Genomic DNA, 135,384 nt, shown 5'->3' with positions numbered 1-135,384 from the left:
ATACCAACAGGAGAGTTGGGACCTTTATTTGATATCCTAAAAGGTCCATCAGATCCAAATTCACCCCGAATGTTAACGCCTGAAGCAAGAAAGGCATTAAAAATCATTGAAACATATATGGAAAATATGCATTTGGATAGAATTGATATAAGTTTGCCTTTATTATTTATTGTACTACCAACAAAAAATATTCCTACAGGAGTATTTTGGCAAGAAGGTCCATTATTATGGATACATTTATCTTATTCTCCTAACACTATTCTTACTAGGTATCCTGAGGCTGTAGGACAATTAATACTCAAAGGAATAAAAGCAGCAAAGGGAGTGTTTGGAATTTCTCCCAATAAAATTATTACTCCATATACTATGAATCAAATTGATGAGTTAGCTAATGAGTTAAATACTTGGGCAATAATCATGTGCAAATCTAATGTTTCATTTGATAACCACTTACCATCTAATCCTTTATTGTCTTTTTGGTCATCGCATCCTGTAATTTTTCCAAAAATGACAAGAAAAACACCTATCATGAATGCTCCAAATATATTCACTGATGGGTCAAATAATGGTACAGCAGCAGTAGTTACCCCTGATCAAACTTTTACATTTTTAGTACCCAAACAATCAGCTCAAAAGGTAGAGCTTAATGCAGTTTTACAAGCTTTTGTGATGTTTAAAGATTCTGTATTTAATTTATTTTCTGATAGTCAGTATGTAGTTAATGCTATAGTATCTCTTGAAGATGCTGGTAGGATTTCCCCTTCTTCTACTGTTTTCTCTTTGCTTTCCACTATACAAAGTCTAATCTGGGACAGAAAAGATCCATTCTTTGTAGGACATATCAGGGCACATACAGGATTGCCTGGAGCCCTTAGTTTGGGCAATGATTTAGCAGATAAAACTACACATGACATACATATTTTCTCTACACTAGAAGAAGCTATAAATTTTCATAAAAAGTTCCATGTCAATGCTAATACTTTACAAAAGCGTTTTAAAATAACTAAGGAACAAGCTAGACAAATAATAAAACAATGTCAAAATTGTGTGACCTTTTTACCACAAGTTAATCTTGGAGTCAATCCTAGAGGATTGATACCTAACCATATTTGGCAGATGGACGTCACACACTTGCCAGAATTTGGAAAATTAAAATATTTGCATGTTACAGTTGATACTTCTTCTGGATTTTTGATGGGCTCCCTTCATGCCGGAGAAAAAACTAAAGATGTTATAGCTCATTGCTTACAAAATTTTGCCACTGTGGGTGTTCCAAAACAGTTAAAAACAGATAATGCCCCTGGTTATACTTCTACCTCTTTTAAACAATTTTGCTCAACATTTGGCATTACTCATATAACAGGAATCCCATACAATCCACAGGGACAAGGCATAGTTGAAAGAGCTCATCAAACTATTAAAATGTACTTATTAAAGCAAAAAGAAGGAATTGGGAAGGGGTATATATTCCCCAAAGATAAACTTAAAATAACCCTTTTTACTCTAAACTTTTAAAATTTGGATTCATCAGGACTTAGTGCTGCGGAAAGGCATATGTGTCCAAAAAATGTACATAAGCCCAAGGTACTTTGGAAGGATATTCTAACAGGACAATGGAAAGGTCCTGACCCAGTAATTGTCTGGAGTCGGGGGTCTGTTTGTGTGTTTCCACAGGGAGAACAGCAGCCGATTTGGATTCCAGAGAGATTAACCAAGGTCCTGACCCAGTGATTGTCTGGAGTCGGGGGTCTGTTTATGTGTTTCCACAGGGAGAACAGCAGCCAATTTGGATTCCAGAAAGATTAACTAAAGCGATTTCTACAGACCAAAAAGAAGATGATTTGGTTCAAATCCATAACAACTGATATCCAAAACTCCAGTTTGGCTATTCTTACATCTGCAACAGAACCAGGATGCTTTTTTCAATATCTATTTTATTATTGCCCTTTGCCATATCATGAAGTTCTATTTTGTTTTTTGAGCTCATACAGACCTAGGCTAATGTTTTGCTGATCAGTTCTATTTTTTGACTATAGAGTTTTTAAACATTGCAATGGAGATTTCACCTGTAAAAAGTTATAAGGCCTTTACTATAATGTTATGTGTTGTATGTATTATATTATGTGTGCACACTTGTGTTTTGTGTTATATGTTTGAATGTATGTATGTCCATATATCATATATGATGAGCGCTCATGATAAAATGGATCCAAATATTTTGTTTTTTCACGTGATTTATATGGTTTAATTTAAATTGGGTAAACAACTGTTGAGGATTGTTTTAATATGTAAACAAAAAAGAAGGTTAACAGATCTGTTTGTTTACTTTCACCTTTCCTTTTCATTATATTTAATAATTCTCTTAAAGATAATGTAAATTGTTAAGAAAATTGTTTTCTTTTAGTGCCTTCTGTAATGTTACATAATTTTTTCTTTAGCCATTATTGCCAGAATTCCTATCTTCATCCCAGTGCTGGTGAAGTCAAAGATAAAACCAATCTACAGCTTCTACAATAGCCATCACTGAACTGCTTGCAGAACTTGCCTGGACACATTGTGAGCTCACCTGTATGCATTGTGAACTATCTGTTGGTGCAGCGACTTGTGGTAGTGTTGGGGTATTTTTGCTGATGATGTCATTGGTGGTACAATTTTTCCAAAAGGAGCTGTCAATTGGCTTGGTGTATCTTCCTCCCTTCTGCTTGTCATGATCATCCAGCTAAAATTTGGGGGCCAACAGAGGTGAGGCAAAGAACCTCACCCCCCCGGCTGGTACAAAGACCTCTCCACAGGTGTGGCTGTATACTGGACCGGTAGTCAGTGACGGGTAAGATCCAATTGCAATGGTACCAACCTAAGGACCATATGTACTATTGGACAACCTAAGGCAGGCACGGTCCCTAAGCCACATGCTTGTTGTTTAAACAGAGAGGGGGAGATGTTGAGAGCCACAGCCGAAGGGGCCCCAGCAAACTTCCAGCTGCCGGAGCATCACCGCAGAGGAGCCAATCAGCTAGATGTTGCTGGGGCCGAGGAGCCAATCAGCTAGATGTTGCCTGGGCCGCTGTGAGCCAATCATCAGCCGGCAGTCTGATTTCTGTTCCGAGAAGGGGGTATGTGGTAGCTAGCCTGAACTCCCGAAAGGCCGCCCAGGGAGCAGCTTGGACCTTGCAGGGGAGTTCTGCCTCTCAGAACTGTGCGCTGGGGACTCCTGCTGGTCTTTAATGTGCTCCTCCAGGTCCTTCTTCCATCCTCCCCTACCTGCTCAAGTCCCTGGGTCGCCAGCCTGTGGGATAGCATCAAAGACTCCCAATGCAAAACTTCTGAGATATGGAGGAAAGTGACAGCTGGGCAGTGTCTCCTGGGTCCCTCAGGATCACAGTGGCTGGCCACCTACTCCACTGTCCTGGCAGTAGTCCCTCCATCCCGTTCTCTTTGTGGAAACATTCTGGCAAATTTCTTCAGGCCTGTGAATAGTGATGAGGCCCTTCGCAGCCCGACTGGCCCTGGATGATCCTTCTCCCTTGTACTGACTTCTTTCCACCTATACCTTTGTCAAGGGTTCTTTGTGCAATTCTCTTGAAACCATACTATGTGAGTGTGTCACCTGTTTCCCACAGGGTCCCTGACCCATGGACTTCCTTCATTTATAAAAGTTGAAACATGCCTGTCTCATGATGTGTTCAGGATTAAATGGCGTAGCACCCAAGAAGCATTCAGCACCATGAGCACACAGTTATGTGCTCAGCAAGTGATAGCTCAAGACGTATTTCAAGGTGGAGCTGTCAGAGCCTACCAATATTTATTAAGGCCTAGTTATGGGCAAGGTACAAAGCCAGCCATTTCCCAGGTGACAAAGGTGTATTAGCAAATTCAACGCAGTCCATTCCTTGGGAGACTGGGTGACCACAAGCTTCATTTCTTCTCTTTTCTCCACTTTCCGTCATCATTTAATGAGTGTTTCCTGAGAGCCCACAGTCTTCTGGGGGTCATGTTAACAATACCTGGGCTTAAAATAGTGAGGAAAATAGACATACCCCTGCTTTCAGAGAGTGAAGAGGCTATTGGAGGAGAGAGACATCAATCATGTTACTGCACCATAGAGGTGTATCTGCTCACTGATGTAAGGGCTCGGGAGGAAGAGCACTCGGTCTGCGTCAGGGTCAGGAGATGCTTTGCAGAGGACACACTGCTAGATGAAAGGATGAGTAGACCTGGGCTTGGCGGAGGGTAGGCGGAGAGATCATGGGCAAAGGCCCGGGGAGGGAGGGAGCAACAGCAGATGGAGCAGAAGAGGGAAGGAGGGGCTGGGTGGTGGAGATAGGGGACGTGGCCGTGGAGGGGTGGTGGGGGCCAGATGGCACAGGCCTGTGCTACAAAGTTAAAATGGTTAAAATGGAAGGGGAATTCATGGTGATTTCAAGGTTTGAAAGTGACACTGGCTGCAACAGAGAATGGACTAGAATACTTAGGATAGAGAGCACCACTTAGAAGGTCTTTGACAAAAATCTGAGCCAAAAATAGGCTTGGGCAAGAATGTGGCAGAGGAGATGGGGGGAACTGGAACAGTCCAAAAGACACTGATCCATTGTTCCATCTTCCCAGATGGGGAACACATAGAAAAAGTTAAATATAGCATGTGATACATAATGATGACAATAGTATGATTATATAATATGATAATATTAATATTAACTAATATAATGATTATGATTGCCAACCTATTTTAATGCACCTGTAACCATTTCATTGAAATATTTGTAGAATTGAATGCTTAGGACTTAATGTGTTAAGAAAATAAAAAATGAAATTTCATAAAAAATGAAATCAGGCATGGTGGCACCTGCCTGTAATTCCAGCAACTCAGGGGACTGGGGCAGGTGGATTGTAAATTTAAGACCAGTCTCAGCAATTTAGTGAGGCCCTAAGTAACTTAGGGAGCCCCTGTCTCAAAATAAACAAAGGGCTGGCGATGTAGCTTAATGGTAAAAGTACCCTTGAGTTCAATACTCAGTAAATAAATTAAAAAAAGAACAAGAACGTTGGGGGTGACATAGAGGATGAGAGGAGAAAAGAAGCCCAGGATTTTGGCTGTTTGATGATAGTATCTCCCTAGAAATAAAATGCTTATAGAAGATGGATTTGGTGTGGAGGGTGTGGGGAACACCATGAGTTCAGTTTTCAGTTTGATGTGCCCTTTTGAGACATCTAGATGGAAAAATCAAGAAGCGATTAGATGCACGGGTCTGGAACTACAGGGAGAGATCTGAGCTGGAGATTGGAGTGTAGTGGCCATAGGAAAGCAGAGGGTAATTAAAGACCTGGCGGACAGCCTACAGAGAGGGTCAATGAAGACTTCCAGAAGGATAAAAAGCAAAGTAGAGCGAGGTGACAAAGAGAATGTTGCAAGAAAAAGGGAGAAGTTGACCATGTGTCCTGTTCCTGAGAAGTCAAGAGAACTGAAAAATGTCTTAGAATTTAGCAATATGGAAGTCTTTGGTGACCCCGGGGAGAGCGATATCAATGGGCATGTCAGGGTCAAAGCCAACTTGGAGTGCCATGAGGAAATGCAAGGATTTATACTCAATAACCACCCCCTTCCCCGTTTTCTCAATTGATTTGACAGTGAAATGGAGGAGTAAAGGGGCCAAGGGAAGGGCATTTTTTGTTTTTCTTTTAGGATGAGAAGGATTTAAACGTATTTGACTGCTCATGAAGCAGATCCAGCTGAGAGGAGGTAGGTGAATTTCCAAGAAGGAGGCAGGCACACAGTGGGTGGTTTGTGAGAAAGCAAGCGGGTGGTCTCAGCGACTGGCTGAGGAGGATCTCCAGCTAAGCAGCAGCAGGGGAAGGGCTCCTACCTGTGGCTTTTATTTAATCAGTGAAGGAGGAGGAAGGTGGTGGTTTGAGAAGAATCAGTGAGTGAGTTGATTGGAGAAATGCCCAACAGTGTCGAGGGCAAATTGTGGCTTCCTGAATTTACGGTGAGACCTGTGCATCAGTGCGGTCACTCTGTGCGGCCATGCCCTGTGGTGCTTGTACAGACAGGGAGGGAGAAGATCATAAACTATCTGGGGGGAGTTGAAAAGGCAGAGGGCGGGGTCCAAGGCCATTGTCAAGACAACCATTGAAAGGACACCTTATGGGATCTATACTGGCAAAGAGGGCTGGGACAGAGAGGGCCATGGGATTAGGACAAAGGTGAAGGATGACACCAAACCTGACTTTATCCTCCTCTGGAACCTCCCCGCTGACCTTGAGGAGTGACAGTGCTTTCCTGCTGGCATCTATATGGGGGTGTCATCCCTCCTCCGACGGAAGTTGTTTATGATACTTGACAAATGTTTAGTGAGCTTGCTGTATACAGTCACAGAACAAAACTAACATCATCAGAACTGTACATACGTGCACACAACCACGGGGACAATAAGGATGCTGAGTTTATTTCCCTGCCAGGCAAGGGAACAGGACAGTGAAGAAACCCAGTGACAGGTTTGCTGGGAGGAAAAAAAACTCAAGTTTTTTTTTCTTTGGTTATTGTCATCTTTTTGTTTGTTTGTTTTAAAGAATTAGGAAAAAAAAAAGTAGTTTCATGGTATTAAGGATGACCATGCAGGTTGGGTCGGACAGATGGAGTCTGTAAGGCCGGTGTTTGAAAGTCCCGTTGTTCTGGGACCACAAAGCCTCCAGCGAGATGCAGCGTGGGTCTGGCATTCAGTTCTGGTGTTTCTTTGGCAAGTGCTGCTCTGAGTGAAAAGGTTTTCCTTTCACAACGCTGTGCTGATCTGTGCCCTGGGGCCATGGGGGAGCTCCCTGCTTCTGTGGAGTTTACACCCACGGAACACAAAGGGCAGGAAAGTCATGGGGAGGAATGTGTGTCTGGGGGCGGCCTTAGCCATAGCAGGTGGCTGGCCCAGTGCTGGGGAGCTGGGCATCCCAAGACCTACCAGGAACTACCCAGGACCCCGGGAGAGCACCTGGCTGTTTCAGGTAGGAACCCAGCAAGACTGGCCTCCAAGACCCTGGAAGCCAGACAGGCTGAGACATGGACTCCAGAGTCAGAAAGTCCAAGTTCCTGTGTCCTGTCCCGGCTTCCTGGGGAAGGTTCCAGGTTTCTCCAAACCACAGGTTGCCCATTTGTCAAGGGGGAATGAATCCTAACTGCTCTCAATGACAGGGATGTGATGATGTGTTTCAACATGTGTTAGCACCAGGGTAGGCGCGTATGAGCTGCTACGATTACTACAAATAGTGAGACAAGTAAGGAATTTTGCCAAGACGTTTAGTTCTAACTTCTTATTTTACAGAATAAGAAACTCAGCCCAAAGAGATAGGTATAAATTTATTTATTTATTCTTTTTAGATATACATGACAGTAGAGTGTATATTGACACATATACCTTCATGGGTATAACTTATTCTAGTTAGGATCCCATTCCTGTGGTTGTACCTGGTGTGGAGCTCCATGGGTGGTGAATTCATATACGAATATGGGAAACCAAAGAGATTCAAGCAACGTCCCCAGGGCAATCAGGATTTCAGCAAAGCCTGTCCTGGAATCGTGTGTTCTCTTGCCCAGTCTCTTCTGATGATAGAGAGGCAATGTACTTAGTGCCTACAAGCAGATTTTGGAGTCAGGGTCCTGAGTTCACCCCAACTCTGCCTCTTCCTACTATGTCATCATGCACAAGAGGAAACTGTGTTAATTTTTGGCTTTCTCTGCTGTGAATGGAGCTAAAAGCTTCCTCAATAGGTTGTTATAATGATTACATTGGATGAAAGCCAGGAAGGACAGGTAGGTGCAGGAAACCCCGCGTAGGCACTTGCCAGCCTCATACCACCCTTTCCCTTAAACTTCCTGTTGTTGTCTAAGACACAATCTCAAAATGAAGCTTCACTCAGAAGCAAGGCCACAGGCAAGCACTCAGACCTTTAGTGAAATGGTCAAGATTTTTCTGCACTGGTCGTTGGTGCATGGCAACTGTTATGTTTAGGGGTGAGGTGTCTCCCAATGCTCACCTGTGAGATAATGCAAGAAAATTTAGAGGTGAAGTGATTGGGTTATGAGAGCTTTAACCCAATCAGTGCTGAATGGATAAACTGGTGGTAACTGTTGGCAGGTAAGATGTGGCTGAAGAAGGTGGGTTGCTGGGTGTGCTGTTGGAGCTTATATTTTGTCCTTGTTGAGGGGAACTCGCTTCCTCTGCTTCCTGGTGGCCATGTTCTGAGCTGCTTCCCTCCACCACACCCTTCCGCCATGATGTTCTGCCTCATCTTGGGCCCAGAGCAATGGAACTGGCCATCTATGGACTGAGCCTCTGAAACCATAAGCCCTAAATAAACCTTTCTTCCTCTAAAGTTGTTCTTGTTAGGACTTCTGGTTATGGCAGTGAAAAGCTGACTCAAACAGAAATAGAGAGCCCCATTCACCAAGAACACAAAAAGCGGATTAAACAGCAGCAAGCAGACTTGGAGCATTTGTCTAACTCAACAGGGACAAATTCATAGTCACAGGATGAGCTGCAGAGGAAGGCAGACAAAGTGTAGGGGATGTGACTTTGGAACATTGGGCAAGGCAGGTGGCACACAGGAGAGGTCAGAGAAGTGGCCTGAAATGTGGGGAGGGCCCACAGTACTAGCAGCTGAGCTGCCATGCCTGCCACTCTAAGGGAGAGAGTGTGACAATGATGACATGGAGGAGAGGGAGGCCAAGAGATGCACAGACAGGCCCCAGCCCCTCTCCACAGCCCTGTCTTCCTTGTGATGATAGGGGATGTGTGAGATGCCACCCGGTTCCTCAAAGAGGACAGAGAACTTCTCCCCCAGCTTTTGGGACTGCTGCCCGTGGGCAGCGCTCAGTTGTCAGCCCTCTCTGGGATTGCCTCTGTGAAGAATGCCACCTCTCCCATGTCACAGCCTTTTCCAGGGCAGCCAGGAGCTGATGGCAGGCTAACCTGGAGGTATAGCAGCCTGTCTTCCTCATCCCCGCTCAGGACAGCTCTGGAATGTCATCACAGCCTCAGAGCTCCCACAAGACCATCTGAGGTCTTTATCGCAAAGGCGGAACACCTCTCTTTGTCCCTTACTGCTGCTGCAATAATCAGGGCTAGGAAAGTATCCGCAGAGGCAAGAAAATGAAGCTAATTTCTTAGGAGAATAGACCATTGGGGCAATGGGGGGAGCAGGTGGGTAAAGAGGAGGAGTCCTAGAAACAGCATGGTGTGGGTGGTGTGTCCTCCACAGTGGGGGAAGAGCTTCAAACCCAGGCCACAAGGGACAGTGGAGGGGACTGAAAAGTGAGGTGAAGAAGTCAGATTTACGCCAGGTGCTGTGGCAGAAGGCCTCAACTTCAGTGATTCAGAGGTAGAGACAGGAGGATTGTGAGCTTGAGGCCAGCCTCAGCAACTTAGCCTGGCCCTAAACGACTTGCGAGACCCTGTCTCAAAATAAAAAATAAAAAGGACTGGGGATGTGGCTCAGTGGTTAAGTGCCCCTGGGTCTAAAAAAAATATAGATTCTCAAGGACTATCACAGTAGCCTTCACCTCTGGACAGGCGATCACGCAAGGGCTGCATGAAACTTGTTCTGCTGGGTCTGCTGGCTTCTGCTCTTGACCTTCTACAATACACCCTCATACCATTTAGATCAAGCCATCACTCTCCAGCTTTGAACCCTCCCATGGCTTCTCACGGCACTGGGGATAGAACAGAAGCATCTTGCTGGGCCTGCCAGGCCTCTTGTCCTTGATCTGGCTTTACTTCCTAGGGCTGTTCCCCTGCCCTTCTTCCAGCCACACCGGCCTTCTTGCTGTTCCTTGAATATACCAGCCCCTTCAGGGCTCTTGCACCTGCTGTACCCTTTGCTCCTTGTTCCATACGTTCTTCTGTAATCTCTTCATTTGCTCCATGCTTTGTGCTGTTCAGTGTTGGAACAAAGGTCATTTCTATCTCATTACCCTGTTTTATGGTCTTCATAGCACCTTGGCTCCCCAAAATGATTCTGTACCGTTGTTGATTATGCGATTTTATTTCCTGTCTTCCCCACAAAGAGCACAAACCTCAAGAAGACGGACATGTATTTGTCCTGTAACCATGGTAACCCCAGCCGCGTACTCCAGTCTTGGCATGTAACAAGCAGGTGCCCAACACCTATTCGCTGAGTGAAAGAATGATTGCGCAAGGGCCTAGAGCTAATGGGAAACGTGGAGGGCAGAGTTTCAAAGCTGCAGTAGGTGAGCCCTGTGGTCCCCAGAGGTGCACTTAGGGCCGGGCCTGCCCCTCTGCAGGCCCCTCTGCAGGCCCCCGCAGTCCATGGCAATGCTGGACTGTGTTTGGATTCAGACAAGGCAGCATTTGAATCTTGGTTCTGCTGCTTCCTGGCTGACCACAGGCCTCAGACAGGATGTTTGACCTTGAAAAGCCCAGTTTCCTCATCTATAAATACATGTTTGATTAGAAGCCATTCTATCGGGGTGCTGGGCTGATTAATTGTTGCCTTTGAAGCCCTTGGTAAGTGTGGGGCACTTAGCAAGTGCTAAGTTGGTGTCCCTTGCACAGTGTGACTGTTTCGTTTCTGTTTCTCAGGAGGTTACAGGTTCTGTTTCTACTATCTGCTTGAGGCCCCGAGGTTGCAGGAGCTGGGGACTCACTTGGGGAAAGGCCATGCTGCCAAAGTCCCTCTCTCATGAGCACCCCTTGGCTTTTATTTCCCCCCGAGACACAAACCGACTGCTCTCCTAGGGGGCAAAGTAAGCAGCAGTACTCTGGGTTCTGGTGGGTGGCGGGGGTGGTGAGCTGCCTTCCAGACTGTTCCTTCCAACTTCCTGTCTCTGACTGAAACCAGAGCTGACCCGGGCTGTGGGGACCAGATGAGGAAGTGGGGGACTGCTGTTCCCTCAGAGGATTTAGAGCTAGTCAAAGTTGGCCAACACGATGGAGAGGGCATAACTGCACAGCAGGCAAATATCAGCTGAGGCTGCCCGGTTCCCATGTCCCTGAAGCCCCTTTGGATGGCCAGAGAAGTTTCTCCTTTCTGTTCCGATGGCAGCAAGTTAACACCATCCACAGGATGAAGCCCATGTCGTGCCGGGCGCTGTCCTTAAACAGCTGCATCATCTGTGTCACTCTCCCAGCCACCCTGAGATGGCTACAACCATTAGCCCCGATTTACAGGTGAGCAAATGTCTGCTGGGTGAGGTTCAGCCACTGTGAGCAGGTGCAAAGGCCTGAGGTGGGAGGGCGTGTGGCGGCCCAGCCTGGTGGAGTGAAAGAGAGTAAGTCAGAGGCGAGGACAGGGAGAAAAGACCCAGGAGGGGAAGGGAGAAGAAGGCTCTGAGCTAAGGACCTGCTAATGCCATCTCACGTGATTCTCATGGGGCCACCCAGATAGAACACTTGTCCCATGTTGTAGATGAATCAACTGGGCTTACAGAGATTAGGAATCTGGCCTGAGTTCTCAGGCTGGGAGCTGAGAGTCAGACAGGTCTGCCCAATGAATCTTGAGCTCTTTACCTCGTATCAGGCCCGGTGTTGGAAAGGTTGGGACTTACCAAGGACACATTGGACTAGATGACTTTTATGGTCCTGGCCAATCCAATGTTCCGAGGGACTGAAATTCTGATGGGAACTCTCTGATAGTCACTGGTGGGCCCAAACATTGGGCAAAACATCTCAGGCCTTATTATTTAGGATATGTCTCTCTTCTCTTCTCTTGCTTTTATTTATTTATTTTCTTTTTAATACACTGCATTGTTTTTCCTGAAAAGTTACCCCAGGAGCAAAGGCTAAGTGCTGACAGCATCTGCTCTCTGCTGTGGCATCCGCACCCCATTTCCAGCATCAAGGAGATAGTCCCCATCTTCCCTGGTGGCACTGCCACCTTTCCACATCCAGAGCTCCCCCACCTACCACCCCAGTCACCACCCAGGTCCCCACAATGGAACCCCATCATCACTTTGAGAGCTCATCTTGCCTGCCCGTCTGTAGCCTGTGGCATGCAGTCACCCCTGTTTGACCCAATCACGTGCACTTGGACACTGCAGGTCACACCTGTTGGCTTTCAGCTGACCCGTCTGTGGCAACGTCGTCCACTGGAGGCTGAAAAAGCCATTCTTCAGTGAGATTCAGTTTATCCGTGCGTCCATCAGGGTCTTCTCTCCACGGCAGACACCTACATCTGACCATCTCCTGGACATTTCCTGAGTGTCAGTAGGATGCCCAGCAGCCTGTCCTGAATTAGCCCCTTGTTCTCAGTCCTGCCGGCAGCGGACTCCTCTCTGATCCTCCCCATTGCAGTGGAGGGCAACCCTATCTTCCCAGTTTCTCAAACCTCAAATCTTGAATCTCTCCAAACTCCTGTCTCTCGCACATCCTGTCTGTATGTGGACCTTCAAAAACGACCTGCTCCAGCAACTCCTCATCACCCCCACGGGTCACTGTGGCTCGCCACTCTGAGTGGCTTCCCAAGAACCTGTCCTCCTTGTCCACGCTCATCCTAAGTCAGCAGCCAGAGTGTGAAAGCTCAGGGCAGATCATGCGACATCCATTAGACACTCTGCAGAGGTCTCTCCAGCCAGGGTCAAGCCCTGCTGGGCCTCCAGGCTCTACACCTGAGCCTCCCTCTCCTCCCCTCCTGGGCCTTACATCCTCTGCCTCCCTCCGTACCTGCTCTAATTCAGCTTCCCCTGCCTGGGCTGCCACAGCTCCAACCTCTCCACTCTCCTCCTTCCCACCCGTTTCTCGCTCACATCTTCAGTTCTGTGCACAACCATCACTTTCTCGGGGAAGTTTTCCTGAGCTCCTCTGCTTCCTGCCCCTCCTTGCCTCCATGGGGACACACACACACACACACACACACTCTCTCTCTCTCTCTCTCTATTTCATTTTCTCTATATCACTGAGGCTTATGTAATGAATGGGTCTATTATTAATTTCTTTAAATCATCTGTTAAAATGTAAGCTTAAGGAGGGCAGGAGTTTTGTGTTTTCAGACTCTGTCTCTGGAGTGGAGGATGGGGTCTGGCATGCAATAGGTACTCAATAACCATAGTTCCATAAATCAGCGTGAGACACAGCAGTGTTGTGGCCACAAATGGGTCAGGGGGAGGCTGGTGGAGCCTCCAGGCCCCAGGAGACTCTTCTTTGCGTCTGCAACAATTTTCCCTGCAAAACACACCTACTGGAAACCAAATCCCCTCACCCCCCAGCTTTTCAGTTCTAGGAGTCCTGACAAGAGGAGGCTTCAGATTAAGGATCAAGACCTGGGAGGCCAGACGAGTGAGGGACAGGGGAATGCACTTCTCCTGAGGTAGGTCAGAAGAGTCAGGTGACAGGGTGGGCAGAAGACCACAGCAGGGGACAGGCCACGGTGCTGAAACCAGGCCACGGTGGGCTGGAGTGTGGGTGTCTCGACTGACTGATCAGACGTGACCTTGCTGAACTTCTGTTTTCTATTTTAGGGGGCGGGGCTGAATCACGCCTTCTTCCTTGGCGGGGTTGTCGTGGGACTGTAGGAGATTGTGCATGTCGCCCAGAGCAATGCCCCACAAAGCAGGTGGCGACAGTGGGGGAAGTCGAGGTGGTGACGCGGCGCGGTGCGGTGCGTGGGGGCTGCAAGCGGAAAGGAGGCAGGAAGACCGCGAGGAGGAGGATCCGGACCTTGCAGCAAAGTTCCCGCGGGCGGAGCGCAGCGGGCGGCGGTGGCGCAGCGCGGAGGTGTTCCCGAGGCGGGGCCGGGCGAGGCGGGACCCGGCGCCTAAAGGCTCCCAGGGGACTCGGCCCGGGCCAGCTAACCCGCGAGCCTTGCGGACACGTTGAGGTCAATCTGTGGATCGGCGCGTCCTCCTGCTGCGTGTGGCCGATTGTGCCTGTCACCAGCACCTGCCGCCCGCACCTGTCACCTGCACCTGCCGCCCAGCGAGAGGCAAGCATGGCCGACCGGGCGCCCTTCGACACGGACATCAGCACCGTGACCCGCTTCGTCATGGAGGAGGGCAGGAAGGCTCGCGGCACGGGCGAGATGACCCAGCTGCTCAACTCGCTCTGCACCGCCATCAAAGCCATCTCCTCCGCGGTGCGCAAGGCGGGCATCGCGCATCTGTGAGTTGGGCTTCAGGCCTGGGGCCGCGTCCTGTCTGTCTGTCCGCCTGGGGATCTGCCTGGCAATCCTGCGTGTGGCCCTCGGGTCCTCCTGCTGTTCTGCCACTCTGACATCTGAGCATCTCTTTCCCTCTCCAGAAGCTTGCCCCGCTGCACACAGCCCTCCCCTGTCTGTTGGCCTTAGAGGTGGCCACCTGGGGCCTCTTTCCCAGGCGCACCCTGCACCTCTCTCCTCTGGCAGGAGGAAACTGCCTCAGCGCTCAACGTCCTGTCCTAGTGAAACCCCAAGGACTCAGGAAAGTGCTAGCTCAGGGCTTCCTTCCCTTCTTCTTCTTGGCCTCCGCCTCCTTCACTCCCTTTGGAACGGGGGTCCCAATCCAGTATCTCCTAGACCCCCAAAGTCCTGGCAGGCTGGGAGGAAGCCTGTCTGCCCAGGTCCTAAGAACACAACTATCATTTTCTCTGGGAAGTTTTCCCTGGTGTGCCGCGTGCTCCACTGGCCCACCCCTGTCTAGGGCAATTGCCACACTGTCTCGTAAGCAGGAAAAATTCACCCGGTGAGCTTCAAAATCTCTACCCATTTACAATAATGGTGTGTAAGGCCCTTTCTGGGTTAGTGAATAGTTTTAAAAATGTGTATAAGTAGAATGGTTTCGAATGAGCTAGGAAGTGCTTTTCAGACTTCAGTGTGCACAGGAGTCCTTTGTGGATCTTGTTCAGAGGTGGCCCTTCTTGTAGTAGGTCTGGGGTGAGGCCCCGGATTCTGCATTTCCAAGTAGTCCTCGTGTGCTGATCACCATTATGAGTAGTGAGGAGTCAGGGAACATGGGGACTCAGGGGTACCTCCTTGCAACCCTTTTGGTAAGCCACACAACACCCTTTGATTTGTTCTGGTGTGCACAAGTATTTTAAATCTCATTGGTTCTTACTTCCCCTGAAGGATAGCTGGATTTTCAGATTGTCCATACCCCTTCCTGACTTTTCCCACACCTGTGAACACTACAAAATGACACAGGATGCCCATAGCCGATCCTGCTACTTTGGAATGCCTCCCTAGATTTGTTACAGCTCCCCAGCAGTGTGACCTGGCTTCTGTTTTCTGGCAAGCTCTGGTCCCACAGAATGGGTTGGTTGAGCTAATTCTTAAGAAAGAAGCGAATGGTCACATTTATTTTCAGAAGTCAAGCAAGGCCAGGCCTTCCTTGTAGGAGAGAGAGGGCCAGGTATGTTAAGAAAGGTGATGACTCTGTTATTATTGTACTCTCAGCCCCTCCTAATAATGTGTTTCTAAGGATTCTTTGCTTTAGCAAACAGATTTAATTTACGACAAGTGTAGGTGGCCTTAAGGCTTTAGCCCTTTTTAAGGACTAGGGTGATTTGTAAGAAATAGCAGTTCCATTTTTTTATGATGTTTTAAAAACATGTCAGTACCCTTTACAACCCAAGAGAGACTCAGGAGCACAAGATCTGCTTTGAGGTGTCCTACCTTTTAAGCAACCTCAGATAGCAGTACCTGGGAAAAGGGGTGCTAATTATGACTACATAAGATGTGTATTTCAGACTTGAGAGATGTGAACACGAGTTTTTTTTTTTTTTAAATCACTGTTGTTATAAACCACTTAGTAAGTTGCACTAATTTATTAAAAAAAAAATCAAACCATTCAAAAGAACATATAGGAAAAAGTGAAACTACCCCATATCCATTTCCTGGGGTATTCACTGTTGACAGTTTCCCTAGTATTTTCCAGATACTTCTTTACACTCATACAGATTTATACATGAACACATGTTTACATATTCCCATATGCAAATAGCAAACACAATGGGATCATTCTTAACATATGTGTCCAGTTTGCTTTTTCATTCGACACGATGTGGGAAAATAAGTTTGTGCTCAGGATGACATGTGGTCAGACCGGTAGAAATACGACAAGATCTCCAGCCAGGTTTCCAAATTACATTCATCAGAGGCTTTGATGTGTTAGGTGGGGAGCCAGCAAGCCCTCAAAGAGCTTATTAGTGCTAAAGATTTGCTCTAGAAGGTCATATGCTCAAGGGAGTGGGTGCACGCACGGGCACAGTTTGTGGACTCACTCACGATAACAACCCATTAGGAATCATCAGGAGTGTAAGGTTGGAGCCTGATGGCCACATGCTCTTCCTCTGTGCCAACCTGAGTTTGCCAGTGAAGTCACGTTCATTGCTCCCAGTAAGAGAGTTTTGAACTGAAGGAGGCTCATGGGCTACCTAGTCCAGTTCCCTTCTGTATAGCTGAGGACCCCAAGGCCAGGAAGGTGAGTTGACTTGGCTTGTGGCCCAGGTCTCCAGAACCCCAGTATGGGGATCTTCTTGTATACCATATGCTTTATTTATTTATTTATTTTTAAAGAAACCATTAAAGATTGACTGGGGTGTAGCTCCGTGTTAGAGCACTTGCCTAGCATGTACCCTAGCATGGGCCCTGATTTCAGACCCCAGCACCACCAAAAACCAAACCCAGACAAAACAAGTTAAAAAGTGGGGATGGGGTGGTGGCTCAGTGGTAGAGCACCTGCCTGGCCTGTGCGAGGCACTGGGTTCGATTCTCAGCACCGCATGTAAATAAATAAAATAAAGGTCCATTGACAATTAAAAAAAAGTTTTTTAAAAAAGTTAAAAAGTTAAAGCTCACCCAATTCTAAATCTCATTCATTCATCCCACCTTTGATGTAAATTAAGAATTACATCCCAAGGAGCCACCGTCCTTTGGCAAGCATGGCCTTGAAGCCTTATCTATCTGAACACTTCTGCTCCTCTCCACCCACCTGAGGGGAGAGCGCATACAGATCTGTGCAGGAGGTGGCCAGCCTTCTGTCCTTCACAGTAGCTTGTAAGAAGAGCTGGTGAATTCATGGCTCAAGTGACAAAGTCACTGTTGTCCCACTTCTTTGTTTGCATTCCTGGGGAGAAAGTGGTCCTCCACAGCCTGAAGCTTTGTGGCTTTGTGGCGCGGATGTTGCTGGTTTCCCTTTGAACATGTTTCCAAATCACCACCTGAAGAATTCCTGGGCTCCGCTTCATTTAACATACTGCTATTGCACACCCACAAAGGACAAAGCTCCAGAAGAGACGGAGAGATGTAACAGCACAGATCTTACCACCAGAAGAACAAGCCAAGCCAAGAATTTGTTGTAGGACATAGGAGGACTTCTGAGAGATGCTGTCGCAGAGGGGCCAGGACCATGATTCAGGCACGAGGGATTGGGGAGCATCAAGGTGGGCTTCTGTGAGGACAGTAAGGGCAGCCACAGGCTGGATGGCTGTTGAGCAGTTAGACTGGGCGGTCAGGTGAGGAAAGGTCCTGTGTGGGGAAAGTGTTTCTGGGAAAACTGCTCATTCAGTTTGACCAGGGCCTGGAGTACAAATGCTGGGGCGTTTGTGGTGTGAAATTGGGGGTGTTCTGGAGGAGCATCCAGTGACAAGAGTGGCCTCTTTACACATTTGGGAGATTATGGAAAGGGAGAGGGCAGGGGTTTTTGAGTTGGGCAGTGGCATTATGGGAGATTAATCTAGGGAGAAGAGGGCTATAAGGATGGTGTTGGCAGATGAGACATTTGGAAAACCAGTGAGAAAGGGAGTTCCTGTAAGAGGCCACGAGAGCTGTGGCATTGGAGGGGCCGGGAGAACGCACAGGAAGGTGAGGTCTGAGCATGGACGGATGAGAGGGGCAGGGAGCGGGTATCAAAGAGCTGGTTCTGGCAATTGAGAGCAGAGTTGCACCATCAAAAACCAAAGCAGCTGGGTGCAGGGGCGCACGTCTGTCATCCCAGCAGCTCAGGAGGCTGAGGCAGGAGGATCATGAGTTCAAAGCCAGCCTCAGCAACGGCGAGCACAAAGCGACTCAGCGAGACCCTGTCTCTGAATAAAATACAAAGTAGGGCTGAGGATGTGGTTCAGTGGCTGAGTGCTCCTGAGTTCAATCCCTGGTGCCCACCTCCCCCAAACAAAACAAAGTAAAACAACAAAACAAAGCCATACAGACGACAAGACCCAACTTATAAAAACACAAGCTCCTCCAAGGCAGAGCTGGTTTTAGAGGCTGGGGACGGGTGAAAAGATGGTTTTGACATTTTGAAAATACTGAACTTGAGGTATTGGAGAGCTATGCCATTGGAGATGTCCAGCCCGCAGTCAGATGTGCCAATTGGGCCAGAAGTGCCTACTAAGGATTTGGCCACTGGATTTTGGCACACTTTCTCTGAGGCAGAGAAGAAAGGAGATCAGGACTGGAGTTAGCACAGCAGGAACTTGGGAGTGCATTTCTCACATTCCTGGCCCTTGATTCCTCTGAGAATATGGGCAGGTGACATAGCATTCCTGAGCCTCAGTTTCCCCACTTGTGAGATGGGGGACAGCTGTGTGTTCAAACTCAGGGAGTTGTGTGAAGGTGAGCTTATAATCAGATACCAATGTTATAACTATTTTCCTAAAGACTATTTTTTTCTCGGGGGGAGGACTGTTCTCTGTATATGGCTTTTCATTTCTTAGCAGCAGGGATACAGGCTAGAGCACCACGTGGGAAAACAAATTTGCAATAGGAAACGTTTTCCTATCATATTTTTGTTGGGTCCATAAGTTACATTTGCATGTGGGGTCTTCTTCAGGTGATGAAAGAAAATACTATGAAATTTCATTTTAATTTTGGAATTACAGGCCAGCTTATACATGCTTAAGCTTGCCTTCAGACTTGCAGTGTTTATGACATTAAACTAGTGGAGACATTATCAGATTTATTTTCTATTTCTTGGCTTATCTTCTGCACATAACCAGAGAGTGAACTATGACTTCCTTTCCATGAAAGTACAGCCAGCCCCACGTTGTCCTGTTTGCCCATTTTCAGCCTCCGTGAACACAAGCAAAGGTTGTTTTGATGACCTTGAAAGCTGCTTGGTCGGCACCTCTTCAACGTATTTCTGAACTAACCCTTGGATGCTCCTGGTTGGGTGAGTGGTTGGTCATTTACCATGGAAGCAATCAATAATAAACCAGTGTTACATTGGACTTTAGTGATAAGGATTAAATAATAAGCCTTGCTTTTTCCTGGATTGGGAATTATGAAGATGAGCTTGGTTCTTTTGCTCACTGTCTATGCTGCTGCTGCTTACGTTGTCCTGTTGACATCAGGAGGAAATGGTCCTCAGTCCGTGCACCAACCAAGGAAGTCCTGCAGAGCTTGTCTCAAGGTGAGGCAGGCCCTGGCTCTGGTCCACATGTCCAGTACTGTCTTCGGAATTGCTGTGAAAGGCAGCTTTCCTTGGTCATCAGAAATCACCTGTGAAACATCACAGATTTCATGGCCCAGAAACAACACATCCTATTGTAGAAACCATATGCAATAATCAATGCTAACATTTAATCCAAATTTCCAAGGATTTCAAAATACTGAGCAAATTAATCTAGGCTTCAAGAAATTCCCTATTCTATGAATTTCAGTGACTTATAGTACTTTTTCAAGTTTTTTGGTGAGGTTTACAGAGAAAGTAGAAGATGAGATATTAAGGACTGCTTCTCAAATTGAATTTTGGCCCCTAAAGTTCCAGGAAGAGATTTTTTTTTTTTTTTGATGTTTGTCTCTAGGAATTTGAAAGGGAAAGGTCATGACACAGAAGCTTGACTCCTGAGGGGACTTTCCCCACTTTAACTAGTTGGGCTATAGTGCCAAGTAATTTGAATAAAATGGAAGTGAAATGTCACAAACATCTCAAATGAAATATTATTCTCAGCGAGAGCTTGTACGTAAACTTGGCACACTTGTTTTTTTGTCAATTACTTGTGACAACAGCTCTGCACTGGCTGTCACCCCAGAAGTTGCCTAGAAACTGGTTTGGGGGGTGTCACTCCCATCACTTCCTCAGCAGAAGCCCAGGAGGTCTGAGAGCAATGGTGGGTGCCACTTTAGGGAGGAAGTGCTTCTCTGAGCCAGGGGCATTGCAGGCGTTATCCATCAGGCCTACAAACCTGGCCAGAAGCCGTTAGTCGGATGGTTTGGACAACTTGGTGGAGGTCCCATAATCAGGAAGAGGGAAAGGCAGAATCTGAACACAGATCTTTGGGGTGCTGCGTCTTGCCAGGATCCTACCTTGCTTCTCATTGTGGATGTGTTAATGCTGAGGGAACTGGGCATGGCCATGGAACAGTACTATTTCTTTCACACTTACCTACACTTTGACCTCTGTCAACTCAGGCACTCCTCTCTAAAAGCACGAAGCAGATGCACCATATTCCATGTTACAGAGGAAGCACCAAAGGTCAGGGGTGCAGAGTGACCTGCATTTAGGGCTGCTAAGCATGTGGCAGAGCTGGGATTTGAACCCCCATTGTCTAGTCCCAGGCTGCACATGGCCTTGACCACCTTGTCCTGCCGTCTCCTGGTGCACTGGCTGGAGGGAAGGGCCACTTGCCTGCCTTTTATCAGGAGGTGTGTTAATCTGCAGTGGTTGTGTCAGAGATGGGGATCTTGGATGGTAGGTTTTGACGATGCCATTAGGTTGAATGGAGTTTGTAACCTTAGATGTCCTTGGATCCCGTATTATTCTCTAAATTAATTCATTCATTCTAGAAGAGTTTATGGAGCACTTACTATGTGTGGGCATTGTTCCAGGTGCTAAGGATACAGGGTGAGCAACATATTCTCTTTTCCAGGCTCGGGAACTGGAAGGCCTTTCTTCTCCCAGAGGCCCCTTCAAATGTACCATTTCTGGGAGAGAGTTTCTGTCCTCAGAGATCATTCACCTCGTGCCTGGGCTTCAGGTTTAGGCCTCACCAGAAAATAAAACAAACAAATGAAAACAGTGATCTCAGGAGCCCCTGTGCCCATCCCCAGGCAGAGAGCTGTGTGTGGGAGAGAACGTCCTCAGACTGGCCCAGCGGGAGTGCCAGAGCCAGAGGCTTGCCCCCTGGCAGCCCCATGCAGGTTGGCCACATCCTCTGCAATCAGGGTTAGGATGACACTTCCAGTGGCAGCCAATCTGTGCCCTCGATCCAGGGGCTCCTGTGAAGAGGGGTTCCTCCCACAGGCCATGAGACCAATGCAGAGAAGTCACTCCTCCCAGCTTGTGGCTTCTCTGGGTCCTCTCTGATTGGGGTGGGAGAAGAGGCCCTCTCGCCCTAACGTGCTTAGGGGGGGGTCATGTGCTGTCACTGATGCTGGTGGCCCATTCCTGGAGATGTCATCAGACTCCTGACATCAGGGAGACACTCCTGGAGCCGGGTGTCCTCAGTGTTGGTCTGGGATCCTTAAGTGGTTGTCCGTCCGCACCTCTTTGGTGGTCCGTGCTGACCACCCACATTCACGAAGAGGTTTCCATTTTCAAGGCAAACACCTGAGAAGTGGATTAACCCCTCCCTGCTGCTTCCAGAAGTTTCCCCCACCCAACAGTTAGTTGTACCTATTAACTTACCACATACATATCAGGAGCAAGAATAGGTCCCTCGTTAATCAGCTCTGCTCTTTCTATTTTCAAAACCCCTTTAATTAAAATCACCCAAAAGATAATGTGTAATTATGTATTCATCTTATAAACTTCAATCAAAATCCAACACAGAGAGTTTCCAAAATACATCCATCACTACATGCTCAGCGCTGTCCACTGTTCTCTTTTCCAGTCACTTTGATGAGGATACCTGGGAAGCGAGTGTCCTGGGCCTTCTGGAATAATGCAGTTTCAACGCATGCCCCAGATGCTTCAAGCTTTGAAAGCCAGCTGTGAGCCACACGTGCCTGAACAGCTGAATCTTGTGAAATTGTGCCCTGGTTCAGGGCCCTGGGTGCTCAGCTGGTTTCCTTGTGCTGTGGTGTGTAGGACATTTAATTCCATGGCCTGCAGAAGTGGTCAGAGGCTCTTGGGCCTTGGCTGCTCCCCGATTCTCTTGCTTGCTTCTCACTGCACCTTGCGGGAGGCCACACGTAGTTTTTCTTCTTCCATCTCTCAAGTTCTGACATTTCTGCTTAAAGGCCCAAGGAAGAGAAGCTCGCGATGTGGTCTCTCCCTGCCGTAATAACTCCTATCTAAGACAAACTCCTTTGGCCGATGCCACTGTGCAGTGGGATCAACTGCTACAGACCCCTTTTCTGGGTGGGGGTTGGAGAGGTGGCTGATCCCAGGGGTGCACAGTGTGCTGAGGTCCACCTGCTCCTTCACTGTTACAGCTTCTTTCTCTTTCTCCACCAGTTGTTAAGGCACAGTTGGCCCCAGGGAAAGCTCGTTTGGTCAGGGTTCCCCAGATCCCTGCAGCCCCATTTGCTGCCTCATTCTGGCCCCAAAGAACTGACCTGAAAGAGACCCAGGTGGTGTGAAGAGGGCTTCCTCTCATCTGGGGTTCACGGCTGGCATGGAAACTCCTTCCAAACCAAGACTGGCTCTTGGCCTCTTGAGTCTGCCTAGAATTTCCATTTGAGGTACATAGCTGCTTTGTCCGTAAAGCCCTGGCTCAGTGGGTCAGGCAGAGCCCTGGAGGTTGTCGCTAGGTGTGAGCCTAGGCCGTACCTGCTGTTGACTCTGTAGGCAACTCCTCTGGCTCTGTCCATGTGGTCATCACGATGTGGAGAGGAGGCCCTTGCACATCTATCCTTCAGGACCCTTGAGGAATGATGACTGATCAACCTGAACAATTTGATTATTTCTAAGGGGATAAACTCCATGTGCCCTTCAGTTTAGGAGTTCCTGGAAGATATTTCTAAGGGCTTTCCCTCTTTGCTAAGTCACAAAAGCCTCACCTACTTTAGCTTTCTATTGACGAGGACGAGCATTGCCTTGGAGACAGCCCCTTTGAGGGTCCCGCTGAGATGTAGGGGGGGGGGAAGCTGGGGTGAGCATTCATCCAACCACAGCTGCCATGATGGCTGTGGCTCCCTGATCAGATGAATGGAGCTCAGTGAGGGGAACGAGAAACTCAGCTCACCGTCGCCCTCAAATGCTGAGATGTGAGTCACAGAGGGTCCAAAAATCGTGACACAAACCTAGACGTCATTCCTACCCACATGGCAGCATTTTTGGTTGGCAGCCTAGCAATTCACCCTCCTGAGCCCTGTTCCTGCCTTCATGTCACTTTCCTGGGCCTTTTCAGAGGGTTTCTTAATGCCAGGGCTCACTGTGAAGGTCCCTCCAGCCACACATCCTAGGAAAGTCACACAGTGAATGACTTTTGAGCTTGAGGGGCTCAGACTAATCTATCTCCAGAAAGCTCTCTCCTGTGTCTTTCCCTGGGCTACAGAAGGTCATGCTCAGTGTTGGGGAAGGTGACATGAGCCAGGTTTGCTCACTGCTGCTCCAAGATCCTGAGAGGGCTCCTAGCCACAGAGAGAGGCCACGGAGGGACCAACACACAAAAGCCGAGGGTCCCAGAGGGTGGCCAACCTGTCCACGATGGCAGTCGTGTGAGCCACAAAAGATACCAGACACCAGCAACTTACGGGACCCTCACCACAGGCTTCATGGAAGTGGCTCTTCACCAAACCCGGCCAACAACCAGCTGCCTCTTCAGGTCCCCTGCCTTCAGGGTGGCCCCGGCACCACTGGGTGGTAAAGTGCTAATGGGGCCAATGTGAGAGGCCGGTTCTTCCAGCTTTCTTCAGAACTCTTTCCCCCAGTAAGTGTCTCTGTTCTGTTCTCACGGAGAGAGCTTTCTGGAGATAGATTAGTTTGAGCCCCTCAAGCTCAAAAGTCATTCACTGTGTAACTTTCCTAGGACGCGTGGCTGGAGGGCCGTCCCAGTGAGCCCTGGCATTAAGAAACCCTCTGAAAGAGCACAGCAAAGTGACCTGCGGAGCTGAGGTCTGGACCACGTCTCTGCCCTCAGGCCCATGTGCTCGTAGGTCAGCACTGTCTGCCCTTCTGAATCAACAGTGACTTTAGGGTGGAAACCCAGGCTGGCCGGGGGGTGGGGGTTGTCACTAGTGGGGCCAGCGAGGGGGGAGGTGTTTGGGTTGGTGGCTCTGGCACAGCCCCTCTGGTCCACCCAGACTTGGGCTCTCTTCCACCACTGTTGGCTTCGCAATCGAGTTCAGAAAGAAATAATGTGGAAAGAAAAGCAGCCCAGAGACACGCAGCAAGGACCCTTGGTCTTTTGCTCCTGAATACAGAGTGACAGGTGAAAAGAAAGGAGAGGAGGCCAGTAGGGGCCAGGGTGGACGCCGCTTCCAGGCTGGAAAGATGCCGAAAGTGGAGGACACTGATAAGGGGATTGATGAGACCACTGGGGTGACCCCCTGGAGACAGTCACCCAGGCTGGGCATTTGGGTTTGGATGGTTTTTAGGGTGGACTTCATTTTGCCAAGCCAGATACAAGCAAGTTACCTTTTGGGAAAATGTGTCTTCAGGAGAGGAAGCAGTCGCAGGCACAGGAGTATGACAATTGTTCCTAATCCCGCCAAGGTTGCCGTTGGACCCTGGCCTCCATGTGCAGCTGGCATCTTCAATGCTGCTTCTCTTCCTCTTTTTCTTTGTCTTTGCTCACCCAGGCTCCTGTCTCTTCTCTGCCTCCTTCTGGGTTCAGTCTCAGGCCATGACAACCTGCGTCTTCTCTCATGCTAACAAGCCAGCTGCACTTGGGACAAGCCCCTTGGATTCTGGGAAGTCTACAATTACTGACTTGCAGGTAGTTTAAAAATAAAGCAAAAGCTCTGGGCTCCCTTATCCCCTAGGACGCCTTCTGGGGCCACAGGGGCCACCAAGGGTACCCAGGCTGCAAGCCAGAGGGAATGACCCTCCTCTGCTCTAGCTGGGTGGTCTGGAGGGACCCACACTTGCCTCAGAATCTGTTTGGTGGTGTAAAAAATGAGGCGGTGAAACCAGTCAATGTCCACTGTCTTCCAGGACCTTATTTGTTGTGCATCTGTAGAACCTCTTGGTCAGCAGACACCTTGGGTGGCTCTGAGCCAAGCTTCCTGCTTGCTGTGTCTCTCTGCTGATTCCTTTAACCTGTGCAGGTGGGGATAAAAATGAGTTCTTGGATAAAACAAAAGTACAAAAATCTCCAGGCTTTTCTGTTATAATACATAGATATACATAGAGTAATAAATGGATGCACCTCTATATTATTAAAATTAGCATTTCATGGGGGAGTAGAATCAGGAAAAAATGTTTTAAAAGGCTCCTTATGGGCAACATGATGTGAGTAAAGAAAAGATGGAAGCATGTGGATCTGACCACAAAGGTGTGCAGGGTGGGTGACAGGGAGTTGGCCTTGAGAGTGACGGTCATTGGAGTCAATCCGGGGCACTCATCTGTCCTGGATTGGCTCTTCCACACCGTGTATCTATCTTCTTTTCTTTCTTCTAAATCTTGCTAAATGCTCCCTTTCAGTGGGTGTGTGGGTACATCTGTGGATTCTGGTGGCTGTGGTTTATTTTTTGTGGCTTTCTTCCCTCCAGCTATGGCATCGCTGGCTCTACCAATGTGACAGGTGACCAAGTTAAGAAGCTGGATGTCCTCTCCAATGACCTGGTTATGAACGTGCTAAAGTCGTCCTTTTCCACCTGTGTTCTTGTGTCCGAAGAAGACAAACACGCCATCATCGTAGAGCAGGAGAAAAGGGTGGGTCTGGAACCTCCTGCTCAGGGATGGAATGAAGCCATTTTTCTTCTGAGCTGCACAAATGACTACCTGTTTATTCAGACTGGACTCCCAGGAACCACTCTAGCTCCTTCCTGTCCTCTTTTCACCCATTCCACCTTACTGCCAATCTCAGGCCCACCCTCCCTCACCCATGTGCGCTCGTCCTGTGATCATGTGGGTTCTTCTCTCCCATGGACTTGACCTTGGTTCTCACTTCCCGAGGGCAGGTTCAAGCTCTTACTGCCTCTTCTGGGAATCTCCCTGCATCCAATCCCCAGCCTTCTCTCCTGACCCTCCTGCCAACGCAACCCCCTCCGAATTTCCCTCACTGATCTGTGCGTTGGAATCATGGGATGCCTACTGGTCAAGGGAGGGAACAAATCATATTCTCTGTATCCCAGCATCTGTCCCGAGGCCTGCCACATAGCAGGGGGTCAGCGCCAAATGACTGTTGGAAAAGATTGTGGAATGAAAGAGTAAATCCAGCTTTTATAACACAATAGTGATTATGATGAAAAAGACCATGGGGACAAGAAGTACAGTTGTATGGACTTATTACCTTGCCTCCCTGCCCCCAGACAACTGGGGACATGGAGTAGAACTAAAAAAGGAAATCAGAAGATAAAGAGACTGCCTGTCTCCATTTTATTAAGAGGGTCGAGGACACGTCTTATTAACTGGCTTTCCATCATTCCTAAAACAGCACTTACATGTCAGAGTCACAGTTGGTGTTTTTCTCTCATGGACTTTGGCAGTTTGGGGCATATGGATTGAATTCATTTTTGAACCTTCTCCATCAGTCACCCTAAGCTTCTCTGGCTGCCACAGGGGGCACATTTCCATTTTCCAGTTTCTCCCGCTAGCAGGAGGTGATTTGTGAAGAGCAAGAGGCCAGGAAATTATCTTAATCCAGTGCAGGACATTTAAAAACCACATTTAAGGAGGCTAATTTGAAGAATGAAAATTCCCACTGATGTGCTGATAAACTGGCTCTCTCTCTCAAAAAAAAAAAAATCTGATTTGTAATATTTACCAGTCAATGATATAAATGCATTAATCATAGATTCACTTTAAGCTACCACCATAACATCATTGAAAGCAGAATTAGATGTGCACAGTTAGATCTTGAGAGCCCATACCAGTCAGCTCCCATTCAAGGAATGAATCTTTGATAGTCCCACTACAACAGAGGGTCATCTCCCTTGGGAGTTACACTAGGGATATTGTTGACAACCGCAACCTCACATGGCATTTTGAGATCTGCATGGGAAGTTTCTTATAGGTCTGAATGCTAGGAAGGTCTTTGTTTCAACTAAAAAATTGTTTTTTTCTTCCCCCTACAAATAAGGAGAAGTTATTTCTTTTCTTTTTTTTTTAATATTTCTTTTTTAGTTTTCAGTGGACACAACATCTTTGTTTGTATGTGGTGCTAAGAATCGAACCTGGGCCGCACGCACGCCAAGTCGAGCGTGCTACCACTTGAGCCACATCCCCAGCCCAGGAGAAGTTATTTCTAATCTTGCTTCTCTTTTTCTGTGGCTGCCAGGACTCTCAAACCAAAATCATAATTAAACTCTATCCATGATGTAGGAAATTATGACTTCTTTATCTGTAGTCTATCGCCTCCATGTGTACTTCCTATTCTAAATGGTCTCTTCTCTGCTTAATCATCTTTCGAATTCTCTCTTTCTCCTCTCATGTCTTCCCTGACAGAGTGAAAATAAATGACTCTCATTTCTTAAGCTTGCTCTACAGGCCCATTTTGACTGCTTGGTGTAAATTCCCAATTTTGTTACAATATTTAAAAAAGTATGTCTTTTTATTTATTATTATTATTATTATTTATCATTATTATTTTTAATTGTTTATCTTTTTTCTCTGCTCAGGGTAAATATGTGGTCTGTTTTGATCCCCTTGATGGCTCTTCAAACATTGACTGCCTCGTATCCATTGGAACCATTTTTGGCATCTACAGAAAGGTAAAATGGGATCTATTCAGCCCCTGGTTTTAGATAAAAAAAAAAAAAGTTAAGGTGGAGAATCTGATCCTGTTTCACTAGGGGAAGCATCTAGAACTTATAGGATGAAACTCTGAGGTCTGAGTTGATTAGCAAGTCACCTTCTAGCTTTTCAACATTAATTAGATAATAAAAATCCATGAAGTTGTTTTCTAAAAAATATAATAGTAAAATGTGAGTAGGAGCAGAAAGATATTTCACTCTTTTAGCTATATCTTTCTTTTATGTTAGAAAATTACATTAAAAAAAAGTTTCATGATGATACTGTGTGAATTGAGAGTCTGACAGCGACTGAGATTATCTATGTAAAAATTGTCCTTTAAGTCCTGTAAATCACTGCTGAAATTAAATGGCCTATGACCAAAGAATAACCATTTTACAGTTTTTAAAGGATTGAAAAAAATCTAAAGAAGATCGTTTCATTGGTCCATGAAATTCACATGATATTTACTTTTCACCATTCACAGGGTTTTATTGGCACAGGCACATTTATTTACATATTGTCTTTGGCTGACTTTTGGGCATACTGAGAGGGGCAGTGGCAGTGATAGAGGCTGGGTGACCCGTGGAGCCTGAACTATTTCCTCTGTCTGTAGAAAGGGCTTGCGCCCCCTGCTGTGGGTCCTGGAGGGCACACTGTGCAGCACAGGATGGGTCCCTCCCTGAGACTTGGAACTGCCTGACCTGGGCAGTCACTCCACCTCCAAGAGCCTCTCTCCTCTCTCCTTTTTCTTTAGAGTCTGTGTGTATATGAGAGAGAGAGAGAGAGAGAGAGAGAGAGAGAGAGAGAGAGAGAGGAGAAGGGGGGAAGAGAGCATGCTCAAGTATAGAGAAAATGAAACACAGGGAGAGTGTCTGTGTGGCCACCATAAGACAGTATAAAATGGGCCACAAGCCCTCTTGGCTTCAGCTCTTATTTATTTTATTTTTCAGTTTTGCAGTGTGGGGGGCAGAACTCAGGGCTAATTGCATGCTAGGCAAGTGCTCTGCCGAGGAGCTGTGCCCCCGCCCAGCTCTTATCTATTTAGAAATAGGACAGCTCACAGGTGACAGCTGTCTCATCCCGTTTCTTCATCTCCGTGGATGAAGTGGTTCATTCCACTGAGCCATATTTTAGGTGATGAAGGCTGGAGCTTAGTCGTGAGACCCAGAGTCCCCTCTGCTTCTCAAAGTGACTCATTGTTCACTGTTGCCCAAGGCTTCCCGTTCCGTCCACGTGGAAGGTAGCAGCACCGTGGGACAGTCGTCATGGGTCACTGGATGAGTTTTCCTTTGCCCTGGGTGACAGCCAGATGCACTTTAGTATCAGTGTGCATAACAGGAGCTTCCGACCCTCCTCCCACAAGGCAAAGGCGGTGCTTTCTCTCCGGTCCCATTCATGCCCTGAAACACACCATTCCTGCCCTGGACACAGAGAGATGAGATTTTCCCCGCGGGGCACCAGGTCTGTACCATAGCCGGAGAGGTTTGCTGCAGCTCTTCCACATGCAGAACACCTGTTGTTGGTGATGTGTCTGAGAATTCACGGAGACCTATCCTGCTTTCTGCAGAGGTGGCTCTTGCTGGGGACTCAGCTTCTTGGTGCACATGCTCAGTGGAGAGCACCCGTAGCTGGGATCAGGCCTTGTCCACGTGATGACTGGAAAGAGGCTCAAAAGGACCTCAACAGCATGTGGCCCAAGGTTCTAGCTGTTCCTGCTGCAGCTCACCCTGCTTCTGGCTGGAGACATGTGCACAGGACAGATTCTCTCAAGGCGTCAGGCCACACCACGGCTAGAACGTCTGTCTCGTGATTGCTCATTTGGCTTTTTGGAGCATCACATGAGGTTTTTTACGTGTTTGGAAACAGCTTTCCTACCCGCCTTTGTTTTCTTCTTTGAGTTAAACACCTTTCATCTTTCTATCGGAGGCGATTTTCGATCTCCCTCTAGCCTGCACCCGCTCCTGGACACACAAATTGGCAACACACCTTGAAACTATTCAGTCCCCAAAACTAAAAGCAGAGCTTCAAAAGGAGGCTTTAATGGTTTTCACTATGAGGAAAGACCTTTGCGACTTGACAGTCCCTACCCCACCCATTTCTGCCTTTCTCCTTCGCCACCTCAGACGTCTTCCCTGTGCTCTTTATTTATTTATTTTTGGTATCAGGGATGGAACCCAAGGGCACTTAACCACTGAGCCACATTCCCCAGCCCTTTTTTGTATTTTATTTAGAAACAGGGAATCGCTTAGGGCTTCGCTAAATTGCTGAGGGTGGCTTTGAACTCGTGATCCTCCTGCCTCAGCCTCCGGAACCACTGGGATTCCCCTGTACTCTTTATGGGAGATAACACCTACAGCAGATGGAACCTTGGGTAGACAATGGTAGGGACTAAAACTTTATAATTTTTCCAAGTACTTTGTGCCCATTACCCTCTTCCCCAGGCATCTGCCAGGGGATGGACTACACACCCTGGGAAGAAAGACGTGCGGTGCTTGGGTTTGGAGGAGCAAATTCATGCTCTGGGAAGGGTGATGGGTTAGAAGAGAATTCCTCCCAATCTAGGATTCCATGTGTTTATTTTCTCTTTCTTTTGGGTATGTGGGTGTCATAGACAAGTGTTTGTGTTCCTTAGTCCATGCAAGGAAGGCCCCATGGGAGAGTGTTTGGTGACAGTGTTTTGGGGAATTGGTTGTTTACGTTTGCATCTTTGCTGCAGGAAGGCATGGGGGGTTCTGGGCCAGGTGACCCTCCAGAGGACTCAACCTGAATGGAAGGAGAGGATAGTTAGAGGCCCGGGTCCTTCCACTGTGTCACTGGATTCAAGGGAAGCAGTTATTTGTTAACCTCTGACCTCAGGCAGGTGGTCCATATTGACAAAACCATTAATCTCTTTTTTTTCAAGGTGAGACATTGGCAACACTTGCCATTTAGGGAAAACAACTCAAATTTTGGATCCTGGGTTGAGTCTGCACTATCTGGTGAATACAAACCAAATTAAATCAAGTAACTGGACCCGTTAACCAACCAACAACCCAGGTGAAAACTATGGGCAGAACTGATGGAGAGGATTGTTTTCATTTTTTCCTTTTACATGAATAGTTGGTTCAAGAGTCACCTAAGGCATGTAATAAAATGCAGATCCCAGGACCCAGCCTAGACAGGTTGGCCTGATAAGTCTGGACTATAGCCACAGAGAACGCGTTTTTCTTAAGTATCTCAGGTGATTCTGATGCAGATGGTCCATGGGCCACACATTAAAAAGCTCTAGGAAGGAATGACCTGGACTCTGTCTGCTGGGAACCTTGCTCTTCAGCTCCTTGGTAGAGACACTCTCAGCTTCTGGAATCTCCAGCTGCTGAAGGAGTAAAGGAAATTGGAGGAAATTGGCCATTTAAATTTTTTTTTTAAAAAGTTCAGGCAGAGAGCATCAAACTTAGTTTGTTTAGGGCTATTCTGAGGACTGAACATGATTATCAATAAGAAATCACGATTAGGAGCCACCTTTTAAGTCATTCCCTTTCTTCTTATTAGATAAACTGGGTCACATGACTCAGTGCTTTGAATGAAAAAAAATAGAGTCTATGTCACATTCTAAGTGTAGGTATTGTTGGTTAATTTGTGTGTGTGTGTGTGTGTGTGTGTGCGCGCGAGCACATATGCATGTGGGCTGTACTGGTTCCTGATGTAAAATGTATTACTTTTTTCTTTCAAAACTGACCACAATTACTATGGGATATCATGTGATGCCTGCTACATGCACTCATTGTGTAATGTTCAAAGCAGGGCAAGGGTGTCTTTCTCCTCATTTGACATTTATTTGTGGTGAGAACATTCACAATCCTTTCTGCTGGCTTTTCTGGAATACACAGTCCATTATCATGATCTGTAGTCACCCTACCGTGCAGGAGAACAGGGGGCTTGCCTCTCCTGTCTAACTGGGACGGTATCACTGCCTAACCTGCCTCGCTCTCCTTTCCCCTCCTCTCCAGCCTCTGGTAACCACCACCCACTCTCAACCTCTATGAGATCAGCTTTACAATGTGTTTCTTACTGTGGGTCATGGTCAAAGGCTGGGCAGCACCTGCCTTCCCTGCAGTGACTCTGGGGAGGTTTTGCAAATTCTGGGTATTTCTTGGACACGAGATGATATGACCACACAGCCTGTGCTGTGACTGGCAAGAGCTCTTGAAATTGATTTCCTCCCAGACTCACTGCCCTGCAGCCTGGTGTTAATTGGTTTAAATAAAGATGGAGTAGGCAGGTGAAAGACATTGATGCCCATAATCAGATTAAATTAGAGGGAGCTGGCAAGAAGCATGCTGTTTTTTGGAAGTGATAATGGAGAGATGAAGGATTATCAAATTAGAAGAATGGGAGGAGGCCCCTGATTGGAAAGAAGCATCCAGATGCAGGAAATTCAGGGTCTGGTGGGAAGGCTGCCATGGTAATGTAATAAGGATGTGACTGATGTGGAGGAAGGTCCCTCTGGGAAGATGCCTGCTTCATTAGGAGAACACCTGGACAATGCATCCTGCTAATGGTTGATCCAGAGAAAAGATCCATAAAACCAAACAAAAACATGTTTTTTTTTTTTTCCCTCTAGCAATCCACGGGTGAGCCTTCCGAGAAGGATGCTCTGCAGCCAGGCCGGAACCTGGTGGCAGCTGGCTACGCGCTCTATGGCAGTGCCACCATGTTGGTCTTGGCCACCGAGAGTGGGGTCAACTGCTTCATGCTGGACCCGGTGAGAGGGCGCGGGGGAGGCTGGGTGCTGGGTAGTGGCTGCGAGTTGGTGTACACTGTGTGTGGGCCAGAGGGATGGAAAGGATAGGGTCGGGTGGGAAGGGGAAGGAGACGAACACGGGAACATTATGGAGGTGCGAAATGGTGTCTGTCCAGAGCACAAGCGGGGTCTTTGTTGCAGGATGAAGTCTTTCAAATGGCCACTACTCCATTATTCCAATGACTCAAAAGCCTGCCGTGCCCAGGAAGGTCAGATAAATCAGCGAAGTGTGCTGGGGAGGGCGGGTAAGGGGCAGTGGTAGGGACTGGGGTGGACTGGAGAGGTCCAGCAGCAATTGTAACTACTTGGGAACAGAGACCCTGGTCTTGCCAAATTGTACAATTTTTCAAGGAACACTGGATTTTGAAAAAATGTCATGTTTCTAGATGTGTAAACACTGCACCAGCCAACCCAAACACGAGGGTGGACAGGTGGGACCTGTGGAGGGTCTGTGGGCCACCCACCGTATCCACTGCTAGTATTTCTACCTCATTCACTGAGAGGGGAATTCATGAGGGGAAGCGGTACCCCACAGTGTCATGTAACAGTGGGGTACCCCTTCTTCAAAATAGCTTCTTCGAAGATAGCCATCAGGGAGGATCGTAAGTTCAGGGCCACCCCAGGCAACTTAGTGAGATGCTGTCTCAAAATAAAAAATAAAAATGGCTGGGGGTGTAGCTCAGTGGTAAACTGCTTGCCTAGCAGGTGTGAGGCTTCAGGTTTGATCCCCCGTCCTGTGAAAAGGTGGGGGGGACAGCAGTTCCCAAATGGAGTTGGTTTTTTTTTTTTTTGTGTGTGTGTGTGTGTGTGTACCAAATCTCAGTTCACCCTTGCAGTTTTGATAAGACTTTGATGAACTCAAGGAAATGAAAATAAATGAAGGGAATGAAGATAACCCCTTCGTCTACCACACAGAGAAAAGTTACATTATAGAGAAGCTAGGGTGCGGCTCTGAAAAATGTTCACTCATAGCTTTAATTTATGGAAAGTTGCTTCTACGTTCCATAAATTTGCCCATCATTTATTCAATCAAGTAGATGATACTTTTAACAGGACTGGTAAAATTAGGGAAAGGAATCTCTTTGAGTATTTGGTGCCACCAAGCCCACCACTGAACCCTGCACTCAGAGGACTGCTCGTCTATGCATTGACACATTCACTACGCACTTGGTCCAGGGTGCCGGGGGGGGGGGGGAATTGGATTTATAAGTTTCTTTTAATTTTAGAAATGTCTTCCTATGACATTTAGTGTGTTTTGTGCTGACACACTAAAAACAAGGTATGAAGTACAAACTGGAATCCTCTGTGGGTCCGGTTGCTGACAGGGAGGCCGGTGGGGTAGTGTCTGGGTGTGTGTGGCAGGTGGTATTAACCAGAACAGGGCCATCTTTGATCCATGCACTTTTAACAGAACTGGACTTTCACCTCCTTGGAAGCATGGCACTTAATAAATAAACAAGGGCAGGGCAATGGCACCAGTTAACAAATGAGATGACGTCAGGGGGAATTTGTGGCGGAACCAGAGCAGAGTTCAGTCCGTGTCCAGGACCCAGCTCTCGTCTCGCCTGGCCAGCATCCACGGCTTCCCCACGTGTCTTTCTGGTGCTCTCTGTTACCTTTGAGTCATGGACATGTAGGGAAAACAAATCTCTTCTTGCTTCCTGATTGCAGATGGGGTCTCCAGGAGTAGGCTTCCGTGTATTTGATGGTCTTTTCCCTCCTTAGGTCTAAAGGTTTGCAGGAACAGGGTGGGTTGTTGTGAGAGTGTACTGCTGGCTGCCACCTGCGTCCTGATTTGTACTCTTCCTCTCACTGTTGCCTGAGGAGGGCAAGCTGTCCACCGGGGAGATGCTGAGTACTTCTTCCTCTTTGTTTTGACTTGCTGCAAGGACAGGCTGAGAGTTTCTGCTAAAACCACTGCATTCCTAGCAGGCTTTGACTTTTGAGGAGCTTTTGTGTCTCTGGTCTCCATTCCTGGGAGTTTCCCCCTCCTTGGCACCCTGGTTCCTCAGCCTAGATCTAGGACAGGGTGACTGAGCTCTGCACGCAACACCTATTGCCTGTTGTGCTTCCTTTTCTAGATGCTTTTTTTAAAAAAGATATTTATTTACTTTTATTACTGCTTTATTGATTATAAAATAATGTTCCTATATATTTATGGTCAAAAATTTTGGAAGTGGAAAAATAAAAAAGCAAAAAAAAAAAAAAAGTAAAAAGCAAGAGTCATCCGCAGTGATATTTTCAATGACCACTGTGAATTCTCCCTCCCTTCCTTCTAGTTTTAACAGGAACCAATCTTTGTTATGGGAATAAATGGCTGGCTTCTTAACTCACCTCAATAGAGCACCTGCCCTCCAAGTGGGCAGAGCCCTGCCCCCCCCTTCCCGGGTCATCTTCTCCCACATAGGCGTCCATAACAATCCTTATTCAGAGCAGCAGGAATTATGGGCACTCCCCCGCCCCCCCCCAGTTCAAGTCTCCTTTGAAGAACCAAAACCCCAGCAGCATCTGTTCAGTGCTGGGCGTGTGGGAGGAAGTGTCTGAGATACACTTTGCTCATCAGTGAGCAAAGGTGCCTGAAGTTGCATATTCTGGGACTCAAAACTCAGGGTTCCACTTTGTTCAATAGAAACACACAGACGAGCCAAGACAGAATGAAATGCCAGCTCACAGACTGTGGTTTTGCTGTTGTCTGTCTTCCTGAATCCCAGCTGCCCTCTGAGACAGCTCAAGTGCAGTGGGTACAAAGGCATATCTGATATTGCTTTGGACACACAATTCTTCCTCTTTCTCAAGGTTTGCTGCTGTTTTACACATTTCTGCTTGCCCTATGTCTGCATGGTTTCTTTCTTATTTTACGGAAATCATTTGCAAACAGTCAAAAGTCCTGTTTACCACCCTGTTGACTTCTGCAGCAACCCTTTGCCTTTCCTCTCGTTTTATTTTACTTTTTTTGGTCCTGGGGATTGAACCCAGGGGTGCTCAACCCCTGATCCACATACCCAGCCCTTTTTACATTTTATTTTGAGACAGGGTCTTGCTAAGTTGCTCAGGGTCTTGCTAAGTTGCTGAGGCTGGCTTTGAACTTGCAATCCTTCTGCCTTAGCCTCCCTAGCACCGGGATCACAGGTGTGTGCCTGACTTTTTATTTTATTTTATTTTTTGCAGTACTGGGGATTGAACCCATGCTGCTTTGCTGATGAAGTACATTCTCAGCCCTTTTTATTTTATTTTGAGGCAGGGTCTGGCTCATTCGCCCAGGCTGACCTTGAGCTTGCAACCCTCCTGCCTCAGCCTCCCCTGTCACTGGGATCCCATTTCCTTTTCACTCATTCTCACCACTCTCTCTCCTCTCACCCTGCCTGCAGTTCTTGGGGCATTTGGCAGGAATCCCTGGTGGTCTGGGGATGAGGTATGACCATAGGCCACACACCTCCCTGTTCAGCCCGGCCTGGCCACTTTACACCTTGATCTTCCTGGGGGAGGCTGCTTGAAGGCTCTCTACCTTTCCTTTCTTGTTTCAAAGGCCATTGGAGAATTCATTTTGGTGGACAAGAATGTGAAGATCAAAAAGAAAGGTAACATCTACAGTCTCAATGAAGGCTACGCGAAGGACTTCGACCCCGCCGTCACTGAGTATGTCCAGAGGAAAAAGTTCCCGCCTGTAAGTAAGGGGCAAGGGGTGGGGCTGCGACAGTGTTGGGGCCTTTGGCACTAGGGGCAGCTCTTGGGGGAGGGGTGTCCCCCGAGAAGAAAAGTGACCTCTGGGATTGAGAAGGGCCCCGGATCTTATTTGGGACTCTTGAGTTATGTGGAAACCTACTGATTCATGACTTACCCTGCTTTGTGCAAAAGGAGGCAGGGACAGAAGCAAACTGTGCTGTGCTGTGATCTGTGATCTGTCTGTGCTGATCTGTGATCAGGCTCTCACCCGGGTGCTGGGAGCTGGAGTTCTTGCCCTGAGATGTCAGAACTGGAGTGTTATTTCAGCCTTTGCCACTTGCTCTTTGAAGAAAATCAGGATAATTATAATGTCAACCAGATGAATGTGTTTCAGGTGACAAAGCATTTCCACCTTTGGGTACAGAGGGTACAAAATGTGGTATTTCCACCCAGGCACCTGCCTCCAGGCCCATGTCTGAGATGGGCTTCTCTCTTTCATTCCAAGACAGAGTGTGTGCTTCCTGGCATCTCTCTAAAGAGCTTACAGTGGGTGTATAAGAGAAGGGCAGGCCGTGCAGCGGGCTCCACGTGGGCATCGCTCATCTTGTGGTACCAGGGATTGAACTTGTGGTACTTGGTTGAAAGCCATTGACAACTGATATTTTCTCAGGATGAAACCCTAATGTCATCAGGATGACATTCAGGGTCCTCAGAGCAGTCCCAGGCTTTTTCCCCTTTCTCTGTACCTTCTTTGATCCCCTCTGGTGCCCAGCCCTGGCTTGCACACTTCCCCAGGCCCTGGGTGGCTGGTCTTTGCAGAGAGCTGTACAGATTCTCCTGCTATGAAAAGTACAGTGTGGCCCTGCCCAGCTCCTTCCCAACCCCGCGGTGCTGCTAAATGGAACAGTTTTTGTGATGCTTGCTCCAACACCTTGGTCAGAAGGAACCACACTCACTTGGGGGCTTCTTCCTGTAATGTGACCTGTGGGGAGATGGATGGGAGGCTGTTTCTGTTATTCCATTTTCTGCTTCTTGGGAACAGGATTTTCATCGCATTTCTTAGCACAGCTCCATAGCGGCTCCATAAATGACTGGAGTCAAATATGCATAAGAGACATAAAGAGAATGGCCTTGATTTTCTGCACCCCTGGTTACTGTTCTCTCTTTGTAGGATAATTCAGCGCCCTATGGCGCCCGGTACGTGGGCTCCATGGTGGCCGATGTTCACCGCACACTGGTCTATGGAGGGATCTTTTTGTACCCTGCGAACAAGAAAAGCCCCAATGGAAAGGTGAGAAAATTCCCCAAAAAGTGATCAAGAAGGAGTGGATCTCATTTTTAGCCTGGGGTATTCGACTTTGTGTGAAAGAAAAAAGATTAAGACAGATTGATATCCTCTGATTGCTGCTAAAGACGTCTCTGGCACATTCTTTACTAGATTCAAGGTAAAGCCAGTTGACACCAACTACACACAAAAACATTCTCTTGAGAGCCCTTCCAGGACTACAGCAAAAGAGAATTGATGGGGCTGGGCTGTAGCTCAGCCGTAGAGCGCTTGCCTTGCAAGTGTGAGGCACTGGGTTCCATCCTCAGCACCACATAAAAATAAACAAATAAAAATAAAGACATTGTGTCCATTTTCGACTAAATAATAATTAAAACAACAACAACAAAAAAACAATTGATGGCGTTTTGGTCAGGAGGGGACTGAAAGGGCTTGGAGCTTCTGGTGGGTACATGGTTTGGCTTGGACAAAATGAGTTTCACTCATAAAGTGAATGAAAATGGTCCAGTGTCATTACCAAGGCAGCAAATCAAATATATATCAGAGGTCTTTGATCAATTCCAAAAGGCATAAAATAGAAATAACCAGTGAGCCTGACATTTGCTGCCTTAAATACGAGAACTTTTAGGGGAAAATAGACTCTCTGGAGAACATGGAGCTTTTCCCAGGACTGCACTGGTACTAACGAGACATGGGGTGGGCCAGGCTTTCTTATGCTGGCCAAGGAACACCCCTTTCTCTACACAAAGTGTCAATGGGCTTCCTTCCCCAGTATTATGTCCTCTTTTTTTTTAAACATTTTTTAAAATTAGTTGTTAATGGACCTTTATTTATTTATATGTGGTGCCGAGGATCGAACCCGGTGCCTCACACACACTAGGCAAACGCTCTACCACTGAGCCCCAGCCCCAGCTCCCTCTTTTTTTTTTTAATGTGCAATAATGAATAGCAAGAAAGATCCCCTTAGGATAGTTAGCTATTGCTATATTCACATCTCTGTGTATGGCACTGGGCGGCCAGTTACCCGAGGGCATTCTTCTTTACTTGAAACCCCAGCCTTCTGGGGCCACAGGTGCACTCCAGCCTGTGTGATTAGCCTGCTTTCTAGCACTTTGCTCTAATGCCTCAAAAATTGCTCTTGAACACAAACATAGAAGCTCCTCCTCTTTTTCCATTTTTTGAGTCTGGAGCTGACACATGTATGGGAATCAAGTCAGGAGACATCTGCACAGAGCTCTCTGCTCAGAAGGCAGACTGCAAGAAAATGCATATGAGAAAAAAAAGTTCATATTTAAAAGTAAATGCCAAGATGTGTAACACACTAAACCCCAGCCCTGGAGCCATGGGAGGGTCGTAAAAGGAAGCACAGAATTGCAAACAATGTCACACTGTTTGGAGGAGCCCGTCTGCTCTCCAGATGTCTGCAGCCAGACACTACAGTGGATTTTTAAAAATGCTTTTAGATTCGGCAAAGCTCCATCCCAAACACACAGAGAATCAGTCATTAAGTCCAGTTTCTGTGCTATAAAGAGGAGGGGGCCATCAGTGCTGCCAAAATGTCATTTTGTCCTGGTTCCAGGTGGTCGGCCTCAAAGTTGCTTCGGGTTGTCTGTTGCTGGCCCTTGGTTCCATTTAACCACATGGTTGGCGATTTTGTCTCCGTAGCAACCAGGGGTGGGAGGGAAGTTTTGCAACCCGGAGGAGGGGAAGAGCATGGGTTACCTTGGGACCTCCCACCAGCTCTGCCCCGTTGGGCTGGGCAACAAGCCCCCTCTCTGTTCAGTACCTTCTGGTGTGAGGACTCCAGTGTCGGGTTCTTGTTTTTCAGCTGAGACTACTCTATGAATGCAACCCGATGGCCTTCGTCATGGAGAAGGCAGGGGGACTGGCCACCACGGGGAAGGAAGCTGTGTTAGACATCGTTCCCACCGACATCCACCAGAGGGCGCCGGTCATCCTGGGGTCCCCTGACGACGTGACCGAGTTCCTGGAGATCTATAAGAAGCACTCTGCCAAGTGAGGCGCCCGCCTTGCCCTCACCTGGAGGAATGGCCTCCCTCTCCGCACTGTCCCCACCCTGCCCAATTGTGCGTTCCCAGGCAGCACACAGAAAGCACGGGGTACCTTCACCTAACCCCATGGGCGAGCTGGATTCCTAGTGGAAGGAGGAGAAATAAACTTTTCTTCCTTCCTTTCTTCATTGTTTTGTATCAAGTTAGGACGATGGTGACAGCAACATGTACACAACCTTAGGTGATTCAGTCTTCACACGGGAGTGACCCACTTTACAGGGGATGATGGAGAATCAAGAGTTGAAATCTGCCCAAGGTCTCCAATGAGTGGAGACCGAGCTGTCACTCAGCCAGTGAGTGGCAGAGCTGGGATGTGAACCCAGACATTCTGGACACTAAACCCTGGGTTTAAGGATCTTGCTTCTCCTATGTGTTGTCCCATGAAGTCCCAACCCACCAGAACGAGAAATGAGAGCACTCTTCAGGAGCTGTGTATGGGGGTAACTGTGTAGGCTTGGCTTCCTCCACCATGGGCATAGCTACCAGAGTCACCAGGGGAGGTGTGCCTTGCTATTCAGTGGTGATTTTCTATAAGAGTGTTTTATAAATACTTTATCAAACTAATAGAGTCCAATAATTCCAAGGGTCCAGTTACCATAAAGAAAAGCACTTGTCATAAGATCCAGATTTAAGGAAATACAAGTTAGGGCAAGTGAGAGTGTACTGCACCAATCTTCCTCTATGAACAGTCCACCCTTTAGCTAAGCTTGGGTCTTTCTGGACCAGAAGTTCAAAATCATGGCCACTTATATCAGGTATCAAGTAATACTGGTGGCCTTTCTTGAGCTCTAGATTTAAGTGTGTGTGTGCATAAAATATGTAGTTTTTCACTTGTGAACTTAAAATATGTGTCTGTGTAAATCCTGCTTCTTGCCCTTCAAACACTCCTGATTCATTCCACTTGGACCCAAATCCGAGCATCTCCCCCACTCCAGCTGTGGCTGGCCCGCTCAGGAGAGTCCTTGGACTCACAAAGCACCTTTTGAGTTTTAACCCTCGAGCTCAGTTGGTGCCGGGTTCTCAAAGCTTTGGAGGACATGTAGCAGTCTGGGGGCCCCTTCCTATGCTAGTGACAGCTGTATGGAAACAATTCTTCCCCACCCTGGTGCCATGAGGAAGCCGAGCAAAATAACTACAAGACCCATTTCCCCTGTCATTTTCTGTGTGGTGTCTTTCGATTGAGTTATGGAATATTTTCAACGAATGCTTATTTGCATCCTACTGTGGGCATGCCTACGTCTCCCCATATCCGCTCTGAGAAAGACAGACATGGACATGGAGAAACAGTGATTCTCCACTGATGACCCTTAGAATCTCAGAGTTGGATGTGACCCCAGAGATTCTTGGCTGCTGCCCTTGACAGAGGCTATGAAGGGTCACACTCACAGGAGAGTCACACAGAGATGCACAGAACGCTGGGCTCCATGGTGTCACACTGCTCCTAAAATGGGAGACCCTTTCTCCTCCTGATCAAACATATAATGTTCCCTCATGAAGGAAAGTGCCTCCTCTCACCATGCAAATAGTTGGCTGCTAAGTCTCTCGACTTTCTCAGCATTGCCATTAGCAGGATTTGGTCCCTCTTCCCCTTTCCTACTCTCAGGTCTGATTTTTGCTGGAGGTTTGTTTCATAACCATAACTCATGTCTTCCAAGGTCACAGTTGGCCTGCGGCCTACATTCTAAGTATTTTAATACAAATCAGCCAGAGGGTTTCTCCACGAGAGCATACTTGCTGCTTGGGTCTTTTGCTAAAAGTGAAGAGAATGTCCTTCCAGTGTGACATGAAGCCACATATGCCCTGGATTTGCCACTGTGGGCAGGTTAGACACGGCTTATGCCCAGGTGGGGACAGAGGCAGAAGCTCCACTTGAGCACCATTGGTTCCCAAAACGCCACAGTGACTGTGGCCTGGGCCCCAACTTCAGAGTCGGGAATTATTTCAAGATGCCTGTGGTGGGTTGAATGGCGTCCCCCACAAAGACACGTTCATGCCCAAATCTCTGCCCTGTGAATGTGAACTCTTCCGGCAAAAGGGTATTTGCAGATGTAATCAAAGAAATGATTTTGAGATGAGCTCATACTAGAGGACCTGGGTGGGTCCTCAATCCAACAGGGGTCCTTCCAAGACACACCCAAAGGAGAAGGCAATGTGAAGACTGAGACAGAGGTTGGAATGATGTGCCAAGAGCCCAGGCAACCAAGGATACCCCCCAAAGCTGGAAGAGGTGTCGAAGGACCCTAACTCCAGAGGGAGGGTGGCTTTGTCACTGCCTTCATTTCAGGCTTCTGGTGCTGAGTCATCTGCTTTTTGGTAGTCCTAGAAAACATCTCCTATTCATGTTCCCCAGGGGGTATAATTTGGGGTCCTTCATGCGACAGAGCCCAGGGAATGCTCTTCCTTCACGTGGCCATTCTCAGCAAATGAGTGCTGGGCGCACGGGCTGTTGTGACACCACTCTGGGAATTTGAAGGATTAAACTCAGGGTGGCCTCCCCTTTTCATTGAGATGCTCTTTTTGGTTTCCCTGAAGCAGCGAGCTGCAGGGACTCCCTCTGAGGTGGTGAGGGTGGAGATGGGGGTGAACTGGGATCCTGTTGGGTGTCCTGGCAAGCTGCAGAGAAGGCAGCATGGCCACGGGATGACCTTGAGATCCTTTATGCTGGGGTCAGGGTGATGCAGGCTCAAGTTTTGGGTCTCTCTTTACCAGCTGTGTGAGCCAAAGAAGGATCCCCCCCTCCCAAGAAGACTACATTTCCCAGCCTCCCTTGCATTTAGATGAGGGCCATGTGACAGGGTTTTGGCCAGTGAGATGGGGGTGGAGAGGTTGGCCAGCAGTGCAGGATGGCTCAGCCTCTCTCTTTCCTTCCTGGCCACCTCTGAAGCTGTGTGTTTTAATGATGGTGGTGCAACTTGGTAGCAGCCTGAGCCGCAGTCTATTTCAGACTGTGAGATGAAGGAGGAACGAACCTTTCTTGGCTGTGCCATGCCACTGTACCACCACCTCGGCTGTACTGACTAAGGCTGAGCTTGGTGATGCTTTTTAACCTCTCTGAGCCTCAGTATCTTCTTTTGCAAATGTTGGTTGTGATAACATGCTCTGCTATATTAATTGTAATAGCTATTGTTGTAGTCAAGGCCAGCTTCACTGTAAGTAACAGAAACCCACTCATTAGGGCTAAATTAGAAAGGGAATTTGCTGGAGAATCTCACGGGGATCTTGAGAAACCCGGAATCCTTTGCTTTCCTACCTGCGAGGTCACATTTCTTTTGGTTCCATTATCCTCATCCAATTCACTGACATCTCTGTGTCCCACCTAAGTTTCTAGGAGAAAAAAATCTGATTGGCTCAGCATGTGTCAAGTGTCCACCTCTGGTCCAATCAGCTGTGGCCAGAAACCACAGTCACTTAAGATAAATGTGGCCATGAATAGGGCATACCCCAAAGTTGTCTACCATGTTCTAGGCAGGAATGCTGACTTTCATGAAGGAGCATGTTTGGAACCACACGAGAGGGTGCACCCAGAGCTTCTTGGCAGGGTTTTGCCAGCAAAGAATGATCTCCCAGTTAAAACTCTGGAGTCACATTTCTGGTCTTTGGGAGGATCCCGGAGGGTCTGAATGTCCTGATGCACTTAGACTGGTGAGCATCTTTCACCAAGCACAGCAGGTCATAAATAGCTCTGTGGTCACCCATGGATCAGTGGCACTGAAATCATGGTGAGGGAATGCAGCCCCCCCGCACCCCTTGGGCTTTCACCAGCTGCTCCGTCTCCCCTCTGTTCTGTGCGCCCACCCTGGAAGAACTTTGGCATTTGCTGAAAGGTCAGCAGCTGCAATTTCAGGCCATGTGGGTAACTTGAACTTGTAACATTTAAATGTAGCTGCAAAGGGTATGATTGTTACGCCTGATGTCAGCCTGGGCTAGAGGCTGGCAAGATAGCAGGCCTCCCTCACTCTTTACAAGGCAGTAGTTGACTGCTTATAAATGGCACAAGCCAATGTTTCTCCCCCTGAGCCCTGAATTACCCAAACTTCTCATTCCTGACATAGCAGAGTGCTCAGCTGCCTGTGCTCTGTAGCTCTCTGTGAAATCCTGGCTTGTTGGTTTCCCTGTCTCATTGCTAATCTGTTGTGAATAGTTACATTTATGAAACATAATAAAAAGAATTACTGGAATGGCCAATAGGCATATGAAAAGATGCTCCATATTGCAAATCACAGGAGAAATGCCATTCTAAGCTACAATGAAACACCACTGCAAACCAGCTAGGATGGCAGTTATAGGAAAAAGGAAATAACAAGTGTAGGCGAAAATACAGGGACACAGGAACCTCGTTCATGGCTGGTGGGAATGTGCAATGGTGTGGCCCTGGCAGAAAATGGAACGGCAGCATCCCAAGAAATTAAATGATGTTATCATGTGCTTTAGCAATTCCACTTTGTATATATACTCCAAAGAACTAAAATCAGGAACTTAACAGATGATTACTCAAAGCAACATTTTTCACAACAGCCCCAAAGTGGAAGCAACCCAGGTGTTCACTGACCAATGAATGGATAAACAAAATGTGGTATATGCATGCAGTGAGTATTACTGAGCCTTAAAAAGGAGAAAAATTCTGACACAGGCTACATTGTGCATGACCTTGAGAATACTATGCTAAGTGAAATAAGGCAGTCACAAAGGAACAGATATTGTAGGGTTGCATTTATGCAAGGTACCTGGAGTAGCCAAATTCATAGAGACAGAAAGTATAAAAGTAGCTGCCAGAGGCTGGGGTGAGGGGCAAAGGAAGTTCATGTTTAATGGGGATGGAGTTTCATCTCTGGAAGCTGAAGATGGATGGTGGGGCTGGTTGTCCAACCATGTGGATGTGCTCATGCCATTGAATTGGGCACTTACAAATGGTTAATGCTTGAGGTCCTGGGTTCATCCCCAGCACTCCCTCACCCACCCCCAGATCTAAATGGTAAAAAGAATTACTGAAAAAATGACGTGAAAAAGAAATACATACAAAATAATGTTAATTGTAACTTTGCTTAAATTGGAATGGCACTCATTGTTACATTTAAATTACATCTTAATAAATATAATCAGAACAATCATAATGTGGAAAAATTGCTATAGTCATTTCTAGTTTTTCTACTGATCCACTAGTAGACCAATAGGGTTTGCAGACTGTCTATGATCTACTTTGTATTTTGAAAGTAAAACAGACTTTTGAGAAAAATACAGAGTGAATTTGACACAACATGCAGATTTAGGCAAATCGCTCCATAATCAGGATGCAGAACAATTTGTCATGCAAGACTCTCCCTTGGCTGATGCCCTCCCTGCACCCTCACCCCCCAGCAACCCTGGAAACCTTGGCAACCATCGCTGTCATGTTGTCCTTTTGAGAACACATGGAATCATGCATATGAAGCCCTTTGAGACTGGCTTCTTTCACTCAGCACAATGCTGTTGAGATCCATGTGAAAATAGTTCTTTGCCTTGCAGTATTCCATTCCAAGGATCTACCAGTTGGTTTACCCATTTGCTGCTGAGGAGCATTTGAGTGTTTACAGTTCCTGAATGTTAAAAATAGAGCTGAGGTAAACATCTCCACAGGGCTGTTTGTGTGAATACACATTTCCCTTTTCTAGGGTAGAAGTGATGGTCCCCTTGAGGGGTGTTATTTTGCACCATCACCCAGGAAATCCTCTGCATCAGAGGACAATGTCAGATTGCAAAGGAAACCTGAAAACCACTCAAAGGTTTCTCTCTTCATCTTTCAGTCATCAACTGGCCCAGAACTCCAAAAATCCATCCACTACTTTTTCTATAATTATATCAGAATCGTAGTCAGTCTTCTCACGTGAAAGGCAAAACACAGTTATTTGTTACCAGCAAAATGGCCTGTGGGGATCAGAGAAGGCTCCCTTCTGTGGTCCTCAGTCCCTAGAAGCTCCCAGGATCCTGGTGATATCAAGACTGAAATGTTCTGACCCAGCAGTTCCTCCTCGAGGCCCGTGTCTTACTGAAGCTCTTGTAGCAAATATGAGGACACTGCCTGGGCGTGTTTGAAGAACAAACTCTTCCAAAATTATCCAAATGTCCACACACTGGACCACAGGAAGTCTCTGTGACTGACTCAGATGTATCCCCAGGATGTCTGGCTGTGGCGGACACTTTGGATTGGTTGATCCAATACCAGTGGCCAACTCTCACCTCAGGCGTCCACGTAGGACATGAATCTAGCCAATGCTCTGTTAGGTGGAAATCTACTGGGGGTGGATGGATGGGTTGGGGGGTGGATTTTTCTTTCTTAATAAAAGGGAACTAACATTTCCTTTTTATTTTCTGCCCCTTTGAGTCTTCAGTGTGGGCTAAGTAGTCAGAGTGATGGCCACTTTGTGACCGCAAGGTGACAAGCAGGCGGACAAATGCCAGCAGACCCAGGATGACAGAGAAGGGACAGAGAGGGGTTCCCAACAGGACCTCTGAAGAGCTGAAAGCATGCCACAGCCACTGCCTAGCAAGTGCACTATGAGAAAAAACAAAACAAAACAAAACAAAACAAGCAAACCTGTGTGTAGCTTGCTCCGTGTTTTCTATTACTTGCAGCTAAAAACATTCTAAATAAGTGTCAAGCGGAAAATATCAAACTGAAGAGCAATGTGTAAATTCTTAGTTATGTCTGTATACATATTGTTATAGGCACACTGAAACACTGGAGGAGGAAAGATTGCTAACAAAGTATTGAGTACAACTTATCATTTTTTTTGGAGGGGGTACAGGGATTAAACTTGGGCACTTAACCACTGAGCCACATCCCCAGCCCTTTTTTATATTTTATTTAGAATCTTGCTGAGTTGCTTAGGGCCTTGATAAGTTGCTGAGGCTAGCTTTGAACTTGCAATCCTCCTGCCTCAGCCTCCTGAGTGGCTAACATTACAGGCCAGTGCCACCCTGCCCAGCTACATCTTGTTATTTTTAATCCTCTTTCTCGAAGGTGGGTATTTTGTGTTAAACACATTCACAAGTGAGCTCACTGAATTTCAAGGGGTTAAGTAACATTTCAAATTGTACAACTAGCAGAAAAGTAGCTTGGTACTCTGAGCCAGGTCTGTCCCTAGACACAGAGCTCTGGCCAACACCTGGGATCACCATGGTGCCTGTCTGCCACACTGACCCCCAGCAGCTTCCAGCACAATTATTTCTAGGGAGTGGGATGAGGGGTCAGACTGGTGATGAGGAGTCTTTATACAGTTATTTAGCAAGTATAATTTCGAATGAGTATTATTTTTGTTCTCAAAACACCAATCCAGAAAAAGTGGTAGAGTAAGACTGGAGCTAGGTGCTATGCTAGGAATATGATTTTTTTTTTCTTCCAGATTTGGAAGAGTCTGGGTCTCTATTCAGTCAGATCACACACGTGTTCTGGAAGCCCATTTATCTGAAAGAACCTGGCTAAGGAGATCACGAAATTGGCATTATGTTAGTATGTGACCTATGCCCCAGATAAGATCTCTGCCAATCTACCAGCCTTAACCGTGGGGGAGTCAGGCTCTGCACTGTCCTAGTGAGGAATCCCTTCGTCTTCTTGAATAAGAGGCTTTGATGGGTCATTCTTTATTAGCCGGATCTCACCCCACTCCCATTACTATAAGGTTGCATCTAAGGATCTCGGAAGAGGGGAGCTTGGGAAGGGAAGCGGCCTGGGTTTCCGCGCAGCCCAGTTCTATTTACAGCTTGCATGTGGCGCTTTGGCAGCTGTTGCCACCAGGGAGGCCAAGAGGTTTCCTTGAGGGCTTGTTCAGTCATTTCTGTCACGTGGGTTGGGGCCCTTTGCCTTAAAGGTCCTGGCACGGCCACCGCGGGTTCCGCATCAGCTTCCACACTGCAGAGCCGCAGCCCCTCGCGGAAAGCTAGGGACCGCAGGGAGGAAGGTGGGAAGCATCCTCGGCCACCATGACGGACAGAAGTCCCTTCGAAACCGACATGCTCACCCTGACCCGCTACGTTATGGAAAGGGGGCGGCAGGCCAAAGGCACCGGGGAGCTCACCCAGCTGCTGAACTCCATGCTCACCGCCATCAAGGCCATCTCCTCGGCCGTGCGCAAGGCCGGCCTGGCCCACCTGTGAGTTGGGGCGCATGCGCGGAGCGGACCAGTGGGCGCGGTCCTGCAGGTGCCTGGGCTGGAAACCGGGTCTTGCTTGCTTTCTGTGCCCCAGAAGGAAGTTGTGTATCAAATTGCATGCTTTGTTAAAGGAGGCTTTAAAGTGTTTCAAGAAAGGAACGAAGGACTCTGAGGCCCTGCAGGGAAAAATAGATAAAATCTCTCCAGTTACTACTTACAACAATAACGCAGGCAGGGGCTTGCTGCAGAGCATATTGAATTCTCAGGACTTGTGTCAGCAGAAGGGGATTCTCACAGGCAGCCTGAAACAGCTCTCCACATCATTTGCAGATCTGAGGGTTTGTCAGGACCCTGGTGGATGGCCAGGAGTAGAAATCATTCACAAAACAGAAAACTGCACAGCTCCCCTCCTTCACCTCTCCTCTCACCATAGAAGGAGTCTTTGCTGGCGATGTTTTCAAATGTCTTCCCTGTGACTCTCTGTCTTTGTCTCCACTTGGCGTGCAGGAAGGTGGGGGGGTGCTTGGCCTGGGAGGTGACTGAGGGGTTCTCTTTCCTTGGTTCTTGCTAAGGATTTTTCCAAGTGCAGAATGAGGCCAAGTTCATGCTAAGGCTGCTGAGGGTCATGGCCAAATGTCCAATGCAAATCTTTGATGAAAAGAAACCATCTTTTGTTGGGGCTTCGCTTTCTTTGTCATGATTCCAGGAGAGGTCCTCTTAGAAGTTGAGGGACCTGCTTTTTTGGGGGGTGAGAGCAAACCCCAAATGAAAAGCTAACAAAGTCTAATTATTTCAAATACTTCTTCTTAATAATGTAGCAATTTTAAGATGAAAAAAGTGTGATAACGTAGTGGCACCCCCTCTTCCACAAAAAGTCTTACTGGGTTTCTCGAGAAATCTTCACCATGGCTGATTTTAGAACTGTCAGCAAAAGAATCTCCACAAAAGAGTTCAATGTAGATTAACTTCCTATTTTTGTGTTGCCCTGTTTTAGTTGGCCACTGGCCAGGAGAAGAAATCAGCACTCCAGGTACTGGACACCCCCTTACTAGTTTTTCACAAACACGTGTCCAGTATAATAGTTTGTAGAAATGTGTAAGCAAGGCCCCTGGCCTTGAGCTTCACTTCGCAGAGATGACTACATTTCTAAGATAAGATAAGTTACCAGTTGGGCTCCATGGTAACAGCTGGCAGGGGAGGGAAGAAAGGGGAGGAGAAGCTCTCCCCTTCTCAGGTGCTATCCTTGAAGGGTTAACTTGCCCAGAACAGTGAAAGAAAAAGCTACTTTTATGTGAACTTCTGCAGACTGTGAACTTGTGAGTCCCTCCCCTTACATGCTGGGTATAAAATCTGAACTTGGGGTTCAGGGGATTGATTGATTACAGCAAAAGCTGTGCCCTCTGAACCTGGCTGCAGCCAAATAAAACTGTTTCCTGCTATCTTCGGTACCTTGCCTCGTCTGTCCCTACAACAATAGCATTATATTACAAGATGTAATTATGATAAGATTATAACAGACTTTATTTATGTAAGGATTTGGGACCCAGTAATGGGACCCTACTTAAAGTAACATTAGGATCCATTTGTTTTCCCCTGTGAGTCACTATAACTGCATTATCATCTCATTTGGCAATAATGGCCAACTTCTTCCTCTAAAGGCCTTCTCAAACGTGAGGTCCCCTGTCCTGCTACTGCCAGGTGATGGGCCCTCCTGAATGACACTGGATAGCACCTTTGTCTCTCCCCACACACAAGCCCTGCTTGCTATACTCGAGCGATGCCCTCAGTGACACCCCACCTCAGTGACACTATTTGTCCACACTAGTGGGGTTCCTCCTCACTGCAGGACTCTACCGGTCTGAGGCTGCCTTGGCTGAGTTCTTATTTATCTGCTTGCTGGTAGTTTAGTGTCAAGACAAACTGGTCCTAGGAACTGGAGAATCAGGATGATTATTTAACTTGGCTTTTGCTACCATGTGATCATAGGCAATGGTTTTCTCTTGTTGGAACTCAGTTTCTTCATTTGTAAAATGGAGAGGATACTAATTGCCCCTAACTCATAGGCTTGTGATAAGGGTTGGTAGGTCCATGTGCTGAAGATTTCTACAGTGCCAGCCCCATAATAAATGCTCCCTAAACGCTCCAGTTGTTATTAGCAGGTTGCAAGTGCAGACCTGGAGAAATTTGCCAGCTAGCCTATGTAGCCAATTGACCACTAGGTGGCAGGCGCAGCCCTAGGAAAAGTGTCAGGATTCCATGATTTTTTTTGCTGCTGTGACCAAGGGCCTGGGTCCCTACAATGGCAGCATCTCAGAGGACCTAAAGCAGAAACCTTACCCCCTGTTAGAAGAGCAGCCACACTAATGCCTGTAAGACTGGGCCACGTTCCTTCCACTGTCCCACTCAGGGGAACTCAAGCCCCTCATTCCTTTACTTCCCCCTTGGGAAGACATTTCTAGGCACAGGATCCATCAATTCAATTGATAAGTTATTAGAGGTTATTATTTTTCCCTTTTATATTTTCTCCTCTCTTTTCTATGGAAAGGAGGATGCTGGAGTGCTATCCTAGAAGTCTCTCCTTGATTTTTTGTGCCCACACAGTAGAACATCCCATTTAGAAGTTGTCAGTGAGCTTCAGAGCTAGTTAAAATGCTAAAAGATACTGCCTGTGGGTTGGAGGGTACTGTTCATGCCTGACCTAAGTTGAAACAGGACTGGTTGTGAATTCCTCTTTCTGGAAGGAGAGGTGTTGCACAGGGCATGGAGGGAGGGTGCACAGGACAGGTTGTAAAGCACAGGACAGGCAGAGCTTGCTTCTCACCTCTGCCCACACAGGCCTTGGATGCTCCAGCTGTTCATGCCACAACAACAGCTCAATAGTCCATACTAAACAAGAGGATTGGGCATGTGGTCCTTTTAAATGCCCATGCAAAAATCACATATTTTGATTGTTGCTGTTATTTCTTTTGCTTGCTTTTGTCTTGAACCAGGAAGTCAGTGTTTCTGGTCAGACTGCCAGCTGCCTTATCATAGCAAACATCCAGTGATGAGTGGGGGGTGGGGCGTGGAAGGGAGAGACGTTGTCAGTCAGGCAGGAGGGTGGCTGATGTGTTTGTCCCTGGCTTAGGGTAGTCAGTGGTTCTCAACTCTGGCTGCCTCTTAGGACCACCTGAGGATTTTTTTCACACATAAATGGAATTAAAGTAGGGATGAGAAGAAACATTGCTTTCTTGCCATCCTTTCTCCATAACTTGGGGAACGTAATTTGAGCATCTCCTCTGTGCTGAGCACGGCGGAAAACCAGACAGCAAGGCACGGTTCTTGTCCCCAGCAAGCAGATAATCCAGCAGGGAAGGTGTCCCAGGAACAGACTGAGCTGCTGTGGGAGAATGACAGGATATGTCATTGTGTGGCGGGGATTCATCAGAGAACCAGGAGGCCACCTGGAGGGTGTCAGGAGGCTGGGCAGTGGGCATTGCCATGTGGCTCGCACCAGGAGCAGAGGTGAAAGGGCAGAGGCTTGCTGGGGCTGAGGCTACAGGACATTTGAGGCTGGTGGAAGGCCAGCAATCCATGCAGAATGTGACTCACTGCAGTGGTGGGCGGGTGGCCAGACTAAGAACAGCTGCCATCCAAACAGAGAAAAAAAAATCCCTTCTAAATTAATTAAACTAATGCTAGATGGTGGTCAGGGCTAAGGAGAGGAAGAAATCAATAAAGATGTTGGGGTTGGGAGTTGCTGGTTTAGCTGGTGGTCAGGGAAAGCCTCGCTGAGAAATGAGCTGTGGGTCAAGCTGGACCTGGATGAGAGCCATGTGGCTCCTGGAGGGCTATGCTCATGTGTGTGTGGGGGCAGCAAGGCCACTTGTCAGTTGGCCAGGGCAGCTGCATGCCTGGTGGGTTCCAGAGGAGGCCCAGACTGGCTGAAAGGAGACAAGAGGGACAGGAGGGCACGCCAGTGTGGGAACAGATCTTCTGTGTGCCTGACTCTCCCATGGGCTCTTGTCTTTGCCTTTGGGTGAGGGGAGTGATGTGCCTGGCATTTCAGAAAGACTTCTTTTGCTTAGAGGGGAGAAGGCAGGAGTAGGGAGAGCTTTGCCTTTTAATACTCTAAAACCAAAGCCCTGAGATAGACTTTCTTTTCTTTTCTTTTTTGGTGGTGCTGGGATGGAATTGTGAGCCTCCTACCTGCTAGGCAAGTGCTCTACCACTGAGCTACCCCACAGGGCCCCTAGATAGATTTTTATAGTAGTGATCTTTCTTGTAGTGCTTGGGATAGTCGTGGAGAAACAAATTAAATTAAGAAAGTCTGTCCCCAAATTTCCTCCTTAGTTCAAGAAGCAACCACAGGGCCATTTTATTTCAACCCAGGAGGAGCTAGTGGAGGATCACCCCAAGTCGTGGAGTTTCAGTGCCGGAAGCCAAGCCCTGACTTCTTGGAGGCCTGGAGTATGGCACTGTGCCTGACTCTGGAGCTCCCCCATCCTCCCCACCCCCTGGTGCTGAGCCTAGGTTGTCTCCTGGGGAGACCAAGGAAATATGACCATGTCCCCAAGATGCAAAGGAAGCAAGGCTGAGAGGTGCTGCCACGAGGGGTCGTGTGCTCCTGAGTGTGTAGGACCTGAGGCCGCAGAGATGCGAGGAAGTGGGGGCGCTCTGGCTCTGGCTGGGGGGTTCTTTGCTGCCATCCGGGCTCCCCCAGTGACCTCAGTCGGCCTCTTGTCCTCTTAGGTACGGCATCGCAGGCAGCGTGAATGTGACTGGAGACGAGGTGAAGAAGCTGGACGTGTTGTCCAACTCCCTGGTGATCAACATGCTTCAGTCGTCCTACAGCACGTGCGTCCTGGTCTCGGAGGAGAATAAGGACGCCATCATCACGGCCAAGGAGAGGCGGGTGCGTGGGGCTGGGCACTGGGCCCTGCTGACCAGTAGGGGGCGCCGCTGGGCGGGAGGCTGGGGCTTCTCCCGCCTCTTCAGTTGCAGGGATTTTCTTCTATTTCTTAGAAATTGTTTAGCAGAATTAAGGTTGCATGTTGCTTTTTTTTTTTCCCTCTTTCTTTCGTGGTGCTGGATATTGAACCCAGGGCCTCAGGCATGTCAGGCAAGTGCTCTACCACGGAGCCACATCCCCAGCCCTTGGAAATCCTAGGCTGCCTGGTGAAATAAGCCTCCGTAATAGGGCTGTGAGGTAAATCAGAGTGATTTCCTGATGTGCCTTAGCGGGGGGGGGGGGGGGGGGGCCATTGAAGAATACCAGTGACAGCAAGGTACCCTTGGGGACTTGAACTTGCAGAGTCCAGTAAAAAGCAGAGGTTACTTTGGGGGAAGTTTTCTTCCTTCTGGGAAGCGCTGTACAGTACAGCCTGTGGTTCCTCCTGTCCTTGCTTCTCCTCTCTACCCTCAACCCCACGATTCCTCATAGGGTGGTGGTTTCAGCAGAGATGTTTTAGTGCCTGACAAACTATTAGACTAACCCAGAAAATAAGTCATACAGACCCTGTGCTCTCGCCTTAATGTGATGGTACGGTTGGTTAGCACGGGGCCTGGCTGGAGACGGTCTGGGTCACTTAGTTCACATTTATTAGACAGTGAGGTTTTCTCGTGGCTAAAAATCTCAACCAATGCTCTGCTTCCGTGTAGTAATATAAGATAGATGCTGGGACTATTGGCCCTGGTTTTATACATTAGGCACTGGTAATGAGGGGCTGTTTCTTTATGATGAGCAGGAAGGACAGAATATAGAGCAGATAAGGAAAGCCAAATTTATTAAACACTGCATGCCAGGTATTGTACAGTTGTGTGCAACTTTTGCTTTTGTCTCACATAAATTAAGCTCACACCTATTATTTGTAATATTCAATATCAATGAATATAACCTTTGTTTTACTCTCCAGTCTAATCTGCCATTGTCTTCCCCAGTTGGCTTGAGCTCCATGGGTCTACATACTAGTTCTGGAAAGTTCTACATGCCTGCTGTCCAGGCCAGGAGCACTTGCTGATCTCTGTCTTCCATGTGCCTGTATTTCTTCATTGAATATTCCTCATGAAATGTCGTCTCCTTGCCCACTCTATAACCCTGACCCTGCTTAGATTTTCTTTAGAACACTTACCACACCTGTTAGTCAACCACAATACATGGCAAGAACAACTTCGAGGAGTAGAAGTTTATTTTGGCTCATGGTTTCAGAGGTTCAGTCCAAGGTCAGATGAATCCATTGCTGTGTGTAGAACATTAATGGCAGAAGGGCCTGGTGAAGGAAAGCTGCTCAATTGATGGTGGCCAGGCAGGGCGGGGAGAGAGAGAGAGAGAGAGAGAGAGAGAGAGAGAGAGAGAGAGGGAGAGAGAGAGAGAGAGACACCAGAGGACAAGATTTGATCCTCAAGGGCACATTCTCAGTAAACGACTACCTCTAGCCACACCCCACCTACCTACAGTTACCACCCAGTAGCCTATTCAAATTATTGATCCATCAAGTGGAATAACCTGCTTACGAGGCTATAGTTCTCATAATCAAACCATTTCACCTCTGAACATTCCTGCATTCGCACATGATCTTTTTGAGGGACACTTCGTGTCCAAACCATAATACCCCTATGAATATGCGTAAAAAGGTTCTGTTTTCCACTGGAATGTGGGGGACACAGGGCACAAATTGGTGACTGCTGCTGATCCTGCCCCCAAACCCACGGCCTTGGATGTTTTCAGCAAATATCTGTTGAGTGTGCGAGTAAGTGGGAGAAGCAGGATCACTCCCAGGGAGGCCAGAGGAGTTCCAGGCTTATGAATCGTCCTTGTCTCCTCTCCCTGTGGCTGAACAAGAAAAGAAAAAAGAAGGAAAGCTCTAATGAAGCTAGGACACTACTCATTAGAAAGGCAGGGAAACTCATCTGACTGGAGGGAGAAATGACTCCTATTTTATTTGATGTTTTGTGACTGATGTTCAATTAGCCAGAGACCCAAACCTGTCACCAAGGGCTCTCGGAGCTGTGCACCTGGGAGGTCTGTACGACATATGGAGGGCTCTCCTTGTACGGAATGTTGACTGGGGCCACTGTGACGGCAGAATGGGGGACCCTGGCTCTCACTTGCTCGTTCTATCTTCTGGTCTGTACCTGGGACAGGTGCACTGTATCCATTTTTATTCTCCTGATGGATCTGGGCCTATCGACCAGTAAGACAGACCCAGAGGCTATGGGAATGTTGTTCGGAGATTTTTCTGAACTCTTTTGTCAAAAATGATGCCAGATAAACAAAACAGAAAGAGAGACCCGGAAAGTGTGATCCCAGAACTGCCCTTTCTGTGGACGTGAGTGGAGATGGCCCTGGGAAACCAGGCAGCAGGTCGAGTTCTGCTCTTCTCTTGCAAGGGGCAGTTTCAAACCTGGATTCCTGTCACATCATAGCCACCTCTTAGCCCTGGGGACCCAGATGGGAGGGGAGGGCAAGCTAGGAGCAAGCAGAAAGAGAGCCATTTGGGGTGGGTGGGCTGTCCTGTGCTGTGTGCCCCCTAAATCTGTGTAGGGCAGAGTTGGCAGGAGCTGTGGGAGTCACGCAGGTCCCCTCTGTCCTCCACAAGTAATAGCATCTTTGATGAGGATACGCCCGTGGCTCTCCATCTCTTTTTGGTGTAGACTCGTCTGCCACACCCAGCCCTGACTTAGAGGCCTGGAGCTGGTGGGACATGCTGATGGGGGGCTCTTCCCTCTGTGATTTAGGGGAAGTACATCGTCTGCTTTGACCCCCTGGATGGATCTTCCAACATCGACTGCCTGGCCTCCATCGGGACCATATTTGCCATCTATAGAAAGGTGAGTAGATGGCTGACTTCTCCTGCCTCCTCCCTGGGGCGGTTTCCAGAAGGTTCCTGGCTGAGAGCTTTGAGTCTGGAGTCTTAACTTTCATCTCCCCACTAACCAGACACACCGTTGAAGGCACACGGGGAGCTCTCTCTGCCTGAGGCTCCTCACATGGCTCTTCTTCTGCCTCCCTCCCAGCATTCCTGGGAGTCACCTTGCTCTGAAGGTCTGGGTGGAACACAAATGTCAGATGTGGTGCATTTGATGGCCTGTTATCCAAATGCCTTGGACCAGAAGTGTTTCAGATTTCAGATTTGTCTTTTTAGATTCTGGAATATTTGCGTTTGTATAAGGAGGTATTTTGGGGATGAGACCCCAATCTGAGCACAAAGTTTCCTTCTGCTTCATGTACGCCCTGTACACAGGGCCTCAATGTAATCATGCACAGGGCTTTTGCGTACTGTTTTGGTTGAGGCCTGTCATGGGAGTTCAGGTATGGAATTTTCCACACATGATATCTTGTTGGCCCTCAAAATGTTTCACATTTTGGAGGATTTTAGATTTTAGACTTTTGGATAAGAGATGCTCACCATGTTAGGTTCGAGGTGCACCCTCTCTTTCTTCTTTGTGCATCCCAACCCTACTGTATTAGTTTTCTGTCATTATCCTGACAATATACCACATATTTAGAGACTTAAAACTTCTCCCATTACTTGTCTCCCAGCTCTGTGGATCAGAAGTTGAGCAGGCTTGGCCGTATTCTCTGCTTAGGGTCTGGTAAATCCAAAATCAAGGTGACAGCCAGTCTGACCTTTTACTACGAGGCTGGGGACTAGGTGTGGGGAGTATTTGCTTCAGACTCCTTTAGGCTATGGAAGGAATTGGGTTCCATTCTGTAGGATCGAGGTCTTCTCCCTCTGCAGGGCGATGGCTGGGGGTCCTTTTGAGCCCCTGGAGGCTGCCTCTGTTCTTTGGCTGGTGACTTCTTTGTTTTCAAAGCCAGCAAAGGTTGGCCAAGGCCTTGTTGCTCTCTGGAAGCCCCTCCGCCACCTTCTCCTCGTCTCCCCTGCCTCTAGCCGCAGGAAGTTATGTGCTGTTTGGGGGCCATTTCATTAGATTGTGCAAATCAAATCGGGACAACCCAGGAAAGTCTCCCTATTTTAAACCCATCTTAGATCTGCCAAGTCCTTTTTAGCTACGCAGGGCAACATATCTGCAGGTTCTGGGGATTAGGATATCTTTGGGGGCTGCTCTGCCTACCCCATAAATGTAGCAACAGAGAGGATCTCAGAGGTTGGTTTGTGACCATCCTGCATGACCAGAAACTTCACACAAGAGCACGTAATCCATATTGAGCACTTGGTGGGGCCTCACTGGGGTTCAGTTCTTGCTGTAGCCATGAAGGCTGGGCCTCGTCCCCTGCAGCACTCAGGCAGAAGGAGACCACGGGTGCTTGGGAGTATCATGGCCTTTTAGTTGGTGACCTGCCCTGGAACTGGTTCTAGAGACTTATCTCTCTGGCTGTAAACACTCATTTTCCACTTAACCGTTTATGATCACACGTGTGGAGATGCCTCTGCTTTCTGTACCACCAACGTGGCACCAATTACATAATTCCCCCTCATCCTCTGGGGACACGTTCTAAGACATCTGGGGATGCCTGTAGTTGGGGGTTGTACCAAACCCTTTCTATACATAACTACAATAAAGTTTACGAGCTAGGTACAGGAAGATATTAACAGCAATAATTAATAATAAGATTGATCAATATAACAATGGCAGAGTTATGTCGATGCAGTCTCTTTCTCTTGGGTTGTCTAATTGCTGTGCTCATCCTTCTTGTGGTGATGTGAGATGACCCCATGCCCATGTGACAAGAAATGAGGTGGATGGCATAAGCATTCTGACATAGGGTCAGGCTACGGCTGACCTTCCATTGGACACCAGGAGAATGATTACCTGCTTGGGGTGAGCCTGGATCTTGGAGCCGTGATGACATTTTCAGACCACAGCTGACCGTGGGTGACTGAAACCCATGGAGAAGGGGATACTGCTGTCATGAGCTTCCCAAGAGTGTCTCTTCCAGATCGCAAGCTCGGTGGAGGATTAGCTATGGCCCAGGTCACTGGCCTGATGAGTGGGCTACAGATACTCACATTAGTGTGACCATGTGGGGTCCTGCTAATGCTTGTCCAAGGCGGGGGGTGGGTGGGCTTAGAATTTGCTTTTGGGGAGAACCTATCAAAAATCAGCAGGAAATATACTTGGGCAGAATATGTGTGTGAGCCTTAGCTTTTCTGTCTGGGGAGAGTAGAACAGAAACAGGAGTGTGTCGTTCTCTAAGGGCTTGAGAGACAGAATGGAGGACGAGACTGCAGGGGGCTTTGCTTTCCCTGTTGGTCTCTGTCTCTCTTTCTTATGGAGAGGGAGAAGGAGACTTTTGCTGGGGAGACAGGAGAGAATGACACAGGTACTTTGATGTCTGGGAAAGCCGAAGGGTTAAGCCAAACTGAAGTGAGGAGAGAAGATTGTTTCCAAAAATCAAGAAGTGGTGTCATGTCCATGCAATCCTGAAGAAAGACGCTGGTGGTATCTTTGGGTGGCTTTGAACCTCAGTGTCCTTTTTGGCTGACTCCCTGAGGCCCAGGCTGAGCTCCTCTCTGGGGCTCTCAGCCCGGGGCTGGTCCTCACCTCTGCTCGGGAGGCAGGTGCAGATATCATTGCCACTTTTTGACTGAGGCAAAGTAGGAGCACAGAGAAGGTAATTGGTTTGGCTAAACGCACACCAAATGACGGCACGGGAGCTGAAGTGGCTGGCTTCCCTCTGACTCCCTCCTTGAAGCTTTTAATCTCTTCCTAAGGCCAACTGGTCTGAAAACAAAGAGGAATGTTCTTATCACACTATAGGCTACCAACCCCTGAGTTTAGGCGAACTTGAGCAGAGATTTCTGCCTTCAAATTTAAATAAAGCACAGGCTTTACAGGCAAGCCCAAATAACCAGGAATTCGCTCTGATAATATTTCTGAAGAAGAGTCAGATGTCAAGCACATTTATGAAAATATGCTGGCATTTTCTGAGACTCAGCACTGAATGTTTATGTCACCAAGAGCCCAGAACACCAATCTGTGTGGTCAAAAGGCTGGGTATAGAACGTTCTAGTTTACAAGGCTTCTAGGTTCACCTCCACCAGCATATTCTAGCTCCATGGCTTCCTGATGTTGGACGAGTTGTCTAATTGCTCAGGTTTCCCGTCCGTCACCCTCTTGCTATCTCAGAGGGCTGGTGAGGCTGTGGAATAAGGTACTGCCCAGAACCAGAGCTCAGTGGTCTTGGTTGTCATTATGGTTTAGAATCATGGCTCAGGACAGTGCAGAAGGCTGTGGCCTTAGCATCCTGGAGGGCTGTTCTTGGCAGAATGCAGACACCTATGCTTGGAAGTGAGGAAGAAAGCAGGTGGAGAATGCTTTGCTAGATGGCTGTTGCCTATCATTTAATAGAGTGGCTCAGCGGGAACTGGGCACCAACCCGGCGGCTCATTTCCTCCGGATACAGTTGCTGGAAATTGTTACTCAACCAGGCCTGTTATCCTGCTGCACAGATGATTTCTGCAAAGGATAAAGTTTATTCATGAGGTGGCTGAGCGTGTGGAGACAGGAGGGCAAGTTTCAAATCTGCCTCCCCAGGGAGGGGACTTGGGGATGTTCACGGGTGGAGGGGACTGGAGGTCAGCAGAGAGCAGGTGAGGCAGGTTCTCAGGTTCCCACGTGAGCATGCGCTTCTGCTGTTGCTCTGAGAGATCAGAAGCCTGGATCCCCGGTGGAGGGTGCCCTCAGGTGACAACAAGATGGTACGTTTCATTTCTCTCTTCTCCAGACCTCAGAGGGGGAGCCTTCAGAAAAGGACGCCCTGCAGCCTGGCCGCAACATCGTGGCCGCGGGCTACGCGCTCTACGGCAGCGCCACTCTGGTGGCACTTTCCACGGGGCAAGGTGTGGACCTCTTCATGCTGGACCCCGTGAGTACCAAACACCGAGGCCTCTGTGTGTGGGGACATCATGGGCCTGTCTTTGAATTCCTGTCCCCTGGGAGAATTCCCTGGTCTTTCCTGATCCTTGTTCTTGGGCTCAAGAGCCTGGTTTGGAGATCCAAGAGCACCATGAAAAGCAGTAAGGACCCCTGTGCACGCCAAGCATCCGTTGGGGGTCCTGTAGAATCAGGTGGATCAACTCCCCCGAGGAGCTTCCTTTCTTCTTCTTCTTTTTGTTATTGATTTATTTCAAGCTGATTCATAAAAACATACAAGTTGTACATTCTTGTGGGGCACCGTGGTATTTCGTGTTGTGTTGAAATCAGATTGAACACATCTTTTTCCCCAAGTATGGATTATTTCTTTTTCTTTTTTTTTAAAGAGAGAGAGAGAGAGAGAGAGAGAGAGAGAGAGAGAGAGAATTTTTTAATATTTATTTTTCAGTTTTTGGTGGACACAACATCTTTATTTTATTTTTTATGTGGTGCTGAGGATCGAACCCAGCGCCCAGCACATGCCAGGCGAGCGCGTTACCACTTGAGCCACGTCCCCAGCCCACGGATTATTTCTTTATGATGAGAGCATTCAAGCTCTGTTTGTCTGGCTTTTCCAAAGGAGTTTATTTTCCAAAAGTGCGTTCACCCTCCGGTTCCTGGGAGACTGCCCCTGAGGACCAAGTTTCCAGACTGAGTCATGGATTCTTGGATGGCACCGTCCAACAGAAGGCTCTGTCACCTGAGCTGCCCAGGACAGGTGCCACCAGCTTCCTGTAACTGCTGACTCTGGAGGCATGGCCAGGGTGACTGGGAAGTGGGATTTTTACATTTTATTTCATTTCTGTTCATATCAATAGCTACGGGTGACCAGTGGCCACTGTAGTGGGCAGCACAGGCTTGGAGGACTCTACTGATGTGCATGTGCTTCCCCGTGGTGGGAGCGACTGGTAGAATACTCTTCTATCAGGTTCTGTTCTTCTCCACACTTTGCACACTGAGAAAATGCTCAGGGACAGAAGAGGAAGAGGGGAACCTCTGAGCAGATGAACGGTGTCACAGAGCCAGCTTCACTGAGGGAAGAAATAGCTGGATACAGGAAGGAGAGCTTAAAAATAAGGCTCAGCCTTCACAGCATGTGTGCTTAAAAATGCTAAGGAGAAGTTTTGCAAACCTATTTCTAAATTGTAAAACATTTTCTTTAAATTCTGGATGCTTTGCCCGTCACTTATGAACTGCTTTGCCAGATACCACCAGGTCTTGTGGAAAACAAAGCAGTTTTGACTAAAGGCCATTTCAAAGCCTGCAGCATTCGTTCAGGGGAAAGTTCAGCACTTGAGTTTAATTCAGGCTTACAAGTGCTTACTGAGCATCTACTATGTCCCAAGTACTGTTCTGGGCAGCAGCGATACAGCACTGATCACACAAACACTCCGGCCCTGGTGGAGCTCTCCTGTCAGTGCGTTTGTGTGGAAGGAGGGAGCTGTCACAGTTCTGAACAGAATAGAGTTAGCTAATAGCACAGGGTTTGCAGTGTGGAAGCCCAGTCACCTACATAAATAGACTCATTACACCAGGGCCCTTGCTGTGTCAGTTTACCAATGCCCAAATTTCCCTTTATTTTCAAAGAAGCAGGCAAAGCCTGAGAAATCCTGTGGGATACAAATATGACCGTCAGACAATAACGTTGCCTCTGGAGTAAGAGCTGCAGATATTGCCAGGGAAATGTGGGTAGTCCTGCCAAGCCATTCATGCCCACAGGTGCACATACGAGGGACCCTGCTCCTATATTAGTCTCTCCCACTTCCTAGTGAGGCCCAGGGAGTGAGCGACAGCAGGTGACCTGCCCAGGGTCATGCTGGTGACCCTGGCGTCAGGAGCAGTGCTAAGCCAGACAGAACCTTGAAAAAAGTTGGCTGCAGGCAGAGCAGTCCCCAGGCGTTCTGAAGAGGTTCTGAAGGCCTCGGAGGCACGTTTGCCTCGGGATCTGACTGGGGGCCTCGGAGCCTCCACCAGAGCCTCTGCTCTCTGCCTCCAGTCACAACAGAAGGCGCAGCTTGGATAGGGAAGCTTGTCTACGTGTCAGAAGGAGAGACAAACAACACCGTAATCTTTCCCCATCTCTCTTTATTAGCCTGAAACCTTTCGGGTCACATCATCCTGCTAGTAGTGAAACTCGAAAGCAGTTTCCATTCTTGCATTATAATCATCCACAATCGTGGGGCTCATCTGGACATAATCACGCACGTGTGGAATGTAATGTGCTCCAGCACCTCTCCTTTCCTTCTCCTCTACCCTCCCCCTGTTCCCCGTCCTCTCCTGGTCTTCCTTCTATTTATTGATTGATTTTTAAAACGGGTGCTCTATAGATGCACACCAAGGTGGAATTCACTGTGGATTATTCATAAATGCCCATAACATAACTTGGTCAATTCACTCCACAGATCCCCCCTTTCCATTCCTCTTCCCAGCCCCTCCACCCCCTTCCTCTACTCCACGGATCTCCCTTCTCTTTCATGGGCTCCTCCTCAGGCACGTTCTCCCTTATTTTGCTATAGTTTCTGTATATGAGAGAAAACATTCAACCTTTGACTTTCTGATGAGTCTGGCTTATTTCACTTAGCGTGGTATTTTCCAGTTCTAGCCATTTACCAGCAAATGCCATCGTTTCATTTTTCTTCATGGCTGAGTAAGATTTCGTTATGTATTATACCACAGTTTCTTCGTCCATTCACCCGAGGCACCTGGGCTGGTCCCTTGACTTGGCTACAGTGAACTGCACTGCTATAAACGTTGATGTGCCCGCATCTCCATAGTGTGTTGACTTTTAGTTCTCTAAAAGTGACGTTTAAGCAAAATCCTGCTGTAGGAAGTTTTGGGACTGTTAGGGTGTGAACTTGAAGGAGCCGTGGAGAGTGTCAGCAGTGACTGAGGCAGGAACCTGAGGGGACAGGATTCCCTCCTGGGTCAGCCAGAGCCTGACTGATGGGGGGGGGCGGTTTGCAGGGCTGGCGATTTAATTGTGTTGGAGGACCCAGGTTGCTCAGGCACAGAGGGACAATGGCATTTTAACCAGACTCTCAATTGTGGGTCTAAACTGCACATCAGGGCATTCATTTAAAAATCACCCTGTGTCGGGGTGACAAGGACCTGGTGCCCTGCTGTCAGGAGCTCTCGTGTCTCGGTGCCTCTGAGGCCATGTGAGTAATTGGTTGTGGTGAGGCTTCACAAACACATCTGCCCCACACTAGGGAACAACACTGCAGAGACCTGAGAGTCCCCAGCCCCAGGCCCAGGGACAGAGAAGCAAGTTCACCTGCTACAGCACTTGTTCTGCTCCTCCCCTGACTAATGAACATCATGGTTTGGAGAAAAAATTGTGTCTACTGAGCTCTTTGCAGATAAGCAAGAGAGAAAACAACCCAGCCGCATCAGGTGGCTCAGTGTGGCCTTGTCTCTCTATTCTAGGAATGAAGATGATGTTCCTTGGAATCCCTAGTCCAGTGGCCAGCTGTGGTCTACATTTCAGCTTTTCACATTCTCAGCCTCAAGATGCACCCAAATGGGCTGGTTTCCAGGCCCTGGTTTTCCTGCTAGCACCTTAGACGTGAGCGTTTAAGATGGTATCTCCATCTGGACGATCTCATTCCACAGGGATTGATGGAGCTGCCTGAGGGACCCCCTGCAGATATTGACCCCAGTGGCCACAGGGATCAGTGGGGCCATGGGCACCATCTTATTAGTAACTCTGAGGTCTCTTGGAATGTGTGCTTATCTGTTTCTTTATGCTGAGTGAACACAGTATCTAATGGAAGGAAGGCTTTCTTCAGACAGAAGTGTTTGGGTTACCAGGAGCCTTTAATGGTTTCCAAGAGAGACTCATGAAGATGAGCAGAACGGCTAAAGCACAGGTTATCACCAAGCTACACCCCTACCTGTGTCTGTAACTTCTGTCTCTCGTTGTTGGTGGCTCAAATCTTCCTGCAAACATTAAACCAGGGATGAGAACTTGGGGGTAAATGCAACGAGACTCCTTGAAAATTAGCTGATGTTAGAGACACCAAGGTAAAGAGAGAAGGCCAGGGGCCATGTTCCCTTGGAATTGTTTGACCTCTTAGTCTATTACTGCTAGAGCTTCCTGGGCAGGCTCCATCTCATGGCTATTCTTTGTAGTACTCATGAAAGCACCACAGGCCAGTTCTAGTGTGCCCACAGCTGACCCCTGGGTCCTCCCAGTAGGCCCTCATCCTCTCCTGCCCCTGATGGTGGTGAGCTGCGCTGTTGTCTTCTGTTTCCTGATATCTCTCTTCTTCCTGATGTCTCTTATCACCTCTCTAGGCTCTTGGGGAATTTGTGCTTGTGGACAAGGATGTCAGGATTAAGAAGAAAGGAAAGATTTACAGCCTCAATGAGGGCTATGCCAAGTATTTTGACGCTGCCACCACAGAGTATGTGCAGAAGAAGAAATTCCCTGAGGTGAGTGAGGGAAGCCGAGGACCCTGGAGCAGGAAGCAGCTGTCCCAATGGGGTCCTGTTTGTATGGGGCTTTGGGGGGCCTTGGTGAAAGAGGTTGGCACCACTGTTAGTGGCTCTGGTCTGTGTGAGTCTGGTGGACTCTGCATTCTTTATAAGCAATCAGTCTCGTTTGTCGACGACATTCTCCTCAGTGGAGTCTCTCCAGGAGCAGTTGTTTATAAAGAAAGCAGGGCCACATTGGCAGTATTTAGAGGTTCAGGGCAGAGTCTCTTTCCAGGCATTCACTTGCTGAGCTACCACCTGTAAGTTCTGGCTATTCAGCTATCTTTGCTTTTAGACGGAATAACTACACTTGAAAGTCCCATTGGCAGGCTGTACTGGCAAAGCTTTGCCTTGAACCCAAGTCTCAGGCAGCGCTGTGCTCTCCACCTGATCACTGAGCTCTGGATGTCACCAACAACGACCAGCTGGACAGTCCATTAAGGACATCTATGGTACAGCTGTGTGCTGGAATTGAGGAACGCCCAGGCCAGGTGTGAGGCGGAGCCCAGGTTGGAAGCGGAGTGATGCCCATCTGTGGGTGGGTCCTTCCTTGCCAATCCTGGGGGGTGGGGTGGAAAAGCAATGATGTGACATGTAGGCCTGGCGTCCCAGGAGGCAGATGGAATCCAAGGACAAGAGCCCAGACTTCATGGTAATAGGTAGCACTCTCTCAAGGATGCCTGTGCTGTCTCAGGTGGAGGCTTTGGGAGTTTTCTTTCTCTCTCTTTTTAATAAATTAAGCATAGTTCCCATAGGTGCAGTCTCCTGTTCTGCTCCTTTGTAGGATGTTGTTCCCTTACCCAAACCTGTCAGACGCCTTGAAGCAAAAGGAACAAGCTAGGACCTGTGAGGTTGGTGAAGTCTCAGTACTTCCACCTGGAGCCCAGTCTTGAAGATGGCTTCACAGTGGTTCCACTTGTAGGCTAAAAACTGTCCCCTCGGGAACACGTGGAGGAAGAGATCTATTTTACCACTAAATCAATGCAACTTCTGCACAAAATGAATGTTTAGGAGGATAAGTCGCAAGCTGGGGGACATTACTTACTGCTCGTGTAACTACTGGTGGGTGCATAGTCTCACTACGTGGTGATGCTTTATAACTCAATAGGACGTGGTCTAGTCCCCAACCAGGAACCCAGGCAGTAACCACACAAGTCCCAGAGGAAGTGCATGTGACTGGTCAGCATGAAGGGGGCTGGTGAAGAAAGAAATGCAAGTTTAAACAGTGCTGCTGCCTCACGTCTGCACATGAGAACAGCAGAGATTGGAACATTGGGCAGCCTCGGGTGTGAGAAGAAAAGCCTCTTATAAATGGTCAGAGAAAGCAGGAGGTGGCAAGTTTCTCAAATGGCCGTCTCGCCATATGGTTTCAAAAATTAAATATTCCTATCTTCTGACTCAGCAGTCTAATCTAAATTTCCCTTGAAATTTATCCTAAGGAGCTCATCGGTCAAAGAAATAAAAAAAAGATAAGTGTACAAAGATATGCCATCACTGCATTGTTTATGATGTCAATGAAGGAACGCTGAAGCATCCTTTGGTAAGGGCTGGTTAAGGTATCATGGATGTTCACACAGTGAAATACTGTGCTACACACCTGGTCTTCATTATACAGTAAGTCCAGAGCCAGGGATGGAGCCTCGGTATAGAGAGCATGCTTAATGGCACAAGGTGCTGAACTCCACCCCTCATTCCAGACAACTCCAGCAACAAAGCCAAGCCCATCTTCATTTATTGATAGTGGAACGTGCCTACAAAATATTGAGTGAAATGTGTGGGTTACAGAACTCACTGTGATCTTACAGCATCTATGTTTATGTATTTATATACACACATGTGTATGTGTGTGAGTGAGTATGTCCATAGTCTTCAGAGATGAGCCAACTTGTTAATAGTGGTTTTGGACACAGGGAGCATAGGGTAGTTTACTTTCTTTGTGTGGTCTGACTGTGCTACGTGCAGGGATCATGTGTTATTATTGATCCTTCCATTTTGCAAAAGAAGTCTCCTTTCTCTTTTTACCTTGTTCTCATCTCCAGTTTCCTTAACGCATGAATTTCCATGGACTTGAGAATAAAGGTGGATCCTCCTGGCTCAGGATTCCCCAGGGAGATTTTTCCAGCTCTGCACATAGTCCATTATCCCAGTAGAAAGAGTCCTGGGGGATTTGGGTTCCAGCCTTTTCTAGAAACAAATTGTGTCAATAAGAACTCTTCTGTAAAGTTGGAGTCCCTAGGAGATACTTAAAATAACCAAATTAAACTTTCTGCTCTTTCAACAATTTTTCTCTTGTATCCTTTCTCACAGCCAGCCTAAATATTTTGACAAGGCTAGAAGGACACTCAAGTTCTAGAATGAAGTTGCTCTTTGCAGCTTTACAAAGCAGAGAAGGTGCCTTAAGCAGATCAGCATCTGCAGAGTTTTCCAAGAGATGCCAAGGAATAATCAGGGTCTAGCAGGCCAGCATTCTTCAAACTTTCAAATGTGATCACTCTTAAGAAATGTATTATACATCTAGAACACGTATACACATGTAAATGCACACACACGTGCATACACACACACAAACACAACTCAATCAAGTTAAGTTTCCTGTTTCTCTATGACTCCTAAATATCTATTCTATTCTATTAATTCCTTTATTGCATTTATTCTATTTCCATTCTATTCTGTTCCAGTTCAACCTATTCCCTTTGTATAGGTTCCATTTTATTAGTGGATTTCCATCCAGTGTGAATAAGTGCTACCTTAGTGTCTTAGACTTTCCACCAGATCTTAAAATTAATCTAGATATTCTGAGCAGAAGCAGTAAACTAAAACAATGGGCCATATATTCCTTGGGTACAGAAGAGGTTAGCTGGAACGGATGGTGTGGCTGACATGTGCATGTGATCAGTATACTGAATAAGGGGCTCTTGTGTAGTGACAATCTAAAAAGCAGGTTGTTTTAATCTCCTTTTCCTTCTTAAAAATCTGTCTGCATGGAGTAACTCCAGGTTGCCAACTGAAAGCCCTCCCCCACACCCTGGACTCTCTGGTCACTCTTAGAAAACAGGAAGTCTGGTCATCATTTAAGTTGTAAAAATATTATCCTATAAGCCTAACATATGAATCAATATGCTGGTATAATTTAAGCATTTTGCCAGTCTTATTAAGAAAAGAAATTCTAAACAACAAAGCAAGTTAGCTAATTCCCTAATATAAATTAAGGCTCTAAAATTCTCTGGTTGTCACTTAATATGGAGTTGTAGGTTTAATATAAATCTGGCTCTAACATAGGAATTGTTTTTTCTGTAGATTTTGGTTTCACTTGTTTTAAAAGTTCCACAGACCTATGACCACAGATCAGTTGGATCTGACCCTGAAAGACCCGGCAGGCTAGCATCAGGAAACTTGTACGAATGCTTAATAATTCCCAAGGGCAACGCCTGAGAGTCCTGGGAGAGGTTTTTCTTATCGATGCAAAGCCAGTTTTGACGGAGGGCCTAGAAGCCCTGGGAAGGCCCAATTCTGACTCTGATAAGAAGAGATTCGATGGAAGCCCAGAAATACATCCTTGGATCCGAGAAGCTCCATCTATAGATACAAGAAGAAATTCTGGCGTTAGATAAACAGAGGATGTTCTTGACACAGTGCTGGGATCCCCTAAGACTGTGGACAGAGGGCAGGGCAGTAAGGAGAGCCGTGCACCCAGGAAGCCCCGTTTGGCACTGCAACTGGTTGGAAGCCAAGGCATCTGAAGGGAACAGAAGTCAGGTGTGTGGGCTCTGGAGGCAGACCCGGGACTTCAGATCCCAACTCTGATGCTCAAGCTCTCGAATCTCATAATTGACATCAGTGATGTCCAGAACACCTTTCTGCAATGAGAGAAACATCCTGCATCTATGTTGTCCACTATAATGGCCACTGGCCACATGTGGGCTTGGAATATGGTTCATCTGACTGAAGAACCAAAATTTAATCTTTCTTAATTTTAATTATTTGAAATTTAAAATTAAGCGGGGCACAGTGGTACATGCTTCTAATCCCAGTGGCTAGGGAGGCTGAAGCAGGAGGATCCCAAGTTCAAAGCTAGTCTCACTTAAGGTCTTTAGTGAGGCCTTAAGCAACTTAGCAAAACTGGGTCTCAAAATAAAGAATAAAAAGGATTAGGGATGTAGCTCAGTGGCTAAGCACCCTGAGTTCAATTCCTGCTACAAAAAATAAATACATAAATAAATACATAAATAAATACATAAACAAACAAACAAATAAATAAATTAAGAATAGAATAGAATAAATAAAATAAAAACATTAAATGTCTGCATGAGGCCTGCATCTACTGTATTGGATGGTGTAAACCTAGAAGGCGGCATATGAAAACATGGCCATCTGTTCTGGCCTGGTCTAGTTGCTGATCTGGAGGCTGTCCTGTTGTTTAGACCCTTTCTTCCTAATGAAGGACAGGAAGTAACTGAGTGTTAAGACCACAGGGGTCCAGCGAGTGGGGGTGGGGAGGAGCCCTGAGTCACACAGCCCGGGAGAGGTAATTACTGTAATTATTCCAGAGTCTGCGCTGTGCTCAAAAAAAGAGGAGATGCTTGATGGAACAGTGTGGTCACAGTGGAGCTCTGTTTGCAGAAAAAGGATGATGGAGATAACTTTGGGAAAGAGAAACAGAGGCCGCCATGTGGCTGCTGTCTCCAAGCTTCACCAGAATCTTCCTTTTCTGTGCGCCTGTCTCCAGGCTGCGAAGCGATAGATCAGATGGATCGTGGCAGCTCCTAACTTAAAGGATTAATGTTGGCATTCAGTGAGAACCATCCACAGGAAATTCCTGACAGCGGTTCCCTTTCTGTTTTCTAATGCAGCCTTGACCCAGGACTCACTCTGGCTTGTGTTCACGTCTTTAAAGTTTGTACGTCTTTGACAAGTACTTGTTTTGAAGGCAGCTTGGCGTCACTCACCATTACTACCCTGCTGAGTTGATCCCCAGCTTTGCTGGGGGGCACAAGGTGTGAGGCTGCCCTGGAGAATTGGCTGCCCCACGACACTGCCAGAGACTCCTGAGATCAAAGAAATTGTAGGTGGTGGCTGGATGAAGGATTTAATCATATGCCCCTGCTTGGCTGTTATGTGCTTCTTTGAGCAAAATCATGATCTTTTACTTACTTCTCTCTGCACGAATGTTCCTTTCATTATACGTCAATAATGAAATTGAGGTTTACAAATACATTGTTAGAAGATGTCTTTAACAGTTTCTAGAGGCGTTTAAGATTTGTCCAGTGGAGAAAGACTGCTTGCAGGAAGTACAAAAGTTATCATTGCCATTGTTCAAGGAGGTCTGGTTCTTGGAAACCGGAAGTTTCCAAGCCGTTGTTGGAAATCCAGTCCTTCTTCAGTATCTGTGGAGTTTGATTCCAGGACCCACCTCAGATACAAAAATCCTTGGATGCTCAAGTCCCTTGTATTAAACAGCATGGTATTTACATTAACCTATGCACATCCTCCATATAGTTTACATGATCTCTAGATTACTTATGATAGCTACTATAATGTAAATGCTACGTAAATAGTTATTATGCTGTTATTGTTTAGGGAATAATGCCAAGAAAAAAGTCCATATATGTTCAGTACAGATGCAATTAAAAAAATGTTTTCCATCTGAAGTGAGTGCAACCTGTTGGTGGGGAATTGGGAATGAATAGGGCTGATGGTGCTCCTTCAGGCTAGCTGTTCAGTTAAGATTGCTGCAGGACACTTACTTTAAGTAGTCCTACATTTAATGGGTTCAATCACTGGCTGAGGTTAGCAGGGCTCTCCATGGCTGAAGTGCTCAGTCTCCCTAAGTCCTCTGCCCTAAGCTAAGGGAAGGGTGGCAGAGCTGTGCCAGCAGGACTCAGGGCCTGGGAGTGGGGCAGGCTAGTTGCAAAACCCTCTGGATCTTGTCTCTTTCTGCCTTCCAGGATGGCAGTGCTCCCTATGGGGCCAGGTATGTGGGCTCCATGGTGGCCGATGTGCACCGTACCCTGGTCTATGGAGGGATCTTCTTGTACCCAGCCAACCAGAAGAGCCCCAAGGGCAAGGTAACTCTCCTGTGTGCTGTCAGGGAACTGCTAGAGCTTGGTGCTGCTCCTGGGCTTCTGTGTCTGCGAGCCGGCAGGGGAGAGCAGCAAGCTCTGCTTCCCACTGGTGAGCTCTGAGTGTGGTAGAGGTTTGGAGAAGGGGCGGCTGGCGTGATGTGACTGGGGATTCCTACTGACCCTCACCTCAGCCTGCCTCTGGGTCATTTGCTGTGAGTCCCCTGTGTTCATGTCCCACTTCCTACAGGCCGGGTCTCATTTCTAGTGGCAGTGCCAGCTGACTTGGTGATTGTTGACCCCTTAAAGAATCTAGTGAACTCCATCAACCTGCTTCCCAGAAAAAGTACGCATGATCACACACTTCACATTCACTTTTGGGGGGTTCACAGATGCCCTGAAGTCTACCCAAGAAACTTTTAGAGAGCTCCCAGGCTTCAGAATAAAAATTTTGGCTCAAACTCACTCAGTATTTCTAGGAGCGTAGCTGAAATTTTATGATACAATCTTGAAAATACATTCCCCAGTGAGAATCATGTCTTATGGTCCAAATTTATCTATAATAGACCCTTCTGTGGAAATGCTTCTGAATTTTAGCAAGTCACAGAAATCACCAGGAACTGGTCAATCACAGGAAGACGCACATTTCCCTCTGTCACACAAACAGCTGGCCACACACCTGTGTGCCATTCTGATTGGCCGTTGAGGTTGGAGTTAGTGGAATGCCAGAACTCAAAGCCATTGTAAGAAATCCAGCGTAGCACGTGAGACTGAGATTTTAATGTGCAGGTCGGTGTATTGGGCATTTTTCTTTGTGAGAGTGTTTAGTGTTTAGCTGAACTCAGAGGCACAGAGAAGTCTGCACGAGAGGTGCCCAAGGACAGAGAAGTGCGGTGGAGAGGAAGCGAGACCAAGCATCAGATGCGGAAATTCTGAAACACAGCCACTCTTGCCACATATTCAGATCCAGGAGGGAAAGCATGAAGAGTTATTACTACTGATTATTAAAATGATTCTACATGAGTCAGAAAATACCCACACAGAATTACTTAAAGGAGTCCTGTGAGCACGTGTCATCCCCCATGTTTACCTATACCTGTTGCCCCAGGACCATGGCCATACTGGAGGGACCATTGACTCTTTTTTTTTTTTTAAATAAATTTTTTTTAGTTGTAGATGGACAGAGTAATTTTATTTTTATGTGGTGCTGAAGATTGAACCCAGGGCCTCACCTGTGCTAGGTGGGCATTCCACCACTGAGCCACAACCCCCTGACACGCCATTGGTTCTTTTTTTTTTTTAGTACCAGGGATTGAACTCAGGGGAACTTGACCACTGAGCCACATCCCCAGCCCTGTTTTGTATTTTTATTTAGAGATAGGGTCTCACTGAATTGCTTATCACCTTGCTTTTGCTGAGGCTGGCTTTGAACTCGTGATCCTCCTGCCTCAGCCTTCAGAGAGCTGCTGGGATTACAGGTGCATGCCACCACACCCAGCCCTACCATTGGTTCATTTTTTTAAAAAAAAAAAATTTGTTTTAGTTGCCAATGAATTTTTTACTTCATTTGTTTATTCATATGCGGTGCTGAGGATGGAACCCAGGGCTTCACACATGCTAGGCAAGTGCTCTTCCACCGAGCCACAACCCCAGTCCCCACCATTGGTTCTTGATCTCCATGTTTCATCTTTATGAGATCTTCATGTTTCTCTCAGATCACGTCCATGTGTGTGCACTCGCATGCACATGTGTTTCTTTCATGTGTGCTTGTCTCTGTGTAGCCATGTAGATTTTAATTGCTGAAAATGAGTAGACTGTGTGGCCCACAGGTCAACGTACCATGAAGTCCTGGGCATTTCTTGCTCTTAAGACTGGTCAACTACAACAGGGGCATCTGAGGACAGGGCAAAATTAACTTGGCCCCCAAACAAGTACATTACTTGCCAATGCTGGGCCTTTATTTATTTATTTTTAAGTATGTGACTCAACAGGCTAGTTGAAAGTCTGAGACTTTCTTGTCTGCACCCCAGATTTCCCCTGCCCTCAAGTCCCCAGGGCAAAGGAAAGGGGAGGAAAAAGCCAAGCTCTGCAAGCCACCAAGGTAAGAGTGTCCCTGCACAGACTGTCTGTGAGACAACATGGCCTCCAGTGTCCCTGATCAGGAACAAAACTGGCCCAGCTGGGTGCACCCACCTGCACCATGGCTTCTCCAGGTCCTGCCCAGGGCCCTCTACTCTAAGGGCAGGGACCTAAGGTAAGGGCACTGTTTGACCAAAATGGCAGTGAATGCCCTCTGAAGTCTTCACCTTCTGTCTCTTGAATGCTTGGCCCTCTAATCCTGACTAAAATACTTTGTTTCTCTCCTTTGAAGTAGTAATGATAATGATAATGATAATAATAATAGCAATAAGATCAGCACAAGACATATTTCTTAAAGTGGTTTTTTTCTTTGAAGAAAAGAATGAAGAAGAAAAAAGCTACAGAGAGCCAGGTCAACCTTTTGCAAGCTGATTACAGAAATGAACTTTTTCTTCTTTTTTGTAAATTACATATTTTGCATCAATGAGGAGAAGGAAGGAGAAGATATTAGGACACTGAGTGGGGGCGTGGTAGCAGGGCTTCCAGCTAGAACGTCATCCGGAATCTAGTGCAGTGTGTGTGTGTGTGTGTGTGTGTGTGTGTGTGTGTGTGTCTAGTGGTGGTTAGGGGTCACAACAGAATCACAGAAATGGAACAAAAGAGGACATTTGATCCAACCTCAATCAATTCAATTCCCCATCTATTTTATGGGACACAAGGTAGGAACCAGCTAATTTTCAGGGTGCCTGTGGACAGAGTAGAAGGCACTCCTTCCTTCAAATAAGTTCAGCCCCAGGTTCCTGCGCAGAACTTAGCAAGCAGGATGCAGGCTGATTTTAACCCCCAGTTCTGTAACCAGCTGGGAACCATCACGGAGGACGGCCAGTAGCCTGCTTGGGCACTTTCTGTGCATCAGGCACTGCTGGGAATGGAGATGTCACAATGACCAGCCACGGCAGAGGCCATCCTTGCCCTCAGGGTGGGCAGTGTGGGGAGCAGTCGGGTTCAGCACACCTCATTGTGATGATGGAGGTGCAGGGTGCTATCAGAGCATGAGCAACAGAATTTCCCTTAGTTCAGGGTCCAAAATAAAAGACCGTGTGAGCTCCAGTAGGCTGTCCATCTAATCTACACTCCAGATGCAGAGTTCCTGCAGTACCATCCTAGCCACTGTGATCGTCTGCAGAGAGGCCACCTTGCCCTTTCAAGTGACCTTAAAATTCATCCAAGCTGGACATCTTACCAGCTATAAGTCCTCACATGGAGAGGCTTCTAACCATGTGTGCACAATCAGTTTGCCATAGCCAGCAAGAAGTGGGCCCTAAATCTTATATCTCCAAATCAAGAGACAAGTCTCTTATAGGCACCACGGTCACCAGATAGGCAGATACACGGGTCAGCCACCTGGCTAGAGGTGAGCTACATAGAAGCTCATTGGTTTGAATTCCTCCTCAAGATTCAGGGATGTGACTTGGGATGTCTGGCCGCTTACAAAGCTTGTCTAACGTGTCTGTTTCTCCATAGCTCCGGCTCTTATATGAGTGCAATCCCGTGGCCTATATCATCGAGCAGGCAGGAGGTGTGGCAACCACAGGCACCCAGCCTGTACTGGACGTGAAGCCTGAGAGTATCCACCAACGAGTCCCCCTCATTTTGGGATCCCCAGATGATGTGCAGGAATATCTCACCTGTGTACAGAAAAACCAGGCAGGCAGGTAGTGAATCTGGCCTCATGAGCCCTCTTTTATGTGTCCTGTACCTTGCACTGAGGACCCTGTGAGTGATACTTGAAGATGGTGGTGATGAGAAAGAGGCAAACCCACATTCAGAAGAGCCACAGCCCATTGCTAAAGGCAGGGTCAGAAGTCCCAGGGCATTCTGTGGTTCATAGAGAGGGCTGAAAATAAAAACTGACCTGTGAAAGGAATGACCTTGGACTTGTCTTCTGTCATGAACAATAACAAACAGGGGTGTGATTTTAAAGTCCATCAACCCAAGTAGACAGCAGCCACTTCTGGAGGGTAAAAACTACACAGATGAGTTAAGAATTTGTCTTGGGCTGGCTGTAGTTCAGTGGTCAAGCATGTGCTTAGCATGTGGAAGTCCCTGGGTTCAATCCCCGGCAGCACCCCTCATACATGCACAACATAATTTGTCTGGATTGGCTTGAAACTTACACATAGTGTCTTCTCCTGAGGTGACTGGGACTCTAATTCTGTTCTCAGATATAAAAAATGGGAAGACATCATTGAAAAGATGTCTCTGCACCCTTAAACCCAAGGCCCTTTGAGGGGTGTTTAGCACCCAATCTATGGTGGCCTTTTAAAATTAAGTATTGTTGGGTGTTATGGTTTGGACATAAGGTGTCCCCCAAAGCGCTTGTTGATGCAGGAGTATTCAGAGGTGAAATGATTGGATTGTGAGAGCTGTAGCCTAGTCAGCCCATCCTAGTTTGAATGAGCTGACTGGGTGGTAACTGTGGGCAGGTGAAGCGTGGTTGGAGGAGATGGTCACTGGGGGCTGCCCTGGTGGGGTCAGCTTCCGTACAGCCCCTGCCCCTTGCCCTCTCTGCTCCCTGAACCTGCCATGAGCTGAGCAGCGATCCTCTCTGGTGCTCTCCCGCCATGATGTTTTGCCTCATCTTGGGCCCAAAGTGATGGAGTCGGCCAACTGTGGGCTGAGACCTAGGAAATGAGAAAAATAGAAATTTTCTCTTCCAAGTTGTTCTTGCCAGGTATTTTGGTCACAGCGGTGAAAAGTTGATTAATACAGTTGGTGATAGCAAAAAGATAAGAATAATTTAAATGTTCACCAGGAGGGAGACAGTTGATATTGGGAAAACCATGCAGTAACTTGAATAAATTATAAACCCACTCTAGTCTCTTATGAATATGGAAATACCTTCTGTATTTTTATACAAAGGCATTCTCGACATCAAAATATATAAATACCGAAAGGAAGAAGTATACTGGCTGGTACCCTAAGGCCTTTTAGTCCCTTCTAATCTGATGACAGTCAGTGTGTTCTTGACCCTCGGGCTTTATTTTCACCTAATGGCATCTGATCACCTCCTATTTTCTTCAAGGAAGAGAGAAAACATGAGGAAGTTATGAAGGAAAAATGGGAGACGGTGGGTGGGTTTGGATGGTGGATCTGGAAGGTGGGTCTGTGTATCCATCAGTGTTCTCCAAAGAAATGAATGGGGTGGACAGGGGACTCAGGCAGGACTTCCAGGTTACACTCACCAGGCAGAAATCCTTCCCCAGGAAACCCCAGTTTTATTCTTAAGGCCTTCAGCTGACTGGATGAAGCCTGTCACATTACCAAGAATAATGTCCTTGCTTCAAGCTAATTGATTGTACATGTTAATCACATGTATACAGTAACCTCATGGCAACCTCTAGACTGGTATTTTGCCAAAGATCTGCGCACCATATCCTGGCTAAATTGACCAAAAAAAATTTAATCCCATCACAGACTGTAAATACAAAGATGGAAAGACGGCCAAGCTGTGGTAGGTGAGAAAAACATTCTGCAAATGGCTATGGCATGGTGCCATTCTGAGCAATCAAAAAGCACAAGAAACGAAAAAAGAAAAAAAAAGCTATGTCATTGAGAAGCAGAGCAGGAAGGGTCTTCTAGGTTTGTCCCCGCTGCACTGAAAGCCCTGGGGTCTTGGGACACTAACTGGTCCTGGAAACAGACGTGTTCCCAGGTCAGGCTCTGGGAGGGAATGCCTGTGCATAGAGTTTGGGTGTTCAGACCCTGAGTGCTTGTCACATGGTGTAGACATTCTTGTCTGTGCTGAAGGGGACCTTGGGCACCTGGAGTCCCACCCCCTGCCCTGGGCTTGGCAAGGCTGCTCGCTGCTGGCCCATGAGAAATCAGAAGCCATCTGCAGGAAGCCAACTATCACGTATGACCAACTGCCGCAGTCTGGCTGGGCACAATCAGGAGCCACTTGTCAAAAGAAACTAACTTTATTTTTAGAACCACACACGACAAACAAAATAGTCTCTCAGGAAAAACCCTCAGAGCCTCAACTGCCACCACCGGCTTTCCCCAAGCCTCTCTCTCCCCCACAAGCTTCTCCCCGTGGAAACACATAAACAGACCCCCGACTCCAGACAATCACTGGGTCAGGACCTTGGTTAATCTCTCTGGAATCCAAATCGGCTGCTGTTCTCCCTGTGGAAACACACAAACAGACCCTCGACTCCAGACAATTACTGGGTCAGGACCTTTCCATTGTCCTGTTAGAATATCCTTCCAAAGTACCTTGGGCTTATGTACATTTTTTGGACACATATGCCTTTCCGCAGCACTAAGTCCTGATGAATCCAAATTTTAAAAGTTTAGAGTAAAAAGGGTTATTTTAAGTTTATCTTTGGGGAATATATACCCCTTCCCAATTCCTTCTTTTTGCTTTAATAAGTACATTTTAATAGTTTGATGAGCTCTTTCAACTATGCCTTGTCCCTGTGGATTGTATGGGATTCCTGTTATATGAGTAATGCCAAATGTTGAGCAAAATTGTTTAAAAGAGGTAGAAGTATAACCAGGGGCATTATCTGTTTTTAACTGTTTTGGAACACCCACAGTGGCAAAATTTTGTAAGCAATGAGCTATAACATCTTTAGTTTTTTCTCCGGCATGAAGGGAGCCCATCAAAAATCCAGAAGAAGTATCAACTGTAACATGCAAATATTTTAATTTTCCAAATTCTGGCAAGTGTGTGACGTCCATCTGCCAAATATGGTTAGGTATCAATCCTCTAGGATTGACTCCAAGATTAACTTGTGGTAAAAAGGTCACACAATTTTGACATTGTTTTATTATTTGTCTAGCTTGTTCCTTAGTTATTTTAAAACGCTTTTGTAAAGTATTAGCATTGACATGGAACTTTTTATGAAAATTTATAGCTTCTTCTAGTGTAGAGAAAATATGTATGTCATGTGTAGTTTTATCTGCTAAATCATTGCCCAAACTAAGGGCTCCAGGCAATCCTGTATGTGCCCTGATATGTCCTACAAAGAATGGATCTTTTCTGTCCCAGATTAGACTTTGTATAGTGGAAAGCAAAGAGAAAACAGTAGAAGAAGGGGAAATCCTACCAGCATCTTCAAGAGATACTATAGCATTAACTACATACTGACTATCAGAAAATAAATTAAATACAGAATCTTTAAACATCACAAAAGCTTGTAAAACTGCATTAAGCTCTACCTTTTGAGCTGATTGTTTGGGTACTAAAAATGTAAAAGTTTGATCAGGGGTAAGTACTGCTGCTGTACCATTATTTGACCCATCAGTGAATATATTTGGAGCATTCATGATAGGTGTTTTTCTTGTCATTTTTGGAAAAATTACAGGATGCGATGACCAAAAAGACAATAAAGGATTAGATGGTAAGTGGTTATCAAATGAAACATTAGATTTGCACATGATTATTGCCCAAGTATTTAACTCATTAGCTAACTCATCAATTTGATTCATAGTATATGGAGTAATAATTTTCTTGGGAGAAATTCCAAACACTCCCTTTGCTGCTTTTATTCCTTTGAGTATTAATTGTCCTACAGCCTCAGGATACCTAGTAAGAATAGTGTTAGGAGAATAAGATAAATGTATCCATAATAATGGACCTTCTTGCCAAAATACTCCTGTAGGAATATTTTTTGTTGGTAGTACAATAAATAATAAAGGCAAACTTATATCAATTCTATCCAAATGCATATTTTCCATATATGTTTCAATGATTTTTAATGCCTTTCTTGCTTCAGGCGTTAACATTCGGGGTGAATTTGGATCTGATGGACCTTTTAGGATATCAAATAAAGGTCCCAACTCTCCTGTTGGTATACCTAAATAAGGCCTTATCCAATTTATGTCTCCTAATAACTTTTGAAAGTCATTAAGTGATTTGAGTTGATCTACTCGTATTTGAATTTTTGGTGGACGGACCATGGTTGAGGATAATAGAACTCCTAAATAATTAATTGGAAAATTTAATTGTACTTTATCTATTGCTATCTCTAGATTATAATTTTTTAATAAGTTTGTAAGTGTGGCATAACATTCTAGCAATGTGTTTTTATCTTTGTGTGCTAATAATACATCATCCATATAGTGAAATATTTGTAGTTCAGGATTTTGATTTCTAAGTGGCTGGATTACTTTGTTAACATAAATTTGACACATAGTTGGGCTGTTAGCCATCCCTTGAGGGAGTACTTTCCATTCATATCTCTGATCAGGACCTTCATGATTCAGTGTAGGGATAGTAACACGTATGACCAACCATTGAGCAAGTCTTCTTGGGCGCCTTCCCTCTTCAAACCTACAGATGTTTCCAGCATGAAGAGAGACCCACAGACGTTCCTGTTCATCCTTTGCTAACCACTGACCATAAACCTGTGGATAACTTCTATGTCTGCCCTCAGAACAATGACCTTCCGTGGTTCTGCATAATCACAGAATGTTTTTTCTAGTAGTCTCACAGTTTCAGGTCTTGCATTTAAGTCTTTAGTCCATTTTGAGTGGATTTTTGTATATGGTGAAAAATAAAGTTCTAGTTTCATCCTTCTGCATATGGATGGATATCTAGTTTCTTTCTCTTGTCCCATGTCTTAGAGGAAATGCTTTCAACTTTTCCCCATTTAGTATGATGTTCGCTGTGGGTTTGTCATGTATAACTTTTATTGTGTTGAGGTACAATCTGTCTAATTTGCTGAGAGTTTTTATCATGAAGGGATGCTGATTTTATCCAATGCTATTTTCTGCATCTGTTGAGATGATCATGATTTTTGCTCTTTGTTCAATTAATGCAGTATATCATGTTTATTGATTTGTGTATGTTGAGCCATCCTTATGTCCTTGGTAAAAGTCCCTGTTGATCATGGTGTATAATCTTTTTGTTTTATTGTTGAATTTGGATTACTATTTTTTTTTTGAGAATTTTTGCATCTGTGTTAATCAGGGATATTTGTCTTAGTTTCCTTGTGTTTGTGTCTGTGTGTTCTTATATGGTTTTGGTATCAGGCTAATGCTGGCCCCTTGAATGAGTTTGGCAGAATTTCTTTTCCTTTACATTTCTGGAATAGAGTGTGAGGAAGAATTCAACAGTAAAATCACCAGGTCCTGGGTGCTGGTTTGCGGAACACTTTTTACTACTGATACGATCTCATTACTTGCTCTTGGTCTGTTTGGGATTTTTGTTCCTTCATGCTTTCATTTAGTAGGTTGTATATGTCCAGGAATTTACCCATTTCTTTTAGGTTTTCTAATTTGTTGGCATTTATTGGTTTATATAACTCTAATGATCCTTTGTGTTTCTGTGTTATCTGTTGTAATTTCATCTGATTTTATTTATTTATTTTCTATTTTTTTCTTAGGCTGGCTAAAAGTTTGTAGATTTGATTTTTTTTTAAACCTAACTTTTCTTTTGTTGATATTTTTGGTATTTTTTAAAGTCTCAATTTCATTTCTTTTCTTTCTGACTTTTGTTCTTTCTTTCCTTCTACTAATTTTAAGTTTGGTTTGTTCCTGCTTTTCTATTTTCTTGAGGTGCATCATTAAGACATTATTTGAAATGTTTTGGATTTTCAATGTAGGCATTTATTGCTATAAATCTTGCTCACAATACTGTTTCTGCTGTATCCATAGGGTTTTGCTATATTGTGTTTCCATTCTCATTTGTTTCAAGAAAATTTTCAACTTTAAATTTTTTCCCCAGGTTAAGGAGCCTGTTGCTTAATTTACATGCATTTGTACAGTTTCTAAAGTTCTAATTATTGACTTCTAGTTTTATTCCACTGTGTTCAGAGAAGATAAATGATTTCAAGTTTTGTTGAGAGTTTTTCTTTTTTTTTGAGGCCTAACATGTGGTTTGTCCTGAAGAATGTTCTGTGTGATAGTATGAAGATGTATTTTCTTTAGCTGTTTGGATAAAATGTTTTGTGAATGTCTGTTAGGTCAATTTGATCTATAGTATAGCTTAAATATGATTTTTAAGGGACTGGGATTGTGGCTCAGCAGTAGAGCGCTCGCCTAGCATGTGCAAGGCCCTGGGTTCAATCCTCAGCACTACATAAAAACAAAATAAAGATATTGTGTCAAACTACAACTAAAAAAATATGAATTTTTTTCCTGGGGGGCTCATATCTCTATTGTTAAAAGTGGATTGTTGAAGTCCCCAATTATTATTGTTTTAGAGTCTTTCTCTCTTTAAATCTAATAGTATTTGGTGGGCCAAAATAATTATATATATTTTTTTCTGTATAATTTTATATAGTCCTCTTGCTGAATTGATCCCCTTATCATTGTCTAATGATCTTGTCTCTCTTTATGTTTTTGAATTCACATTCATTTTATGTGATGTCAGTATATCCACTTCTGCTCCTGTTTGGTTTCTACTTGTGCAGAACATCTTTTTCCTCCCTTTCTTTTCAGTCTGTGTGAGTCTTCATTGGTGATATGATTTTCAAATAGGCAACTTAGTGGGGTCTTCTTTTTGACCAGCCAGTCTCTTTTACTTGGAGTATTTAATCCATTTAAATTCAAGATTATTATTATTGACAGGTGAGAACTTTCACTTGCCATTTTGTTATTTTCTCATTGTTTTGTGTATCTTTTGTTCCTTTATCATTGATTATTTTTGTGATTGGTGGTTTTCTGCAATGATATGATTATATTTCTCTTTCTCATTTGTGCATCTTCTCCACTACTACGGTTTATACTTCCCTGTGTTTTCCCGGTGGTATTTGTCCTTTTGCTCTTAGATGTAAAAATCCCTTCAGAATTTCTTGCAAGTTTGGTCTAGTGATGATGAACTCCTTCAGGTTTTGCTTGTCTGGGAAAGGCTTTATTTTTTCTTCACTTCTGGAGAATAGCTTTGCTCAGCATATTATTCTTGACAGTTTTTTTTTTTTTCTGCCAGCAGTTTGGAATATATCATTCCACTCTCTTCTGGCTTCCAAGGTTTCTGTTGAGAAATCTGCTGTTACTCTAATGGTGATTCCTTCCATATGACTTGATGTTGGTCTCTTAGTGCTTTTAGAATTCTTACTTTGACTTTTGATAGTTTGACTACAATGTGCCTTGAAAAGGACCCTTTTACATTGAATCCAACTGAGGTTTATGAGCTTCATGGATCTGGATGTTGATGCTAGGCTTTGGATATGGTTTGAATGTTTCCCAAAGCCTCAGGTGCTGTGATTTAATCCATATCATGAGGAATGAAAGGGGTGAAAACTTAATCAACCTGTGGTGTTTAGAGACAGCAACTTTGGAAAGGATTACATGAGGTCGTTAGGATAAAGCCCTCATGTTTGAATTCTGGTGACTTCATAAGAAGAGGGAGGGAGCCCGGACACACATACATATATGCACTCCCTGCCTCTTGCCATGTGATGCCCTGGATGGCCTGACCCTGCCATCATGAGGTCCCACACCAGGTGTGGTTTGTTGATCTTGCCCTTCCAGAACTGTAAGCCAAATTAAACCTTTTCCTTATAAATTAGCTAGTCCATACTATGTGTTATCAGCAGGAGGAAATGAAGTAACACACAAAATTGGGAAGTTTTCAGTTATTATTTTGTTAAATAGGTAATCTGCGCCTTTTCATTTTTTTGTCCTTTTTAACAACTATAATGTAAATATTTGTTAACTTAGTGGTGTCCCATAGATTTTGGAGGCTTCCTTTGTTGAATTTGCCATTCAAATTATGTAATGTTTTCCTGATTTCATTGAATTGTCTGTATATCTTCTCTTGTATTTTGATGAGTTCCCTTAATATCATTATTTTAAACTCCTTTTCATGCATTTCATGTATTTCCTTTTCTTTGGGGTCTGTTAGTGAAGAATCAGTGTATTCCTTTAGAGGTATCACTTTATGTTCCCTTTTTACACTTCTTGTGTCTCCCCCTATGTTCATATTTGCACATGGTGAACTGTTTTCTCTACTAACTTCATAGGGTGGTGTTTGTAATTGAAGACTTCCTAAGGGAGAAGGGACCTAGGACATCAAATAGGTATTGTATGCCTATTTGTGTTGATTTTGGTCCTGAGTGGGCATAGTAGTGTGGTGCCCATGATGTTCCTTAGGCTGCAGTGAGCATCAGTGAGCATCAGTGGTGCCTGCAATACCTCAAAGCCAAGGCTGTGGGGTTTGTGAGATTGGTGGGCAGCTGGAGTCTGAGTCTCCTGAAGGGAGGCTGAGTTTCCCTCCGGGTGGGGATCAAGTGACTGTTTCACATGCTGAGGGTGGCCAGCTCCTGACCCATTACCTGCCACTGGGAGTAGGTCATTTGGCTGTTTTGTGGGCAGCAGGTAGGTGTGGCTTTGAGATGGCACTGGATAGCAGAAGTCTAGAGGAGGGCCAGGCTCCTTCCTGAAGCTGTGCAGTTGGGGTAAACACCCCAGCAGTTCCCTAACTGGGGCTCATGGCTTGTGAGGGCCGATGGGTTATCCAGTGGCTGAGACCTCAGGAGCTGAGGAGTTTAGGGCTTTGGTGGGGGCTGCTGTAGGTGCTGTGTTCCCCTTTTCCCTGCCATGACAAAATCTTTGTTTTGAGCTGATGCTCACCGGTGGGACCGGGCAGGTGCACCAGTAGATACAGGCACTTCTTCCTTTTTGTAAAGACCATCCCGAGACTCTGCTCCTCAGCATCTCCACTACAGCCTCACCACAGACAGCTCTCTCCCTCAGATATCAGTTGAATAGCAACTGTGTATTGTTTGTCTTGGTTCCTTCTTGTGGAAAGCTAAGTCAGCCATCTTGTTGACACCAATCTTGTGAAATGCTTTTTATTCAATAAAATATATTTTTAGTTACCAATGGACCTTTATTTTATTTATTTTTTATGTGGTGCTGAGAATCAAACCCAGTGCCTCACACATGCTAGGCAAGTGCTCTACCACTGAGCCACAACCCCAGCCCCTTGTGATGCTATCTCAATGTTATAATCAAACATTAGTATTTTTGTGTTCACCTTAAGTGGGACAGATTTCTGGGATTTCAGAAACACACTAAAGGGTTTTTATATCTGTTTCCAAATAGTGATTGCTAATAAAAGTTCCCTTTTAAATTTCAAATATAAACACCTATGGCATTTTATACCTGTTCTTGACCAGCCAGTATTTATTGTTATCTGATTCTTTCCCTTCAAAGTCATAGCCAACCACCAGAACACTGTGACATAATTCTCTACTACTGCAGTTTGGATCATAATAAATGCCATATGTAGAGGTATCAAAGATTGCATTTTAAAACCTTGTAGTTATACTACTTCTAGGAAGTCAGTCTTAAAAAATAGCTCAGGACACAAAATTGCTTGAGCTAAGTGGTTCTTTTCAGTTTTAATAAAAAGTAATCATCATTGGAAAAAATTTGAAGATCTAACTATTTGGAGAAATGTCAGATACATTAAGCTACACCAGCAGAGTTATGTAGGGTTTTAAATATAAAAGTGTTTATCATTATGGAGGTATGTTAATGTGGTGTTAAGTGAAAACAACAGGCACATATTACATAATGAACAACTCTGTGAATCTACACCCCAGTATCCATATTGAATTCTGTGTATGAAGAATCAAGCTCACACTTTTGTAGGTTAAAGTCTATGTTGTCTTTTAAAAAGCCAATGGTGAGCACTCTGGGCCCAGTAGTGTGGGATGTTGTGATATTACTTTTAAGATGACGGATAAGTTGCTGCTTCTGGCCTACAAAGAAAAAAAGCCGCACTAGTGGATCTCCTTGGATTTTGGAAGGAGCTTATTCCTCATTTGGGTGTGCTACCCCAGCCCATTTGCTGAGTGACCTGAAGGTTCTGCAATAGGTCCAGGCTGCTGTGTAAGCTGCTTTGCCATTTGGACCGCGTGGCCCAGCAGAAGCAATGGTGCCTGAAATGTCAGTGGCAATTATAATGCTATCTGAAACATTTGGCAGGTCCCTGTGGGTGAATCACAGCGCATATCCTTAGAATGAGTTCCTTATTGGAATAAGTTCTTGCCATCCTCTGTGGATAACTACTCTTTTTTTCTTTTCTTTCTTTCCCTTCTTCTTCCTCTCCTCCTCCTCCTTTTTTTTTTTGATAAATACTCATCCCTAAAAAAGAGTAAACACTTACCCATGGGTTATGAGGTATCATGCAACCTTAGCTGGCCACCATGAACTAGGTTTATCTGATTCACTAAGCCATGCAGCTGGGTGCACAGGGGGACTCCATCATAAATTCAAAGTGGTATGTGTGATTAGGCTAACAGTCCCTGAAGGAACAAGTTATGGGAAGAAGTGGCCCCAAAGCCCACGGTCTCCGCTTCTGCTACCACCACCTTCTCTTTCCCAATTTACACTTTTGGTTTCATGGAGAGTTCTCTGCTATTAGTTGGCAGAGCAAGAGAAGACTCAGAACTGGTTTACAGATGGTTCTACTAATACACAGGCACAAAAATTGTTCAAAATTTGTAGTGCTACAGCACTATAAACCCTTTCTGGAATGTCACTGAAGAAAGGAAGCTTTCCCCAGTAGGCAGAACCTTGAGTAGTGTACCCAGATTCTTACTTTGCTTGAAAGGTGAAAAGGCTTGATGTACAATTATATACTGATTCATGGCTTGTGGCCAATGGTTTGGCAGTGTTATGGTTTGGATGTGAGGTGTCCCCCAAAAGCTCATGTGTTAATGCAGGAACATTCAGAGGTGCAGTGTGTAGATTGTGTGAGCTGGGACCTAATCTGTCCATCTTAGTTTGAATGGACCACTGGGGTACTAACTGTAGTAGGTGGGGCATAGCTGAAGAGGTGTGTCACTGGGAACATGTGACCCCCTTCTTCTTCCCTGTGGCCCCTTCCCTTCTATCTCTGCTTCCTGGGCATCATCAACAGAGCAGTACTCCCCCACCACACCCTTCCACCATGATGTTCTGCTTTCCCTTGGGCCAGAGCATTAGAAATCAGTCCACCATGGAGTAACCCTCTGAAACTGTGAGCCGAAATAAGCTTTTTTTCCTCTAAGTTGTCCTTGTCCAGTAATTTGGTCACAGTGTCAAAAAGCTAACTAACCCAGGCAGTGTGGTGAAGATGTGGAAGGAATTTTTCAGTTGTGTAACTGAAAAATTGATGATAAGGAAATTTAGGGAGGAGGCATGTGAATGAAACTCTCTGAATGGGCAAAACACGTGAAAATACCATCATCCCATGTAAACGTTCCCTCAAAGGGTGGCCTCAGTGGAGGAAGACTTTAACAAATGGATAGACTGACTCATTCTGTGGATACAGTCAGTCTCATTCTCCAGCTACCACTGCTATCATCCAAAGGGTTCACGAGCACAGTGGCCATGGTGGCAGGGACGGAGGCTGTGCACAGGCTCAGCAACATGGGCTTCCACTCATTGAGGCTGCCTGGCCATGGTCACTGCCGTGGGTCCACTCAAGTAAAAGGAGAGATGAATGGTGAGGGCCATGGCACCATGCCCCAGGTGATCACCAGCTTCCTGGTGGCGGGTTGATTACATTGGAATACCTCCTGGAAGGGGCAGTGCTTTGTTCTCATCAAATCCTCTGGATTCAGATTTGCTTTTCCTTAATGAAATGTTTTTTTTTTTTTTTTCGACTGAGAAGCTTCAGTGGACTTAACTGAACGCCACATCCACCATCATGACATTCCACACAGCAGTGCTTCTGATCGGGGAACTCCCTTCACAGCCAAAGAAGCACGGCAATGAGCCCAGGGTCATTGGTTTCACGGCTCTTACCCTGTTCCTCACCATCTTGAAGCAGTTAGATTGAAAGAATGGTAGAAGAGCCTTCTGAAAATGCAGCAAGAGCACTCACAAGGGGCAGGACTGTCACCCCACAGTGACCCCACTAGGAACACTTTGCTTCCTGTTCCTTCAACCTTACGGTGTTAGGCCCTGAGTGAGGAATGTTCCTGCCAGGAGACACAACCGTGATTCCCCTGAGTGGGGAGGTCACATTGCAGCCTATCCCGTTGACTTCTCCTGCCTCTGAGTCGGCAGGTAAGGAAGTTTGGGTGCTGGCTGGGGTGACTGACCCAGCTTACCAAGGGGGAAATGGGACGTTGGCTCCACGGTGGAGGTGGGGAGGAGGCTGTCACGAATACAGGGGCTCCTTTGGGCATCTCAGTATTACGGTGCCCTGGGAGTAACAACCTTCAGGAAAGAAGCTTTGGGTCAGCCAAACAGGTGAAGAACAGTGACCAGCTGAGATGCTTGCTGAAGGCCGAGGAAACAGAGAATGGGCAGAGGGAGAAGGCAGTTAGAAACACCAGGTACAAACACATGACCAGTTACAGAAACAGGACTGCACTTGTCCTGAGTATTGCACTCATCGTTTGTTATGAATGCTTTTGTGTGTTTACTTGTAATTTATAGATTCCAGTATACTTATTTATATATGTGCACATATATGTGCATATATATATATATATATATATATATATATAAACATTGACCAGGGGTAGATTTGCGACAATTAATACAATGTGACCACTTGCTTGACTAGGTCACAGAACATGCAAATATCTGAGAGCCCTTTCTTCTAGGTATATCTGTGAGAGTGTTTTTGGATGGGATTAACATTCGAGTTGGTAGTTGAGTGAAACAGATTGTTCTCCCTAATGTGGGTGGCCCTCTTCCAATCAGTTGAACTGAGGAAATAAGAGAGTGCTACCTGTGTGTCAAATCCTTGAATCAATGTTTTCTTGACTAACCGAGGCCTCTGGAAGGATTATGCCTTTGACCCCACAGTAAAGCAGTATTAAATTAACCCTACTATAACTTTTATCCCCATTTCCTAAATGAGGATACTGAGGTTCAGGGAGCTGCATGACCCGAGTGGCTGCTGGTCCCCCCACTCTGCCTTGGGCTCTGCTCTCCGGGTGCAGAGCAGAGCTTGAGGGTGGACAAGAGAGAATCCCAGATACTTTCACAGAGGAATTTCAGGGTTAGAAGTCAGTGAGCGTCTTGAAGTGTGGGAGTTATGTTTCTACATGGAAAAAAATCAGTGTCCAGAGGGCCAATTTGTTATCTACTGAGATAAACCTCTTTGCTCGTTTGGCAATATTTGTCTCAGTTTTGAAACCCTGCATAGCTGTCCACCTGTGCAAGTGGCCTGTCCAGCTCTGTGGAAGAGGAGCGACCTGTTGTCATCCTCTCCCTCCCAGCCAGGGCTCCACGTTTCTCCTTGTTTTTCATTTCAAAGGAGCATGTATCATTATAAAATGTGTTTTTTTTCAAGCAATAAAAAAATTAGAATATATTGTTGAGTGGAAGAAAATAAAGCGTGAAGTAGGAATATAAGGTGCTACCTTTTGTGGAAAAGGAGAGAATGGGGAAATCTATCCTGTGTTTGTTCTTAGAATTAGACTCAAAAGATTTGGAAGGGTCTCTGTTGACCACCAAGTGGACGTCCCAGAATCCTTTTATAATGCCCTTGACTGGTGAGTAATCACCAAGTCTGTAAAGAGTTGGAGAATTTTCAGATTTCAGGGCAGATTCTGTCAGTTAAGAGATGGAAAAACCAGGAACAAAAATAGACTTGAATGACCACAGGAAGACAAATATGCAGTTATTTAATCTCTTGATGAAAGAGATTTTAGGTGGCATTGGAGTTGAACCAAGACCATTTTCTTTTTTAAAAAACATTTTGATTTGTGCAGTATTGTCATACATGTTAGTTGGGTTCATTTTGACATAATTATACAAACATGGAATATAATTTTCTGCAACTCAATCCCCAGTCATTTCCCTTTCTCTTCCCTCCTCTGTCCCCCTGTTTTCTCTCCTCTACTGCACCGATCTCTGTCCTATTTATTTACAGTTTTTAAAATTAGTGCACTATGGTCACACATGAAGGTGAAATCCACTGTGGTCCTTTCAGGTCTGCGCATAGGATAATTTGGTCATTTTCATTCCATCCTTCCTCCCTCCTGATCAATCCCTCCCTCTACTCCATTGATCTCTCTTCTATTTTGATGGGATTCTCCCCACCTTTTTTCTTCCTTATTTCACTATAGCTTCCATTGAGAGAAAACACTGGACCCTTGGCTTTCTGGGTCTGGCCTATTTCACTTGGCATGATGTTCTCCAGCTCCATCCATTTACCAGCAAATGCCATGATTTCATTCTTCCTTACGTCTGAGTAGAACTCATTGTGTGTGTGTGTGTGAGTGTGTGTGTGTTGTGTGTGTGAGTGTGTGTGCAAGTGTGTGTGTGTGAGTGTGTGTGCGAGTGTGTGTGTGTGAGTATGTATGTTGTGTGTATAATATTTTCTTTAACCATTCATCTGTTGATGAGTGTCTGGGCTTGTTCCATAATTTGGCTATTATGAATTGTGCTGCTATAAACGTGGATGTGGCTGTATCTCTAAGTGTGTTGATTTTAGTTCTTTTGGATAAATACTAAGGAGTGGGACAGCTGGGTCACATAGTGGTTCCATTCCTAGTTTTTGAGGACTCTCCATATAGTTTTCCAAAGTGGTTATACTAATTTGCAGTCCCACCAGCCATGTGTAAATGTACTCCCCACCCCACATCCTAGGCAATATTTATTTTTATCTGTATTCTTGATAACTACTATTTTGACTGGAGTGAGATGAAATCTTCATATAGTTTTCACTTGCATTTCCCTGAATACTAGAGATGTAAAATTTTATAGATTTGTTGGCCATTTGTATTTCTTCTTTAAAGAAGCATCTGTTTAGTTCCTTTACTTATTTATTGATTTAGGGTACGAGGGATTGAACTCAGGGGCACTCGACCACTGAGCCCCATCCCCAGCCCTATTTTGTATTTTATTTAGAGACAGGGTCTCACCGAGTTGCTTACCACCTTGCTTTTGCTGAGGCTGGCTTTGAACTTGTGATCCTCTTGCCTCAGACTCCAGAGCTACTGGGATTATAGGTGTACACCACTGCACTGGCTTCTTTTACTTATTTATTAATTGTGTTATTTATTTTTTAGTGTTAAGTTTTTTTTTTTTGAGTTCTTTATATATAGTGACATTCATCCCCTATCTGAGGACCAGATGATAAAAATCTTCTTCCATTGTGGAGGATCTCTTCATGCTCCTGTTTCCTTTGCTGTGCAGAAGCATTTTAATTTGATGCTATCCCATTGACTGATTCTTGGTGTTATTTCATAAGCTTTAGGAGTCTTACTAAGGAAGTTGGTACCTCTGCCCATGTGTTCAAGTGTTGAGCTTACATTTTCTTCTGGCAGTTGCAGAGTTTCTAATTCCTAAGTCTTTGATCCATTTCTGTGCAGGTGAGAGATAGGGTTCTAGTTTCATTCTTCTATATATGGATATCCAGTTTTCTCAGCACCATTTGTTAAAAAGGCTGTCTTTTCTCCAATATATGTTTTAGACACTTTGTCAGGGTTCAGATGGATGTGAGTGTGTGGGCTTGTCTCTGTGTCTTCTATTCCATTGATCTTTATGTCTGTTTTGATGCCTTCAATACCATGCTGTTTTTATTAGTATAGCTCTGTAGTAGAATTCAAAGTCAGGTGTTGTGATGCCACCACCATTGCTCTTCTTATTCAGGATTGCTTTGGCTATTCTAGGTCTTAATTAATTTTAAAATTAATTGCAAATTAATTTTAGAACTATGTTTTCTAGTTGTGAAGAATGCCATTGGTATTTTGGTGGGGCTTGCTTTGAATATAAATAATGCATTTGGTAGCATGGCCATTTTCAAAATATCATGGCTGCATATCCAAAAACATGAGAGCAGTCCTTCCATCTTCTCACATCTTCTTCAGTTTCTTTCTTCTGTGTCCCATAGTTTTTGTGGTAGAGGTCCTTCACCTCCTAGAACCAAGACCATTCTTCCATTGTCGCCCTCCTGATTTCAAATTGCTTCTTGCTGCTTTATATAACTTTGAATTCCTTCAGATAGAAAGAGACAGAGACAACATAGAAAGAAATAATAAAAAACCAGACACAAGGTCAAGGCCTGTCTGAGAAGCACACTCACTATTCTGTGGCAATAGCCACTCCAGTTTATAACAGCTTGTATGTCCTCAGTGCAGGGCCGATTGCTGTTTGGAAAACAGGATGTTTCCCCCAGAGACTGTGTGCTCAGACCTGTGTCTTCTTGATTCCTTCTCCCTGCCATCCTTCTTGGTATATTTCCCTTGTGCCGTACTGTGTCACCAAAAACAGCCCAGAGGTACTGTGTCATCAAAAACCAGCCCAGAGACACCACCAAACAAACACCCGAAGCCACAGAGTCCTTCAGTTTTTGATGCATTCCCATGCAGTAGATATATGCAATATTATTTACATTTTTCTATTGGAAGATCATAAGCAGAGTTTTCAAATTACTTGTCAAAAGGCACAAAAATAACTCTTACTGTTTTTCAATCAGACAATGGATTCATTACTCTTATTTCATGTGGTTATTTTTTTTTTAAAGAGAGAGAGAGAGAAAGAATTTTATTTTATTAGTTTTCGGCAGACACAGCATTTTTGTTTTTGTATGTGGTGCTGAGGATCGAACCCGGGCCGCACGCATGCCAGGTGAGCACGCTACCAATTGAGCCACATCCCCAGCCCCTCATGTGGTTATTTTGAGGAGTAAATGAAATGAAGCCCAGGCTGTATGTAAAATGCCTGGCACCTGGGCTGTCAATACAGGGTGACTATTGTTAACATGGATGTCTTATGATGGTGTTCATGATGATGATAAACAAGGGGGTGAAAATAATAATGCCTTGAATTTGCAATAATCAGAGTTTTGAAATTAGAATGTTTCCCCAAAGAGATATGAAAGCAACAAATTTTGCCTATTAATGTGTTAATTTACAAACTATGAGAAAATGGACATTCTCACTCACCCCAGGTAGGAGTACACAAGGGAAGGTCTTTTTTTTTCCAGCAGGCAGTTCCATTTCTAGGAATTAATCTTATATCTATAAGATTGCACAGATCTATAAAGATATGCAAATATACGAATCGCAATATTGTTTGTAAGTGAAAAACAACACAAAATTGATGTGTCCACGAATAGGAGAAAAAGAGATTGCTAATGAATGAAGATTCGGTCTTACGATGGGATGAGAGATACGCATTGACAAAGACGGACACCCGTGGTGTAACGCTGGATCTAAAATAGAAGCGTTTGCATTCTTTGAGGCTGCTTATGGTCCTAGACATTTTACTACTACCTTGGATGGTGGGCAGGGGGTAAATTCTGTACCTATTCTGTAAACTGGAATTTTGGTCCTGAGAAAGAACTCTGGGTTAAAGGCTACAGACCTTTAACAGCTGCACCATCCCCACCATTACCTGTCCTTTCTGCGTGGGAAGATCTGCCCTTGTTCCCTTGATTAGCACCAGGACTCACTGTGAAGGATCCTACGGTTCAGTGTGCAGTAATACAACTCTTTGAAGATTGAGACTAAATGCCAGGTCACAATAGGGTGAGTTAGAGCAGAGCAAGTGACAGACAGCGGGTCCTCAGTACAGGGCAGAAGTTCCTGAATCAGTGAGGCTCCATCCTTAATGGAGGGGAGCAGGTAGCCTTGTTGGTATGTCTTTTGAGACAACAAAGGACAACCCAAAGGAAGGAACACTTTTCAATATCCTTGATTTCACTTTTTACCCACTTCACTGGGGTTGGGATGCAGATAATTCCAGCCTCAGTTTTGATAGACATAAAATGTGAGCCAAAGGTATATCCTCTCTGAATCTTGGTTTTATTCACTGTAGAATGTGGATAAGACCTACAACCTTATAGGGTTGTGTTAAATTTAAAGATTTGACACAAGTGTTGTTATAACCAGTCACATCCAGAATCTCTCCCTTTAAGATTGATCTGTGCTTGAGAAATGACATCTCATCCAAAGGCACCTAATACCACACCAGAACCCCATGACACTAAGAGGCCCTGCATTGATCATGTTGATTGCCTTGGCTATTCGTGCATATCTGGAATCAACTGTGATTCCCTAGAGCAGTGTTTAATTTCATCCAAGGAAACAGCCCTCAATAACCACAAACCACAGGGTTTGTGGGGCTGGTACTCTCCATCAGGAAGGTCCTCTGCAAGATTTCCTCCTTCTTTTTCTGTTTTTTAAACCTCATTTTCATACAGTGGAATATTTTTAACCATAAAAATGAATAAAGTATTGGGCTGGGGTCGTGGCTTAGTGGTACAGCGCTTGTCTCATGTGTGTGGGGCATTGGGTTCGATCCTCAGCACTACATAAATAATAAAATAAAAATAAAATTATTGTGCCCATCTACAACTAAAAAAGTCTTTAAAAATGAACAAAGTACTGACACACACTATGATATGATGAACTTTAAAAACATACGCGAAATGAATAAATCAGACAAATGATTCCATACTTTGTGATTCTATTTGCATGACATGAGTTGAATGGACGAATCCACAGAGATGTTAAATAGATTATGGGAAGGAGATTTGGACTAAATCTAAGTTGTAAGCACAGGGTTTCTCTTTGAAGTGATGCAAATGTTCTGAAATTCGATAGCAATATGGATGAATAGAATATTAACCACTGAATATAAACCACTGAGATGTTCTCTTTGAGATGATGGATTTTATGCTCTGTGAGGTGTAGCTCAATAAGAATAATGCTTTTTATGTGTAAAGAAGAAACACCTATAATCAAAAATCACTCCCTGTGTCATGGTTAGAGGCAAAGACAGATCGCTTTTTACCAAGAGATCCAGGTACATGTGTACCTGCCAGGGGGCTGTTCAGAGGAAGAGTACATCATCTGTGGGCACCTGGTACTCCTGGACATGAAATCATGATAATAAACAACTCCTGCCGTGGTGCTGAGGATTGCGGTGGACTTACAGTGAAATATCACTTAGCTGACAAGCATTCTTCAGAGCCATTTATTTGTTTGTTTGTTTATCTGTCCCAGGGATTGAACCCAGGGTTGCTTAACCACTGAGCCACATCTCTAGCCCTTTTTATTTTTAAATTTTCAGACAGAGTCTGGCTGAGTTGGTGAGGCTGGCCTTGAACACCGGATCCTCCTTCCTCAGCCTCCCTAGTCCCTGGGTGGGTGCACCAGCCCCCCAACCACCCCATGCAGGTCTGCTCTGGGCATTTTGCACACGCTCCTCATGTCATTTCCACAGCAATGCTGGGTCCGGTTCTCAGGCTTCAGCTTGCCTCAGCATCACCCAGAGGGCTCAGGAAAGGAGATTTCTGAGCCCCCCCACCCCAGATTCTGATTCAATAGGTCTGGGACAGGGTTCCAGAATTTGCTTTTCTAGGAGTTCCTGATGCTGCTGCTGCTGGTGGTTCCCTTTAGAAACCACTGTGCCGGGAGCTGAGCGCTCTTCTGGGATCAACTGACAGGTGAGGGCCATCCGGCAGGAGGGCTGCAGAGTCAAGGGTGGCGTCAGGGACCTTCTGCATGTGAAGAAGTAGCTGGAGAGCAGCCGGCCAGCAGGGCTTAGAGAAGGAAGCTGAGCTTTGGGGCCTTTGCCCTCCTCCCTCCACCCAGCCCCCATAATGTGTCTGACACTCTGCTCTGAGAGCCCAGGGGCAGCAGGAGAAAGTGGAATATGAGTCCTGAGTCCTGAGCTGTAGGCCACAGGAGGTGAAGTCCCGAGGCTCCTCAGGCCATGGTCTCCATTATCTCACAAGTGCCTTTCACCTGGTGTCCTGCTAGAAGGAGGAAGAGGTAGGTGGCCACTGGGTCAGAAAACACCAGGGGGCTGCTGAGTATGTGGTCAGCAGTGTATGTGAGGCCCTGGATTCCCACTTGAGCTCCAAAAGAAAATTATTTCATTATATTTGTTAAAGCATAGCTAGGAATACTTTCTTCAGGACCAGTGAAATGGATGTTGGGACCACTGCAATGGGGTTTTGCAGGGAAGGAGAGAGAGAGGCCTCAACTCCAAACACAAGGCCAAATGGGAGCTATAACCAAAGAGTAGGAAGGGCCTCAGGAGATGGGAAACTATTAAGAAGGAACATCAGTGGGAAGGGGGAGTCCGGCTAAGCTGACTACCACAGTGACGCACATCTGTAATCCCAGCGAATCAGGAGGCTGATTCAGGAGGACCGCAAGTTCCAGTCCAGACTGGGCAATTTAGCAAGGCCCTGTCTCAGAACAAAATTAAAAGGCAGTGCAGTGGTGGAGTGCTTGGCTAGCGTGTGCAGGGTCCTGTCTTTAATCCCCAGCCCTGGGGTGGTAGGGGACAGACTCAACAGCATTCTTGCTGAGGATGAGCTGGGGTGACCTGGAATCATGTGGGGTGGTGGAAGATGGGTACCTGATCAGATGTGGAGGATGAAGAGGTATCAAGGATGAGGAGAGGACTTCTTGCTAAACTGATTTTGTAGAGGCCTTGGCTAAAACAGATTTTATGAGAAGTGCACAGATGGGCCAAGCAGAGGGTTTTGTGGCCACACAGAGAGTGAGCTGCCTGGCCTGGGCTGGGGCTCCACCTTGACCTTCTCTACCACCGTCCGTGAGGGCTTTGCTCTGTGCCTTTTAACCGTGTCCCCCTTGATCATTTCTAGGAGACAAAGGTCCTGCACTTTCCCTAGAAACAATTCATTGTTAGATTGTTAGATGTAAGTGGGATGAAAATGCTTTGAAAATCTCAGATATTAAAAAGATTATTTGATCATCAATTCTTTTTTTTTTTTTTGGCACTGGGGTTTGAACCCCAAGGAGTGCTTTACCACTGAGCTATATCCTCAGTTCTTTTTATTTTTGAGACAAGGTCTTGCTAAGTTGCTGAGATTAGCCTTGAACTTGTGATCCTCCTTCCTCAGTCTTCCAAGTGGAGTTGCTGGGATTACAGACGTGAGCCACCGCACCTGGCAACAAGTGCCTTTTGAAATGCATTTTATATCATAGGGTCCTTTGCTTAGATGGTGGTTTCCTTTTGTAGGAGGAATTGGGTGGTGGCAGGATCAGAGATCAGGAGGGACCTCTGACCTCCAGAAGTGAGTTGATGAATCACAGACCTGGGAGTGAGGACAAGGGATGTGGAATTAGCCCCACAAGGTCAGGCCCTGTTACCTCCTACCCCAGGATGCTCGGCCATAATTTCACTTAAACACACCTGCCATGTTATGTGTCCATTTGCCATAAAAGCAAGATTATTATAGTTAATCTTAGAGTTACCTTGGGAAGGTTGAGCCTCAGAGAAGCTGTTTGGAAAAGTACATGCAGAAATTTTCTAAGGAAAAGCTCAAACTGCCCTAAGAAAAAGACTGGTGATTGATTCCTCTTTCTACTCAATGGACTGACTCTGAGTTACTCCTTCGGGAAAACCAAGGTACAGGAACTTGGAAAATTAAAGTTACTTAACCGGTGGTTTCATAGGAACATCAATTAATCAACACACCGTTTTTCATGCAGTTATAAAAGGCAACAAACCACTTTACAAATGAAGCTGTGCTAGCTAACACTTTCTAAAGAGTAACTCTTGGCTCAGTGAATTTAAACAGATTGGAGGGGGTGCTGGGGGCCTTGTTGCACGCCTATAATCTCAGCTGCTTGGGAGGCTGAGGCAGGAGGATCATGAGCTCAAAGCCAGCCTCAGTAACTTAGCGAGGACCTAGGTAACTGAGACCCTGTCTCTAAATAAAATATTAAGCCTGAGGATGTGGCTCAGTGGTTGAGTGCTCTTGGGTTCAATCCCTGGTGCAACCCCCCCCCCCCAAAAAAAAAAAAACCCCAAATGGTCAGCATATCACCTCTTTCTGTTACATTATATAACAAGTTTTGTATAAAGAGGTGCTTCAATGACTTACGGCAATAATATCAAACATTCTCTTGCCTAAGTATCCTCCTCCCTTCCTTCTGAATTTAAATCTTTCTTGGTTTACTTTTTGATTTTGGTCATGCTGGGTTTTGTAAGGGCAGACAGGTGTCATCTCTTTCCTTCCCCATAATAAGAGTCTTTTTTGACACTCTATATAACAAAAGAAATATAACAAATTTATTCACTCAGTTTTATGTGACATGAGAGCCTTCAGAGATAAGGATCCAGAGACCTGGGGCAAACTGTCTATTTTTATGCTCAGGTTTCTGACCTCGGTGGAGGAACGTGATTTCACAAACGGGCATATTCTGATGGGCAAGCCCACAGCCTGTCTGTCCAGATTCTTGTTGACCTCGCTGCAGCTTCTTTCCAGAGGGGTGGACCCTATTATCAGACAGGCCAGGTTGGAGAATTCCTGCATGGCCAGCTCCTGGACAGACAGGCAAGAGGGGGGCTAGAGAAATATTTCTAGTGTTTATGACTTGCTTTGCAGAAGAGGAGTTCTTGTGCCCATGAACAAGAGCTGTTCTTTCTGCTAATAAGAGAAAACAGGGGAAAAGCTTTGTGACATGGGATTTTGTCAGGATTTTGAGATGTAATGTAAAAAAGAACAAAAAATAAAAAGTAGATAAATTGAATTGCATCAAGTCAAAATTTGTATTAAATAATGCTGTCAACATAGTTAAAAAAGTAATCCACAGAATTGGAGGAAATATTTGCAAGTCATTCATCTGATGAGGAATTAATACCAGAATATATAAAGAATTCCTAGAATTCAACAACAACAATAACAAAACAAACAAACCATTACATAATGGGCAAAGGATGTGAATAGACATTTCTCCAAAGAAGAGATACAAATGGCCAATAAGCAGAAGCAGAGATGCTTTATAACATATAACATAAATCATTAGATAAATACAAATCAGAGCCATGAGATACCACCATTTAATACACATTAAATGGCTATTTTTAGGCAAATAAAATATCTATTAAAGATATATAATATTTATCTCTATCTCTATATATCTATATCTATCTATATCTACCTTATCTATATCTATATATCTATATCTGTATCTATATCTCTCTATCCAACTAGATAGATAGATAGATAGATTGGTAGATAGATATACAAGTTTTGATGAGGTTTCTGGAAACCAGAGCCCTGTGGCCTGCTGGGGGTTAGTAGAATGGTGCATCCACTATGAACAACATGGGAAAAAATTAAACAGAGTTATATATTTAGCAATTCCACTTTTGAATCTATGACCCAAAGAAGCAGAAATTGGAAAATATATTTGTACACCTCAGTTGACATCATTAACAAGAGCAAAATGTGGAAGCAACCAAAAGTACATCAAGGGATGAACCGATAAGCTTCTAATATGATACCTACATGCAATAGAAGATTTTCCACCTTAAAAAAACAAGGGAAGTCTGACACATGCTCTGTTGGGGTCTCCTTGTCTCTTAATGGCTCTAATTTTCCATACTGTTAGAATGGCAATGAAATTTCAATGTGAGTTGGGGATGAGACAGACATTCAACCCTTAGCAGTAGTCAAATTCATACACACAGAGAATAGAATGGTGGGTTCTAGGTCTGGGGGAGCAGGAGTGAGAATTGCTATGTAATATGTACAGAGGTTGGGGTTGAGAAAGAAGGAAAAGTTCTGGAGATCTATGGTGGCAATGGCTGCCCAGAAATGAGGATATCCCTAATATCACTGAAATTTACACATAAAAATGGTTAGCACAGTAATGTTTATGTTAATTTTTTTACCACAGTGAAAAATATCATAGGTTTGATTATGCTTCTTTTAGTTGAGTTATTAATTGAATCTTAAGTAGAAATAAGCTTACAATTAGAGAAATGCAAATCAAAACTACACTGAGATTCCATCTCACTCTAGTCAGAATGGCAATTATTAAGAATGCAAACAATAATGTGTGTTGGCAAGGATGTTGGGGAAAATGTACACTCATACATTGCTGGTAGGACTGCAAATTGGTGGACCATTATGGAAAGCAGTGTGGAGAAAACTTGGAATGGATCCACCATTTGACCCAGCTATCCTACTCTTCAGTTTATACCCCAAGGACTTAAAATTAGCATATTACAGTGACACAGCTACATCAATGTTTATAGCAGCTCAATTCACAATAGCTAAACTATGGAACCAACCTGGGTGCCCTTCAACAGATGAGAAAACGTGGTACACAATGGAATATTACTCAGCCTTAAAGAAGAATGAAATCATGGCATTTACAGGTAAATGGATGGAACTGGAGGCTTTCATGGTAAGTAAAATAAGCCAATCCCCCAAACCCCAAACCCAAATATTTTCTCTGATAAGTGGATGCTGATCCATAGTGGGGTGGGGAATAGGCAGAATGAAGGAACTTTGGTTTGTGTACAGGGGAGTGAGGGGAGGGGTGGGGCTGTGGGGATGGGAAGGATAGTAGAATGAGACAGACATTATTAGCTTATCTACATGTATGATTACACTACTGGAGTGATTCTGCACCATGTACAGCCAGAGGAATGAGAAATTGTGCTTCATTTGTGTTCAATATGCCAAAATGCACTCTACTGTAACATAAATAAAGAAATTTTAAAAAAGAAATAAGCTTACAAATCAGCATGCCCTATTTTACTCAAGAAGTCAAAATATGCATAAAAATAGTTATTGGGGAAACATGGACATGATATTTTCCCATAAATATTTTTTTTTCCTCCTTCTCACTTAAAAAACAAAGCAAAATGAACAAACAAACAAACAACAACAAAAAAACAGTACTGGGGATTGCACCCAGAGCTTCACACATGCTAGACCAGGACTCTATCATTCAGCTACATCCCCAGTCCTACAATGAATTTTTAAAATAATAATAGAAAAATGAAAAAGGTTTAGAATGTTTCTGGGCTGTGTTCCTCAATTCCTTAATTATAAGAGCAAATATCTACATATTACACACACACACACACACACACACACCCCAAATGTTTTCCCATACTCTGTATCTTAAATTCTAACATTAGCTGCCATTAAAGTAAATTTCTTGAATTAAATATCAATATGTAGACTGAGGAAAAGATTGCAAAACACAGAGGGAAATCAAAGCAGTTCCCAAAGTTCTCAGTTGCTTCCCCCCCTTTTATTAACTTTTTACTAACCAATTTTTATTAATCATTTTTTATTTCCTGCAAGTAACTCATTTCTGTAGGTTTTGCTGAAGATGCAGGGGAAAGAAGAATCCTAAGGGAGGAGCCAGGATGGGATGCATGACCGCTGGCCTCCCAGCCTCAGGGACCCTTCCTCCAGTTTCTTCTCCCACCCAAGATTCGCGCCTTGCCAATCTCGTCACTGCCCTGGGGGTTGTCAGATTCTTCTAAACCCAGCTACATCTCATCTTCACGTTGGGAGACGAAGTCACGGGTCTGTGCTTTTCCACCGGCTGCACCCTAGCTGTAGGTTAAACAGGAACGACCTGGCTGGAATGTGCTGCCTTTCAGCACTGCAGAAGATTTTAACCAAAACCTCCAGAACTAAAGGAAAACCAGGTTTTGCTGAAAATCCACCAAGGGTTGGCTGTGAGCCCTTTTCCTGAGCCATGGCCCAGCGCCACCCATGGCTCCCTCCCTTCCTGGGGCTGGGGTGTCCTGCTCAGCTCCTCCCAGTCCAGGGAATGCAGAGCCCTCGGGGAGAGGCTGAACCCGAAATTGCCTGGAGTCCCGCTTGGAGTCTCCACCCAGAAGTGGACCCAGCCAATCGCAGGGCGTGCAGGTGGTGGGGGCGGGGCGGGTAAGGTCACAGACAGGGTCTTTAAAGCCCAGATGAGGTACCTCTGGACCAGAGGTTCCGACTTCTGCCACTTCCGGTGAGTTGTATCTGTGGGGTGTGGCCACCTCGGGTGAGCGCCCTCGGCCTTGCCTAGGCATATTGGGAACAGACTGGAGAGGGGGCCCTGGTCCAGAACGCAGGCAGGACTCCCAGGATACAGAACATCTTCCCCTCCTCTGCTAGCCTTCGGGTGGGATGTGGGGACGGTTGCCGGGGAACCCAGGAGAGGCTCAGACCATGCAGGAATCCCAGGTTGTGCCAGTCACCCTGGGCCTGGCCAGGAGGGAGGGGTCAAGTGGAACCCCTGGCACGCCCAGTCACCGCAGGGTTCATTGCTCCTGGGCCAACGGGAGCACCCTCTTGCCCATCATTTCCAGGTAAAGTCCTCCAATTTCGGTGTGTGCAGAGGGTAGGAGCAGGTGGCATGCCTGGCTGGATGTGGTAGCTGTGACTTCCAGTGCCTTAGCCACATGGCCTGGTTTCCTGGTTGGGGTAGTGAGTGGGGATGTTGGAGGCAGAGTCCTAAGTGTGGGACAGAGAGACCTGTGGTGCTGTTCTTCCTACTTCCCTAGAAAAATATTCCAGAAAGATTGCATTCAAGACAGAAAGGTATTCCACCCAAGAAGATGCCCAGTGGCCCCCAACTCTTGGGGACCCCTTTGTCTGTACTTGGTATCAGATGCCTCAATGAAGTTTAGCTTAGGTGAACTCAGTAGCTTTGGTACATAACCTGGACCAACTATCTCCTAATTTCCTAGTTGTTGTTTTAAGGTTTTAAATCATCAGGTACCTTCACATGGTTCTTAAACCTGAACTATCATTCCATTCAGCGTCTCAGTCCCTAGGGCTGTGGACAGGCTGCTTTCCATTGGTGGCCAAATACTCCCACTGGAGTGTTTTAATCCAGCTACATCCTTAGCCTCTTCTACTGGCCTTGGGTCAATTCTTGGGAGGAAAAATTTAAATATTTGAATTCCCTCATTTCTTTTGCTTTTCCAGGGCTTGAAGCATGAGTCCCTCTCTCTTCCTGGTCCTCCTTGGCTTCCCGGCACTCTCCGCTGCTCCAGCCCTTGAGTATGGTTTAAATGCACAATGGCACCAGTGGAAAGCAAAGCACGGGAAAACCTACGGCACGGTGGGTGACATGGACACCGTCCGGGGGGACCCTGCAGAAAGTGGTCCTCGCTGGTCACAGTTTATGGCCAGAGAGAAGCTTCTAGAGGCCAGCTCTTAGCAGGCAGTGACCCGAGGGCCCTGTGGTGCACTCAGTGGTGTCTGGGCCTGGAGACCAGCTCACAGGAGTGGGAAGCCCTGCCGGGCCATGGTTTCTCTTCCACCTATGTCAGCAGGTGTCCCCTTGGGGAGATGGGTTGAGTTTTAAATAGAAATAAAAACTATCAGCTGTGCTTGCTTCTAGAATGAAGAAGGATGGAGGCGAGCGGTGTGGGAGAAGAACATGAGGATGATCGAGCAGCACAACGAGGAGTACAGCCAGGGGAAGCATGGCTTCACCATGGCCATGAACGCCTTCGGGGACATGGTGCGTGTGTGTGTGTGTGTGTGTGTGTGTGTGGGGCGCTTCACTCTGCGCTTCCTCGCCTCAGCTCCTCACAAAACCATCTCCTGACCTTTCAATGTTCTATTTACCTTTCCTTGAAGACTAATGAAGAATTCAGGCAAGTGAGGAACAGCGTTCAATACCAGAAGCTCCAGAGGGGGGCAGTGTTCCAGGAGCCTCTGTTTGGGGATGTGCCCGAATCTGTGGACTGGAGAAAGAAAGGCTACGTGACTCCTGTGAAGGATCAGGTATGGGACAGTGCGGGATTCAGACCTTGCATCTCCCACAGGAAAGCCCAGGACTCCATGCCCCTGCCCTGCCACACTGGAGGGGCACGCAGTTCACTGTTTTGGAGAGTATTTGGCTATGTGAATTGTTGTCCGAGTTTTGCTATTTGTTTTATGGTTGACAGTTTGTTTTATTCCTTTTGCAGGGTCACTGTGGTTCCTGTTGGGCTTTTAGTGCCACTGGGGCCCTGGAAGGACAGATATTCCGGAAAACGGGCAAACTCATCTCGCTGAGTGAGCAGAACCTCGTCGACTGTTCCAGGGCCCAGGGCAATATGGGCTGCAGTGGTGGCCTGATGGATTTTGCCTTCCAGTATATTAAGGACAACGGCGGCCTGGACTCAGAGGACTCCTATCCATACGAGGCCAAGGTAAACAGAGCTTCTCATGTTGTTGACAGTCCATATCTGCTTTTGGAAAAATGGCACGTTTTCAGAATTCCCAAGAATTCCTTCAGAATTCCCAAGTTGAAGTGTAGAGTCTATCTTCACCCTCTGTAAACCACCAATGTCATAGAAGTCTTCAGCCTTGGCCATTCTTTCCTGAGATCCTTTCATATATCTTGTTCTTGCCTCTGTGGAACATGGAGAACATGCCAACCGTTCCACGTTTAACACAGATTCCTCTGTTGTGGGAAGTTCTTATGGATGGGAAGACCTAGAGGGTCTCATTGAAGATATGTGAGCTAATTTTCAGTTTCAAATCAATTTAACAGCATGTCACTGCCTGGGATAATTTATAATAGCACTGACATGGAAATCTTAAGCTGCAAATTGCTGGGTGTTGGGGTTCTAACACATGTTCCCCCACAGGTGGATGGCATTAATCAACTGTCTCCCTGCTTTACCTTTAAAAGGATGGATCCTGTAGGTACAAACCTGAGAATTCTGTCGCTAATGACACAGGCGTAATATACATTCCAAAGCACGAGGAAGCCCTTAAGAAGGCAGTGGCATCTGTTGGGCCCATCTCTGTTTCTATCGATGCAAGCTTGAGGTCCTTCCAGTTCTATAAAAAAGGTGAGCATATTTCTTTCTAGAAACGGGCACAGAAAAACTGTAATGCCACCATGACATACCAGCTTGAGGGACTCTTGGGTATGTAAATTTTTGGTAAATATTTGGGTGCCTGGATTTCAAATTCTGTACATGTAATATATATACTTGATGTTTCCACTCGACCTTTCTTCAAGCAGATCCCATGAATGTGAGTACTGCATATTTTTTTTAAAAAGCTGCTTAATTAGCTTAATTCCCTCTTATTTTCTCCAATTATTTAAAATTTACCTACATTTTTATTTATGCAATTAAATCTTAAAGGAGCTTTTTGATTCAAGTAATTTTGTGTTTTGTGCTGTTTTCTTAGATGGACATCCTAGAAATAGAATTACAGTGTTTCAAAGAGTGGTCTTTTATGCACCTAGTGGTCTTTTATGCACCTAGAAATACAAATTAGTATAAATCCTTCTGTTTAAAAACAGAAGGATTTATGCTAATTTAAACAGAAGGAAATATGCTAATTTGTATTTCTGCTAGTTTAATATCAGCTCTTGAATGCCTAGCTTTGATTACAGTAGAGCTTGATTGTAAGTTTGTATCATCTCAGTGAATTTGGAAATGCCTCCTTATTGTTGGTGACAAGGGGTCACTGCCACTGTTCCTGGAGCTTTCACCCCAGCTTTGATTTTATCTCCAGGCATTTATTATGACCCAGACTGCAAAAGCAGTGAGCTGAATCATGGTGTTCTGCTGGTTGGCTATGGTTTCGAAGGAACAAACCCGAATAAAAATAAATACTGGCTGGTCAAGAACAGGTATGCATTGCCCAAAGCATGTATGTTTGACATTCAAGAAGGAATTCTTGTTTGCAGTCAGTATTTAGTTATAGGTCCTAGAAATATTTATCCCTCTTAGGTTGAATGAGGAAATATTAATGCATGCTGATAACATTAAGATATTGTTCCAGGCTCCTTGGGGTATTAAAATATGGCACGTCTGCCGTTGCTTTTCTGAATTCTGAAAATTTTCATACTTCTGAAACACATTGGACTGCAAAGACATCCTGTCCTTTTTCTGTCTCTGATTTTACAATCCTGTATAAGATAATTGTTTGGACTCAGGGGTGGAAGTTAAGTGTCAATTTAGATTCAGCAGTTTATAGAGAATGAACAAGAATATCTGCTTCTCTTCATTCTGTTAAGTCTATGGTTTCTGGGACAGTGTCTAAATTAGGTGTTATTGTTAATAAAGCCAATGTGCTTTATTTTTCCTATGAAATGGAAAACTTACTCTTCTTTTAGTTGGAGTAAAGGATGGGGCATGGATGGCTACATAAAGATCGCCCGAGACCAGAACAACGTCTGTGGAATTGCTACGGCAGCCTGCTATCCTACCGTGAACTGATGGACGGTGATAAGGAAGGACTTGATTGGCAACAGTTTCTCCAGCCCAGGGATTTCATCTTCAAACTGACCTGCCCCCTCTGTGTGGGAGCCCAACGCTTGAGTCATTGATGATTCAACTGTGATGTGAATTGTGACATTTTTATTCTAGTAAAATATCACTATTACTTTAATTACTGCTATAACCAGCTTTGTATTATTGACTCTTCCAATGACTTCTGCATTTTCATTTTTTTTCCCTGAAAGTATGCATAAACTTGTGTCTTTAAAAATAAAACTGAATTCCAAATGTGATGGAGAGGCTTTTCATTTTTTTTAGTGCTCTGACTTTTCGTATCATCAAACATGTCATTTGGCTCTGAAGATATAACTAAGCGTGGCAATAGTTCTCTGGGACAAAGAATAGGTGCCTTTTCTAGTTATGACAGTATTCCACCCTTGTTCTTGCTTTTGCTTTCCATTGTTTTAGTTACCTGGTGTCAACTGTGGTCTGGAAATATTAAATGGAAATTTCCAGAAATTCAATATTGCAATTTACATCAATTTCCTAATTTTGAATTGAGTGCCATTCTGCATGGTGTGATGAAATCCACTGAACCTGGATGTTCTGTTGTTGAGCTTTTGAGTTCCTTATTGATTCTGGATATTAACCCTTTGCCAGGTAAATGGTTTGCAGATGTGTCTTCCGATTCTGTAGGTGGTCTCAGCACTGGAATGACAGTTTCCATTTCTCTGTAGAAGCTTTTGAATTCCCTTTGTCAATGTTTTTTTTTTTTTTTGTCAATAACCTTGAGGTCACTCCATAGAATCTTGCCCAGACCAAGGTACTCAGTATTGCCCCTATATTTTCTTCTGGTAGCTTCATAATTTGGGGCCTTAACTTCTTAGGTTCTTGACAGATTTTGAGTTGATTTTTGCATGCTGGGTGAGAGGTGGGGCTCTAGTCTCATTTTAATGCATAGTTTACTGAAGTGACTGTCCTTTGTCCAACATGTATTCTTAAAGCCTTGTTGAAAGCCAATGATTGAAATTACATGGATTCATGTCTGGGTGGTTACATGGATTCATTCTGTTCTTTTCATCTATGGGGGGGTGTTTATGCCAGTATCACGCTGTTTTGATCACTATAGCTCTGCATTGCCTTGAGGTCACCTATTTTAACGCTTCTAGCTTTATTCTTTTTTCAATCTTTCTTCAAGATTGCTTTGGCTGTTCTGGGCATTTTGTGGTACCATATGAATTTTGTGATTGTACCATCCGGTTCTGTGTAGAATTTCATTGGTATTTTGATGGGGATTATATTGAATCTATAGATCCTGGGTAGTATGAGCATTTTAACAAGATCAGTCCTTCCAATCCATGAACATGAGATAGTGTTTCATTTGTGTGTGTGTGTGTGTGTGTTCTGTGTTTCTTTCATCAGTATTTTATAATTTTCATTGGAGTCCCTTCACTTTCTTGGTTAAATCTATTTCTAGATTTTTTCTATGTGGTATTGTGAACGGGATTAAATTTTTATTTCTTTTCAGCCAGTATATCATTGCTTTGCAAAAATGAACTTTTTGGCATGTTAATTGTGTATCTCCTTTCTCTACGTCATTGGTCTTCCTTTTTACTTAATTTTTAAAAAAATTTTCCTTCCTTCTTATTTATTTCTTAATGGGTGCATTATAATTATATATAAAATTGGAATAAATTGTGATATATTCATACATATGCCTCGTATGGTATATAATTTTTTTATGTGCTATTGGATTTACTTTGCTAGTATTTTGTTGAGAATTTTTGCATCTATTGTTCATTAAGGCTATTGACCTATAGTTTTCATTTTTATTATTGTTATGGCCTCATCTAATTTTGGTATCAGGCTAATGCTGGCCTTGTAGGATGAGTTTGACAGAAATCCTTCCTTTTAAATTTTTTTTTAAATAATTTGAGAATTTGTAGTTCTTTAAAAATTGTCCAAAATTTAGTAGTGAAGCCACCAGGTCCTAGAATTTTTTTTGTTGGGACACTTTTTATTTCTGATTCAACTCATAGCTCATTACTGATCTGCTCAGGTTTACCATTGTCTTTGTGATTCAGTTTTAGTACGTTATGTGTGCTCAGAAATTTATTAATTTCTTCTGGGTTTTCCAATTTGTGGGCATGCAGTTGTTTCTAATATTCCCTAATGATCCCTTATATTTCTGTGGCATTTAGTTTTAATGTTTTCTTTTTCATCTCTGATTTTATTTATTTGGGTCTTCTCTCTTTTTTCTTGGTTAGCCTGGCTAAAGGTTTATCAGTTTTGTTCATGTTTTCAAAAACCAACTCCTTATTTCATTTGTCTTATGCATGCTTTGGTCTCCATTTCATTTATTTCTACTGGATCTCTATTATTTCTTTCTAAGTAATTGTGGGATTTGTCTTTTTTTTTTTTTTTTTACTTTTCCAGCTTCTTGAGTTGCATTGCTATGTTATTTCAAATTGTTCCCCTTTTGAGATGTAGGTTCTCAGTGCAATAAGCGTCTCCCTTGATGCTGCCTTTGCTGTTGGAGCCCAGGCTCATTGATGTGTTGTGTGTGTCCAGTTTTTACTTGAATCAAGAAATTTTAAAATTTCCTTTCTGATCTCTTCATTGACTGATTGGTTATTCAAGAGCACATTATTTTTTCCCCATGTAATTGTATAATTTAAAAAGTTCTCTTTGTTTACTTTTAGTTTTATCTCATTGTGGTCATGCAATCATTTCTATTTGTTTTAATTTGTTGATTTGTGGCTTACTATGTGGTTTATTATGGAGAATATTCCTGGTGTTGATAAAAAGAATTCGAATCCTTCAGCTATTGAACAGAATGCTCTGTCAGTTCCCTTTAGCCTACAGTATAGGTTAAATCCATATTTCTTCTTGTTGATTTTTTTTTCTTTGTGTGTAGATGATCTTTCAATTGATGAAAGTGAGGTATGAAAAGAGAGAGAGAGAGAGAGAGAGAGAGAGAGAGAGAGAGAGAGGATAATATATAAAAATAAAAGGGTTCAACTAGACAAAAGGAAATTATAATTGTAAATATATATGCACCAATGGTTGCTTTATATAACTGGGTCTCTTAGTGTTTGGTGCATATATATTTACAATTATAATTTCCTTTTGTCTAGTTGAACCCTTTTATTTTTACATATTATCCTCTTTCTCTCTCTCTCTTTTTTTTTTTTTTACAGATTTTTACATATAGTACATTTTATCTGATCTAAGTAAGCCATTCCTGTTTGTTTTGGGTTTCCATTTGCATAGAATATCTTTCCCCAAAGCTACACTTAATGTAGTCTATGGGTATCTTTACTGATGGAGTGAGTTTTCCTATAGGCAGCCTATCCTTAGGTCTTTTTTTTTTTTAAATCTATCCAGGCACTCTATATATTTTGTTTAGGAATTTAATCTGTTTATATTCAAGGTTGTTATTGATACATAAGAATTTACTCCTCCTATTTTGTTAACTGTTTTCTGATTATTTTCTATATTTTTTGTTCTTTTCCTCTTTTTTATCTTTGTGATTTAGTGGTTTTCTTTCTTTTTTAAAAAAACAATATTTATTTTTTAGTAGTAATTGGACACAATACCTTTATTTTATTTATTTTTATGTAATGCTGAGGATTGAACCCAGGGCCTTGCACGTGCTAGGTGAGTACTCTACCACTGAGCCACAACCCCGGCCCCAATTTGGTGGTTTTCTTTAGTGATAGATTTTGATGTTTTTCTTTTTTTTCATTTGTATATTTCTCTGTTTTATTTATTTTTTCTTGTGCTTTTATGATGGTCGTTATTGTCCCTTTACTTCTTTAGGTCTAGGAAATTTTCTGCTATTATATCATTGAAAAGATTGTGCATTCCTTTGGTTTGTATCTCTGCTCCTTCAGGTATTCCAATAATTCTTAAATTTGGTCTTTTCATGTTATCCCATAGTTCTTGGATGTTCTGCTCATGGTCTCTTTTCTTTTTTTTTAAGTTATTAATGATTATTTTACTTTATCATATTTTTCAATTTACATAGACAAATATATTGAGTTTAATATTTTCTTTTTTATTGATTTTTTAAAAAAAATAAATGACAGCAGAATGCATTACTATTCTTATTAACATATACAGCACAATTTTTCATATCTCTGGTTGTATATAAAGTTTGTTGACACCAATTTGTCTCTTCATACATGTACTTTTGATAATGATGACCATCACATTTCACCTGTTCATGGTTTTTTACCATCTTCTCTGCATGGTCAACTTTTCAAGATTATGTATTTTGTCTTCATTGTCTGAGGTTCTGTCTTCCAAGTGGTCTAGTCTGTTGGTGATGCTTTCTATTGAATTTATAATTTGGCTTCCTGATGCCTTCATTTCGAGGATTTCTATGTTTTTTTTCCACAATCTCAAACTCTTTATTGAAATGATCTTTCACTTTCTGTATTTTTTCTTTGATTTCACTTTTTATACTATCCCCTACTTCACATATCAATTTAACTATGTGCAATCTGAAATCCTTTTTAGATATTTCTTCTATTGGGTTATCAGTGGCTTCTGTTATTGAATCATCCTAATTTTTGGGGGGTGCTTTATGCCCTTGTTTTTTCATGTTAGTGTGTTTTCCCATCTAAAAATATGGATCTGAGGCAGCATAAATTCTACCCTTTAGACATATAGTGTCCCTGAAGGTTTCCAGCACCTCGCCTTTAATGGTGAGACCAATATCAACAGCACCCAGTGTACACAATATAGAGCCTTAAACCCAATAGCTCCCACTAAGGCATCTACTGCCTTCTCACATTAAACCAAAATGATGAGTTCAATAACTATAGTATAAACAGAAAATTTGTTAAAACAGTTTACAATTTCAAATAGTGGATGAGAGAACAGAGGTAGTGTAGTATGTGATATTCAGGAAAGAGGAAGAGAGAAGCTAGAAGTAAAAATTCATAGGAAGAGTGGAAGAGGAGCCAACAGAGATTGGCTGTTGGTTGGAGAAAAGTTGGAAAGAAAATCCAAGGAAATAGACGAGAGGAATAATACGAACAAAGAGAAAAAAATTAAAGACATAAGAATACAATAAAAATGCAAAACACCATTCACGTATCATTGTCCTCCACACACTGATGCATAAAAAACATCCTGTTCCAAATATGGTAGAGCGATCAGTGAATAAAAAATAAAATAAATCTTGCTGGAAAGTGGAACTGTCTCTGTCAGTGTTCAACAGTTTCTCAGCTCTGTCTCTGACGTCTCTTGGGATCACCAAACCCAGATCAGCCCTCGCAAACCCAGTCACTCTCCCACCAATCTGGGTTTCCAATACCTCAGGCTTGGCCATGCTGCAGTCCCAAGATCTCACTGCTGCTCCTACTTGCAGAGAGACCACCAGGGATACACTCATGGGAAGAAGCAACCCCGAGATGCAGCAGCAAGACAAGGGCCACCAGCACTCTCAGCAGGAAGACCCCAGGTGCCTCCAAACCTTCAGGCACCCCCACACTGCATCTGCAGATCCCAGCTGGAGTCCCCAGACAGAGGCTCTTGTGGTGGTAAATCTGCTGGCACCCAGGCCCCAGGTACTGGCTGGTGTCCCAAAATGGGTGCAGCTACCTGCAACCAAACCTGGAGTCTCCCCCACAGCAGTCCTCTAGGTGGTGGTAATAGTGATGGTGGCGGTGGTTGTTGGCAGCATGTCAGAGCAGTGGCTGCTACAGCTGTGGGGGCATCACCAGGCGATCCCTGGGAGTCAGCAGAAGTGTGGGCTTCAGTTGCATCCGGGACAGCGCTGTCTTCTGTGGCAGCAGCAGGTGGTTGCATTTGCAAGGGCAGCAGCACTCAGAAAGAAGACCCCAGGTCATGTAATACTGACTAGGCTGGCAGCAGCATAATCAGAGGCAGCAGCGACGGTGATAGTGGTGCAGGCCACAGTTGATTGACCAGAGGCTTTTGGTTCAGTGGCAGCAACCGTGGAGACAGGGTGAGAAGTAGCATTGGAGGTAGCCGAGGCTGTGCTCAGAGAAGAGTCCTCCGGGCAGGGCAGCCATGTCGTCCGCGACAGTGACATCTGCAGTAGCCAATATATTTCATTAGATGAGTAGATAAGCAAAAGACAATTAGGATCAAATTAAACATTAGAAATAAATCTAAATGGAAGAGATTAATAAACACCTGTAAATAATAATACTAAATGTTAATTCTCAACTCTCCAATTAAAAGAGACTAGCAAATTGGATAAAAAACAAGACTCGACCATATATTGTCTGCAAGAAACACGCCTCACAGGCAAAGACACCTGTAGGCTGGAAGTGAAAAGATGGTAAAAGATGCTCTGATGCAAATGGAACCCAAAGCAAGCAGGAATACCTGATCTTATACCCATGAATGCAGCCATCAAACCCAAATTAATCAGAAGAGACAATAAAGGTCATGTAATACTGGTAAAGGAAACAATCTATCAAGAAGATATAAAAATAGTAAATATTTATGCCCCATACTTTGGTTCATCTAATTACATAAAACTACTTGACATAAAATCTCAGCTATATCCCATTACAATAATGCTGGGTAGTTTCAAGTCACCTGTCTTGCCAATAGATAGCTCATCTGACATACTTGCCATCAAAGATACTTTGGATCTAAAACATACAATAAATTAAGAGAACTTGAAATTAGAAATAAATGGCCAGAAAAACAATAGAAATGAAATAAATACATACTTGAAATAAAAAAATACACTTTTGAATGAAAGTTGAAATCACTGAAAGACCAGGGGAGAAATTTTTAAAAATTTATAATTAAAGAATAGAGATACAATATTCCAGAACTTCTGGGACACTACAAAAGTGGTTCTAGAGGGAGGTTATAGCTAGGAGTGCCTACATAAAAGTCAGACAGATCTCAAAAAAAAAAAAACCCACAAAACTAATGAAGCATCTCAATATATTTGAAAAACAAACCAATTCTAAACCAATAAGAGGAAGGGAATAACAAAGATCAGAGCCAAAGTCAGCGAGAGAATTTGAAAGATACAAAGAATTAATGAACAAAAGCAGTGGTTCTTTGAAAAGACAGAGGAGACCAATAAATACTTCACCAAGACTAACCAAAAGACAGAGACCCAAATTAATAAAATTAGAGCTGAAAATGGAGATATCACAACAGATATCACTGAAATCCAGAGGTTCCTAAGGGACTATTAAAATATAGAAGAAATGAGTTGATTCCCAGACACATATAACCTACCAAAATTGAAATATGAGGATATAGAAAATCTAAACAAACCAATAATAACTAATGAGATTGAAGCAATAATAAAAAGTCTTCCAATGAATAAAAATTCAGGACCACATGGATTCACAGCTAAATTATGCCAGAACTTTTAATAAGAACTTATGACAATGCTCCTCAAATCATTTTATGAAATATAAAAGTAGGGAACACTTCTAAACTCATCCTACAAGACCAGTATCATCCCCATTCCAAAAGCAGATAAGGACACATCAAGGAAACATCAACAAGAAACCAATGTCCTCAATGACCATAGGTGCAAAAAGACTTAATAAAATATCAGTAAATCAAATTTAAAAACATTATGAAGATGATTATATGTAATGAACAAGTTGGTTTCACACCAGGCTTTCAAGATGATTCAACATATGTAAATCAATAAACATAATACATCACATAAATAGATACCAGGAAAAAAAATCACATGGTCATTTGTTTTGAGGTAAAGAAAAAACTTTTGACAAAATTAAGCACCCATTGGTGATTAAAAACCTTGAATGAAACAGGAAAATAAGGAGTATGTCTCAACACCATCAAGGCTATATATGACAAATACAAATCCAACATTACACTGGATGGAGAAAAACTGAAAGCATTTCCTCTGAAATCAGAACAAGAGATGGATGCCCACTCTCATCACTCCTATTTAATGTAGTACTGGAAATCTTAGCCAGAACAATGAGGCAAGAGAAGGAAATAAAGGTGACATAAATAAGAAAGGAAGAATTCAAATTATTACTGTTTGAAGATGGCATGATTCTATACTTAGAATATCCAATAAGTTTCACCAGAACTAGAGCGGATATTCATCAAACTAGAAGGAATATAAAACTAACACATAAAATCAATAGATTATCTAAACATCAGTAATGAATTTTCTAAAAGAGAAATTACAAAAGTACTTCCATTTACAATAGCCTTAAAAATAAATAAAATACATAGGAATAAACATAACCAAGGAGGTGAAGGACCTCTATAATGAAAAGTGTAGAATACTGAATAAGAAAACCAAAGAAGACATTAGAAGATGGAAAGATCTCCTATGTTCATGGATATGCAGAATTAATATGGTTAAACTGGCATACTACCATAAGCATTATACAAGTCCCATGCAATCACCATCAAAATACCTGTGACATTCTTACTGAACTAGAAAAAACAGACCTATAATTCATTTGGAAGAATAAAAGACCCAGAATAGCCAAACCAATTCTTAGCCACAAAAGTAATGCTAGAGACATCCCAATACCTGACTTCATATTCAGAGATGCAGTAACAAAACCAGCCTGATATTGGCACCAAAACCAGACATGAAAACCAATGAAATAGAATAGAAGACAGAGAAAAACAGAAGGGGGTGGTCATCTGATTATCAGCAAAGGTGCCAAAAATGTATGTTGGGTAAAATAGAGACTTTTAAACAAATGGTGCTGGGAAAACTGAATATCCATATGTAGAAGAATGAAACCAGAGCCTTATCTCTGATTCTGGATAAAAATCAATTCAAAGTGGATCAAAGACCTAGGAATTAGACAAGAAACACTGTGACTGCTCTAAGAGGACATGGGGTCAGCCCTCCAACCTATGGGAACAGGGACCAACTTCCCTAAAACTCAAGAAACAAGGCCAAGAATCAAAAAGTGGGGTGGCACCAAATTAAAAAGCTTCTACATAGCAAAAGAAACAGGAGCATGAAGAGACAGCCTCCAGAATGGGAGGAAAAAAATCTTGGTCAGCTACTCTTCCAAAAGGGGATTTATATCCAGAATATATAGAGAAGTATTCTTCAATTTCTTTCGTTAGTGTTTAGTTTTCATTGTAGAGGTCTTTCACTTCTTTTGTTAGATTGATTCTCAAGTATTTCATAATTTTAGGCCTCAAGGACAAGGGATGGGGTGATGTTTCAGTCTACATTACATGTGTGAGACTGGCATGGACTCATGTCAACTGGGTCATTTCCGTTGTAGCAAAAACTGGATTAGAACAAGCCCACATGTAGACGTAAAAAATATGGCAGAGATTCCTCCAGGAGCTGGATCACACCTGATGTGTGCTTGCTTTTCCTATTTCCACACACCTGAGGTGATTCAGAAGCTGAATTTGTACCAGTCACAGCACTTGGTTGCAAACAACATAATCCCATCTTTCTAATTGGAGCCAAGGGGCATATATTTCTGCCTATTAGGCCTGAGATTTCAGGAGTACAGGAGAACAAGCTTGGATTGTGCATAGCCAGGAACGACCTAGCTGAGACGGTCCTCTACACCTACCCCAGAGGGTTGTCTTGAAAACCCTAATATACGTGATGACCAAACCTGGAACCCACAGCCAGTAGCCACACAAGGCACCTCTCTCCTGTCCCTGTGTTATTCACACTCACCTTCCCAACCTGGCCAGGCACCAGTCCATGGGAGCTGAGGCCGACAGTAGAGCCTAGCTGCAAGATGTGGGGGGAATAAAGATCTCAGTTTTCAAGAGGCTAAAGTCCAGCAAGGCCAGGAAGCAATGGAATTGCCCATAGGAGTGGACTCCCCAAAGAGGGACACTTCTCCACCTCTTCTCACCTCCCCACAAGCTTACCTTCACCTCTCAAATCCACTCCTGGCACCAGAAACCTTACCTCCAGGTCTGTCTAGAGTAGCCAACCTGCAACACCCAGAACCTCAGCATGCACATGTTGAAGGCTTCCCCCTGGCTTTGGAAGACATATCAGGTAAAGATGCCTGAGTAGTGACGGACAGGTGTGTGGGCAGGTGCTAAGAACTAGCACCCTTTCATAGAATTTTGGAAAATTATTTGGTTTGTGGTTCTCATCTGCGTCTGGAGGAAACCAGGGGCCTCCAGGATACTTTGATTTCAGCTGCTTTTGCCCACCCTCACTGACACCAGGACCGGGGTCAAGGGCACACGCACACACACACTTGCACCCTCAAAACACCTATACATACACATTTATACAAGTGCAGACAACCATGCCCACGTGCCACATGCAGGCACATACATGCATATTCTCCCATGGACACACATGCTGCTGGATGGACACATGCACACACGTGCATACCCACAGAGTCCTACCAGCCCCGCTGCCTGCTCTCTCCACACCATTGCTCCTTCTGCCCAGACACCAGCACCATATGCCACGGCTGCTGGGGCATCCCCCCATGTGCCGTTCTTGGCTTGAAACAGGCAGTCTGCTGCACGCTGTGTTGGTGACTGAGGTTCCTGCTGGTTTGGTGACGACTTCCCGTGAAGACGCATCCCAGAGGCTGCTCTACAGGCTGCTCCTTGCACGGAGTGTCTTTTGCATCTTGTCATGTTTGGGTTTTTATGTCTTTGATCTACAGCAGGTCTCATAGAAACCAAGCCAGATCACGTTTCTATTCACTCTGCCGTTCTCCCTCTTTTGATTGGAGAGCTTAATTCAGTTACATTTAGATCAACTCCTGATAAAATGAACTTGCGTCATTTTGTTGTTATTTTTTTTTCTGTATACCTGATAGCTTTTAAAAAATCACTCATTTCCTGCTTGAATATGTAGTTAATTAATTTAACTCCAATCTATTTCACTTGATGTGTCTTTTACAGCTATTTCTGGGTGGTTCCCATAGGGATTTCATTTACATGCAAACCTGCAACACTCTGATGTGACTTAACTCCAATGACATTCAAGGTGCTGGTCCTGCCCAGCTCCGACCCCACCCCACTCTCCGGTCATGATGTCACAGCTCCCTAGGCGTCTGCATTGTGTGTCACATAACATGCTGGTTTCTGAAGCATTAGTGTGCTGAATCCTGCAGGAAGCACACACAGTACTAGGTTTGATAATGGTCCCTGGGTTCCTTCACTTCAACTGGAACTGGTTGCTTCAAGCCGGGTGGGTCTAGGGGTGACCAGCTCCCTGGGCTCTTCTCTGTGCTGTGGAATGTTTGTGTCCCTCCAAAATCCCGTTGAGCCTTCACCCCACCATGCACTGTGGAGATGGGACCACTAGGAGGTGACTGGTCCAGGAGGCTCCACCCTCATGCAGAGCATGCTGCGTGTGACCAAAGAGCATGAGCAAGTGACTTCCGCCCCTCAGCTTCTTCTGCCACGTGAGGACTCTGCAAGAAGGTGCCACGGTAGAGGCAGAGAGGGGCCCTTCCCAGACACTGAATCCAGAGGTGCCTGACCTTGCCTCCTGGCCTCCAGCTGTGACATTCCTCCGTGCTGTGACAGTCCACTCTGAGGTATTCTGTGGTGGCAACACAGAAGGACTAAGCCACCTGGGAATGCCGCCAGCCCCTCCTCCTAGGTGGAGGCACTTTCCCACACTAGGATTCTTGGTTGACACCTTTTCCCTTCATTACTTTGAGGATCTCTTCCCACTGCCTCTGGATTCCAAGGTTCCTGATGAGAGATCTCGTGAAGATCGAATGAGAAAGTGGTGAGGAGAGCTCTCTTCCTCTCAGCTCTGTGGAGGTAATGCGGCCTATGGTGTGTTTCTCACCTCCCCATCACTGCGACAAAATGCCTGAGACAGTCAACTTATCACTGAGGAAGGATTTATTTGGGGTCATGCTTTCATGAGTTTGAGTCCCTGGTTACTAGGCCTTGCTGCCTTGGGCCTGTGGTGGCATGGTGCATGGTGGAGGAGGCGGCCCCTTCCCCTCATGGCAGCTGAGAAGGCGAGAGACAGGAGTGGTCCAGACCCTGAAACCTCCTCAATGTCTTGCCTTATTGACACACCTTCCTTCAACCAGGACCAACCTCTTAAAGCTTCCATCACCTCCCAGTGGCTCCACTGACTGGAGACCAGGTCTGTAAGAAGCGGGCTTTGGAGGGACTTTTCAGATCCAAACTGCAGCAGTATCTCAGGGAGCAGAACATGTTCTATAGCAGAGCAATGCAAGGGAAGTGCCACCATCTTGTTTTCTGTCTTTCATCTTTTCTCTCATGATAGTGATCAGGTTCAGGGCCTCAGGCATAAGAGCCTCAACCATTGTCTTAAGAGATCATTCAGAGTCTTAAGAAGAGGGAATCGAATTGAGTCTAGAAATCTAAGTGTTGAGAAGCCAGAAGTACAGATTTCTCAGGCTAGCAATAGCCACTGAAGTATGCTGTGGGTTTTAGTTTCTAAACAATGTCAATCTCTACAGGCCACTTGAGCTTTTTTGCAGGTGTTTGTATTTTGATGGAAAAGTTCCTTGAGACCACACAGTGAGTGAATTAGTGTGGGTTTTCCACAGATGTGATTGGTTAGTTTTCTGCTGTAGCCTCACATGGAGCCAGAGTCAGGAAAGTGTGACACCTGTGTGGCTCTGACAGGGAGGGGCTGGGACTCTTGGGATTATTACGCGGGAAGCTCTTTGTTGGGGACCCACCCAACTTAGCTGCCTTGTTGGGATTTTTTTTTTCCATTTTGCCGTATTTTTTCCATTTTTCCTAATTCATTTTTCCCTCATTTATGTTTTTATTCTTTTATCTTTTAAAAAATTTTAAATGTTTTCTATTTTCTCATTTTTCCTGTTTTTTGTCCTCATTTTTAAAAATCTTTCTATGATTGCCTCATTTTTCACGTTTGCGTTGTTTGTATTTCTTGATATTTTTCGTGCTCAGCAGAGAAACCAGGGCACTGCACATGCTAGGCAAGCCATCTGTGTTGGATTACTTCCATTTTTATACTTTATAAATTCGTTTTTCTTTTGTCTTTATTTTCTTTTTGCTGTTACTTTTCATTTTTTACTTAGTACTATTATTTGCTTGTATTTGTTCATATTACTAATATAGTTAGCATATTATGAACTGTTAAGTGTTCTCTGTGTAGTTACTATAACTGTTCCTTTGAGCAACCCAGGCAGTGCATGAGAACTGTCCCAATGTGCCAAGAGACTGACAGAGAGCTAGACAGATCTCAGAGCATGGAGGGGACAATTTATTTGAGTCCTTCCTCATGGAAGTGTGTTATTAGGTTGTGCAACCACCACTTGAATACTGGCAGCTTGGGTCCAAGGAAGGTCAAGTTTATGAGTGTCGACAGCAGTGGCTTCATCCTGACTGGATGTATTTCAATAACCTTGAGCTGATATCAAACAACCAGGCTGGAGCCGGGATCTGGTTGCAAAGCTCCACAAGATGCTGGTGGTTTAGTCTTATTTTGGATGATGGGAAACAATGCAAGAAAAAACACCTAGGGTTGTTCTGAGCCCATCATGGAGTGTCAGCTCAAGGTGGAGACAAGCAGGTCAAGCTGAATCCATACGTGACACCCCTCATCACAGCTCTTACAATCTCACACGCCCCCTCTTCTGTGATCTGCCCTGAGCCTGTGAGGGCTCCCATCCTTGCAGAGGTGGTGCCAGCTTGTGAGCAGCGTGCACAGAGCTCTAGAGGCACGTGCATGAAAAGAGACAGAACAGTTATGCAAAAGAACAATCCTCCTTCTCTTCCAGCAGCCACAGGACCACACACACTGAGCATGTCTGCTATGGAGGAGAGAGGAGAGAAGGCATTCACAGGGGTTATTTTGTGTGACCTGAGGGGGGCAGCAGCGGGGACGTGCACACAGCATTTGTGTTAACAGCACAGCTTCCAGGCAGATCAGCCAAAGACCCCACCAACAAGTGTTCTTAGTGCCATGAGGTGTGTCCTTGAGCCCGCTCAGCACTAAACTCCAAAGGGTCAACAGGAAACGTGTTTAGAAGGCCACTGTCTCCTGGCCTAACTAACCTGGGTGGGCAGCAAACCACTGGAGTCCCACTGTACTGTCCCTTACACAGGAGTTAAGGCTCTGTGTTGAGACAGCAGAGCTGGATCAACTCTGGCCACAGAGGATGGGCAGTCACCATTTGCCACGGAAGGTCTGGTGGCAGGAGCCAGAGTGCCCACCCACTTCAGGTGCCTAGGAGGGCAGCCCAGCCCGTCATGTGGGTGTGGAAATGGGCTAAACCTTTGCCAGAACTTCACTGCATCTTGCCAAGGGGGGCTTCCTAATGGGGCCTGGATCTGCTACTGGAACAAGCCGTCCCTTGGCTCTGCCAACTGGCTGCCTGGGTGTGTTATTGAGGATAAAAAGGCCAGGACAAGGCGTGTGCCGGGCCTAGTGCGTACAGCCTGGTCTGTGACATGGGTGTCCTGTCACCATGGGCCGGCAGGGTACACGTGCAGTACACACTTCAAGGCCTTTGGTTCTAGCATTTGAGTTCACTATTTTGTTGGGACATCTGGTTAAGGCCACTAGACCATGTTCCACTGATTGATTTGCCATCAAAAGGTGAGGCGTGACAACACTGCCCAGCAGAGGGCACAATCAGCAGCCATGGCCCAAGAGTTCCCACTTCCATGCTGCCCGCCATTCTCCATTGGATGCTCGGATTTCCATCCGTCTCAGACCAGGTGTGTCCATGGCAGGACATACTGCAGCAGCAGTCCAGATGCTCGGGAGCCCCGGCTACACGTCTGTCCACCAACCACACAGTTATGGCACACACCGTGGGGCCTTCCTGTGAGGTCCCAGGCACTGGGGTGGCCACCTGAGGGGCTGAAGCAGTTTCACAAGAACCTGGCGGATGCCACCAGCAACTCAGGAGAAGCAGAGGGGTTTGCCACAGCAGACTGAGTTGGGGAAATAGGCCACCCACCATCCTAGGGAGGTGGCCATGTGCACTGTGACTCAAATCCTTGGTCAGGGGCTTCACTTCTAGTAAAGCCTGGGACACTGCTGGAAACTGCTGCCCTGAGGGGAGGGTCAGGCTCAGCCTCCCTCCAGAGCTCTGATTAACAATAAGGTACACTTGTCCTTGTTCTTGCCAGAGAGCCTGACTGGTCATCTACTACACAGGTGACACTAACCTGCACTGTGGTGCCCTGTAGAGGGCGCCCAGAGCCCATGCCTCTGCTATCAAGTGTTTGCTTTCCACATGTTCCTACTGGGGATCACACTAGTCTACGTGGTGCCCTTATTAATTCCTCAGTGGACAGAGGTGTTGACCCAACAAGTAATGAAAGGCCCCCAGAAACCCAGGATTCCCAGAGAAGGAATGGCAGTTTGTCACATCATTCCTGCAATGCATCTTTTCTTACCCAATTGGACACCTGTGGGGTCCTCAGGACAGCCCACAGCCTTGGGTCTCATTGGGGTGACAGCACATTAACTCATGCACAGATGCGTGCACAGTTGCTTCATTCACTCCTGAAACAGAGTGTGTCTTCACAAATTAGCATGACATCATCCACACGATGGGACCAGGGAATGTAGGTACGAAACTCCTATCAGAAACCTGAGTGAGGCCCTGAGCCACCATGTGGTGACAGATAGCAGGACTGTGCAGATTTCCCGGAGGCAGTACCTGGGATGTCCCCTGCCTGCCCTTCCAAGACAAGAACAACTGGTCTTGCCATCCCATTGCTGAGGACTGATGGAAAGATAGGAGCTAAGCTCAGCACAGCATGCAGAGAGACAAGGTGGGTGTGCTTGTTCTTGAGCCCTGGTAGTGGGGGGCACTGCAGACAAACTCCTAGGAATCACCTTGCCCCACCCCCTCTAGTCCACAGCCCTTCTCCAAGTCCTAGCTGGCCTCTACCACCCAGAGGGACTCCTGAAGGGCTGGTAGGTAGGACCTGAGTGCCACCCTGCTGCTCCTCTCTCTGGGCCTCCCATCTTGCTTGTGCACCTGGCAGCTTGTCCTGCCTGGTACTTCCTGTCTGGGGACAGGAGGGCCAACAGCTTCCTGTTGTCTTCCTCCCTAGATTCTGCATTGACTGCCCATCCTGAGGTAGAAATTCCCCACAGAGACCTCGAATGTCTTTCCTGGCAGAACGCCATCCAGCCTCTTCTCAGGGACAAAGGACATTAGTAGTAAACATGGACCACTGCCCTCCTTCCCTGGGAGGACCAGGGATGATCCCTGGCCCATGTGGTTCCCAGTGGAGCACCAGGGCCCTAAGTCCTGGCCACGTCAGCCCCAGCCCTGGCCACAGAGAGTGAGGAGGGGTACATCTCGAGTGGCCTCAGTGCCAGAGCTGGGCTTCCCTGAGCTCCCTGCACAGGTGGGAAAGGCTGGGCAGTTGGTCCCTCTCCAGTTCCCTCCACAAGGCTCCCCAGGTGCAGTGGCGCCTTCCCATCTCTCCCTGGGAAGCCACCAGGGAGCCAGTCACATCACACCAGCTTCCTGTCTATGTTAATGGGTCCCCATTTCTCTTCCCTCTCATTTGTACCTGTCCCTGTTTCCACCAGACTTTGCTGGACTAGGAAACCCAGTGCAGGTCACATTCAGGCTCCTGTTTCTCCAGTGGCCTCCCCCATGTGATAAACCTCTCATCTATTAGACTTCATGGGGGGAGAGAGGGGACACACACAATTCTAGAGGCATTTTCTGTCCTTTTAGTTGTACCATAAAAGGAGCAATTCTGGGTCCTTGAGGCACCGGGCATAGATGACTTATCATGCTGTATTGTCCCAGTGTCCCCTGGGTGTCACCAGTGCTCTCCCAAGAGGGACCACTCCTGTTAGAGAAACTCCTATATCATGTGACAATAATATTTCCCATGTTGTGCGGGCCTTAGGGGGCTAACTTGAAGGCTACATAGGAGCTCACAGCAAGATGCCATGTTTCCTCACCACAATGGAATAAATGACATTTAGCAAAGAGCAGGCTGACTCTTAGAGATCTGTGGAAATCCTTGTGATCACGCTGTGGGCTCCAATAACTGAGCACAGGCCCCCTCTCCCCACCTGGCTGCAGATGGCCACCTGGGGATGTTCCCCAAGGGTGCTCCCTTTCTCCCACCCATTCCCTGGTCTCTCTGTTGGCTGAGCACTTGCTCTGGACTCACCCACTCACACTGTAGGAGGACTGTTCCCAAGGAGCTGTGAGAGCAAGAAGGAGAGGAAGAAGGACCAAGAGGCAGGAGCACAGAGTGGGGGAAATTCCTGAAGGAGGTGCATTTCTGGGCACAGAAAGATCAGGGTGATCCCCCGAATGTGGTTCAGATGAGGGACATACTCAGAGGAGGGAAAACAAGTGCCTTCATCGTGGCTGGGTAATACTGGAGAGCCAGCTGCAGAGGCAAGGCTCCCCCAGAGCCCCACTGCTCTGCGTCATTTACAGGTTCTGGTTCAACAATGAACACCCAGCTATGGTGACTCTGAGCCAACATGGCTGCAGTCATGTCAGGGGAAGCCACGCCGTTGTGCATTCGTGCTGCTCATTAGCAGTTAGTACAGTTAGTATTGTAAGTGCTGCTGCTTAGCATGTGTAGTGAGTGTAGCAAGGAAGTCACCTGTGTCCTCACCTTGCAGGCAGCTCCTCATACAAGGAGGCCATCACAGGTCAATATCGGGTACTCTGGACCCTTGGGCAGGGTAGATTTGCCAAGGTGAAACTAGCCAGGCAACTCCTAACAGGGCCCAGGTGTCCATGAATGTCATTCAGAAAGGACAGCAGAGCTCCTCCATCCACCATAGAGTATTGGCAGGAGAGGACACAGTGGAGGCTCGAGTCACCAACGTCATCCAGCTGTTCCATGTTATCGAGACAGGTGAGGACAGCTACGTTGTGATGGAGCAGGCGAGCAGAGGAGAGCTGCTGCTCCAGGTCAGGAGGACGGCAGCATGCAGGAGAGGAGCCTGGGGACCTGGGTCACCTCTGCTGCGTGCTGCTGCCCCAGGTGGGCGTTGCTCACAGGAGGCTGAGAGAGGAGGTATCCCGCTGGATGCTGCAGGAAAGAGAGAACTCGGTGACTGGACTGCACAGCAAGTCTCAGCTGGACCAGAACTCAGGACATTGAGCAGGACTCCCTTACCACGTGCCCAGATCTGTGTTGGGTTAAAGAGCACGCTGATCCACTGAAGCTGTAGGGATCCTGGGAGTCACCTTCAAATTCCTCCCCATGGTATCCCATCTTGAATGCAGGCACCGTGTTGCTGCTTTAAAAGTGGATGCTCTGTGGAAGGTGCAGGACTCTCTTCTACTTTCCATGGAAAACAAAATGGTCATTGGAACTACTTCACCTCCATATTGGACCACCTGTGGGCACCAGGGTTGAGCAGGTGAGAAAGAGTCATTGGGACCTAATCATGAGCCACTCCTCACTCCAGGGCAAAAAACTCACTAAGATCATCTTCCTCATGGCTTTTGACCCTGATGATCCATTCAACGGAAAAGTGGACTAGGTAGTGAAGGCCATCACCTGAGACTTCAGATGCAGAAACCACATGCTGGGCTCCAGAGTCACAGTTGAGCCCTGCTGTTAGCAGTTGGGCCTTGCCCATCCCCAGAAGTTCTATCCACCTACTCTCAAGGAGATGACCTTTGTCTTGAGCTGCCCTTCCCAACTTTACCTACTAGTTCTCAGAATATCAACTGCCTGAGAAGCACCAGGAGTCCTTCCTGGGGACACAGAGAAGCATGTCCCTCTCCATTATATCCACAAACCAAAGCTTGCCTATGCAAGTCAAGAGCCAGGAGTGTGAGGGTTTGACATATTTATCCCATGAGTGTTGAGTGCTAAAGTCACACACCCTGAATTCAGGAACAAAGTGGCTCCAATGTAAGAAGTGGAGAGTGGAGACCAAGTCAGAATCTCAGGAGGTGAGGTGGCGAAGCTGTAGTTTCTGCAGTTTCCTGTCTTTAGACTATGCTTTGATCATAGTCTTTAAACATTAACAGATCACAGTTGTGTACAATGTGATCGCGTGTGCACACGCCACAGAATGACCTAGACTTGCATGTAACACGCTCATTACCTGGGACAGATGCTTTAGGATTGCTCCTTTCTGAAATCTAAGAAGTTGAATCCGAGATCCAGAGAGCAGAATGGCAGGTGCAGCTGGTCAGGGAGGGGAGAGGTGGGGGATGGAGATGGGTGAGGCCCAGTGGGAGGAGAAGTTCAGCCAGGCAGAGGAGTCGGTCTGGACATCCACTGACCAGCCTGGTGACTTAGTCAAGGACCTGGAACTGTACGAGTCAAAGATATTAAAAAGGGGGAATTTTAACTTTCTTCTTGCATTTAAAAGGGAGAACATGGGAACTCTGACCTTTGAGGACCTTGGCTGAATGGAGTGGGAGATTGTCCAGGTGTGGATTCCAGCTGTTTAAAAGAGGAGATGAATGTCCACACTGCTGCCTGCTGGACACACTGCTCAAAGTCCTCTGTTCTGTCATGGTGAAGTGCACAGTTCACGATGTAGCTAGGCAACCTTCCCTAGGAGCAGAGGCCACCTGCAGACCCAAGCTGCAAGGTGTCCGAGAAAGAAGAAACACACGTCACCAACACAGTCACTTGAACCTTGGTCTCTAGAGTGACCTGGAGGAAAGGTCCATTATCTAAGCAGTCTCAAGAGGACAGTCACACACTCCACTGGTCTTGGGACACTGGCTGTCTGAGCCCTTGAAGTGTCTCCAATGTGCCCTCCACTCTGAGGGTACATTGATCAGCTCTGCCCCATGTTTGCCTGTCACTCTTTGGGTACCATGTGGCAGGTGAAGCACTGAAGCTCACTGACCTAAGAGTGGCTTTCAGTGATGCCTGGTCCCTGGGACATGGGTAAGAAAACCTGAGTGTCACATTCTGCTCAGGAATACCCAGTTGGCTAAGCCCCAGTGACCTACAGGTGTGGACTCTCCAAGGTGGGCCCTCTTGATAACAGCCAGTATTAGCAATCTCCTCCTCTTCTCACCTCTCCACACCTTGGCCTTCACCTTTCAAATCAACTCCTAGCACCAGAATCCTTACTTCCCTGTCTGTCTGGAGCAGTCAGCCAGCAGCATCCAGATCCTCAACATGTACAATGTGAAGGTGTCACCCTGGCTTTGGAAGACCTACTGGGTAGAGCAGTGATTGACAGGAGTGAGGGCGGGTACTAAGATCTCACGCCCATTCCTGCCAGTTGGGAAAATCATTCAATTTGTGGTTCTCCTGTGTGTCTGGGAGCAACCACAGGCCTCCAGAATGTTCTTGCCCTCCAGCTGCCCTTGTTTACCCTCAGTGACACCAACACCAGGACCAAGCTCACATGCACACACAGGCACACACCTACACACACATGCAACTGTGCCTCACACGTGCACATGCACGCTCTCAGGGGCACTCACGCATATTGTCCTGTGTGTGCACATACTGCAGGAACACAGAAGCACAGAAGCCCAATCAACCCCAGAGTTCTGAGAGAGAGATGGGTGGGGGCTGGATCCCAATTGCTCATTTAACATTTTGCCTCAGGGACAAGACTTCCTGCAATTAGGAGCCAGTGCTTAGATTCCACCAACCCAAGAGTCCCATCAACAAGCCTGCCATGAAGGAACCTTAGAGGGAGACTTTAGCTCCAAGTTAAGCAGTGTCCTGGGGGAAAGACCTCTATAGCAGCAGAACAACAGGGAAGACTCATGTGGTTTTGTCTTGTTCAGGGAGGGGATGAAACCTAGGGCCTCCCACACAGCCACCTACCACTGCTTAAAGCAGGGTTAATGAAAGAGGAACTGAGTTCTTTGGGTAGACACTAAGACTTTAGAAGAGAAAGTTATCACAGAATTGTGAAGAGTAGAAACAAGATCATTGACAATGTATCCTAGATGTTTTAGTTGCCAAACAAGTAAATCTCAAACTCTGTAGCACACAAGGCAGGCATTCTCTGACATTCGGTTTTTTTATTTTTTTTTCTTCTTATGCAAAGATCCTTGAGATCAATAAGTAAGAAAAGCTCTGTGGATTCTCCCCAGATGTGGGTGGTTCATTTCCTTCTCTTATTTCAGGGCAGGGATGAGAAACATCCCTGGGCTGGACTTCCAGTCTTCATGGTACAAGAAGCAGTGTGGAGGGGACCTGGGGCTCTGGGACACATAGCCTACTGAGAACTTTTCTTTTGTTGTATTTTTCTGATAGTTTTTCCCTGTTAATTCCTTTGGTGCATTCTTAAGCATCCAAAAAACAAATAACCCAACCAATAAATGGGCCAAGGACCTGAACAGACACTTCTCAGAAAGTGATATACAATCAATCAACAAATATATGAAAAAATGTTCATCATCTCTAGCAATTAGAGAAATGAAAATCAAAACTACTCTAAGATATCATCTCACTCCAGTCAGAATGTCAGCTATTACGAAGACAAACAACAATAATGTTGGTGAGGATGTGGGAAAAAGGTACACTCATACATTGCTGGTGGGACTGCAAATTGGTGCAGTCAATATGGAAAGCAGTAAGGAGGTTCCTTGGGAAACTGGGAATGGAACCACCATTTGACCCAGCTATCCCTCTCCTTGGTCTATACCCAAAGGACTTAAAAACATACTACAGGGACACAGCCACATCAATATTTATAGCAGCACAATTTACAATAGTTAAACTGTGGAACCAACCTAGATGCCATTCAGTAGAATGGCTAAATAAAAATGTGACATATATACACAATGGAATATTACTCAGCAATAAAATGTAAATGGTGTTGGAGAAGATAATGCTAAGTTAGCCAATCCCAAAAAACCAAATGCTGAATGTTTTCTCTGATATAAGGAGGCTTACTTATAATGGGTAGGGAGAGGGAGCATGGGAGGAATAGACAAACTCTAGATAGGGCAGAGGGGTGGGAGGGAAAGAGGACAGGGGATTAGCATGGTGGAATGTGGTGGACATCATTATCCAAAGTACATGTATGAAGACATGAATTGGTGTCAACATACTTTATATACAACCAGAGATATGAAAAATTGTGCTGTATATGTGTAATAAGAATTGTAATACATTCCACTGTCATGTATTTTTTAAAAAATCAATTAAAATTTTAAAAAATTAAAATTTTATTTTCCTATTACTTTCCCTGACACCTTTGTCATCTTTTTTAATCCATTTGATGGCTGCCTCATTTTTGTTCTGCATACATTTGTGGACTTACACTGTTGGTGATCAAACCAAGGGCCTTTTAAACTTTCCCCCCCAATTCCTTATTTGCCTTTTTACTTGTACTATTTACCATATTTTTATTTACTCAGTATTATATTATCTTTCCTTAATGCTTTTTCCATATTTGGTGTAATTTAATTCATCTGCACTTTCTGTTACATTTTCTGTGTTAGTGCAGTTTTTCTGCAATAAGGGTGCAGCAGAGGAGGCTGTCCTGGGATCCAGGGGCTTGTTCCCCACTCCCCAGCCAGGTCCCCACCTCTGATGTGGGTACATCTACCTGTCTGGCCTCCCTCGACTTGATGCCCTTATCCATTCCTCTGGTCACACCTAGGCCTGGGTCAGCTGCCCTGTTTGCTGGGGCTGCTGCAGGATTTCTGTGACCCCCTTTACACCTCTGAGTGTGGGAGTCTGTGTTGTAGGTAGCTCCAGCTTTTGCTCCCAGTTGGAAAGTGAGTTCTTCATGGAGGGTTCAGTCTGAACCTGCATGGGGGAAATGATGGGGCTCAGCAGTTAAGCCCCAAGAGAAAATAATACATGTATTGAGAGAACTGAGGGAGATGATGTTGTCAAACTGGATGGATCGGTGTATGGAAAGGAATGGCCAGTGGGAGCAATTGATTGGGCAGAACTCCAACTCAGAGGGTCACCAAAGTCACCAGATCAGTCTATGGACACTCTAAAGGGGACACGGGATGGCTCAGTAACTACTGTGGGGTTTAAGATCAACAAGGCTACAAGTGGCTCATAGGGCATTTGAGGAGAAAGCACAACACCTCTTGGGACTGAGGCGTCTCCCATCCTGATCTGGAGAGGGATCCATGAGCCTCCACATGTGCCCACCCTGCTTCTTTCTTCTCCTGACCACCGTCTCCTGGGGTAAAGCACTATTAGCACCTGAGTGCTGCTGTGGCCACAGTGACTGCTGGGCAGTGACACTGCATGGTGAAGACTGGGCACATGTGGTGGCTGACTATGCACGAGGCCTAGAGAGCTCCCAGGACATACCTTCAGAATCACAGGATCCCACAAAAAGGATCCCCAATGAATTTTTGAAAGCATAAACTCACAGACTGAAATGGAAACACAGGACTGGGAACATGGAACTTACCCTGGGAGAGTCTGCATTCCCCCTACCCTCCTCCCTTCCTCATAGATGCTCTCTACTGGTACAAATCCTCCTAGGACACTCAAGACCCCTGGCTGAATGCTGACCACACCTTGGAAAGTCAGGCTGGCTGAAAGGCCCTTAGAGACAAAAGATCTTGGAGGAATGAATGTGCTGAGAGCCACAGCTGAGTCAGAATGGCCCCTGGCATTTTGCCAATAGTATTGATTGACAGGTGAGGCATTACTATCCGCCTCGGCCACTACTTTGCAGTTCTCACGCTACTTTGAGAGTTCCCATTGGTTGGGGAAGTGCAGGAGGAGGGATTTCCGGAGGATATTTCCGCTGCTGGTTCCTGGACAAGCCGTATGGCATTCGGGAGGAGTTCCCGGGAGCGTGTGTGGAGCGTGCTGGTGGAGTTCAGAAATAAAGTTTGTTCCTGCTTCAGTGGCTCGTGATTTGTGCCCAGCCAGACTGCGGCATGAATGTGCCACTGCTAAGGGAGGGGACATGGTCACAGTGGAAAGATCAGACACCTGCATGGTGCAGTCAGGGACCTGAGCAGCACGGTGCAGTGACACCTGAGCTGCCCTGAGGACCACCCACACCACCTCTCTGACTCCCCCACAGGCTGGGGCAGAGGACTTCCTCCTGCTCTAGGGCTGTCTCAGCACCATGCAGAAGGACAAAGGAACCACCTGTTCATTGTCCTGAAGTAGCACCACCAATTCACAGAGGTGACACAGCAGCTGCCTGTTCCTGCATCCAGCTCAGAGCCAGGTGCCGTCAGAGGCACGGGGCCTGGCTGTGGCTGCTGCACTCACCTTGATATTTCTCTCCTGCCACTTTTCCATCTAGGATTCTGGATTCACTCCATTGATTTTATATCTGACCCCTGGTCAAGTAGAAGCACACGGGGCTCTGATCCTGGTCTGGATGGACACCACCTGTGTCCATCTGTCAGGAGCCTCAGTGTGACTGTGAGACTCGAAAGAAGGAGAAACTTGGTAAGAAGCATCTGCCTTCCAGAAACATGGATCAGGGTTCAGAGAGAGCAGGGAAGGGATGTGCCCAGGAAATCAGTCCAGTCTCTGATTGTGGACCCAGGTCTCATCTCCAGGCAGCTGGAATTCATGCTGTCACCCACTCCTGACTTCCATAGGATACTTTAGATAGCCACACAGGCACAGGTGCCCTCTAGACTGGCATCCCTTGCACTTTGCACCTCACCATGCCCTGGAGGGAGGGCTCTGGGCCAGCTGTGCCTGGCACACAGCAGTGTGCACTTCCTCCTGGCTGTCCCTGCATCTGTGTGGGTCCACTCCTGGCAAAGCCACTCTCCATGGTCCACTGAGCATGGGCATCTGTGAGTCTCCATTTAAAATGCAGGGAGACATGAGAAACTGACATCTTGGCTACTTCAATATACTCTGAACATTCTTGAATATGCTCTTCCAACTCTGATGTAGGTCTCTAGCCTTATTCTAAGGTAAACCTGACTAATCAAACTCTCCCCTGTACATGAAGTCAGGAAGCTCAAAGCACAGGGTTCCCTTGCTATGGTCTGTCAATGCAGACAGACTGGAAATGGACTGGTTCTTGCTTTGAAGCACAGTGTCTTCTCCTTGACTGTAGTGCTCTTGCTATGCAGTAGATCGTTAACTCATTCCTCCTGTCCATGGGAAGTTCAGCTTCTGTTGTGAGTTAACCCGGCTTGATCCTCCGCACATTCAATCCTTCATCACCTGCTCCTGCCAATCTACTGCCTAACTCTACGGTTCAATTCTTTCCAATTCCAAAAATGGGGGATCTTGGCCCATCTGTCTTTCTGAAGTGATGGTATATTAATTAGCAAGATGCAAACATTCCATGGTGTGTTCACATATCTAATCAAACCATAGTATGCAAATGAATACAAACGTGATTACTAAATTTAATAACACAATTATCAAAACATAGACAAGAACAAAAAATAAACTGTTGGAACCACAACTTGATGATGACACCTACAGGTTTCTATTCTTGTTTGTGATGTTTACCCCTTAGATTGGAGCCTCTTTGTACCTAAATTCATGGGTGACTTTAGCACACAGTACTCAGAATGAATATGCCTATCCTTGCTCCTGGTTCTTATCTTGGATATTGGAGATTTGTTTTCTGGATGATATCCACAGTCCACATGGGCTTCTTGTCTGACCTCTATTACTGCTAGTGTCTATGGTGGAGGGAAGGGAATAATCCAAGGTCCCCAGGGGGCTGTGCTGTGTTGGGGGAACACGGCAGGCACACTGGCCCATCTCTAGCCCTTGATTCATAACTTTCTAGTGGTCCTCAGGATGGTGATGTTCTCAGAACTAGTCGCTAAAACTGGAAGGAGAGGCTCATGGTAAAGGTCATCCCATGGGGGGTTGAAAGAAAAAGGATAGAACTTCGGGGGATGGGCAAGGCCCAACTGCCAACAGCAGGGCTCAACTGTGACTTCAGAGCCCAGCATGTGGTTTCTGCATCTGCAGCGTCAGATTCACCTCCTCATCCACTTTTCCATTGAACAAGGACTCCCAGATGACATCAGGGTCAAGACCCACAAGGATCATGAGCTTAGTGAGTTTGGGCCCCTGGGGTGAAGAGTGGCTTATGATTAGGTCCCAATGACTCTTCCTCTCCTGCTCAGCCCTGGTGCCCACAGGTAGTCCAGGGGTGCAGGTGAGGGATTCAATGACCCTTTCCTTCTCCATGGAAAAATAGAAGAGTGTCCATCTTCTACCTTCCACAGAGGATCACCTCACAGAGCAGCACCAGGTTGTCTGCCTCCATTGGGTTCCCATGGGGAGAATTTGAAGAGGACTCCCAGGATCCCTACAGCTTCAGTGGATCAGCGTGCTCCTGAACCCACCACAGATCTGGGCACGTGGTAAGGGAGTCCTGCTCAATGTCCTGAGTTCTGGTCCAGCCGAGAGCTGCTGTGCAGTCCACAGTCACCGAGTTCTCTCTTCCCTGCAGCATCCAGCAGGATACCTCCTCTCTCAGCCTCCTGTGAGCAACGCCCACCTGGGGCAGCAGCAGGCAGCAGAGGTGACCCCAGGTCCCCAGGCTCCTCTCCTGCATGCTGCCGTCCTCCTCACCTGGAGCAGCAGCTCTCCTCCACTCGCATGCTCCATCACAACGTAGCTGTCCTCACCTGTCTCGATTACATGGAACAGCTGGATGACGTTGGGTGACTCCAGCCTCCACTGTGTCCTCTCCTGCCAATACTCTGTGGGGGGGACGGAGCTCTGCTGTCCTTTCTGAATGACATTCATGGACACCTGGGCCCTGTTAGGAGTTGCCTGGCTAGTTTCACCTTGGCAAATCTACCCTGCCCAAGGGTCCAGAGTACCCGATATTGACCTGTGATGGCCTCCTTGTATGAGGAGCTGCCTGCAAGGTGAGGACACAGGTGACTTCCTTGCTACACTCACTACACATGCTAAGCAGCAGCACTTACAATACTAACTGTACTAACTGCTGATGAGCAGCACGAATGCACAACGGCGTGGCTTCCCCTGACATGACTGCAGCCATGTTGGCTCAGAGTCACCATAGCTGGGTGTTCATTGTTGAACCAGAACCTGTAAATGATGCAGAGCAGTGGGGCTCTGGGGGAGCCTTGCCTCTGCAGTTGGCTCTCCAGTATTACCCAGCCACGATGAAGGCACTTGTTTTCCCTCCTCTGAGTATGTCCCTCATCTGAACCACATTCGGGGGATCACCCTGATCTTTCTGTGCCCAGAAATGCACCTCCTTCAGGAATTTCCCCCACTCTGTGCTCCTGCCTCTTGGTCCTTCTTCCTCTCCTTCTTTCTCTCACAGCTCCTTGGGAACAGTCCTCCTACAGTGTGAGTGGGTGAGTCCAGAGCAAGTGCTCAGCCAACAGAGAGACCAGGGAATGGGTGGGAGAAAGGGAGCACCCTTGGGGAACATCCCCAGGTGGCCATCTGCAGCCAGGTGGGGAGAGGGGGCCTGTGCTCAATGATAGGAGCCCACAGCATGAGCACAGGAATAAGCCCATATCTCCAAGGGTCAATTTGTTCTTTGCTAAATGTCACTTATCCCATTGAAGTGAGGAAACTGGCAATTTGATGTGAGCTCCTACGTAGCCCTCAGGTCAGCCCCCTAAGGCCAGCACAGTAAGGGAAATACTTTCCTCACAGGATGTACCATGATGTACATGAGAGGTGTGGCCCTAGAAAAGTTACTGACAGGAGTGGTTTCCATTGGGAGAGCACTGGCTAGTCCCAGAGGACACTGGGACAATTGAGCATAAGTATTCTATGCCCAGGTGCCTCAAGGACCCAGAATTGCTCCTTCTATGGTACAATTAAAAGGACAGAAAATGCCTCTAGAATTGTGTGTGTCCCCTCTCTCCCCCCATGAAGTCTAATAGATGAGAGGTTTATCACATGGGGGAGGCCACTGGAGAAACAGGAGCCTGAATGTGACCTGCACTGGGTTTCCTAGTCCAGCTAAGTCTGGTGGAAACAGGGACAGGTACAAATGAGAGGGAAGAGAAATGGGGACCCATTAACATAGACAGGAAGCTGGTGTGATGTGACTGGCTCCCTGGTGGCTTCCCAGGGAGAGATGGGAAGGCGCCACTGCACCTGGGGAGCCTTGTGGAGGGAACTGGAGAGGGACCAACTGCCCAGCCTTTCCCACCTGTGCAGGGAGCTCAGGGAAGCCCAGCTCTGGCACTGAGGCCACTCGAGATGTACCCCTCCTCACTCTCTGTGGCCAGGGCTGGGGCTGACGTGGCCAGGACTTAGGGCCCTGGTGCTCCACTGGGAACCACATGGGCCAGGGATCATCCCTGGTCCTCCCAGGGAAGGAGGGCAGTGGTCCATGTTTACTACTAATGTCCTTTGTCCCTGAGAAGAGGCTGGATGGCGTTCTGCCAGGAAAGACATTCGAGGTCTCTGTGGGGAATTTCTACCTCAGGATGGGCAGTCAATGCAGAATCTAGGGAGGAAGACAACAGCTTGTCCTGTCCCCAGACAGGAAGTACCAGGCAGGACAAGCTGCTAGGTGCACAAGCAAGATGGGAGGCCCAGAGAGAGGAGCAGCAGGGTGGCACTCAGGTCCTACCTACCAGGCCTTCAGGAGTCCCTCTGGGTGGTAGAGGCCAGCTAGGTCTTGGAGAAGGGCTGTGGACTAGAGGGGGTGGGGCAAGGTGATTCCTAGGAGTTTGTCTGCAGTGCCCCCCACTACCAGGGCTCAGGAACAAGCACACCCACCTTGTCTCTGTGCATGCTGTGCTGAGCTTAGCTCCTATCTTTCCTTCAGTCCTCAGCAATGGGATGGCAAGACCAGTTGTCCTTGTCTTGGAAGGGCAGGCAGGGGACATCCCAGGTCCTGCCTCTGGGAAATCTGCACAGTTCTGCTATCTGTCACCACATGGTGGCTGAGGACCTCACTCAGATTTCTGATAGGATTTTAGTACCAACATTCACTGGTCCCATCGTGTGAATGATGTCATGCTAATTTGTGAAGACACACTCTGTTTCAGGAGTGAGTGAAGCAACTGTGCACACATCTGTGCATGAGTTAGTGTGCTTTCACCCCAATGAGACCCTAGGCTGTGGGCTGTCCTGAGGACCCCACAGGTGTCCAATTGGGTAAGAAAAGATGCATTGCAGGAATGATGTGACAAACTGCCATTCCTTCTCTGGGAATCCTGGGTTTCTGGGGGCCTTTCATTACTTGTTGGGTCAACACCTCTGTCCACTGAGGAATTAATAAGGGCACCACGTAGACTAGTGTGATCCCCAGTAGGAACATGTGGAAAGCAAACACTTGATAGCAGAGGCATGGGCTCTGGGCGCCCTCTACAGGGCACCACAGTGCAGGTTAGTGTCACCTGTGTAGTAGATGACCAGTCAGGCTCTCTGGCAAGAACAAGGACAAGTGTACCTTATTGTTAATCAGAGCTCTGGAGGGAGGCTGAGCCTGACCCTCCCCTCAGGGCAGCAGTTTCCAGCAGTGTCCCAGGCTTTACTAGAAGTGAAGCCCCTGACCAAGGGTTTGAGTCACAGTGCACATGGCCACCTCCCTAGGATGGTGGGTGGCCTATTTCCCCAACTCAGTCTGCTGTGGCAAACCCCTCTGCTTCTCCTGAGTTGCTGGTGGCATCCGCCAGGTTCTTGTGAAACTGCTTCAGCCCCTCAGGTGGCCACCCCAGTGCCTGGGACCTCACAGGAAGGCCCCACGGTGTGTGCCATAACTGTGTGGTTGGTGGACAGACGTGTAGCCGGGGCTCCCGAGCATCTGGACTGCTGCTGCAGTATGTCCTGCCATGGACACACCTGGTCTGAGACGGATGGAAATCCGAGCATCCAATGGAGAATGGCGGGCAGCATGGAAGTGGGAACTCTTGGGCCATGGCTGCTGATTGTGCCCTCTGCTGGGCAGTGTTGTCACGCCTCACCTTTTGATGGCAAATCAATCAGTGGAACATGGTCTAGTGGCCTTAACCAGATGTCCCAACAAAATAGTGAACTCAAATGCTAGAACCAAAGGCCTTGAAGTGTGTACTGCACGTGTACCCTGCCGGCCCATGGTGACAGGACACCCATGTCACAGACCAGGCTGTACGCACTAGGCCCGGCACACGCCTTGTCCTGGCCTTTTTATCCTCAATAACACACCCAGGCAGCCAGTTGGCAGAGCCAAGGGACGGCTTGTTCCAGTAGCAGATCCAGGCCCCATTAGGAAGCCCCCCTTGGCAAGATGCAGTGAAGTTCTGGAGAAGGTTTAGTCCATTTGCACACCCACATGACGGGCTGGGCTGCCCTCCTAGGCACCTGAAGTGGGTGGGCACTCTGGCTCCTGCCACCAGACCTTCTATGGCAAATGGTGACTGCCCATCCTCTGTGGCCAGAGTTGATCCAGCTCTGCTGTCTCAACACAGAGCCTTAACTCCTGTGTAAGGGACAGTACAGTGGGACTTCAGTGGTTCGCTCCCCACCCAGTGGCCTTCTAAACATGTTCCCTTTAACCCTTTGGAGTTTAGTGCTGAGCGGGCTCAAGGACACACCTCATGGCACTAAGAACACTTGTTGGTGGGGTCTTTGGCTGATCTGCCTGGAAGCTGTGCTGTTAACACAAATGCTGTGTGCACGTCCCCGCTGCTGCCCCCCTCAGGTCACACAAAATAACCTCTGTGAATGCCTTCTCTCCTCTCTCCTCCATAGCAGACATGCCCAGTTGTGTGTGGTCCTCGGCTGCTGGCAGAGAAGGATTGTTCTTACTATTTGCATAACTGTTCTGTCTCTTTTCATGCACGTGCCTCTAGAGCTCTGTGCAGGCTGCTCACGAGCTGGCACCACCTCTGTGAGGCTGAGAGCCCTCACAAGCTCAGGGCAGATCATGGGAGAGGGGGCGTGTGAGATTGTAAGAGCCGTGATGAGGCATGTCACATATGGATTCAGCTTGACCTGATTGCCATCATCTTGACTCTTCATTGCCATGATTGGCCCAATAACCCTGGATGGCCTTTCTTGAACAGTCTCACAGCCACCAAAAAGACTAGCAGAGTAGTTTATGGACTTTTGCAACCAGATCCTGGCTCCAGGAAGTACCTCACCTGTGAATATTTCTATGCTGAACAAGATACACACAGGGTGAAGTCACTTTTGTCCTAACCTGCACATATGCCCTTCTTTCCCACCCACTGTGCCAGGACACAAGAGTTGAGCTAGAATCATGGGAAGTCCCTGAATAAACTGCTCCCTTTCCTCCTCCAAGTCTGTTTGGCTCTTTCTTGTTCTCATGGCTCCTTGGGATCAGCTTCCCCACAGAGATGGGGTGATTCTGGGGCAGATACTGCATTAACACAGAATCTGAACATTCCATTCTTTGGGCACTAATGACAGTCCAAATATGAACAAGCATCATGAGGTAATATAGCACTACTAAACAAAAATTAAGAAAAATGAAAAACTGTACAAGGAAAAGGAAAAATTGCAAAATGGGGAAAAATTAAAAAGGGAGAAAATTTTATATAAAACACTGCAGACTGCTAGGCCAGCCTTCAGAAGCCCTCAGATGGCTCATTAACACTGCTGATTGCACTAAAGGTAACAAAGGGTCTGAAT

General features: G+C 45.9%; 3 protein-coding genes and 1 long non-coding RNA gene across 5 annotated transcripts; all 4 read left to right on the top strand.

Annotated features, from left to right (window-relative positions):
* The first annotated feature begins 13,742 nt into the window (after positions 1-13,742).
* On the top strand, positions 13,743-39,617 carry Fbp1 (fructose-bisphosphatase 1). The gene is made up of 7 exons (XM_046462721.2): positions 13,743-14,096; positions 25,507-25,669; positions 27,577-27,669; positions 32,295-32,435; positions 36,001-36,138; positions 37,309-37,428; positions 39,251-39,617. The coding sequence occupies exons 1-7, from the start codon at positions 13,927-13,929 to the stop codon at positions 39,440-39,442; spliced, it is 1,017 nt and encodes a 338-aa protein (XP_046318677.1). The 5' UTR covers positions 13,743-13,926; the 3' UTR covers positions 39,443-39,617.
* LOC124105544 (uncharacterized) lies at positions 14,105-25,500 on the top strand. Its single transcript, XR_009228489.1, has 3 exons — positions 14,105-23,723; positions 23,823-23,949; positions 24,595-25,500. It is a non-coding gene; the product is annotated as an uncharacterized LOC124105544 (long non-coding RNA).
* A 7,719-nt stretch (positions 39,618-47,336) lies between the features above and the next one.
* Positions 47,337-74,020, top strand: Fbp2 (fructose-bisphosphatase 2). Its single transcript, XM_046462766.2, has 7 exons — positions 47,337-47,620; positions 52,352-52,514; positions 55,337-55,429; positions 59,292-59,432; positions 63,776-63,913; positions 69,901-70,020; positions 73,618-74,020. The coding sequence occupies exons 1-7, from the start codon at positions 47,451-47,453 to the stop codon at positions 73,810-73,812; spliced, it is 1,020 nt and encodes a 339-aa protein (XP_046318722.1). The 5' UTR covers positions 47,337-47,450; the 3' UTR covers positions 73,813-74,020.
* Positions 74,021-100,742: 26,722 nt separating this feature from the next.
* On the top strand, positions 100,743-103,980 carry LOC124105571 (procathepsin L). 2 transcript variants are annotated; one of them, XM_046462785.1, is made up of 7 exons: positions 100,743-100,868; positions 101,151-101,273; positions 101,393-101,539; positions 101,725-101,949; positions 102,435-102,597; positions 103,274-103,391; positions 103,878-103,980. In XM_046462785.1, exons 1-7 carry the CDS (start codon positions 100,743-100,745, stop codon positions 103,978-103,980), a joined length of 1,005 nt encoding a protein of 334 aa, XP_046318741.1. The 2 variants fall into 2 exon arrangements, with proteins under 2 accessions (XP_046318741.1, XP_046318742.1); XM_046462786.1 differs by lacking the exon at positions 103,274-103,391 and having other exon boundaries at positions 103,878-103,912.
* The last annotated feature ends 31,404 nt before the right edge of the window (positions 103,981-135,384 follow it).

This window comes from Marmota monax, unplaced genomic scaffold (genome assembly GCF_021218885.2).
Source record: "Marmota monax isolate L192 unplaced genomic scaffold, Marmota_monax_Labrador192_F-V1.1 WCK01_AAM20220418_F8-fsc00180, whole genome shotgun sequence".
Taxonomy (NCBI): Eukaryota; Metazoa; Chordata; class Mammalia; order Rodentia; family Sciuridae; genus Marmota; species Marmota monax.
Note: the sequence above shows the minus strand (reverse complement) of the source record. Positions and strands in the feature narration are given on the sequence as shown.

What these genes read in the sequence shown, in the direction of transcription:
- Fbp1 (XM_046462721.2), top strand. Translation starts at nt 13,927, where the DNA reads ATGGCCGACCGGGCGCCCTTCGACACGGACATCAGCACCGTGACCCGC. An exon ending in AAGGCGGGCATCGCGCATCT is followed by an intron (nt 14,097 to 25,506) that starts GTGAGTTGGGCT and finishes TCTTCCCTCCAG; the next exon opens with CTATGGCATCGCTGGCTCTA. An exon ending in TCGTAGAGCAGGAGAAAAGG is followed by an intron (nt 25,670 to 27,576) that starts GTGGGTCTGGAA and finishes TTCTCTGCTCAG; the next exon opens with GGTAAATATGTGGTCTGTTT.
- LOC124105571 (XM_046462785.1), top strand. Translation starts at nt 100,743, where the DNA reads ATGAGTCCCTCTCTCTTCCTGGTCCTCCTTGGCTTCCCGGCACTCTCC. An exon ending in TGACTCCTGTGAAGGATCAG is followed by an intron (nt 101,540 to 101,724) that starts GTATGGGACAGT and finishes TTCCTTTTGCAG; the next exon opens with GGTCACTGTGGTTCCTGTTG. An exon ending in CCTATCCATACGAGGCCAAG is followed by an intron (nt 101,950 to 102,434) that starts GTAAACAGAGCT and finishes TACCTTTAAAAG; the next exon opens with GATGGATCCTGTAGGTACAA.
- Fbp2 (XM_046462766.2), top strand. Translation starts at nt 47,451, where the DNA reads ATGACGGACAGAAGTCCCTTCGAAACCGACATGCTCACCCTGACCCGC. An exon ending in AAGGCCGGCCTGGCCCACCT is followed by an intron (nt 47,621 to 52,351) that starts GTGAGTTGGGGC and finishes TTGTCCTCTTAG; the next exon opens with GTACGGCATCGCAGGCAGCG. An exon ending in ACCTCTTCATGCTGGACCCC is followed by an intron (nt 59,433 to 63,775) that starts GTGAGTACCAAA and finishes TCACCTCTCTAG; the next exon opens with GCTCTTGGGGAATTTGTGCT.